This window comes from Mesoplodon densirostris, chromosome 6, assembly GCF_025265405.1.
Source record: "Mesoplodon densirostris isolate mMesDen1 chromosome 6, mMesDen1 primary haplotype, whole genome shotgun sequence".
Classification (NCBI taxonomy): domain Eukaryota; kingdom Metazoa; phylum Chordata; class Mammalia; order Artiodactyla; family Ziphiidae; genus Mesoplodon; species Mesoplodon densirostris.
The window spans coordinates 24,131,781-24,260,787 of record NC_082666.1 but is presented as its reverse complement, the minus strand read 5'-3'; the positions used below and the strand labels follow the sequence as shown (position 1 = coordinate 24,260,787).

At 45.9% G+C, this 129,007-nt stretch overlaps 3 protein-coding genes across 4 annotated transcripts; 1 reads left to right on the top strand and 2 right to left on the bottom strand.

Moving 5' to 3' along the window:
• Positions 1–10,746: 10,746 nt before the first annotated feature.
• LOC132491602 (stimulated by retinoic acid gene 6 protein-like) lies at positions 10,747–84,903 on the bottom strand. Its single transcript, XM_060100464.1, has 18 exons — positions 84,749–84,903; positions 46,271–46,346; positions 44,409–44,509; positions 41,572–41,702; positions 37,927–38,047; positions 36,295–36,340; positions 33,769–33,897; positions 29,438–29,508; positions 27,924–28,035; positions 25,184–25,337; positions 19,174–19,249; positions 16,054–16,135; positions 15,686–15,734; positions 15,108–15,225; positions 13,896–14,015; positions 12,491–12,654; positions 11,611–11,757; positions 10,747–10,877 (listed from the first exon to the last, which is right to left on the bottom strand). Exons 1-18 carry the CDS (start codon positions 84,901–84,903, stop codon positions 10,747–10,749), a joined length of 1,983 nt encoding a protein of 660 aa, XP_059956447.1.
• On the top strand, positions 84,902–97,213 carry IGFBPL1 (insulin like growth factor binding protein like 1). Its single transcript, XM_060100927.1, has 4 exons — positions 84,902–85,349; positions 94,565–94,674; positions 95,314–95,430; positions 97,064–97,213. The coding sequence occupies exons 1-4, from the start codon at positions 84,902–84,904 to the stop codon at positions 97,211–97,213; spliced, it is 825 nt and encodes a 274-aa protein (XP_059956910.1).
• ALDH1B1 (aldehyde dehydrogenase 1 family member B1) lies at positions 97,163–113,557 on the bottom strand. 2 transcript variants are annotated; one of them, XR_009532767.1, is made up of 2 exons: positions 113,475–113,557; positions 97,163–97,257 (listed from the first exon to the last, which is right to left on the bottom strand). XR_009532767.1 is itself a non-coding variant. In XM_060100925.1 (2 exons), the coding sequence occupies exon 2, from the start codon at positions 111,174–111,176 to the stop codon at positions 109,623–109,625; it is 1,554 nt and encodes a 517-aa protein (XP_059956908.1). In that variant the 5' UTR covers positions 111,177–111,186; positions 113,475–113,531; the 3' UTR covers positions 108,794–109,622. The 2 variants fall into 2 exon arrangements, 1 of the variants encoding a protein (XP_059956908.1); XM_060100925.1 differs by lacking the exon at positions 97,163–97,257 and adding an exon at positions 108,794–111,186 and having other exon boundaries at positions 113,475–113,531.
• Positions 113,558–129,007: the final 15,450 nt, after the last annotated feature.

Sequence of the window (129,007 nt, the reverse complement as noted above, 5' to 3'; positions counted from 1 at the left end):
CACTGAGAAGGTCGGCTCTCCCAGCCACGCCAGGCGCAAATCTGAGATTGACTTTGGGGACAAAGAATAATAGCTATTGCTTGTGCTTCACTCTCTCAAGCTCTTCCGGGAAAAGTCTACGTGCCCAAGGTATTAGCTGGGATTTCAACCCAGCCAACCCAACTGGCGCAGAACTCGGTTCGAGAACTTCCCCCGCACCCCTCCCCCCCCAACAAAGGACACCTGGGTAGGAGAACGTGGAGGGAGGGAGCGGCCTGATTCTGGCCACGCTCATTAGGCACCTACTGAATGCTGAGAAGCCCAGCAGGCTCCTCTCGCGCCTGCCCCACAAGCCCATCAAGGAGCAGGGGCAGTCTCAGGGCAAGCCCTCTAAGCCCCGCCAAGTGGAGGGAGGCCCTGCGCCCAGGAACCCGGCCGCGCCCGCACCTGCACCAGCAGAAAGCACCACTCAAGTCCAACCTCAACTGCAGCTAGACACACTTGGTCTCCAAGGCAACGCAGAGGGGCGGGAGCTCCGTTGGCCCCGCCCTCATGTACTTTCCCAGGAGGAGGCGGGTTGCCCTTACCGACGGGGAGCCCCCCTGGTGGAGTAGTGAAACTCCTACCAGTTTCTCTGTGCAGGGGATACCTCAGGGCTGGCAGGAGCATCCAGAGCAGCACATTGAATATTCCGAAAACTAGCAGGAGACAGGAGATGCATCTCTGAGCCATTGTGGTCAAGAAAAACCATCCTATCTTCTTTGTCTTGGTTAAAACCAATCTCTGCTGGGAAGTAGCATAGAGTAGTGCGTGGCTATAAATAAGAAGTGGAAAGCATCTCTAAAAGAGACCATCTCTTTCTCAGACTAAAAGAGGTTGAAGGGCTCAAAATCCAGGCCTCAGGCTTGAATGGAATTACAATTAAAAGGCTAATTTATGTGACTCTTTGAGTTCCATTCACCCAACTCACCACTGCTGCATAACTCTCCTAAAATACAGCTCTGATGTACCCACTCTCCTGCTCAAAAGGCCCTCACCAGCTCTGCAGCCTCTACCAAACCCAGCCCACAGTCCCTAGATGACCTCAGAGGCTCCCCGCATCTGGTTCCCGCCCTGACTCTCCCTGCTTCAGCAAACTCCTCACTCTTCCTGCATCTGCCACTGCCCCCTTGCCCTTCCTCACCCTGCTCCTCTGCTGGGATCCTTCTGTTTCCACACACCCCAAACCCACCCATACTTCCAGCCACTGCCAGTGACAAGATCCCACCCACTCACTCTGACCCTCATATCCCCTTCCTCACCCCGTCACCTCTCCTTTCCCTGAACGTGCTTGTACGTTGGTCGCTGTCAAATGCAGGAGTTCAGGGCATCCTACTGGAAGGGGTTTTCTGAGGGGCAGGTGTGCCCTCCCTAACTTTCGTCCAGCTTCGACTGCCCTCAGCAGTGCCCTGCACATAATTCAGACACACTGAGTGCTCCCTGGTAAATGCACGAATGCCCGGAGTGTCCTGGTCTGACTCTCCCAGAGTTGGCTCTTTCCCACACACGCACCCAGAGTCCTGCATGGCCAGGGCTGAAGATACTTGTGGCTGACACTGAACTTGGTGCGGGTTTCCTATAGGTGTGGGGTTCCTGACTCCTCAGAGAATCCCTCCCCTCAGCAGGGATCCCTGTCCCAATTGCTCGTAAATGCTCCCTGTGACAACTTCCTTGAATAAGTGATCATTCTGTCCAGACTAGTTTCAGAAATTAAGAAACAGTGAGTAGAAACCCTTTTATTCCCTTCTTTGGTCCCGGGTTTTATTAACAAGGTGAAATATTGTAACAAGTGATTGGACTAATTTTAGCTGGAAAAAGAGAAAGTATATTAAGTGAGGTTAAGGGTGAAAAACAATAAAAAATAGGAAATGTCCAGGAATTATTTGCAGTTAGCGAGATCTCTGTCTTGTCTAAGAGGCCCTGTTGGCTTGGCCCTTCTACATCAGAAACTGTGTTTTCCCTGCTCAGATAGATGCTTTCTGGGTTCCGAGTAAGCAACACACGTTGTTTAAAATAGAAAAAAAAATTGAATGGAGAAAATAAAAATAATATCACCACTGAGAATTTACCTCCCTTAATTCTCAAGTTTCTGGGCTTTTGTATTTGAGTTTGGATCAAACATGGAAATTTGTGTTTGGCTTTTGGATGGCATTTGTATTACCCTCCTAACTCTACAATGTTATAACTGGAAAGACTAACCAGCTAGAGATCATCTGGTGAGTCCACCTCCAGTGTTAGAGATGGGCAAGGAGGTGAGAGACAGGGAATGGAAGGAGTGAAGCTAAGCCTTTGGACTCTTTTTCCTGCACCTCAATGTCATATCTTCCCCCTCAGTCTTCACTTTGAAAATGTCTCTTGACTTGAATCTCATCCTTTTCCTTCCTCTTCCACAGTCCATCGTCCATCTTCTCCATAGTCCATAGAAAGAAAACCAACAAGGACCACCTCAAGGGCTAATATTTATTGAGAGGGTTTAATACTCTCAATAACTATGAGAGGAGTACTGTAATTAGATGAAGAAACTGAGGCTCAGAGAGTTGGTAACTTGGCCAAGATCTCCAAGATAGGAAGTGATTAAATCCAGGATGTGAACCTTGACCATGTAATTCCAGAGTTTTGAACCAAACACTATGTCATCTGACCTTGGGACTAACCAGAAAAAAAGTTCTGGATCCAACTGATAGGATTTGTGTGTTGAACTATAGCACACATACTGAAAAGTACAGAAATCATAAGTGTAAGCTTAATATATTATCCAGTGGGAATACACCTGGTAACCAGTACCCACAAGAAATAGAACATTACCAGCTCTCCAGGAGCCCCCTTTATGTACCCATCCCAAGTCACTGCCCTCTCCTCCCCAAGGGTAACAAATATTCTAACTTATGAATTCGTTTTGCTTGTTTTTGAACTTAAATGGAATAATACAGAATGTACCCTTTTATGTTGGACTTCTTTCATTATGTTTGTAAGTTTCAAACATATTTTTGAATGTGGCTGTAGTTCATTTTTATTTCTGTATATCATCCCATTACCAAAAAATATAACCCATCGTATTTGTCCTTTCTATTATTGATGCACATTTGGGTGGTTTTTCCAGTTTAGAGAATTACCAAATAATGCTGCTCTGAACATTCTTTTGCATGGTGAACATATGTAGGCATTTCTATTTCTATTTTATTTCTATTCATATTTTCATATACTTAAGGCTATTCACATTTCTTTTTCCATGAACTGTGGGTTCATGTCTTTTGCCAATTTTTCTACTGTGTGTCTGTTCTTTTTCTTATCAATTTCTAGGAACTCTTTGTATATTGGGCATGTGAGCCCCTTTGTAATATGAATTACAAATATTCACAGTTTATCATTTCTTCCTTTTTATTATGATGGTTTGGGTTGGGGGTTTTTTGGTGTTTTTATTTGTTTGTTTGTTTTGCTATGTATTGTTAAGATGTTACTTCTCCCCAAATTGATCCATAGATTTATACAATCACAATAAAGTATCTCAGGAGATGTCTGGTGGACACTGACTATTTGATTTCAAAATTTCCATAGAAGTACAAATGTCCAAGAATAGTCAAGATAATCTCAAAGAAGAATAAACTTGAACGGCTTACATGACCAGATATTAAGCCTTAGAATAAAGTTACAATCATCAGGGCAATGTGCTGTAGTAGTGCAAGGATAAACACAAAGAGAAACAGAGAGTCCAACTCAGACCCACACATACGAACATTTATGTTGTATATACTAAAGAGGCCTGGCAGAGCAATGGGGAGAAGACAATCTTAGTAAACAGCCCAGGGTCACTAGTTATCCATATGGGAAATAAATTAATCTTGACTCCTACCTTACACCATGAACAGAAAATCAATTCCAGGTGGATTTAAAATCTAAATGTGGAAGTTTAAAATAATAGCATTTGTATTAGATAATAACATAGGAGAATATTTTCTTGACCTTGGGGCATAAAGACAAAAATTAATAAACTAGACCTTATTAAAACTAAGAACTTCACTTCATCAAAAGACGCCTTCAAGAGAGTAAGAAAGAGCAGAAGAATAAATACGTGTCATATATTTATCTGGAAAAAGCCTCACAAAGGATACGTAACTAATTTCTGTGAATTAATAAGAGGAAAGAGACAATCTACCTGAAAAAGAAATGGGCAAAAGATTTGACTAGGCATTTCACAGAAAGATAACCAAATGGCCAACAAGTACATAAAAAGCTGCACAACATCATTACTCATCGGGAAAATGCAGATTAAAACCACAGTGAAACACCACTACACATATACCAGAATGGCTGAAAAATGCTGACAATACCAAGTGTTGGTGAAGCAACTGGAACTCTCATACACTGCTATGTGTGTTAACTCCTACAACCACTTTCAAAAACTCTTTGATAGTATCTCCTAAAAATGGACTTACACATACTCAATGACCCCAAAATTCCATTCCTGGGTAAATGCCTCAGGCTCAGTCATAATATGACAAAATTATGAAAGTTTAAAATTTGACAATACATCCTAACGCTGGGGGAGAAATAGAAAAGTGATGCTTCCTCTCCAGACTCTCCAGGCCCATCACGTCCAGCAGTCTGTAGACCTGCCTGATTGCACTGGGGGTGCCTGCATAGCTCCAGAGAACTTGGGGTACTCAGAGGTGGCATGTCAGTGCGGAGGATGGCAAAGAACTCACATCCTGGGCAGAGCCACTGGTCCAGTGAGCAGTATGCTCTGCAAGGCTAAGCTGGAGCAAGCCGGGCTCCAGCTCCCCACCTCATAGCTCATTCTCTTAACTTCCCCAGGAATGCCAAACCTCAGGAACTTCTCCTCACTGCACGCCATCCTCTCTGCTCTGCAGAGCACCTCCACTCACCATCTGAAGAAGACATGGGGAGAAGTTTCCAGGTGTGTAGGCCTCTCTCCATAGGAGCACCAGGTGGAAGAGGATTCTCCCATAAGGCTGGCATTGCCCCCTCTTTCAACTGTCCAGACCTCCTGGGAGGCAGCAAACCCTGGGGACAGGGACTGGGATGGTGGATGCGGTCTCTTAGCCTCCCTAGGACTGCTTCAAAAATCCGTTTCCTTAAATATCAGAGACTGAGTTGAGCCAAATTGGAGATTTTCAAGTGTTTCCTTTATAGCAACAAACTATGTCCGTTTGAAACGAAATTTAGTCAAAATAGAACTGCACAAAAGAAATGGGAGTGGAGGCTCCAGGCAGCCAACACAAGGGCTCCCCCCAGGCCCACGGAGCCCTTTGAGCTCAGAGGAACCAGGTGGAAACCCTCACCTAGACAGTTTGGATCATTTGGGTTCTCAAATAAAAGGGATTTGCACTTACACCCCTCCCATTATTCACAAATTTCTCCTTCCTTCTTTCCTTTTCCCTCCCCTGAGGAAGAGTTCCCCAAATTTTCAAAAGCTGGTAGCAAAGATGACTCACAGAGCTGGGAGCTGCTCATCAAGGCAGAGTGGAGGCTGGAAGTCTAGAAAGAGAGAGGGAAAGGGGCACGAGACGCGGTGCCGTTTCATTTCTCACTTAAGGTATCTTTGAAAAATTCCAGTTTTGCCTTGTCTAGATAAACAGGAAGAGGGGTCTGTTTGGTCCATGGGCAGGTGGGGGACAGTTTGGGGGCAGGAGGCCCTGGTAATGGGATAAAGTGGCAACAGCTGGCTGTTTCAGGAGGGGATGCTGAACTGGCAGAATCAGCAGGTCTCTGGCTTCCATGCTAGTCCATCCTGCTGGCATTTAGCTTCTTCCAGGCTGGTGGGGCGGGTGGGAGTTCCTTTCTTCACTAAACCAGCCTAGCCCGTCCTCAGGAAGCCGGGCCCCTGCTGCTCCTCTGGTCTTCCCTCCATCTCCCAGGAGAGGGCACCCTGCCTTCACCAAGGATGGGCACTGCAGGGGACTCCCACGGGCCAAGTGGACGAACAGGTTGCCTAGCCTTGGGTCCAAATGGCTGGATCAGGGACATAAGACACCCATCTCGGTTTCCTAGCTGGCGAAGCAGCAGAGCTGCAGGAGATTTTGGTCTGGAGCTGGAGTCAGCCTTCTCCTCAGATGGTACCATGGAGGAGAAAGAGATGTGGGTTCCTCCAGGTCTCTTCCTGACTGAGGCCTTGGTCTCCCTGTCTGTCATCAGATAATACTGGGTTAGAAGGTCCCTGAGTCTCAGCTCCCATGTCCCCCCAGCTTTGGAGTCCACAGCGTGGCCCAGGTCCAAGTCCTGTTTTCTGGGTGTGCACTGCCCCCTCAAGGGCCTTGGTGGTAGAGCAACATGAAAGGGGCGAGGATGGGGTACTAGTGATGGGCTAGGGGGCTCTTTCTTTTTTTTTATATATACATTTTATTTTATTTTTTATTTTTTGCTTTATAACAAATTTAATCAGTTATACATATACATATGTTCCCATATCCCCTCCCTTTTGTGTCTCCCTCCCACCCTATCCCACCCCTCCAGGCGGTCACAAAGCACCGAGCTGATCTCCCTGTGCTATGCGGCTGCTTCCCACGAGCTATCTACCTTACGTCTGGTAGTGTATATATGTCCATGCCTCTCTTTCACTTTGTCACAGCTTACCCTTCCCCCTCCCCATATCCTCAAGTCCATTCTCTAGTAGGTCTGTGTCTTTATTCCTGTCTTACCCCTATGTTCTTCATGACATTTTTTTTCTTAAATTCCATATATATGTGTCAGCATACAGTATTTGTCTTTCTCTTTCTGACTTACTTCACTCTGTATGACAGACTCTAGGTCCATCCACCTCATTACAAATAGCTCAATTTCGTTTCTTTTTATGGCTGAGTAATATTCCATTGTATGTATGTGCCACATCTTCTTTACCCATTCATCCGATGATGGACACTTAGGTTGTTTCCATCTCCAGGCTATTGTAAATAGGGCTGCTATGAACATTTTGGTACATGTCTCTTTTTGAATTATGGTTTTCTCAGGGTATATGCCCAGTAGTGGGATTGCTGGGTCATATGGTAGTTCTATTTGTAGTTTTTTAAGGAACCTCCATACCGTTCTCCATAGTGGCTGTACCAATTCACATTCCCACCAGCAGTGCAAGAGTGTTCCCTTTTTTCCACACCCTCTCCAGCATTTATTGTTTCTAGATTTTTTGATGATGTCCATTCTGACTGGTGTGAGATGATATCTCATTGTAGTTTTGATTTGCATTTCTCTAATGAGTAAAGATGTTGAGCATCCTTTCATGTGTTTGTTAGCAGTCTGTATATCTTCTGTGGAGAAATGTCTATTTAGGTCTTCTGCCCATTTTTGGATTGGGTTGTTTGTTTTTTTGTTATTGAGCTGCATGAGCTGTTTATAAATTTTGGAGATTAATCCTTTGTCAGTTGCTTCATTTGCAAATATTTTCTCCCATTCTGAGGGTTGTCTTTTGGTCTTGTTTATGGTTTCCTTTGCTGTGCAAAAGCTTTTAAGTTTCATTAGGTCCCATGTGTTTATTTTTGTCTTTATTTCCATTTCTCTAGGAGGTGGGTCCAAAAGGATCTTGCTGTGATTTATGTCATAGAGTGTTCTGCCTATGTTTTCCTCTACGAGTTTGATAGTGTCTGGCCTTACATTTAGGTCTTTAATCCATTTTGATCTTATTTTTGTGTATGGTGTTAGGGAGTGATCTAATCTCATACTTTTACATGTCCCTATCGTTTTCCCAGCACCACTTATTGAAGAGACTGTCCTTTCTCCACTGTACATTCCTGCCTCCTTTATCAAAGATAAGGTGACCATATGTCCGTGGGTTTATCTCTGGGCTTTCTATCCTGTTCCATTGATCTATCTTTCTGTTTTTGTGCCAGTACCATACTGTCTTGATTACTGTAGCTTTGTAGTATAGTCTGAAGTCAGGGAGCCTGATTCCTCCAGCTCCATTTTTCGTTCTCAAGATTGCTTTGGCTATTCGGGGTCTTTTGTGTTTCCATACAAATTGTGAAATTTTTTGTTCTAGTTCTGTGAAAAATGCCAGTGGTAGTTTGATAGGGATTGCATTGAATCTGTAGATTGCTTTGGGTAGTAGAGTCATTTTCACAATGTTGATTCTTCCAATCCAAGAACATGGTACATCTCTCCATCTATTGGTATCATCTTTAATTTCTTTCATCAGTGTCTTATAATTTTCTGCATACAGGTCTTTTGTCTCCTTAGGTAGGTTTATTCCTAGATATTTTATTCTTTTTGTTGCAATGGTAAATGGGAGTGTTTCCTTGATTTCACTTTCAGATTTTTCATCATTAGTGTATAGGAATGCCAGAGATTTCTGTGCATTAATTTTGTATCCTGCAACTTTACCAAATTCATTGATTAGCTCTAGTAGTTTTCTGGTAGCATCTTTAGGATTCTCTATGTATAGTATCATGTCATCTGCCAACAGTGACAGCTTTACTTCTTCTTTTCTGATTTGGATTCCTTTTATTTCCTTTTCTTCTCTGATTGCTGTGGTTAAAACTTCCAAAACTATGTTGAATAAGAGTGGTGAGAGTGGGCAACCTTGTCTTGTTCCTGATCTTAGTGGAAATGGTTTCAGTTTTTCACCATTGAGGACGATGCTGGCTGTGGGTTTGTCATATATGGCCTTTATTATGTTGAGGAAAGTTCCCTCTATGCCTACTTTCTGCAGGGTTTTTATCATAAATGGGTGTTGAATTTTGTCGAAAGCTTTCTCTGCATCTATTGAGATGATCATATGGTTTTTCTCCTTCAATTTGTTAATATGGTGTATCACGTTGATTGATTTGCGTATATTGAATAGGGGGCTCTTTCTGATGGACTTTAGCCGTCTGCCTCCTAGGGGAATCAGATCAACCTCCAGAAAAGGAATATTCCTCTAGAAAAGGAATAAGGTGAACAGCTGTGGTACTCGCTGTGGGAGAGTGGTAGAGGAGTGGAAATCAGAGACCCTCTGTGCAGGACACTCCCTGCTCCGTCCCGAGTCTTACATTTACTGGTAGAACTTGATAATACAGAAGTGGGAGACCCATTGAATTGGTAGATGGGGCAAGGGGGCTGGTATCAAGGACAACTTCCCAGAGCAAGGGCTATTTACACCCATCTCTGAAAACAGGTAGGACCTGGATGGAACTGGAAGCAACGGGGGGTTCCTGTGGGTGCCTCTCAAAGGTTTCAACTGAATGACTGAGACACACTCACATTTTCAAAGGTAATATCCTCTATAGTCAACTGATTGTAGATGTGTTTGATTAAATAACCGGGAACTATAACCTTGACAGACTGGCATGGAGGACCATCACAATTCTAATAATCCTTTATGTATACTGATATTAGATGCTTATCAGGTCTAATATTTTCTTCCATTCCATGGGTTGTTTTTCACTCTCCTGATAGTGTCCTTTGATGCACAAAAGTTTATCATATTTATGAAGTCTTAATAGATTGTCTTATGAACTTATCTATTATTTCTTTTCTTGCTTGTGCTTTGGATGTTATATCTAAGAATCCTTTACCAAATCCAATATCATATTTACCCCTTTAAGAACTTTATAGTTCTAGCTCTTAAATTTAGGTTTGCTCCATTTTGAGTTTTGTTTATGGTATAAGGTAAGGATCCAAATTCATTCTTCTGCATGTGGATATTCAGTTTTCCAAGCACCATTTGTTGAAAACACTGTTTTCCACATTCCATGGTCTTTACCATTTGCTGAATTTCAACCATTTGTTGAAAATCATATGACCATAGATATAGTTTATTTCTGGACTCTCAGTCTATTCCACTGGTCTATGTCTATCTTTATGCCAATGATGCACTGTTTGATTACTACTGCTTTATAGTAAGACTAAAAATCAGGCAGTGTGTTTTCTAACTTTGTTCACCTTTTCCAACATTGTTTTGGCTATTCCTTGCAATTCCAAGGGTCAGCTTTTCCATTTCTGCAAGAAAGATTTGTTGCAATTTTATAGGGATTGCACTGGATGTACAGATTACTTTAGAGAGTACTGCCATCTTATCATAAGTTTTTCAATCCATTAACATGGTGTAGATTTTCATTTATTTATGACTTCTTTAGCTTTTTTTTTTTCAGAAATGTTTAGTGGTTTTCAGAGTACAAGTCTAGTACCTCCTGGTTAAATATTTTTTAAGTATTTTATTATTTTTAATGCTCTTGCAAATAATTTTCCTCAGGTTGCTCATTTCTATAGAATTATAATAAATTTTCATTTCTACAGTTGTATTGAATGGCAATTGATAGATGAGTGCTAATCTGTATCCTGTAACATTGTTGAACTCATTTATTAGCTCTAACAGTTTCTTTTTGCTTCTATTTTTATTCCTTAAGAATTTATAAAATCATGATATCAGCTTTTACCACCTTTTTCAGTGACACAAAGTTCTGTCCTGTGGCTAAATTAAGTGTGTCTCAACATGGATCTCCCCAAGGCTGCCTCCTAACCATGGACAGTGGAAATCATTATTGGGCAAAGTTTGTTCAACAGAAATTCTCTTTAGTTCTTGATCTTTTTACCAAGGGAATGAATTAGACCTGAGACTTCATTGTTCAGCCCAAGTGCCATCCCATGAATTGCCGGCCTGTATGCCATCTGTGTGGACAGCGCCTGTGCATCCCATCACACTGCAGGGGACAGCTGCTGGGTAGCCTGGGCCTTCTCAGGGGCAGATGTCCTGGAACAGCCTTGTCGCAATGTGGGAGGTCAAACGTCAGCTCTCCGAGCACGTCAACAGAATCTGGGTAAGTCCTGGGAGCCATGACCTGGCCTTGATTTTCTGAGCGTGACCAGTCTGGGGTTGTTGATCAGGGTCTGCAGCAGGAGCCACCTTGTCCTGGACCTCACTGAGGTGCGGGGACCTAGGACAGAACCAGAACCAGTAGACTGGGAGGAGGGGGCAGCTTGTCTCTGTCCTTCTCAGAGGCTGTAGCGAAAGCTGCCCAGAAGGTGTGAGGTGTGGAAGAAGGAGCTGGACCAGGACTCCTGGGGACATGAGGGTGGCTGGAGGAATGTGAGTTTGTCCCACAGATCTGGGTATCTGCAGCATTGGGAATAGCAATGAAAACGGTCCAGGTCAGTGCTGAGTGTCCACGACAGAACATGGCTAACTGGAGGGCTTCCCAGCGGAAGGCAGAGCAAAATAATAGGGGTGGCAGGGGTGGGAGTAGACAGTATAGAGCCTTCAGGGGATAAGGGTCGGTGGCTGGGAGAGCTTGTGGTAAGGAATGGGGCAAATTAAGCAAAACTGCACACCATCTTGGAGGGCATCTGGCTTGCAGCCTGGGCTATGGGTAGCATCTCAAACAAATGGTTGAATGAAGGACTCAGCTAGCAGAACTAGAGCTCGTTTCTGGAAACGTGGGAGGTGCCCAGTTAGCAGGACAAGGACACAAGGCCTCAGGGGTCCTGTAGCCAGGCTGACTGGGGGCAAAGCCTCCTGATCCCCTGGGTAGAAGGGCTCCCAGGGCAGGGAGTGTGGAGGAAGAGGGGCAGGGAAGGAGGAACCTGGGACATCTCAGGGATCCCAGGGAAGCCTGAAGGTACGTGTTTCCTGGTGTCCGACCCCAGTGTAGGTTCAAACAGGAGACTTACCTGCTGACTGATTTAGGTACCAGTATTTGATGGCCTGCTGCAGCCTCCTCTCTCTGTGGCCTGTGATCAGGATGTGACAAAAGCTGACGAGCACAGGGTTGGTGTGATAATGATCCACATAGAGCATGCCAATCCACGCACTGAACCCTGAAATCCAGAAGGCAAGTCAGGCCATGCAGTACGTCCCAGGATGGCCCAGCTTGTGCTTTTTATGACGTAACTGCAGCATCACTTTGTTCCCAAATGGTGCCTGTGTCTTTGCTGAGAATCTAGAAAATGAGGTATAAAGAGCTGGAAAGATTCTTAGAGATCACACCCTCATCTGTTCATTTTATGGGAATTTGAAGCTCATAGCAGCTAGGAGCCTCTGTGTCTTATATGAAGAAGGCAGCAGCCATTAAATGAATGAATGAGTGAATGAACAGACATGGGCCAGAAACAGGACAAAAACTGTTTTTTCTCCACAGAAAAGGCTTTGATTTTGGCGCATTTAAACTGAACAAACCATTTTCTTAACTAAGCTTGCAACTAACAACACCAGTAATTCTGAGGTGTGTTTTCTCAAAATTTTCAGAGCCGTGCATTCACAAGTTACCTTCTAACTGTTCAGCTAGAAATCCGCTACCTCCTACTGCCCTTCATTCTGCCTCAAAGGTCTGTCAAACATGCAAGTATTTAATAGCCTGAATTCCCTTCTGACCATTGGGCTGAATAGTTTTGTTTTGTTTTGTTTTGTTTTTCTATTCAGCTTTATAGCCTCCATGGGAAGATAAGCTCTAAGCATAAGTGAAGAGTATGAACTCAGGCCTCTGGTACCCGACTTCCAGGCAGCTTCTGCAAAAGTACAAGACCAGCGCTCCCCAGATGCATGGCCACGTACCCATGTCTGCTCTCTCATAGCCACTCTGCAGAATGGTCCTGTCGATGCGGGCGATCAGCCACGTGCCCAGGATGCAGCTGATGAGAAGCCTGGAGAGGCAGGCGCCCAGGCCCAGCAGCACGTTGTAGAAGAACAGAAAGTAGTTGAAGTTGTGGAATGCTCTCCTGCAAACAAAAGCAGGCGGAGGGGCAGCACCTTTCCGTATGAGAAGGTGGCTACGCAGGTGGGCTCAGGGGCCCCCCAGACCTGTGGTCAAAGCCTACGTCTCCCGTCTCCTAGCTGTGTGACCTTGTGATGTTAGCAGGAGCTGACTGTCCCCACTTCGCAGCTGATGTGAGGACTGGCTCAGAAACAGTGTAGAGGGTGCTGAGCCCAGGGCAGGCTGAATGTGAGTGGGGACTATAAACCTCATGTGGCTACAGCTGGGTTTGTGGTTACGGCAGAGGGTGTGGCTTTCCCACTGTCCATTGCAACAGTCACCTGCCCCCAGCTAGAACTGCTCCAAGTCCTCCAGATGAAATTTCTCAAATGACCACCTGATCACATGATCGGTCTCCTGTTGCCTATGGGATGAAGCCCAAACACTGCATATGAATTCTGGGGTCCTCTCTGAGAGGGGCTTTTCTGGCATTACCACTTTGTACCTCCTTCCTGTCCCTCACCATCTAAGGCCACTGCATGGCCACAATATTGGATTCTCACTCTTCTCCCAACACATCCTGCCCTTTCATGGCTTCCTGGCTGTATCGGTGCGGCAGGGGCTGCAGCCATGCCATCTCCTCATCTCTGCCTGTAGGAATCTTACCGTCCCACCGACCTCAGCTCAAACGTCCTGCCTGTAGCTGAAAGAGAACCCCTGCCTCTCCTCCACCCCCTCGCCTCTCCTTCTTCATTACTCATGTTTCTCTTGTAATGCTTTCACACCCTCTGGACTCTACTGTCCCCGTATGTCTGTGTCTGTCGGCTCCAGTGCACCGTGAGCACATCACAGGCAGATTGCGTGGGGTATCTCTTTATCCTCAGTGCCCGTGTTGTTTCCTCCATGAGTGAACAGCTTTGAATGAATGAACTAGAAAGGATTACCCATGGGACAGGCACTATTGTTCTAAGTTCATATTTTAATACATTTCAGCCTCAGAACACCTCTCTGATGTATGCACAATTATTTGTAAAATGAGGAAGTGGAGGTTCATAGATGTTTAGTAAGGTCACACAAGGTCACAAAGCTCATAAGGGGCAGAGCCAAGATTTGGCCACAGGCAGTTAGGCCCCAGTTCTGAACCACTGCCCCTCACCCTCTCAGAGAGTGTAGAGTCCACCCAGGAACCTGCCAAGGGTGAAGAGGAAGGAACGAGACTGCTGAGGCCAAAGCCCTACAATGCCCCGCTCCCTTCTCTGCCCTCACCTGTTGTTGAGAGCCAAGGGCTTCTGCTTGTCAGCTGTTCCCATCTTTGGTTGCAGGAAGAAGCTGGCGGCGATCCATATCTGCAGGACCATGAGGCCCAGGACGATGGATATGGTGAGGCTGAAACACAGGGTGAGACCATCTTGAGGTGGCCTTGTCCACTCTTCCCAAGCCCATCTCGAATGCCCCTTGATAGAGAGAAGAGAGATGCTGCCTGCCTGCCAGACCAACAGTAGCTTGAGCTCTGCCCTTTATGCCTACAGAGCATTCTCCTGCCCACTGTGCAGATGAGAGAACTGAGGCTCACAAAGGGCAGATGACTTTCTCAAAGCTGCATCATCAGGTCTTCTGGCTCCAGACCAGAACTCCAGGATTTAATTATGTCTTTTTGTTGAGGGGTGGCAGCTGGGCTGAGTGGTTTAACAGTATAGGAATCAAAGAAAGGATGGGGCTTTTAGAAGAGCTCATGAAGGCCATGGGAGAGTGGACAGGGCAGGTTCTGCCCCAGACTCACAGGAGGCTCTAGGTGAGTTTGGAACAAAGGAGCTCAGAGCAGGGAGGTCCCCAGAGGGCACCACGCCCTGTGTTTGCCATTCTCTGAGTGGCAATGTGGAGTGGTGGTTTAAAGAGGCTTTGGTTTCACATTGTCCAGCTCCCAGTCCTGCCTGCTCCCCTGGGACAAACTGCTCAGCCTCTCTGTGCCTCTGTTTCCTCATCTGAAAAAAGGGAGCTAATGTAAGTCCCAGCCTCAAAGAGTTCTTAAGAGAAAAGATGTGTAGTGAATTCTCAATAATGTCAGCATTCACTTTTACTTTCCATATGGATAAACTGAGGCTCAGAGAGGCACTTACAAGCCACACATCTGATCTAAAACCCAAGCTCAGATTTCGTCTCTCCTTCCACTATACTGTCCTTTCTCTCACTTCACCTCCCTGAACCTCAATCTTCCCACCTATAAAATGGACACATATATATCTCCCACAGACACAATTGTGAGGACACCATTGAACAGTGAGAGTGGAAACATTTTGTAAACTGTGAGGTTCCCATCACAATGAGTTGCTATTTTAGTCCATCCTTGGGTCAGAGCTGAGAGAATGGGTCCAGGGATTGGTGAGAGCCCAGCAGGAAAGGGGTATTTCAAACAGCAGCTGTGAGGGCCCACCAGCTCCCAGGCCCTGGGCAGTGACAGGAAGCCCACCCAGCACTTACATCCCGATGCCCAGTCCTCGGAGCATCTCCAGGGCCTGATTGTGGATGACAGGTAGCACCAGGCTGTACATGATCACTAGGCCACATAGGCTCTGCATCACGTGGATGATGAGGTAGCCTGTGGGTCAAGGGAGCCGGTGGTCACTCAAGGCCCTTCAGGATCCAGTCACACAGGTCCCTCCCTGCAGTCTCCCCTCTAGCCTTCTCCCAAACGAAGGTCCTGGCACTCTTACTTGCACTGTTCCTTCTGCCTGGCAGGACCGCCGACCTTCTGCTCACCCTGCCAGGTGCAGTTCAAACATCAACTCCACTAGAAAGGCTTCTTGCCCTGTCCTGGGTGTGGACAGTCACTTCCTCCTCTGGGTCACCACCGCCCTTAGCATATACACCCCATGGGCAGAGGACAGGTGGTGATGATGACCTACACGAATGTGTGCTTCTCACTCCTTCCGGAAGGTCCCTCAAGGAAGAGCTGGGGCCACTTCTGCCCTAAGTCTCTCCTCCCTACCCACAGCCAGGACTCTGCAGGTGCCCAGGGAATGTGTATTGAATTGAATGGGTCATGTGAGGGCACTTACCCCACAGAATATAAGCTATCTGCCAGCCAGAGTACCTTGCAATGGCCACCTGAGATTTAGAAAGAAAAAAGGGTCTGAGAGGGGAGACATGCTGATTACCTCTAACACGTGTCCAGCATCCTTGTCTCATTTGAGGGTCACCCACCAACCCACCAAGGCAGGTGTCATGATTGTCCTCATTTTACAGATGAGGAAACTGAGGGCTGGATGGGGACAGGGGCTGTCCCGAGTCACCCAGCAGCAGAACATACTAGAATTGAGGACTCTGGACCCCCAGCCCAGAGCTCTTCCTCCCCCCCCTACCCCCATCTGAGGTTCAGGACAGCAGGTTTTGGCCTCGGAGCAGAGAGAGGCCTCTGTAGACTTACCACACTCTCTGACGAGGAAGGATTATGGAACTTCAAAGGGAGAAAGTGTTTATCTCCTGCCCACAACCTCTTCATTTGCTTTCTAAAGAAAAAGTGGGAGTTAGTAATGCTCATGACCAGGGCTTAAAAATCATTTTTAATACTTTTTTTGAAAATTGAGATATAATTGACATATAACATGATATTATTTCAGGCGTACAATATAATAATTCGATATTTGTATATATTGTGAAATGATCACAGTAAGTCTTGTTAATATCTGTCACTGCACAGTTACAAAAATTTTTTTCTTGTGATGAGAACTTTTAATCTACTCTCTTATAAACTTTCAAATATTCACTATTTTTTAACTATAGTCACCATGCTGTACATTACATCCCTATGACTTATTTATTTTATAACTGAAAGTTTGTGATTTTTAATGCCATTCACCCATTTCACTCCCCCCACCCCACCTCTGGTAACCACCAATCTGTTCTATGAGTTTAGTTTTAGTTTTGTTTTGTTTAGAGTCCATATATGAGTGAAATCATATGGTATTTGTCTTTCTCCATCTGACTTATTTCACTTAGCATAATGTCCTCAAGGACATAAATGCTGTCACAAATGACAAGATTTCATTCTTTTTTATGGCTGAGTAGAATTCTGGTGTGTGTGTGTGTGTGTGTGTGTGTGTATTCCACATCTTCTTTACCCATTCACCCATCCATGGACACTTAGGTTGCTTCCATATCTTGGCTATTGTAAATAATGCTGCAAAGAACACTGGGGTGCATGTATCTTTTTAAATTATTGTTTCCACTTTTTTGGATATATGCCCAGGAGTGGGATTGTTGGATCATATAGTAGCTCTATTCTTAATTTTTTGAGGAGCCTCCATACTATTTTCATAATGGTTGTACCAATTTACCTTCCCACCAACAGTGTAGGAGGGTTTCCTTTTCTCCACATCCTTGTCAACACTTATCTCTTGTCTTTTTGGTAATAGCCATTCTGAAAGATGTGAGGTGACATCTCATTGTGGTTTTGATTTGCATTTCCCTGATGATTTAAAAATCTTAAACTTAATATATTTTGTAAAAATAGCATATAGCTACCTAATCTCAATGGTGACTGAATGTGATTGTTGAGACTGTGTGTGTGGCTTTTAGTTTCCTTAGCTTGCTCTATTTTCTTATTTTCTCTACAATGAATATACATTACCTATATAATATTATTTCAAAAAAAATTTTAACGATAGCCCCCCACTTATAACAACATAAAATGAAATGAAAAAGAAGCCACAATTCCTCACAATCCCAGCACCCAAAGAAATCACTGTGTGCTTTTCCCATGTGCCCGTCTCAGCCTGGCCCTTTGCCTAAAGATTAGGTTGGCATAGTTTTGTTCACAGTCCACATTCACATCTGTATCCTCCTTTTTTCTTAACATCCCATTCCAGCAATTTCCAGGTTATTTTGCAATTTCATCACCACTGAATTGGGAAGACTTAGTATGAAATAAAGAATGTAAGTATCTCATTCATAGTTTGCATATTTATTACATAATGAAATGATATTTGAGTTATGCTAGGTTAAATAACATATATTATTAAATTATTTTCACCTCTCCTTTAACTTTTTTAAATAGTGTCTATTAGAAAATGTAAAATTGTATCTGTGGCTTTCATCGTGTTTCTGTTTGGCAGTACCAGAGTAGGGTGTGCAACCAGGAATACAAACACGCACAGATACATTTGCAGAGAAAATTTCTGGAAGGGCGCACAGAAAATGAATAACAGTGCTTAGCTCTTGGGCAACAATTTGGGGCCTGATGGGAAGAAGACTTACTTTACACTAAATATTTTGGTAACTTTTTTTTTAAAACACAAGCCTATAGATAGGTTGGCATAATTATAAGAAAAATAACGACACTGGCACAGTGCTAGTGCTGTCCAAAGGGTGCTTTCTCATCCATTATTTCCTCTGCCCCATGGTCCTGTAAAGGAGGCGGGGCAGGGATTATCACTCCTGGGTGACAGGTGTGGACCGGAAGGAGGCCTCCCCACCACAGGTGCCTTCTTGTCCCTGTGCCCTCAGCTACCCTCCACCCACATCCATGCAGCCAGCTCTGCATTGTGGTTGTTCCTTGTGGTAAAATGCCTCAGTGAATATCTCCCAGCCACTTATAGGCTAATGAAGGAAGTAGCAGACATGTCACTACAACAGGCAGGGAAAGGGTAAGCAGCAGTGTCCAGTCCACCCACAGAGCCCAGGGAGAAGAAAGCAGAGACAGGGAGCAAGGCAGGGCTGGGATGGAGAGCTGGGGCTCTTTGTGCCAGGAGAGTCTTCACTTAGATGTCATCTGCAAGAGACCCAACCTTTGGGTAGCCAGATGGGGAGGATGCAGGATGCTCTGCAGGGGCGGGAATTGGCCCTGGGCTTCCTCTGAGTGAGTGGGTGGCTGTGAACCAGAGACTGAGACAGAGAGACAGAGAGAGAGAGGTATAGAGAGAGGCAGAGACAAAGGCAGAGAAATGGAGAGAAAAGGGAGCAATAGACGCCTAAATTCAACTTCTGTCTGCATGCAAATGCCAGCTACATACTGAAGGTCATCCCCTCCTCCTGTGCTGCTGTTCTTGAGACTGATGCCCCTGGTTCCCTTGTCCCAACCTCCTGTGAGGTCCCCTTGAGCCAGATTCACCTGCTGGGAGCGCAGTGTGATTAGTCCTGGAGAGGAGGGTGGGTCTAACACCTAGTACAATGCAGAAGTGTACAAGAAATGACAAGGTCAGAAGGGGCCAGAAGACAAGATCAGCTGCTAATAGCCTGGCTAAAGTTATTTTGTTGAGTCTCACCTGCTCAGCAGTGAACATGGAGATGAAAGTACCGCTTAGGGTTTTGCTGAAAACCAAAAGAAGACTCTAATCACAATGTCAAGCTTATAGTGGGAGCTCAAATCAATAGTTTTTTGTTTGTTTGTTTTTGTCTTTTACTACCAATAGGTACGGTTGTCCCTAGACCCTATATATACTGCTGTTCCCAATTTGGGCACTGCTGGCACTGCTTGGGAATTCTGAGAAAAGTCTGTCAGCTGCTTTCCTGGCTGAAGACACACAAATGACTCCGAGAACCCTCTTACCTGTAACAAGCCAAGATGTGAAACAGGTAGCTCACACACGTGAGGGAGGCAGGCAAGATGGTCACCACCCAGACTCCTGAAACAGAAGAGGTGATACGAGAGGCCTCAGAAGATGAACCAGAAACTATTTTAAAAATGCAGAGGGGATTCCCTGGTGGTCCAGTGGTTAGGACTCTGCACTTTCACTGCTGAGGGCCTGGGTTCAATCCCTGGTCGGGGAACTAAAATGCAGAAACTCACAACAGAAAGGTTTGGGCAAAATATACTGTACTTCCTTTAACACACCTCTTGTGCAAATAACGTTTTGCTTATTTTCTGTTTCATTTTAGCCACATACCCTCGATATCCTTTATTTCCTGCTTATTTATAATCTTTTCCTTTGGTATTAATATTTTCAATCTACAGTGAGTAATAGAAAAAGAAAATTATGGAGCGTACACATTGTAGGTAGCCTCCAGCCTAGTAAAACATCATGAATTCTTGAACTTCCAATCTCCGCTTTTTGGGGGGTGGTTACCCACCCCCAATAAACAGTCACCTCGTGCAACGGTAACTGGAATCAAGGTCTTGACTATTCATTCATCCATCTTTCAGTATGTTTTTAATATTTCGTACCTAACTTGCTTTCAGAATGATTCTGTGTGCTTGTGAGAGAGGGATGGAGACAGAGGGAAGGAAGTAAAAGCTTCTGTATAAGCCGACTCTCAATAGGTACAGAAAAGGCATTCGAAAGAATCCAACACCTCTTTATAATTCAAATCACTCCATAAACTAGAAATAGAAGGGAATTTCCTCAATTGGATAAAAAGCATCTGCCAAAAACCCACAGCTAACATCATACTTAATTGGTGAAAAACAGACTGCTTTCCCCATCAGCTCAAGAATAAGAAAATCAATGTCTGCTCTTGCCAATTCTATCCAACATTGTACTGGAGGGTCTAGCCAGGGTAGTTAGGCAAGAAAATGCATCCAGACTGCAAGGGAAGAAATAAAACTATCTCTATTCACCAACAACATGTTCTTATATATAGAAAATCCTAAAATCCTAAAATGAATTAATAAATGAGTTCAGCAAGGTTGTAAGACACAAGACCAATATATAAAAGTCAATTGTATTGCTATACACTACCAACAAATAATATGAAAATGAAGTAAGAAACAACTGCATTTGCAATAGTATCATAAAGAATAAAATACTTCAGAATAAAGTTAGTAAAAGAAGTATACAACTTGTACACTTAAAACTACAAAAGCTTGTTGAAAGAAATTAAAGAAGACCTAAATTAATGGAAAAACGTATCACTTTTACGTATTGGTTGTTCTTTGTGAACACTGCAATACTCCCTAAATTGATCTACAGATTCAAATCCCTGTCAAAATTCCAATGTCATTTTTGGATAAATTGACAAGCTAATCCTAAAATTCATATAAAAATGAAGCGACCCTGAATAGGCTATACAACCTTGAAAAAGAAGAACAAAATTACAGGACTCACATTTTGGTTTTTTTTTTTTTTTTTTTTGCGGTACGCGGGCCTCTCACTGTTGTGGCCTCTCCCGTTGCGGAGCGCAGGCTCTGGACGCGCAGGCTCAGCGGCCATGGCTCACGGGCCCAGCCACTCCGCGGCATGTGTGATCTTCCCGGACCGGGGCACGAACCCGCGTCCCCTGCATCGGCAGGCGGACTCTCAACCACTGCGCCACCAGGGAAGCCCCAGGACTCACATTTCTTGAGCTACGGTAATAAGACAGTGTGATACTGCCGTAAAGATATACAAATAGACCAATGGAATAAATTGAGAATCCAGAAGTAAACCCCCATTGTCAATGTATTTTCAACAAGGATGACAAGACAATTCAATGGGGAAGGAATATGCCTATTAACAAATAGTGCAGGGGAAACTGATATTCACATGTAAAACAATGAAGTTAGAACCTTAACTCACACCGTATACAAAAATTAAATCAAAATGGATCATACACTCAATGTAACAGCTAAAATGATAAAAGTCTCAGAAGAAAATATGAGAGTAAATCTTTGTGACCTTGGGTTAGACAATGGTTTCTTAGACATGCACAAGTTATAAAAGAAAACAAGATATATTAGACCACATTAGAATTAAAAGCATTTGTGTTTCAAAGGACACCATCAAAAAAGTGAAAAAGCAACCCACAGAATGGAAGAAATTATTTGTAAATTATATCTCTTGTAAAGGATGTGTATATAGAATATACAAAGAACTCTTACAGCTCAATAATAGACAAATAAGCTAATTTTAAAGTGGGCAAAGAATCTCAGTAGTCATTACTCAAAGAAGATGTACAAATGGTCAATAAGTACATGAAAAGATGCTCAACGTCATTAGCCATCAGGGAAATGAAAATCAAAACCGCAATGCACCCCTGATGTTCATAGCAGCACTATTTACAATAGCCAAGACATGGAAGCAACCTAAGTGTCCAATAACAGATGAATGGATAAAGAAGATGTGGTATATACATACAATGGAATATTACTTAGCCATAAAAAATAATGAAATAATGCCATTTGCAGCAACATGGATGGACCTAGAGATTATCATACTAAGTGAAGTCAGAGAAAAATAAATATAACATGATATCACTTATATGTGGAATCTAAAAAAATGATACAAATGAACTTATTTACAAAACAGGAACAGAATCATAGACATAGAAAACAAACTTACGGTTACCAAAGGTGCGGGGGAGGAAGAGGGATAAATTATGAATTTGGGATTAACAGATACACACTACTATATATAAAATAGATTAAAAAAAACAAGGGCCTACAGTATAGCACAGGGAACCATAGTCAATATCTTGTAATAACTTATAATGGAAAAGAATCTGAAAAATAATATATATGTGTGTATATATATATAGATAGATAGATAGATATAGATATAGATATATATCTGAATCACTTTGCTATATACCTGAAACATTATAAATCAATTATACTTCAATTTAAAAAAATACAATGTGATACCACTTCATATATACTAGATGGCTATAATAAAAAATAGATGTTAACAAATGTTGATGAAGATATAGAAGCTGGACCTCTCATACATTGGTGATGGCAATACATAGTGATGAAGCTGCTTTTGTAAACGGTCTGGCAATTCCCCCAAAAGCTTAAACATAATTACCACATGAGCCAGAATTCCACTCCTTAGTATATACCCAATATATATAAAAATATATGAAAAACTTGTAGATGAATGTTCACAGCAGTATTATTCATAATAACCAAAAGTTGAAACAACCCAAATTTGCATCGACAGACAAATATATAAATACAATATTGTATATTCATACAACAGAATAAAATTCAGCAATAGGGCTTCCCTGGTGGCGCAGTGGTTGAGAGTCTGCCTGCCAATGCAGGGGACACGGGTTCGTGCCCTGGTCCGGGAAGATTCCACACGCAGCGGAGCGGCTAGGCCCGTGAGCCATGGCCGCTGAGCCTGCGCGTCCGGAGCCTGTGCTCCGCAATGGGAGAGGCCACAACAGTGAGAGGCCTGTGTACCGCAAAAAAAAAAAAAAAAAAAAAAAAAAAAATTCAGCAATAAAAAAGAATGAAGCTGAGACACATGCTATGATATAGATGAACCTTATAAATATCTTGCTATGTGAAAGAAGCCAATCAAAAAAGACCACGTATTGTATGATTCTATTTATATAAGATGTCCAGAATAGGCAAATCTATAGAGCCAGAAAATAGTGGCCTGGGAGAGTTGAGAAATGGGGAGTGACTGAAAGTGGTCATGATTTCTTTTAGGGTGATGAAAATGTTCTAAATTTGACTGTGGTGATGGGTGCATAAATTTCAAAATACTAAAAACCACTGAATTGTACACTTTAAATGAGTGAATTGTATGGTATATGAGTTATATCTTCATAAAGCTGTTTTTAAAAAGAAGGAAAAAGAAAGCTGATTTCCATTCCTTTCAAGTTTCAGATGTGTCTTTATCGGCATCACCAGGACTAGGCAATTGCTCTATCCCAAACCTCCACCAACACAAAGGATGCACGTAAACCACCATAAATCTCACCCCAGGGTATGCAGGGGACACATCCTTGGAAGGAGAGGATGGAAGGAGTCTGGCCACAAGAAGAGTGAGTGCAGACATTTTCCAGCCAGCAGCAAGAACATGACCGCACACCTTTAATTTAATGCCTTTATCATTCCAAAGGTGAAGCATGTTCAGCCTAAGAGTCTCTCTTGGAAAGAGGGTAGCTGTTTAAAGCTGGAAGAGATTGAGACAGAGTGAAAATGTTATATACTGATTCTTAAAGTGTCTAAACGTGAGAAATATATCAAAGAGGAGACAAAACATGAGTGAATACGGTGATATACTCACTATAATTCACCCAGACCAAGTAACTGAGGTTAGTATTAAAAAGTTGCCCAGGGCCTCCCTGGTGGCGCAGTGGTTGAGAGTCCGCCTGCCGATGCAGGGGATACGGGTTCGTGCCCCGGTCTGGGAGGATCCCATATGCCGCGGAGCGGCTGGGCCCGTGAGCCATGGCCGCTGAGCCTGCGCGTCCGGAGCCTGCGCGTCCGGAGCCTGTGCTCCGCAACGGGGGAGGCCACAACAGTGAGAGGCCCACATACCGCAAAAAGAAAAAATAAAATAAAATAAAATAAAAAGTTGCCCAAAACAGGGGTAGAAATGTGAATTTTCAGAAGTATGACTTGAAACAAGTATTATTAAATCAAACACTAGAATATGCTCGCTGAGTGTATAGGAAGGGACTCATCAGGCAGAACATTAAAGATGAATAAAGTGTTCAAGGGCAACAAAAAAGTATGGTAATATGGAAGAAGCAGTACCCACCTTAGTGTGACCTTCTATCTCATGTATGTGTAAGAGAATGTTCCTCAAATAATTCACAGTAGTTCTATTCCCCTCTGGTTTTGATATTCTACTAGCTTGTGAGTCTTAAGTGAAAATATTATTTGCATCACCTGTTTCATGGCTTAAGGAACATATGGTAATTTACAGCCATTAAATGTCAGAGCTACAAAGGCTTTTGGAAACCATTTGGTACCCTCATCCCAGTCCCATTTTAAAGATGAGGAAACTGAGGCCAAGAGAAGGGACCTGACTTGTCCAATGACAGAGTTTATCCTGACATCTTGTCCAGGTCCTTTCTCAACAAGGAACAGTGAAGAACTTTCCTTCCTTCATGGGCAATGGACATATAATTAGAGTATGTCATTTTCAAAGAAAGCTACTATTTTAAGGTAAAGTGACTGTTATGGACAGAATGTGTGTTTCTCCCACCCCCCACAAAATTCATGTGTTAAAACCCTAATCCCCAGTGTGATGGTATTTGGAAATGGAGCCTTTGGGAGGTGATTAGATCATAAGGGTGGAGCCCTCATGATGGAATTAGTGCCCTATAAGAAGATACATGAGAGAGTTTGCTTCCCCTCCCTGTTCTCCATCCAGTATGTGAGGACACAAAGAGAGGGTGGCCATCTGCAAGTCAGGAAACAGACCCTCCCCAGACACCAGGTCTGCTAGCACCTTCAACTTCCCAGTCTCCAGAACTGTGAGAAATAAATGTTTGTTTTTATGCCACACCGTCTATGGTAATTTGTTAAAGCAACCTGAACTAAGCAGAAATTAAATTTGAATGATATAAGTAAACTTTTCATATAATAATAAAGTCACGGACCACTGTTTTATCTTTTCCAAAGTGAAAAAAATATAATGATTTTAGTTGTTTCCACTGGCATCAAACAAAATAGGCTATTTGAGATTAGAAAATTCAGCCTCAAATAGGTTCTAACAAAATGGCCTGTGTCCTGACCCCTTTTTCCTTCGAGTCAACCCAGGGAGGCATAGAGCAATTGTAACACAGGTAATATCAAGACCAGCAGCAATAATCACTATAGGTGTGCACCTGCCACAAGTCACAAGTCCCTCTCTGTTTCCTACACAGGCAGCAGGAAGAAAGGTGGAGGATGGTTTTACCTTTGGTGACGTTAATCAGCTCTTTCACCTGCAGGAGGACTGGGGTCAGGGTACCCGTCTGGTTCACGGAGGCAACGTAGCTCTCCAATTCGCCTTCAAACACATCCAGCTCATCTCTCACATACACGAACATGCAGAACTCAATGACAATGAACTGGGGACACAGAGCAAATCTTTCAAGGTCTCACCTGAGTCCAGCTCAGTATATGAATAACATATGGGTCTCTCTTTGGTTTTGAGGTCAAAACTCTCTGAAGCTCAAAACTCATCTGCAATAGACTCTGGACACTTGCTACTGAGATGAATGGGATTGTGACTTCTTTGAAGACAGGAGTCACCCCAAACTCTGTTTTTCACACAACAGCATATAAGAGTAGGCACCACAAGGGCTCAAAGAACTCTTCAAACATTAATTAAATCAGAGTGAAATAATTAAAACAGAGTGAACTTTGAATAAGGGGTGACCCTGGGGACAATTCCAGACACTTCTCACCGTTCCCTTTCTTGTATCTTGGCAATGACCAAATTGGAGGAGGTGCTGTTTCCTGTATGCATGTCATGCTTGCTCCCCTCCTATCATCCTGTCATCCTGCCCTCATGCCCCCATCATCATGCCATTGCTTCTAGAGTCCCTGACGCCATTTTACTTCATCAACCGAACTGAATGTGGAGCTCAAATGCTACTATTTTCAGGCAGGTTCTCAATCCAGAGTAATTCACTAAATTTCCAAAGCACTTTTACCTTTTCTTTTTCTCTAGTTAGACGGCAGTACTTCATACCGTATTTTATCTTCTTGTCTTAGACCATGGGCTACTCCCAGGCCAAGACTCTGCTGAATCAGCTCTCTTCTCTCTTCCAGGTCTTAGTATAGTGTTTGGCATAGAGTAGACAACCAATAATGATTTAATAAACACAATAACACCGAGTGATTTACCCACTGCTGCAGAGAACTCTAGCTAGTTGTCCATTAAAATCTCTTCTCCCCTTTTTTGGGCGCAGGCTGGACTATATTTGCCAGCCTCCCTTGAGTTAGATGTGGGCACATAACAAGGTTCTTGTCAATGGAAAAAGAGTGGAAGGAATGTGTGCTGGGTCCACATGGCCTTTGAAAACCTCTCACATGCATTTTGCTGCCTGCTTTCTCCTTCTGCTGACTGGATGCAGGTGGTGAGGGTGCTCAGGGATGATGAAGGCACATGATGGAGAAACCAGTTATGGAACAAACACGTGGAAGATTGCTACCTCCCAAACCTCAACACTCACTCAACACTGTTAGGTGGGCAAAAATATATTCAGTGTTGTCACTGAAATTTGTGGGTTTATGTGGTACTTCATCATAACCTAATACATTCACTTAAAACTTAATCACAGGATTAGTTTATATAGGTATCATCCTAGTACATTTAAAATGAGCAGAAGACAATTTGGCCATTTTTATCCCACCATTTGACCCTGCTTTTGACTCAGACATTTTACCTCAGATAATAATGACCACGTGAAATGCTTTGATTCTGTACTTTATTGACTTCCTGTTTTCAATTTCATAGGTTTCTGCTCTAATTTTTATTACATCTATTCTTCTGCTTACTTTGCATTTTAATTTGCTCTTTTTTGTTTGTTCGTTTCCTAAGGTGAAAGCTTAGACGACTGATTTAAGATCTTTCTTCAGGTCTAATATGTACATTCAATGCTATAAATTTCCCTCTAAGCACTGCTTTTGCCGCCTCCTACAAATTTTGATAAGTTGTGTTTTCATTTTCATCTGTTCAAAATATTTTTAATTTCCCTTGATGTTTTTCTTTGGCTCATATGTTACTTAAAAGTGTGTTGTTTTTAATACCTACTACTTGCAGATTCTCCGTTATCTTTCTGTTATTGATTTTTAGTTTAATTCCACTTTGATCTGAGAGCAGATATTGTATGATTTCTATTCTTTTAAATTTATTAAGACGTGTTTTATGGTCCAGGATATAGTCTATCTTGTTGAATTTTCCATTTACTCTTGAGAAGAATGTGTATTGTGCTGTTGTTGATGAAGTAGTCTTTGGATTTCCAAAATATCCAATTGATTGATGGCATCAATTACAGTTCAGATTTTCCTACCTTGGCACTGGTTGCCATGGGGTTTCTGCTCCATTCTGTGATGATCGTGTCTCTTCAGTTTTAGGGGTAAAGGTTTGCTCCATGACCTCACTGCTCTTAGGGATCTAAGAAGAGTTGTTGATTCTTCAATTTGTTCAGATTTGTATTTGTTGTTAAGATGGAGTGGCATCTTGCAAGTTCTTTACATGTGGAATTGGAAACTGGAAGTCTCCGTAAATAACTCGATTATATTTATTAGTAATATTCACCACATGAGTAAAAGTGTCCTTGGAGGGGCTCCCCTGGTGGCGCAGTGGTTGAGAGTCCGCCTGCCAATGCAGGGGACACAGGTTTGTGCCCCGGGTCCGAGAAGATCCCACATGCCACAGAGCGGCTGCGCCTGTGAGCTGTGGCCGCTGAGCCTGCGCGTCCGGAGCCCGTGCTCCGCAACGGGAGAGGCCACGACAGTGAGAGGCCCGCGTACCGCAAAAAATAAATAAATAAATAAAGTGTCCTTGGAGTCAAAATGGTGGGGTCAAAGAACTGTACTTCTTTGATTTAGAGATACTCAATTTTGACCCAGCTTTTAAAGAACAACCCCTATCCTAGACCCACCCCATTTATAAAATAATAAAGGATTTGCTTAGATATACTTACAAGGTACAGGCAGATGAAAGCCAACACAGTGGTTCCAATCATCCTGCTTGGGAACTGAAAGTAGGGGTCCCACTCATATATCCTGGTTTGGAACCAAGACTTTTCTCTCTCTCTGTGAATGAATAAACATCAAGAGAAGACAGGTTGTGGCTGGTAAACAAATGCCTGATTCTTCTGAAAATAATATCATCTCCTCTTCTTCACCTTAGAGTATAGTGAAGAGAAAGAGCAGTGGTAGATTCCACAGTTTTCATTCTCCCCTTATTCTTAAGAACAAAGACTCAGTTTTATTCAGTACAGCAATCTACCAAATAAAAGGCTATAGTTCCCGACCTCTCTTACAGCTAAGAGTGACCAAGACTAAGCAAGCCAATTAGACGTGACCAGAGATGTGGTGTGGGACTTTGGGGAGGCTGGGCAGGTGGAACTGACACAGCTGGGAGGATTCCCTTTGACTTTATTCTTTTCTCCTGCCTGCCATCTGAAGGGCAGACATGGTGGCTGGCCCAGGCTGGAGCCCCAGCATCTATCTTGGGCCACAGACAGCCTTCATGATGGAAACCACGTTACTGGAACAGAAAGACAGACAATGGGTAAACTGCATGGTGGGCAGTCCAGGGTTAGTACGGACTGCCTGCCTCCAGAATTCTTTTACATGAGAAAGAAAGAAATCTCTCTTTTATTTGTGCCATGATTATTTTGCATTTTCTGCTATATGTAGCCAAATGTAACTCTAACCAAAGAACTAGTTTTGCCACTGTAGGACCTGGTTAGACATATCCCTTCTCTGGGAATATACCCTTGTGCACAGTGGCAGTGGCAGGGGTAGGGTGACTTGAATGGTCACTGAAGACCAGGTGTTCTTGCCTGGCCAAGAGCTATGTCCTCTTTTATTGGTAACAACATCACAGTTTTTCTCTGGGAATCTACTCTTCCCCACCATCAGTCCTGGTGGTTAAGTGAGACTGAACCACTTCCTAGTTCCCATGGTGAACATGTGACCCTGGTTTAACAATCAGTTTACTCCAATCACCTACTCACAGTAATTGGTTCTGGGATGCCATGTGGTCCAACTTGATCCAATGAAACATGTTCATGGGAATTTTGTTTGAATTATTTGAAAGAAAACATTCTCTTCTCTATGAGCTTAAGACAGGAGGGTATAAGCTTCGAGATTCTGGGGGCCACCACGGGGAGGAAGCCTACCTAACTAAGAGTTTAACATAGGTAAAAGCAGAGCTGAGAGATGAGGGAAAGAGACCTAGTTCTGATTATATCAATCAAACCCCTGGATCCATCTGTGTCTGAAAACTGGTGACCTCTAGGCTTTTTAATTATGTAAGGCCATAACTTTCCTGTTTCTCTTTAATTCCATTTGAGTTGAGTTTCTGTTATTAGCAAACAAGCGTCCTAAAACAGCGCTCTTCCAGTCATCTCCAGGTCTCTGACACTGTCAGGGCTCATCAGTATTGGTGCAAACACCGAGGGGCGTGAACAAATATAACTGTGCTTACTGCAGGGGGCACTTCCTCAGGAGCTGTTTGACGTGCTCTGCCTGGTGAACTTCCAGGAAAGCCTTTTCTTCCTGTGAGAAAAGAGAGAGGTTGATGTTTTGGCTCACAAAGTCTTGTTAGGGCTTTGGTCTCTTTGAGGGGCTATTTCCATAGAGGCCAGGATTTTCGGTAAAACTTGCCATTCCCAGACACCCGTCATTTATTGAAGAAACTGTAGGGTCCCGTCTCCTGTCTACCAAGCACTTCTTTCATGAAATGCCAGAGGCCTGACCTTCCTTGACTCTTCTGCTTACTGCTTTACACCAGCCTTTGTTTTGTGAAGTCGATTTTTTCCTTTGACATTTGGTGATTTCTCATCATAGTTCAAAACACTGTTCCAGAAATGAAACACCCAAAATCCCAGTGTTTTTATTTTTTATGAAAAGGAATTTCTCTTGCTCATTTCTTATTTTGAAATGAACTTTAATAGTATGTTTTGAAATGTTTTCTCCAAGTGTAATGAGCTTTCCACAATAGTCATCTGTTTTGCCAATATACTGAATATGTAAATTTTACACACTGTGAGATGAAATCTTATATATTGCAGATGTTGCGTAGAGTAAAAAAGACCTGGTTATAATTCTGACTCATAAGTGACATCAGCAAGCTGGAGGAACAGGAGGTTCCAGTTCCCATATGCCCTCAGATACACCAATTTTGACAACCTCCCATAGGTGAGAGTAACTTTGTGGGGGCCCAAGTATCTACCTTGGAGGTTACAGCACTCTAGTTAAGCAAAAACTCTAAGAATAGATGCATTAAAGAGAACAAGGAGAACAGTTTCACTTTACCAACATCACTCCTCCTCCAAAGTAGTATATAGCTCAGGGCATAGAGAGAAGGCCCTCTTAGCTTGTAATTTCTCCCATGAGGGAAAATAAAAGTGAAATGAGAGCCCAGCTTCCCCAGTCTTGGGGGACACTGCCCAACAGATCCATTCCTGTCTCACACCACCCAGAACACTGAGGGGATCAGCATGGCGGAATAGTCTGGGGAAAGCTAAGAGGAGGGAAATGGGGCAGGGGGTCGATGGGGTGGGGGAGTCCGTCTGTAGTCCTAGAAGGAACAGAGAAAGAGAAAAGGGCAGAAAGCTACATAAAGAAATAATGGGGGGACTTCCCTCATAGTCCAGTGGTAAAGAATCCACCTTCCAATGCAGGGATTGCGGGTTCGATCCCTGGTCGGGGAACTAAGACCCCACATGCCATGGCACAACTAAGCCCACATGCCACAACTATTGAGCTTGCGCGCCTCAATGAGAGAGCCTACATGCCACAAACTACAGAGCCCACATGCTCTGGAGCCCACACGCCACAACTACTGAGCCCATGTGTCCTGGAGCCTGCACACCACAACTAGAGAGAGAAAACCTGCACGTCACAACTAGAGAGAAACCCAAGCAGACCACACGCCATAATGAAAAGATCCTGCATGCCTCAACAGAGATCCCATGTGCTGCAACTAAGACCTGACGCAGCCAAAAAAAAATAAATAAGGAAAACAAATAAATAAAATAAATAAATATTTTTTAAAAAAAGAAATAATGGGGACTTCCCTGGTGGTCCAGTGGCTAAGGCTATGCACTCCCAATGCAAGGGGCCTGGGTTCCACCCCTGGTCAGGGAACTAGATCCCACATGCCACAACTAAGAGTTCACATGCCACAACTAAAGATTCTGCATGCTGCAACTAAAAGATCCCACGCGCCACAACTAAAGACCCCCCAGGCTGCAACAAAGATCTCACATGCCACAACTAAGATCCAGTGCAGCCAAAAAATAAATAAATAAATAAATTGGGGGGGTGTGGAGAAAAAAAAAGAAATAATGGCAGAAAGTTTCCCTAATCTGGGGAGGAAAATGAACATCCAGATCCATAAAGCCTCAAACAGACTGAATATATAGAGGTCTTCACCAAGACACATTATAATCAAAATGTCAAAAGTCAATGACAAAGAGAGAATTTTGAAAGTACACATACAAGGGAACCCGTTTAAAGATATCACGGGACTTCTCGGCAAAATCCTTGCAGGCCAGGAGGAAGTGGGATGATATATTCAAAATACAGAAAGAAAAAACCTGCCAATCAAGAATACGACTCTTGCCAAAACTGTCCTTTTCCAGGCAAACAAAAACTGAGGGAATTTATTACCACTAGACCTGCCTACAAAAAATGTTAAAGTGAGTTCTTCAAGTTGAAATAAAATGATGCTAATTAGCAACATTAAAAACATATGGAGGGCTTCCCTGGTGGCGCAGTGGTTGAGAGTCTGCCTGCCGATGCAGGGGACACGGGTTCGTGCCCCCGTCCGGGAAGATCCCACATGCCGCGGAGCGGCTGGGCCCGTGAGCCATGGCCGCTGAGCCTGCGGGTCCGGAGCCTGTGCTCTGCAAAGGGAGAGGCCACAACAGTGAGAGGCCTGCGTACCGCCAAAAAAAAAAAAAAAAAAAAAAAAAAAACATATGGAAGTATAAAAATCACTAGTAATGGTAAATATGTAGTCAAATTCAGAATACTCTAATACTGTAATGGTGCTGCATAAATTACTTTTAATTCTAGTATAAAAGTTAAAAGACAAAAGTATTAAAAATAACTATAGGGCTTCCCTGGTGGCGCAGTGGTTGAGAGTCCACCTGCCGATGCAGGGGACGCGGGTTTGTGCCCTGGTCCGGGAAGATCCCACATGCCGTGGAGTGGCTGGGTCCGTGAGCCATGGCCGCTGAGCCTGCGCGTCCGGAGCCTGTGCTCCACAACGGGAGAGGCCACAACAGTGAGAGGCCCGCGTACCGCAAAAAAATAAATAAATAAAATAACTATAGCTACAATAATTTGTTAATGGTTGAACAATATAAAAAGTAGTAAACTGTGACATAAATCACATAAAATGTTGGGGAGGAGAAGTAAAAGTATAGAGTTCTATGCAATTGAAGTTTAACTGTTATCAACTTAAAATAGACTATTATAACTATAAAATGTTTCATTTAAGCCTCATGGTAATCACAAAGAAAAACACCTGTATTCTACACACAAAAGATAAAGGAATCAAAGCATACCTCTACAAAGAAATCATCACATCACAAAGGAAGAAAGGAGAAAGGAAGAAGGAATTACCAAACAGAAAACAATTAACAAAATGGCAATTTTAAGTCATTATCTATCAGTAATCACTTTAAATGTAAATAGATTACATTCTCCAATCAAAAGACACTGAGTGGCTAAGTGAATTAAAAAAAAAATTCCACATATAGATTATCTGCAAGAGATTCACTTTAGCCTTAAGGACACACATGGGCTGAAAGCAAAAGGATGGAAAAAGATATTTCATAAAAATGGTAACTAAAATAGAGCAGGGGTGGGGGGTGATGAGACAAAGTGGACTTTAAGTCAAAAACTATCACAAGAGACAAAGAAGGTCATTATATAATGATAAAGAGGTCAGTTCATCAAAATGATATAAAAATTGTAAACACATATACATACCTAATATCAGAGCACCTAAATATATAAAATAAATATTAACAGAACTGAAGGAAGAAATAAACAGCAACATGATAATAGTAGAGGACTTCAACACCACACTTTCAACAATGGATAATCCAGTCAGAAAATCAATAAGGAAACAGCTGACTAGAACAACACTATAGACCAAATGGACCAAACAGACATTTATAGAACATTCCATATAATAGCAGCAGAATACATATTCTTCTCAAGAACATTTTCCAGGATAGAGCATATGTTTGGCTACAAAACAAGTCTTAAATATAGGAAGATTGAAATCATATCAGACATAATTTCTGACCACAAAAAGCGAGACGTTGATAACAGGAGGAAAATTGGAAAATTCACAAATAATACACTCCTGAACAACCAATGGGTCAAAGAAAAAATCAAAAGGGAAATCAGAAATATCTTGAAGCAAATGAAAATACAACATACAGAAATTTATGAGATACAGCAAAAGCGGTTCAGTTCTAAAAGGGCAGTGTATAGCAGTAAATGCCTATATTAAGAAAAAAAGAAAGATCTCATGCAAACAACCTAACTCTTTACTTTGAGGAACTAGAAAAAGAAGCACAATGGGTAAGAGAAAGCCTCAACAACCAAATTCTCTGGGTTCCAGTTCTGGCTCTGCTACAGACTAGCTATGTGACCTTGGGCAATGCAACTGACACCTCTGGGTCCAAGTTTCCTAATACAGAATGGGAGAAGTAATAATAGTACCTACCTCACAAGGCTGTTGGGAAAACTTAACCTGTCAGGACACACACGGTGTTGTTACTTAGTACTCACCGTCTGGAGCTCCCAGCCCAGGTGGACCCTCAGAGACTTGACAAACATGTACAGGAAGCGGCCCAGAAGGAAGGCCAGGCAGAGCAGTGAGGGCCAGTGGAACATGACAGTCTCATACTTCCCCACAAACTGCAACAGAAGCAGACCATGGGGTGTGGGCTCTAGGTGGGGAAGGGCTAGGCCACTGGTGAGGCTGTGCACAGGAACCTGCCTGCCCCAGCCTGCTTCCACCAGGGCCCACTCTCTCAGAGCTTGGAGGTCAGCAGCCAATCCCCGCTCCCCCAGCCCCACATCATCAGAACAAGCAGTGGACTTGGAGTCCAGCAGCCCTGGACTTGAGTCTTAGCACCCTTATTTAATTTTATACAAAGGGCTTTCATGGCCTTTTTCTCATTAGGTATTAAATATTACTTTTGGAAAATACTCACAAGAGAGAGGAGGGTAAAAGAGAGAGAGAAGGGGGAGAGAGAGAAGAGGAAGGGGGAGGGCGTGGGCGAGAGGGAGAAGGAGAAAAAGAAAAGGAAGGAACGAAGGAAGGAGGGAGGGAGGGGGGAAGGAGGAAGGAGGGAGGGAGAGCCCATAAGTGTCATCATTTTGGGAGCAACACAAGCTCCCAAGAGTAACAGGTCTCTCAAGATGGTGCTCATAGTTTTTCTATTTTGAGCTTCATTTTGATAAAAAACTTTTTTCACTGTTTTAAGACAAATCATATTGTTATGTATCTTTCATAATTTACTGGTTAGTTTCATTTTTTTTTATGTTTCCAGAGTATTTCTCCCTAAGGAGAAATCAGAGTTTTGATGTAGTGATGTTAGGGTGGGGGACGGACACATTCTGAGACGTGCGGGCCCGTGTCTTCATCCTCCTCTCCAGCACATGCTTATATGTGAGACATAACCACCGCCAGTATTTCAGTGTCTTTCATCTTTATCTATACCCATATAGCTATATCTATTATAAGTAGAGATAGTACCAAATATGTAGGTTTGTATATAGCATAATCACTTCTCCACATGGTTACAAATTATTTGTGAACATTATTTTTAATGCTGCATAATAGTGCATTATTTAGATGAACCAAACTTTATCTAAACTTTCCCCTAATAGTTGACATTTGAGACCCTTTCTAATGTCTTATTTTTATAAATAAAGGTTTCATAAATACATCTGAAAACATGAGGACAAATCTTCATTAATTCCTTAGTCTGGATTTCAGTCCCATGATCTTTAATTAGTAAGTCATGTTAGGCCCTGAACCTTCCTTTCCTATCAGTGAACTGGGAATGGCACTAACACACTGTCTGCAAAGTGTCCTGAGGATTCTCCGGTTAGTGATTGGAACTGAGCCTAGAACAACGCCTGGCACGTAGCAGTTCTTGGTGTTAGTGATTCTGAGCATAGAAGTGAGACCCTGTCAATTAACCATGAATATTTCAAATTTCCAAAGAACCTCTGGAAGACTGAAAGCTGTCCAAGACTCCAAAGAAAATACCTGTGATCCTGAACCTCAGGGACTGTGAGCAGTGGGAAGGAGGAGGGCTTCTTTTTTTTTTTTGCGGTACGCAGGCTCTCACTGTCGTGGCCTCTCCCGTTGCGGAGCACAGGCTCCGGACGCGCAGGCTCAGCGGCCATGGCTCACGGGCCCAGCCGCTCGGCGGCACGTGGGATCCTCCCAGACCGGGGCACGAACCCGTGTCCCCTGCATCGGCAGGAGGCAGGCAGACTCTCAACCACTGCACCACCAGGGAAGCCCAGGAGGGCTTCTTTTGGGACAGAGTTTTGCCAGAACGCCCTCAATCCCAGTGCAGAGATGCAGAGGGAAGGCCCAGACTACCAGCCTCATTTTCTAGTCCAGCTCCCCCCAGACTCTCTTTATCACACCCTTTAATCCTCCATAGTTACTGAAGCCCAGGAAAGGTTTTGGCAAGGCTCCCGTGGGCTCCTGGCCCAGGTGGCTTCTTCGTACTCCCCTCACACACCTGGTAACCCTTCTAGGTGCAGTGCGACACCCCTCCTTCATCTTGCTCCTTTTCCTGGGGTACAGGGCTAAACAGATGAACCAGCTTCCTCTAATTCTGAGAAAGATGATGCATGGCAACGTGATAAGGGATTCATCTAGTTTGAGTCTCCCATTTTATAGACAGAGAAACTGAGGCTACATGAAGGAATGTAAAGAAATGAGCTTGAGAGTCAGCCAGACCTTCTCTCAACTCCCAAATCTGCTTCTTCTCAAGAGTTACATAATATACTTGTGCCTCAGTTTCCTCACCTGTAAACAGGTTTGCTAAGAGCTTCCCTCCCTTAAGAGGCCACTATGAGCATCAACTGAGAGAACATCTCCTGTGAATGACACCTGATGAACACAAGATGCTCTACAAATGGAAGCATCATGAATGGCTCCAACTCCTCTTTTGTCCACATGAGGAAGCTGAGGCCCAGAGTGGCAAAGGCTTGTCCCAGGTCACACAGCGAGTTGGCCATGGTGATAGGACTGAATACTCTAAACACAGCTCAGCGGGGACTCACCTGCCCATGGGGACACTGTGTGATGTGAAGGATGGTGACAGCAAACCTGCAGGACAGAAACCAGGGTTGGGGTCCTGGGGTCCTTCCCAGCACAGCCCCTGTGGAAACAGCTCAGATACCACCTGCCTGGAGTTACCTCCCCTCTGAATCCTTCTTGGGAGGACTGGTTCCCAGTACACCCCACCAGATCAGGCATATAGCTTGTGCCTAGGTACATGCACACTGAATTCATTTAACACATCCTCACTGAGGACATAATCCTGGGATCCACAACGGCAGAGCAGGAAGACTCTGAGAGGTCTCCTACTTTCTCCCCTCATCACTTAGGTGGGGAGACTGAAGCCCAGAGAGGGGAAGGGATTTCTCCAGAGTCACACCCAGAGCCAGGACCAAGACCCAGGTATCCTGACTCTGGGACCGAGGCTCTTGCTGACGGGACATGCCCTGTCTGTAAACACTGCCCTGAGGAATAAGCCTCAACATTTTCTCCCGGCTGGACACACATTCCTGGTCATACTCCCAAGGTGCCCAAGGTGTCCAAGATGCTAAGTGGTTCTGACCACCCTTTCCTCTCCTGCTCAAAAAGTCTTGCAGAGGCTGTTAAGATGTTATTATTCCACGTCTAACCCTGAATACCCTCTCTTCTAATTTTTAAAAAGCAAGTCACAAACTCTGGAATTGTAGCCATTGGGGTATCATTTGCTTGTGAGCCCCCTGTACTGGTTCACACACTGGGCCTGGGACCCCTGCCCCACAGAAAATGCTGTAGTGGGGAAGCCAGCCCAGTAAGGGGGATGCAGGCAATGACATGAGTTTCAGGGCTGGAGGGTAGAAGTGTTCATGGGATTATTCAGCCAGAAAATATTCCCCAGGGCCAGCTCTGTGTCAGTCCGGTGTCAGTGCTGAGGGCACAGAGCTCAAGAGGAGGGTCAGAAAGGTCCCACATCTGAGGGCTATGATCCACAAAGGATGAGCATGTATCTATCACTGGGCCAAGTGGGGGAAGATGATCCACACAGGGAATAGCAATATGTAGACAAAGAGGCCAGAACACATGTTCCATGAGGGTCTGTCCTGTCCTCCAGTGTTTTCCCTGGCTCACAGTGGGATGTCTGCTGAATGAATAAGTGGACGGAGAAAGGAATATAGGAGTCTTGCATGACTGGAGGTGTGTGCTAGAGACTGTCAGGCATGGAGAGACGGGGAGAGGCCAGACTGCGACAGCACTGAACGCCCAGCTGAGGCACCTGCACTTTCTCCTGGGCTCCCAGGAAGCAGCGACAGCGAGGAGAAGCAGCACCCAAATGGGACTCCTGCTCCTAACCATGGCACTGATGGCACTTGACAGCAATGCATTTCTCTACAACCCTGACCTCTGGGAATGTCCTCATCACGAGCAGCCTCCTGTGGAGCAGACAGAACGCAGGCCTGACCTTCTGAAGCCTCAGGTGCAGTTTCCAAAGAGGGGCTGCAGTGGGCCTTGGACCAGTCACTCCGCCCACCCGCCCTGGGCCTCGGTTCTGGGCAAGGTGCCCTCCAAAGACAGCTCTCAGGTCCCCTCCAGCCCCTTGTCCAGAGTCCAGCCATGGCCAAAGGAACTGCAGGAGGCCAGGCAGGCAGAGTCCATCTTACCAGATCAGAGAGTAGCTGAACCCCAGGATGGAGCTGACCAGCCGGGACTCCGACGAGAGGCAAGCAAAGAAGGGGAAGTGGGACAGGCCGACTTCGATGCCTCCGATGAGAAGCACAAAGGCTGGGAGAGACAGGGCCAGAGATGACGTGAGTTCCTCTTCTCACGGGCTCAGGGGAGACCCAGGGCAGCTGTGGGGTTTTGTGTGACTTGCAGTCACAGACCTCAGGACTTAAGGAGATGAGTGGACAAGCCCCAGATTAGTACAAGGAGGAATGCAGGGATGTCTTTCATGCATTCATGCAACAGGCCCTTCCTGGTACCTCTTCCATGCCAGGCACTGGGCTAACTATTGAGATGAAGAAGACTTTGTCCCTGCCCTTGATTAGCTCACAGTATGATGGGCAGAAACATACCACATAAACGAACAAACAAAAATCACTGAGAGTAAAGCACCATAAAGTGTACCATAGCAACACAGACAACAGTGATGTACTGTGTTCTAAAACCTCTTGTAAATTATTGTGCACTTCATCCATAAGTCAATAATAATATTAATGCTGTCACTGACTAGCTCTGAGATGGTCTAACAGGATCCAGTAAAATGTAATTGGGCAAGGTGACCTTTCCTAAGTGTCTACTTTGAGCTGGGTCGTGGGTCAGGCACCAAGGACATGGGGGAATGAACAAAGTTCTTGCTCTGAGATGCTTACAGTCCAATAGGGAAGACAGGGAGGAAAGTAAACGATGTGATATGTACGGTAATAGAGGCATATTCAACCTGCTGTGAGGACAAGAAGAGGAAGTCATGGACCTCACCTGGGGTCTGGGTATCAGAGAAGGCATCCTGGAGGTGGTGACATTTAGCAAGGCCATGAAATATAAGTGGGAGTTTGTAGGATGGAGAGAAGGAGGGAAGGAAGGACATTTCTCACTCAAAGGAAGGGAGATGGTTGGTTGAGGTGGTCAGTATTTGTGTACATGTGAATAGTGGGGGACTGGCAGCTAAGGACCATATAAAAGGAATAACTGCTGTGAGGTTAGAAGCTGCAACAGCATAATTTTTTAATTTATCTGAATTCCCCCAACCATGAAAGCAGACAGAGCAGTGAAGATAGCAAAACCAAAAACAAACATCTACAACAAATCTAAGTGACAGGACTCATTTGATATCAATATCTGATTAAGAGGAAGCAGAGGAAAGACAATAGGATCTTTGAAAACCCAAGAACAGAAGAACCCAAAATTGCCAGCAGATATTCACAGGAAATTGAAGCTGAAATAATAGCTGAAACTGGGCACAGTGCTGAAGGCCTTGATTCACAGGTGAGAATCAGCAGACCTTAGTAAGGTGTTAGTAGGTCTGAGGATGCTGGAGCCATCAGGGCCCATGAGCTCATTATACTAAATATCCAAGTCCCCTCCCAGCACAAGCCCCACGTGAAAGAGAAACTGCTGGCAGCGAGAATCCAAGATGAGAAGGTAAGAACATTAGGAACTGGGTAGTAGTGGGTCGGAAGGAAGAAGCCAACTCAGAAAATATGAGGTTGTAATGAGGGTACATATATATAATCATTCTGTAAAAACAGAAGAGGGACCCTTGAGCCATGAAGCAAGAAACAATATTCTGGTCCAGCCAGATGCTCAACATCAATTAGTCTTCAAGGAAACGCAAATCAAGACAACAATCAGATACTACTTCACACCTACTAAGATGGCTATAATTTTTTTTTTAATGAAAATAACAAGTGTTGGCTAGGATGTGGAGAAATTGGAACGTTCACATATTGCAGGTCAATGGAACACAATGGACAGTCCAGAAATAGACCCATACATACACATGTGTAGCCAACTGATTTTCAACAAAGGTGCAGAGGCAATGTAGTGGGCAAAGGACAGGTTTTTGTAACAACAACAGTGCTGGAAGAAATGGATGGCCAAAGGCAAAAAAAAAAAAAAAAAAAAAGCGGAATTCAATCCACACCTCACACTATATATTCAAAAAAATTAACTCAGAATGTACCATAGACCTAAATGCGAAACACTGTGAGACTATAAAACTTCTAGAAAACACAAAGAAGAAAATCTAAGTGACCTTAGCTTAGGCAAAGATTTCTTATATGACATCATATGCATGATCCATAAAAGAAAATATGAAAAAATTAGATTTCATCAAAATTTAAAATGTCAGCACTTCAAAAGAAACTTGGTAGAATAAAAATACAAGCAGACTGGGGAAAAGTATTTGCAATTTATACATCTGATAAAGGACTTATATACAGAGTATATAAAGAACTCTCAAAACTCAATAAGAAGAGAACAAAAAATCCCCAATATTTTAAAATAGGCAAATAATTTGAACAAACACTTTACCAAAGAAGGTACAGTGATAGCAGATAAGCACATGAAAATATGCTCAACAACAACAGTCATTACAAAACTACAAACTGAAACCACAGTGAGATACCACAACATGCCTCTTAGAATGGCTAAAATTAAAAAGACTGACCATGTGCTGTCAAGGACATAGAGAAACTTAACTCTCATACACTGAAGGTGGTAATCTACAATCAAACGGAACCATTGTTTTGGACAACAGTCTGACAGTTTCTTTAAAAGTATAATCTACTACATGATCTTAATAATCCAGACATTCCATTCAAAGGTGTTTACCCAAGAAAAATGGAAACAAAGACTTATAATGCTTACAGCAGCTTTATTTGTAACAGCCAAAAACTGAAAAAAAATCAAATGTCTATCAATAGGTGAATGGATAAACAAACTGTGGTCTCTCCATACGGTGGAACACTATCCAGAAATGAAAAAGGAATGATTTCTGATACATTCTAAACATATATGAATCTTAAAACAACTATGCTGTGTGAAAGAAAACAGACCCCCTCCCCCCCAAAAAAAACCCCGATTGCATTCTGCATGATTCCATTTGCATAAGTGCCTGGGGATGGGGGTGGTGACTGGATGGGGTGGGAAGGAGAGAGTACAAAGGGGAAAAAGTTAACTTCTGGGGTTCATTATCATGATTGTGGTGATGATTTCATAGATGCAAACATTTGCCAAAGCTTAACTTGTACAATTCTAAGAGATGTATCATTTTGGTTTTAATTTGCATTAAAAACTCCTAAAAACTAAGGAGATGTTGTAGGCATTTGCTCATATAGGCTTGGAACCCAGGAGAGAGAACCAAGCTGGACAGGAGATGTTTGGGAGTCATTGGATTAGGGATGGTTGAACCTGCAGGGAGAGCACAGGGCACGGGGAACAAAGAGGCCTCAGATCAATGGCCAGAGAGGTAAACACTGTTCCCTAAGGAAGCATCTGAGGGCTTACTGATATCAAGAAGGCAGTCATGGCTATGACTCAGGAGAGATTTCTAGCGTTGGTGACAGTGAACTTATTTTCTGAGACTTTGTTCTACTATGTCTAAAAAACCTTTGAATCTAACTGGGAGAAAACCCCCACAGAAAAGCTTGAGACTTTGTGGGCTCTTGGGCAAGTAAGAAGCTAAGAAGAACATTGACAGTTCAACAAAGTTTATCTCCTGATCCCAGAGAACCCCTGCCATGCAGTCTCTAAGAGCAAGAATTTCCACGGTAAAACTCCCAGCAGGTATGAGGCAGCGCACGTACCTTGGGCCCATTGTGGGACTTGCAGGGGCTGGTAGCCTTCTGAGAATAAGAACATGACCTTATTGGCTGTAGCCCCAAAGGCTACTCCATAGGACCATCGGTTACGAAAAGCGCCCACGAAGTCCAGAGGTCTATGAATAAGAGAAACAGTTCGTGAGGCCAGAAGTGGCTCCTTCCCACAGTTCATTTCCAAAGTATCAATCCTACTCTGGGAAGGGACTATTGAGTAGTAAACTGTTTATTTCAACTGACATATCCTGAGGCCCTCGGTGCCAATTTGGGGGCTAGGCATAGATTCAGGGTACCAAAGTGAGGAAGACAAAATCCTTGCCCTGGAGAAGCTCCAAGTCTGGGGAACATAAGCAAGGACACCAGCAGTCATGACAACAAGCAAAATGGGATGAATTTCATCTATGAGAGACACAAGCAGTATGACTTGAGAAACCAAAACAAAGAGTATGTGCCAGACAGGTTGGGGGAACCTGCCCTGCAGCTACCTGGCCATATGGTCTACAAGAGTCCTCCTTTCCAATATCGCTGGGAAGGTTTGGATATCACTGGCTATGCTAGTTGCATGTGATCACACCTCCTGGCCACAGCTGATTGGACTATGGGTGGTCAGATGGTCACCTGACTTTGGATGGGCCAATCACCATGCCTGGCCTTGTATTTTGGATTTGTGATTCTGAGGACAGGAGCCAGTCAGCTGTTAAAATTCTGTTCTGGAAAGTCATGCCAAACTGAGTCTTGCCGACGTTTGGGGGAAGCAGAGATCGTTAAGTCCGATGATAAAGTCAGATGGCAGAGAGGAAAATGGTAAAATGGTGCTGAAAGGACCCCAGTGACACAAAGAGGCAAAAATAGAATCCGTCTCCCAGAGACGCCCATCTCAAGAGCTCTAGTTCCCATGAGGCCAACCTTGCCAGTTTCTGTGAGATCTCTGTAACTTTATTAAAAGTTCTTTCTTTTCCTTTTATGCAAACAAGCTTGAGTGGATATCTGTTTCCTCTAACCAAAAGAGCTTTGTCTACATGAGAGAAAGCAATTGCATTTGAGACAAAGAGAAAAGGCTTTCCCCATTGGAGTGCCATTTGAAGCGGGCTTAATGAAAACTGAAGGTGGCAGGAAGGGAAGGGTACTGCAGGTGGGGACTTGGGAGTCAGGATCTGGACCCCACCTTCCTGTTTCATTTGGCTGGCTCGTCTTCATCTTCAAGGCACAGCTCAGGGAGCACCCCTCTCAGAAACCTCCCTGACAACCCAGTCCCAATCAGGCACACCTACTTGCTGCCTTGCTTGGGTCCCCTCAGCGCTAAGTTCATGTCCATGCTTTTCTTATCACTTGTTTAGTGAACTATAAACTCCTCTGGAGTGGGACTTAGCACAGGGCCTTGAAAAGAGTAGCTGCTCACTGCATGTTCGTGGGCACGCACTTTGTTGAACTGATTTGAATTCTAATCAATCCCACCTGTAGTACTTAAGCGCTATGTGGGACTCAGTCTCCCTATCTTTAAAACAGAGATGACACCCCTGCTCTGCTCATATCACAGAGACACTGTGGATGGCAAATGAAGACCTGCTTCATAAACTGTGGAGTGTCATGCACATGCGAAGGATTACTAATGGGTGAAGACAGTGAGCTAAAACTACTCAGGAAAGCAGGGCTTTTCAGAAGAAAGTGGCCAGAGAGCAAGAAAACTGTGCCATTATTAATTGAATTCAAAGCAGTTTAACATGATCCATAGAGCAGTCTTACTTAAAAAGTCCTACACCAGGCCCTACATGCCAAATATCCAGGGCAAAGTCTGAAGATCTTCTTTATCCACCAGCCTCAGTCTCTCTCTGTGCCTCAGCCAATGTGGCTTAGACCTGGCAGTTTGGGAGGGGCTGACTGCTCTAATGGGTGGTAACCAGAATGTTTGCTACTCTGGGCTGGTATAGGGTATATGGACATTGTTGTTGGATTTCTCTCACCGCAAAGGTCAGATCACCCTTAGACTCCATCCTGACATCCTGGCTTCCTCTCCCTTCTCCAGAGCCCAAGGCTGAGACCTGAGTGTGTTCACGTCCTTGAGTCTTCTCAGGTTATGACACTGGGAGAATCAGAGCCAAAAGCGACCAGACCTGGGTTAAAGCTCTTGTCACTTGGTAGCTCTGTGGCCTCGGGCAAGTGACTCAACTTCTCTGAGCCTGAGCTAGTTCATCCATTACATGAGGATAACAACCTCCACCATGCTGGGGTCCATACTAGTAGCGTAGGCAAAGCAGATGGTTCAGTGCCTGGGCCAGAGTCAGTTTGCAACAAATGTTAATTGCATCATCATCATCATCATTAGTAGTAATTAGAGGGTGACAAGGCAGAGAGATGAACAATTAGAACTCAAGGAAAAATGTGAGAAGGGGAGCAGAGATTCAGAATGGCAGAGTCGGAAAGGCCCTGAAAGCTCCTTGGTCCAGCGGGCTCTCCTGGGGCATGTCTCATGCCTCCATCCCAACAAGGAGGCTTGCTGTCACCAGTGACAGGGAACACCCTTCCCCCTGCTTCTTGGGGTAGCCATGGTGCTGAGTGTGGAAAGGCCTTTCCCATAGTGAGCTGAGCCTCTTCGAGTTGTTTTAAGCACTTCTGGGCAGCCCTGGGTGCTGAGGGCGCAAGTAGCTTGAAAGCCAATTCTGAACTCTCTGGGCCTTGGGTGGATTGGGGCAGGGAGGGGCAGGGCTGTCCACAGCGGGGTAGAGGTGGGTGGGGAGGTAACTGGTGGTTAGCCTAGTCTTACAAATGGTGTTGATCCCAAACACAGAGTACCCCAAGCTGTAGTGATGGACCTTGGCTCAACTCACATGATCATTCTGAAGCGGTTCCCCAGGAGGTAAGAAGCGTCATCTCTCTGTTTATGGTGCTCTCGTCTTTGGAGAAGGGACAAGACCAAAATGATGAAAAGCTATAGAAAGAGAAGATGAGTTTGTCAGAGGGAACATTCATCCTCAGCCCCTCAGTGCCCTCGCTGAAGGAGAGTGTGTGGGTGAGCGAAGCACTTAGAATGTCTAGGACTCAACCTCCAGACTTGGAGAGCTGGCTGCAAGCACCGTTGAGCTTCCAGAATGTTTTGTACTGAGCTTTCCTTTGTGTTGCTCTGAACAGACATGGGTTCAAATATAGTTTCTCTCACATACTGGCTGGGAGGGAGACTTAACTTCTCTGAACCTCAGTGGCCTCATCTGTAAAAAATGGGTAATAACTTTCAGGTTGCAAATCCTTCTTTGCTTTTTATTCCTGTGGATTCAGTCATATTCTCCTATACTTGATGCCCCTTTTCTCCTTTTACTAGAAAATTCCTGAGAATTATCTACACCTGCTGTCTCCATTTCCTCACCTCTCACTTGCTCTTCGACCCCCTAACATGGCTTCTACTCCCATACTCCACAGAAGCAGTTCTGGCCAAAGTCACTAATTACCACCTTGTTGCTCAATCCAAATGTAAACATTAAGCCCAAATCTGCTTGACCTCACAGCAGCATTCAGTGTTGACCTCTTCCTCCTCTTAGAAATACTCTCTTCCCTATGCTTCTATCAGCCACACTTTTCTGGTTTTCTTCCAGTAATTCTCAGTCTCCTTTGCTGGATCATTCTTTACCCAACCACCAGATGTGAAGCTCCTCATGGTTCAGTCCAAGGACCACTCATCTTACTCCCCCATCCTCTCTTCCTCGGTGATCCCATCCATGTCCATACTTTCAGTGGCCACCAAATACACAGAAGACTCACAAACTTGAATCTCCAGCCCAGCCATGGTCCAGAATCATATGTTCAACTACATAGTTGGCATTTCTTTTTGATGTGTTGAATGCTTCTCAAGTTCAGTATGTCTTCAGTGGAACTCTTGATTTTCCTCCCTGCCCTGTTCCTTCATCCACACCAAACTTGGATCCCCTCTAATTTTTCCTTAACAAGTGAATGGCAGATACCACCATCCTTCCAGCTGTGCAAATTACAAACCCAAGAATCATCCTAACCTCTGCCTCTCCCTCATCTCTCTATCCAACCCATTACCAGGTTCTACTGCTTTTACCCCTTGAACATCTGGAGGTGACCACCATCATCTAGGATGATGTAAAATCACCTCACCTGGACCCCTGCAACCATCTCCTAACTGGTCTTCCTGCCTCCTCTCTTACCTGCCTCCAACCTGATCCCCACTTGCAAACAGAATGATCATTTCAACACATAAATCTGATCACACCATCCTTGGGCCAGAAACACTCCACTACTTCCCATTGTATTTAGGACAAAGACAAAACTCCTTCTTACACAGCCTGGCCCTTCCCACCTCCCCAGACACCTCCACCTCCAATTCCCCATTCCAGCCACACCAGCCTTCTCAGCTCCTCACACTCTCCATGCTCCCACCCGCCACGGAGCCTTTGCACGTGCTCTCCCCTCTGCCTGAAATGTTCTTCATTACGTCTTCCAACAGACCTCAGCTCCAGCACTGCTTCCTCAGAAAAGCTTTTTTTGACTCCCTTAAAAGTCAGTGCCCCTGACTCTTGGGACCTTCAAAGCCTTCTTCTGCCTGTGTTTTTAGTGCATAATGTAAGAGAGCAAGTCTCTGCCGACCTATTCAGATCCCTTTGGGAGACTGTGTATGGGAGCAGCCCAGCTCCCCCTTCTCTTCCCTCATCCACCCTCCCCTGCCTTCACTCACTGATGGGATGAGGGAGTAATGGAGGAAGAGCTCCATGTCCACCGAGCTGGCACAAGTGCCATTTAGCTGCCTGGTCCTGAAAAACAACCAAAACACACATTCACATCATCAGTCACTGCTGCAGTCACTGACCCTTCAGCCTTGAGCATCACTGTCAGGAATTTGGCTTGTAGCCCACTGAGATCATCTGATCTTTTTAAACTTCCGTTTCTGAGTCAGTGTCACTCACCTGTGATATGGCTTCCCTAAGTGGATTATCTTCTTTCATATCTCCTTTTCCAGCTTAATTATCTATACAGCTGCCCTATTAACTGGATCTAACTCCTTCTTTTCTTGATGACATAGTCATGGACAGATTCAGGTTCCTTGGCACCCAAAGCTTATATTATTTGGATGTCCTTTTCAAATAAAACTACAAAAATATCTTATCTTTTCATATTTTAAGGAAAACATATCACCATGTAAACACTTAACCAAGGTGCCTCCCACCCTCCTAGGGCCTTGGTAGGGTCCTGTGCAAGTGAGGGCCCCTGAGACTTAAGCTTCAGTAACTTCACAGGAAACCAGCCTTTGGACATGGTTTTTCGTAGCCAGAGGTCAAGAAGCATCTGCTCACTCTGATTCACTGCTGGGCTATTGGGGCAGGACAGCGGTCATCTGGACAACAGACTGTGGACTCTGTCCTCTCCAGACCTCAGAGTCTGCAGGACAAGGCTGCTGGGGTCTTGTGTGTGAAACACATGACAGCAGTTTCCTGGCCTCTCTTTGAAAGGGACCTGCTCCCTTCTGGGCTCCCGCCACACTTCGTTATCGCTGCTCTGACTTGCACTGCACCACCTCAGCAAACGCTCACCCTCCAGATCCTTGCGCACTCTGTGCCTCACCCCTGCAGCATCCATCTGGCCATCCCTCGGGCTTCCTTCCCGGTCAGCTCCCACTTTTCCCAGAAGTCTCAGGGAAGAGCATTCCTCTGGGAATCCAGGAGCATGGCATACTTCCCTGAAAGTTTTTAAAATTCCAGTACTCCACGGTGATGTCTAAACATAGGAATGAGACAACCTAGAAGTGGTGGGGGGAGACGAGGGTGACTCATGCTGTCGGAAATGTGATAGAACTATAAAATTTAGAATTCTGTTTTTAGGAAAGTAAACTGAGCACATACATCAGTCTCCTCGTTCTACAAAAACCCTCAAAATAGAAGAAAAGATTTTTTTAAAGAAAGAAAAAAATAGCCATATTTGAAAACAAGAAGGGAATCTATCAGGGACACAGAAACTACTAGAAGATGCTGAATGATGGAGAGCAGTTAGGACTAGATCAAAGAGAAGAAGCATCAGCTGGCACGGCTACAGGCTGTGACCACAGAACAGTGCTCTACACTCATATGCAAGAGGCTGGTGCAGGCGGGGATTGCCAACAGACCACAGAATGATGAGCTGGGGTCTCACACAGACCCAAGAGTCCTCCCACCCTGCTGACCAACCAGAGGCAATGGGGTTAACCTCCCTGGGAGTAGTATACATGGGTCACAGAGAGAAAGGCAGTGCTCCAGATCACAGGTGGCACCTGGGAAGGACTGGGTGCTTTGGATGTAGATCAGCTGCTGAGGTACCCCATCGGGCAGTATATCCTACCTCCATCCTGCTGCACTGAAAACACGCCTTAGTACTAGGTGTGGCAGCAGCTGCCACCCACCCCCAAACAAATATCCCAGTGGAAGCTCCAGCACAAAGACAAGCACCCAACCCAGAAACATCAAGCATGAGGAAAGATTACACCACCAAAGGGAGCCAAAAATTCAAGATAGAGGAGCTTACTCCTAAGGAAATGAAGTTAATACAGAACCTCTCTGAGATAAGGAGTAGAGGAAATTCTCTACAAGAAGAATGAACCTAGGAGGAAGTAGAAGGGTGCAAAAAGCCACAGAAAGTAATTAGCAAAGCTTCCCATTATTCCTGAGCACAGGACTTTAAATATATGCACATATATACATACATTTTTAGAAACACAGACTCAGAAAGACCTTCACTGAAAGAAATATTGGAGGAAATTCTCAAGTAAATCTAGGAGGAAGGGGAAGAATTTAAGAGGAATAACAAACAGAGAAATTAGGGAAATGTATTGTTAAATATCTAGGTAATTATTGTGAAATAAAATGTTTGAAATGCCAATTTGGAGTTGAAATACCAGATGATACCCCACATGGAAGAAGGGAGAGGTGGGTAGGAACAGGTGTAGATACAAAGGGAAGTGAAATGATGACCAAGTTCTTGTGATGTTTAGAAAGATGATGTAGAAACCTGCTTTCTCTTTCTGGGCTTTATAAGTAAAATATAATTCTAAGTAAGTATGTTAAAAATCCACAGTTAGCTACTAGAAGGATATAAATAGAAAGTAAATCAATGTATTAAGAAGTGTATATATTGGGCTTCCCTGGTGGCGCAGTGGTTGAGAGTCCGCCTGCCAATGCAGGGGACACGGGTTCGTGCCCCGGTCCGGGAAGATCCCACATGCCACGGAGCGGCTGAGCCCGTAAGCCATGGCCGCTGAGCCTGCGCGTCCGGAGCCTGTGCCCCGCAACGGGAGAGGTCACAACAGTGAGAGGTCCGCGTACCGCAAAAAAAAAAAAAGAAGTGTATATGAAGGAATGAAAATTCAATCACTCCAGCAAATACAGGAAGAGAAAAAAATGAACTAAAGACTACAATTGAAACACCACAAGAACAAAACTGTCCAAAGAATATTAAGCCACCAACAAAGAAGAAATACAAATATTCAATAAATTTTTAGAATTTCAGCTAGTAATAAAAGAAGAAATGAACATGAAATGCTGTCTTATCTATTAAAGTGGGAATTATTAACAATACCACCCAGCAGGGGTCCCAAAGCCCCGGGCATGGACCGGTGCTGGTCCACCGTCTGTTACAAACCCGGGCCGCACAGCAGGTGAGCAGCGGGTGAGCCGGCAAAGCTTCATCTGCCGCTCCCTATCGCTCTCCATCGCTCGCATTACCGCCTGAACCATCCCCCGCCTCCCCTCTCCCCCCGCCTCCTCTCTCCCCCTGCCCCCCCCACCCCCACCGCGCCCTCCCGCCCCGCCCCCGCCACCACCCCGCTTCCATGGAAAAACTGTCTTCCATGAAACCGGTCCCTAGTGCCAAAAAAGGTTGGGGACCGCTGCTACCCAGCATTAGTGAAGGTTAAGACAAGTTGGTATTCATTTGCTGGTAATCAGAAGTGTAAGGAGGTATAACCATTCTGAGGATTAACTTTGCAGTATACATCAAGAACCTCTAAATACAGCAATTCCATTTCTAGGAATTCTACTTCTAAAAAATATACATTACGGAAATAATCAGAGAGATGCTTGAATTCAGGTATTAGAATGCTAAGATTCTCACTCTTCCTGCCTCCCTCGCTCCCTCATATGTGTGTATAACATTTTAAATGTAATATATGTTCATCATAAAACATTCAAAATACTTACAAATGTACAAAGTAGTAACTAAAAGCCCTTTCTCCTTCCATAATTATGTGTTTATAACCTGTAGTTTCAAGCAAAAAATGGGATCGGACTAAACTTGATTTCTTCATTTAATCAATAAAGGAAATGGAATTCATTTAATAAAGAAAGGCAATTTCTAATGTTAGGATATACAGACCCACAGAACTCTTTCATCAGGGTGACTCCGCCTACACAGATTCACTGCCGATCCGGTCTTTTGTTTGGAGGGCAGAGCTGAGAGTTAGTCTGGCAGCAGCTAGAAACAGGTGAGCTCGGGGACAGTAGAGAGTGTAGCTCTCTAAATAAGGGGTCCATAGCTATGCTTTCATTCCAGCAGTGAATAGGTGAAGCAGGCACTGGAGTCAATCCAAGTTAGAAGGCCACTGAGAGCCCCTTCTTGGTCTCTGAGACTCATACTGCTTCCTAGTGGGTCCAGGGCTTGAGGGGCAGATCTGTCGAGGGATAAACAGCTTTTGCAGGGCAGCAGCAAAACAGCACCCCCAAATGCAGAAAATCTGATTTCCACTGATGATAGCTTGGAACTGTGTTTATGATACACTGTTAAGTGAAAAATATATATATAAAACAATATGATCCCAACTTGTGAAGAGTGGTCATCTCTGGGTTGTAAGATTTGCATTCATTCTACTTTTTTTTAATGATTTTCTTGAATTTCCCAAGGGTAGTACACAGATGTATTGCTTGATAGCTGCTTAGAACAGTGCTTGACACAAAACAGACAGTAATAAACACATGTCAAATGAATGAATGGCTTGTTTTTGTAATCAGGGAAAAGACTGGACTTTATGCCAAAGCAATAAAACACCATTCTGAAGGGAAGTTGTCCAGGAATCAGCATAAAGTGAAAACACGCAAGATTTGTTCTGTGATAGGGTATAAATTACAAATCTTTCATTATTTAAAAAATATTGGGGCTTCCCTGGTGGCGCAGTGGTTGAGAGTCCGCCTGCCGATGCAGGGGACACGGGTTCGTGCCCCGGTCCGGGAGGATCCCACATGCCGCGGAGCGGCTGGGCCCGTGAGCCATGGCCACTGAGCCTGCGCGTCCGGAGCCTGTGCTCCGCAACGGGAGAGGCCACAACAGTGAAGAGGCCCGCATACTGAAAAAATATATATATATATATTGAAAATAAAAAGCTATGAGGGTGAAACAAGCAAGGACACACAGCTGGTGCATCTAGAGCAAGGGTCATCTGTGTTCCCAACTCCTTTCTCCAACATCCCATGCTGATTGCCTGATGGCCTTGGTGGGGTGTCTCTGTGCTCCCGCAGTCCTGATTCCTTTGGTCCTAACATTATCACTCTATAGTCACAAGTTAGGGCTTCCCTGGTGGCACAGTGGTTAAGAATCCACCTGCCAATGCAGAGGACATGGGTTTGAGCCCTGGTCAGGGAAGATCCCACATGCCGCGGAGCAACTAAGCCCGTGCGCCACAACTACTGAGCCTGCGCTCCAGAGCCCGGGTGCCACAACTCCTGAAAACTGGGCACCTAGAGCCCGTGCTCCGCAACAAGAGAAGCCACCGCAATGAAGAGTAGCCCCCGCTCACGGCAACCAGAGAAAGCCTGTGCACAGCAACGAAGACCCAACTCAGCCAAAAATAAATAAATAAAATAAATAAATTATAGTCATAAGTTAAACATATGATAATAGCTTTTATTGATTAATGTCACTTTATTGTGTGTCACTATGTCCTAGGAATCCTGCTATTTTATATTACCTTATTTAATCTTTACAAGAATCTTGTGAGGTAGATTGTATTACCTCCTTTTCATAATGAGGAACCGAAGCCAGGAGAGGTTACCTAACTTGCCCAGGAGGAGGTGAGGCTGGGAGCCAGGCACCCCTGCATGTCACCATCCTCCCAGCCCCTGCTGCTGGCTCACGTGGCCCCTTGGAGCTCCTAGCATTCGCTGACCTTCCAGGCTATATGGCTGACTCATCTCTGATCTCAAGTCCAGCCCAGCACCTGGCACAGATAGGATAAGGGCATGTCTTAAATTCCTTGGGAACTTCCCTCAGGAAGCTGAGGCCCAGAGAGGGCCAGTGAGCAGAAAACATCACGAAGCCCAGGACTACTTCAGGTCCAGCTCAAGGGGCTCAGTGAGTGGGACCCTGACCTGGTTCCCACTTCTGAGTGCAGAGAAGGGTTGGGAAGGAGGGAGAAGTGTGTGCAGTGTGTGTGTGTGTGTGTGTGCGCGCACACGTGCCCGTCCATGTGATGCTTCCAGCAATGCAGTAGCCTGTGTGCTGAGGTGTCTGACTCTGGGCCAGCCCTGGCCTGCCTTTGTGAATCCCATCAATCCTCTAACACACAGCCTCCCCACAGTCCTGCCTTGGGGTCGGAGGTAGATGTAATAGTGTGCTCAGACTGGCTTGTACCAGCTTGGGACTGTCACATTATCAGGAATTTTACAAGCCGGTTGTTAAACACCACCATTGGTAAAAATTAAATTATATAAATGTATAATTAAATAAGTTATTTAAGAGGAAGGTAGTAAAGCCTCAAAACCCATCACTTCCCAATTATTTTGCTATGTTTTGCTATGATTTATTCTCTAGAGGTTATTTACATCTGTTATATCTGTACCATGAAAACTCTATGTTATGGTCTGTGCCACTACCGTGCCTCTCTTCACATCTCCATGTCAGCAACATCATGTTGTGAGCTTGAAATTAGCCATGCTGGGAGAATTTATACCAGGGAAATGGGTGAACACTACAAATCAGGCTTTGATTTACTGTTCTGCAGACTGTCTAGAAAGTGACAGAGAAAATGTTAACAAGGCAGATTAAATTTAAACATATGTTTGTAGCCATTACATTGTGAATAGCAAAAGAAAAAAAAAAGAGGAAATATTCTTCTAGAATTTAAAACTCTTATCCCATTCATCCAAAAAATAGTTTCTGGCAACTAACACTGACAAATGAGTGACGTTCTGACTTATACCTTGACTCCATTGTTTCACATTTGTGTTACTCATTAATGTCAATAAAAATATCAACCAACATACATGTTGAAAATATCCTCGTGGGTCAATGGCAGGTTGGCTACAGACACAAGAATTTGGCAAAAATCAATGAAAGCATTCTTTGAGATTTAACTGGCTCTGTGCAATCTGCAAGAAAGATCATTGTATATTTTATTATTTGTAAATTTTGTGTGATAAGCTATTCTAACAGTACAATTTATATTAAACTTATGTACCTATATGCATACTTTTTTCAGGGAGCCAGTTACTACACATTTCCTGGCACACCACTGGGCAGATGGGACACTGGTTCTGGGAGTGGTCAGGAATAATGAGGATGGCTGAGTTTGGAGACCTATGTCAATATAAACTATGCTTTAGGAGAAAGACAAGTTTAGTAGAGAGAACACAGGAGGGGGCCAGTGCCCCACCCTACCCTCTTCTCCCAAAGCTCTGCAAAATGAAGGGGTTGGACCAGATCAGTGTTTTTAAGTTTTTTGCCTACAAGTCAAATATACATTATAGCCATGACCCAGTTCGGATACATGTGTGCAAAACAAATTTTCATAAAATAATACCATTAATATGATCTCTGGTAACTTTAATTCAATTCTATTAATTTTATTATTTTCCATCGCATTTTGTAAAATGCTGGCCGTAAACACAAAATTAATTTTACAACCCGCTAATGGGTGTCAACCAGCTGTTTGGAAAAAAAGGACTTGACTATGAGGTGACTGCTAGGGTAGGGGCTGTGCACTCCTGAGGGCCTCTGACTCCTGACACCTTCAGCAAGTACTGGTCTTTGCACTGCAGGGTTCCCAAATACCAGGCCTTGTTCTGATGGATAGACAGCAGGTAAGGTCATCTGGAAACTTTAGCTCAGGCCCTATCACTTGTGTGGAACTGTTGCACCAGCCTCTTTGCTCATCCCCCTGAGGCCGGAGTCACCTGGAAAGGACACTCCACCCTCCCCCAGACTTAGCCTGCGGTGCTCTCTGGTGCTTATCACTTCTGCTTCCTGCTACAGGTGCATTTTTCATGCTTAATCTCTCACTTTCAGACTGGGCTTTTCATAAGCAAGAAACATGCTTCATTCCACTTTGAACTCCTACCATCCCCCATCCCACCCCACCCCCAGCTTCTGACTAGGGACAAGGTACATAACAAATCCAAGCAAGTGCTGAATGAATGAATGAAGAGGGGAGAAGGAAGGGGAGGAAGGTGGGTGGGAGAGAGGGAAACATCTGTGTACTCTGCGTGCTGGGCAAGCACACGGCTGAGCTGCACCCTGTCCACACCTGTGATGTGAGACACTCCGGTCCACCCTTGGCCACGGACTCACAGACTCCTGCCTGGTCACTCAAAGGCTCTGGAACCCAAGGCCATGGGTGGTTTGAATGCCCCCAGGACCTGCCTCCAGCCCCCCACACATGGGCAGCCACGAAGCCTCATCTGTGCACCTCCCGTGGTGGGAATCCTCCAAGTCGCCCCTTCCATCTCACCGAGTAAGGGGGGCAAGAGGGAAAAGTGCTGGACCTGGGAGTGAGCCCCACTCCACCAATCATTAGCTGTGTGCCCATAGAGGGGCCCTGCCCCTCTCTGGGCCTTACTCTTCTCATCCTGAAAATGGATCTAATACTCCCTTACAGGCTGCCATGAGGATTAGATATGATGAGAGTCCAGTGCTCAGTCAGTATTGATCTTTCCCATCCACTCCCTGCTTTTGGACCAAAGAAAAAGATTTTCTTTCATTGGGTTGAAAGGGGACTCTCACGGGCTGTTTCTACCTCCTCAGGTGCCAGACCCCATCCGCTCCTCTGTACCTGGAGCATCTGGGGTCAGCCGTCTCCAGACTGAGCGCCTCCCCAGCCCCAATCCAGTGCACGTCATGGGCAGCTGGCCTGGCATCCCTGGCCTCCTGCTAGGTGAGGGCGTGTCTGGGACTCCCCTGCCCTGGGCCCCTGACCACACAGCGGACTGAAGTCCTTCACCTGGTTAACCAGTAGCCAGAGCGCTGCACATACCTGGCCCTGTGACCAGTGTCCTGCTCCACACTGCAGGCAGGGGGGCCCAGAGCACCCTTGCCCAGATTGGCCCCGCTGTCCTCCAGAGCCACCAGCTTCCTCTGAGGCTCTCACATAAAGGTGGCTGGCCAGGAAAAACCATTTCGAGGCTACCCAGCTCTGCTGCTAAGTGCTGTGGCTCCTTAGGCTCAGGGGGGCCTGTGGTCTCAGTTTGGTCACTTGTAAATTGAGAAGGTTGGACTGCTTGGGACTCAGCCCACAGTCACAGCAGCCAGCCCACTGTGTGGAAAAGTCTTTTCATGCGCCTGTTTCCCCCACTGGATGGGGAGATACTAGGGGGCAGGGACCTTCCTCATTCTTCTCATGTGCACAGCTCCTGGCCCAACATGTGGCAACAACAGGTGCCCACTAACGTTTCCTAAATGGATGGATGGAAAGCTAATCTTTCTCAAGGGCCTACTGTGCACCAAGCTATACCTTAAGGGTTATGCTTTTATTAACTAATTTCAGCTTCACAACAGGCCTGTGAGAGGTACTATCATCACCCCATTTCACAGATGAGAAAACTGAGGCACAAGAAGATGAGGAAACTCATCCAAGCTCACCCAGCCAGTGAGCAGTGGAGCCAGGACTTGAACCCTGGCAACGTGGATGACCACAGAAGTAATTGCCAGCTGTCACCCTCCATGACTCTTCAATGAATTTTTCTGTTCCTACGGCCAGGGCAGTGTGAGTTCTTTCAGCACAAAGACATGAGAATTGCGGGGGCTTGTGACGATTTGAGAGTGGATGTGTGTGCAGGTCATTGGTGTACGCACAGCTTTAAGAATGGTGTGGGGGAAAGCAAACTCCCTCTCAAGATGAAATCCATGAGGAAATGACTGGCTGTCTGAGGAGGGGGAGTGGGCAGGGGTGTCCAGGGGACTGCCCACGTGTTGACAATTGTTGGAGCTGGGTGATGGGAATAGGGGGTTCCTGATATTATTCTCTCTTCTCTTGTATAAATATGTACACATCCATAATAAAAAATTTAAATTTTTAAATTAAAGTCCACGACTATCACAAAACCCACATAGGCTGCCATCTTGCTGATGGTCCCTTCTGTTTTCTTCCCAGCTCCTCCATCCCCCTCAGGCTTGCCTCTGACAGCCTTCCCAGAAAGTTCCATGTGTCTTTCTGTGCTTCTCTCTCTTATTGCCTATTGGTTTGTCCCTGTTTGTCACTTTCAGTGACTCTCTGAGAATCAGGGGAAGTTCCATAATGAAACATACATTGATACCCTTTTTGATTCCATTTTTTCCCCAGGGCCTCTATCTTCTCTGTGTGTCCAAATCTGTTTTCTGCTTCTTTGCCTCGACTACTCCCATCCATTTGGACCTTGCTTTACAGGTAGGAATTCTTGGCTCTGGTTGGTAACCTCCACCAGACAGTGTGTATAGGTGGGTTTTCATGCCCATGTGGGTCCTCAGATCTGCCCAGAGGAAAAGCCTGGGATTTGGAGTCAGAGACCTTGAGACCTGGGGTGAATCATTTCTCCTCCTGAAGCCTTGGTTGCTTCATCTGTAGAATGGGTGTGATCTGCCTCCTTAGATCATTAGAGAATGGGTATGAATGGTGCTTTGTTAACTGGGAAGCACCATGCTTGCTGGTTCTCAGGCCTGCTTCCACCTTCCCTACAGCTCCCTCCCACAGACGCTATTCCACGAGCTGGGAGTGGAGGATTCCAAGCAGCAGCCCGGCTCCCAGCAGACCCTGGGGTCCCTCCTGGGGGAGGGGGGGCAGACACTGGCGTTATGGAGAGACACAGGAGCCACAGTACCAAAGAGCTGGACACCCTGGCTGGGTGCCTTGGCTCCACTACCACCTGGTTAACTGACTCAGAGAGACAGAATCAGCTCAGTCAAGTTGGGAACAGAGCTCTCCCCCAGGCAGAGGGGCTGCGAGATCTTCCCCTGTTCTGAGCAGGGCACTGCGGGAAATAACAGTGCTTTACAGTTTATAAAGCACTCTCATCCTCACTGGATCCTCAGAGAGCACAGGTCAGAGGGAGCCTGTCACTTGTCCACAGTGGGACTCAAATACAGGTGCTAATTTTTTTTTTTTTTTTTTTTTGCACCGCTCGGCATGTGGGATCTCAGTTCCCGGACCAGGGGTCCAACCTGCACCCCCTGCATTGGAAGGGTGGAGTCTTAACCACTGGACCGCCAGGGAAGTCCTCATGGGTGCTAATTTTAAGATGAGATATTGATTGACCTTTTGTGTCTGGCCTGTCTTTATTCCATCTTCTCCCAGGGCCTCTCTGTTTTCTCTTCTGTGTGTCCAGATCTCTGTTTATTTTCCTTTGCCTTGACCTTGCCCATTCATTTTGAGCTTACTGTACTGAGAGGAATGGTCTGCACCTAGTAGGTACCCTCCTTTCGGAGGGAGTGTATGGGAGTGTTTTCACGCCTATCTGACAACTTCAGACAGAGTTACCATGCAAAAAATTGGTGATTGAAGAAGACAAAAGCCCATTTTCTGCTACCTACCACTCTTAACTGTCCAATAAAGCAACATTCATTTTCATTTCTTTTCACTTAATAAAATAACAATAATAATAGCTATTGTTCATCACATGCTGGACATTGGGCTATGTATGGTCTTTACAGTTATTATCTCAGTCTTTTTACAACCTATGCAGCATGGACTATTATTCCAACTTCAAGGATAAAGCTTTAGAGAGGTGAAGTAAACGCAGATCTTCTCAATTACAAAGCCCTTTTACCTCTACTTTCAGAAGATCCTACCAAACTAAGAGAGGAGTTGGAAAGATCAGTGACCATTCACAACCCCACTCACAGAGACCTAGATTGGCTGTTAAGGGGTATTCTTGCCACGCATGATTATACCGTAGTTAGCAGACAAGCCAGGCGGGCCCCTGGGGAAAAAAAACCCTCACAGAGGAATCAGACAGCCAGAATCTCTCCCAGGCCCTCCTACAAATGACTCGGAAATGGTTCAATAGAGGCTGATATTCAGAGGCTGATAGAGCAATTGTAGAGGCTTTCCCCCGCTAAGGTGAACTGGTCCAAGGTTGAATATGTACTCAGAAATAAGGCCTTTGTTTAAAACACCTAAGACAGACTTTTTCAGTCTATTAAACCCTGAAGCTCTCTAATGTAGAAATCTTTTGATCTCCATCTTAGTAGGAAATCACCCTTATACAAAGCAGCAAGTTTAGTTGGATGGGTGGGTCAGTCTCTTGATATTCAGGTTACAACCCAATTCTCTGAAATAGAAAACAATTGTCTTTGTCTTGCAAATCTCTACAAAACCAGAAATGTGGCTCTAGAAACAATTCAAAGTCCACCTAGCCTTATCAATCCCCAAATCTCCCCTTTTCATTTAAAATGCTTGTAGATATTGGGATTTCAGAAACAGAGTCGTACTGCACTTAAGAAAAAGAAGGACAATTTTAAGTAGTAATTACTCTAGACCTCTAATAATAGGCAAATATACCCCAAAACTCCTTGGAGAAAACTTGAGTACTTTCTCTGTGCCTTCTTGATGTAGATTTTCTACATTCATCTTCTCTGGGACCTAAGTACCATTCTTTGAAAAGCAAACTTTAGGGAGAAGTTTCTCATCAGAAGCAGAAGAGAAGGAACTATGTGGAAATCAAACTAATGAAAAATCTTAAATGTCCTCCCACAAATGTTAGTAAAAAGCTTTAGCCATCTGAGCAGGTGACAACTGCCAAAACAAAGTTTGAATCCAACTGTTCTTTTATAAGCTAGTGAGTTTTGTATTATTGTATGTGTCTCATGGCTAAAATTTTAGAACAATAGTTATAAGGTCTTGTTTGCATCTGTCTGTATGTTTATGTATGTTTATACATGTATGTTGTAGAGATGTGATATCTCTCTACCTCCAGATGGTACTGTCGAAATTAATGTATAAAGAGCTCTATTTATGTGGGTTGAAGGACACGTGTTTGCAAGGACTGGGTATTCTAAAACTCTCATAAATACATAGATAACGTTATCTCTGTTGCAAAACTGGTCAGCAAGGAAAATAGCTTGGGATGATGGCTGACTATGTCTAATGTCTCATTAGGTTTTTGTGAATAGTCTAAACATAATTGTTGGGAAGAAGTGATGTAGATAGATGTGTGGGATAAGAGTTTTCAGGTGAACTTTTCAGCAATAAATATGTGTATGGTATTCTAATTAAAAATAGCTACCAAAATCTTTTTGGTAACTTGAAACCTTAAAGTTTTGCTAAGCTAAATAATGGAATCTCATTGAATATCTAGATCATTTCCAAATAAGATGAAACAGTGAAACATTAATTACTGAACACAGGTTTACTGAATCTTATCTTCTTATTACAGAGAAACTAAAGATATTTGGGTTTATTAGTAAATGTATTTTGTGCCACATTGAAAGATTGTACTATGAAAAAGTGTATGCTTCAAAATTATGAAATGTATTCATAAATTTGCCAGTCTACGGAATTCTGGTGTAACAGTTCACAATTGCTCACTTCTTAGTTTTCACTAGAAGTTAAGGTTGCTAAGGGTTAAGAATTCTAATTAATATATGTAATTAAAGCTACCAGAAATAATATGGGAAACAACTCTGTATGCAAGAAAAGTAAGATATATTTTTACCTAAGAAAAGATATGATGTATGGAGATGCATTTCTGTTGAAGGAAATGAAAGTGATTTTGTCCTAAAGTAAAGCTGGTTATTTCAGAATGGGAAGGTGGAAAATAAAGGATAAACTAAATGTATATAGAAAGTTGAAGGGGGAGAGAAAGAGAATTTTACGTTGTGTAATCAAGCTGGCTAAAATTGAATTGTTATTATAAGGGTATTTAAAATAAGCCTTAATATCAATAGTGTACTTATATAAAACTGGAACTTGATTTTCTTTCATCTGTTAAAAGGACAAAGTTCTATTGGACTATTGGTCTTCTCCTCATAAGAAGTTGTGAAAGGTTTTTCTTTACCTCTTAAGTAATCTGCCTAGAAAGCAAAGATTTGGTGTTTTATCAAAATAATTTCCTGTGCTTCATGTTGTCTTAATCAGGTCTTTGATTGTTTAAGAGAACTGAATCATCTCAATATTAAAAGAGAGAAGTTTTGCTCACAACTGTGTAACAATCTCTGTTTGCCTTTAAAATCCTTTATTGTCACTTTGGTTAAATAGACAACTATGTATTGTTTCATAGTGTGATTCTTATTTAGTCAGTGTCCAAACTTCTTGATATTTTTGACAAACTTCGCCAAATCAAACCCTAACTAAAGTCTTTTTGACATGGAAGTAATTTGGGGATTTTCCAGAGGGCCCCTGGAACATCTCAAAAGATTTTTTCTCCTTAAAAACAGAGAGATAGAGGCTTATTGGCATGTTAAATTACATGGGAAGCATTGTCAAATAATACGTAATACTAAGCCTTCTTTACGTTGTATTTGTATAGGTATATAAGCATTCCAGAAATTGTATGAAATTCCTAAAATTCTGATATGTCTTGTATAATGTTAATCAGTCATAATTCTAGTAATTACCTTAATAATAACTAGAATGTTGTCTGTTACAGAGATAACCAAATTTCTTTGTCAATCGCATTGTAATGAACTCTAATCAGACCTTTAACCATGGCCATTTTTAAGTCTTTGTCATTTACAGAAGTTACTGTTTTACTCTGATGCTTTTGCAGAAGTGTTTGCAAGTGTGCTTCATCTTCAAGGAGATTCATGCAAAGGACTCTGGCAAGCACAGATTTCTGATAACTTTAAGATCATAAAACTGAACTGAGTAAGAATCTCCAGAACTGATGAAAAAACTGGATTCAAGCAGAACAAGAATTAATAACAGACTGAACGAACTGATGATGATGATTATAATTTTTATGACTTTTTGTCTGAACATTGTTGGTTCTTTTTTTTCAGTACGCGGGCCTCTCACTGTCGTGGCCTCTCCCGTTGCGGAGCTGTGCTCCGGATGCGCAGGCTCAGTGGTAATGGCTCACGGGCCCAGCCACTCCGCGGCATGTGGGATCTTCCCGGACCGGGACACGAACCCGTGTCCCCTGCATCGGCAGGCGGACTCTCAACCACTGCGCCACCAGGGAAGCCCTGTTGGTTCTTTAATGTTTTGTTTTTCCAGATTAAGTTAATATTAAGGAGACTTTTTCTCTTAAGCTACCTATGACTTAGAGCAATTTGATAATGTGTACCTTTGTGAATAAAAATGAAACAATTACTTTTTCTCCCTACCTGATCCCTCCAGAATTTGGAAGCTTAGTGAATGTTCTTTGTGACAAAATATTTATTTGCATAAGTTAATAAGAACCTATTCTTCTTGTAACAGGACACAACTGGAAACATTTGTTATATTATCAAAGCTTTGGTTGGAATGTCAGATTTGAGAAGATTCATAGAATCAGGTATGTCAAGACAGTTTTAAATAATTAAGGCTGAGTTTATAGAGTCAATAAATCCCCTTGGAAAAACAGCCTGGTACCTTGCTCTCAGGGTTCCTGACAGTCTTACCAGGTTAGTAAGGAAAGTCCCTTCCTGGCAGGCACAGGATACTTGGGGACCTCAAGAAGAGAGGAATCAACCCAAATCTATAAGCATTAAGGCAAAGTCTGATGGAAAGTCTTTGGCTTGGCTTCCTGACCTCTAGATGCTTTTAGAAGTTCAATCTGGGGCTTCCCTGGTGGCGCAGTGGTTGAGAGTCCGCCTGCTGATGCAGGGGACACGGGTTCGTGCCCCAGTCCGGGAAGATTCCACATGCCGCGGAGCGGCTAGGTCCGTGAGCCATGGCCACTGGGCCTGCGCATCCGGAGCCTGTTTTCCACAACAGGAGAGGCCACAACAGTGAGAGGCCTGCGTACCACAAAAAAAAAAAAAAAAGTTCAATCTGAAATTCCTATGAAAAGCCAGCAAAGAATATTTAAAAGACCCTACATGGTCAATTGCTATTCTTGCTGTGCTTGCACAAATAATCGGGACAAGTTTATTGAAACTAGACCTATTTTGTGAACAAATTGGTCTTCATCGGGCTATCTTTGATAGAAATAAGGGTGATTTTAGAAAAATTATGTTTCAGTAGAAACTATAATACACACTTGTAGATAAGATTCTAGTTCTGTTAATTGGCTCTGAGGTTTTGTTTTCTACCCGTAAACTGGACTGGATCCTGAATTCTAGTTTCCTCAAATATCTGGCTACAAATCTGCAAACTAATGTTTCCAATTTTCTCCCACCTTTTTGACTTGGAATCACTAAAAACAAAAGCTGCCCTTTTCCCTGAAACCCTGCAAACTGAATGTGAATGGCTTGATATAAACTTCAGAGAAATCACCATAACAGCTCATATTTAGACATCGTTTGTGCCTGTTGCTTTGTGGGCCACTCAGAAAGTGTAACTGAACACCTGATGACATCATCAGAGACACTCAAACTGCAAAAGATGTTTCAACCCTAACATATAGAAAATCTTCTTGACTGGCTGCCTCCTGGGCTCAGAAAGTGGTTTAGAGTCTTCTCCAACCATTAAGCTTTGGTTTTCTTCTGTTTCCATAGAAATGCCTCTTAATAAATACCTGACCACTGGCACTATCTAGGCCTAACTCTGGGAGCACACCTGCAAGACCACCTCCTGAAATGAGACGCAACTGTTTAACTAAGCTGACCTATTCTCACTACTTAGATAGGTTCAATGAGATATGGAGCAATTTGTCAACTCAGCTTCTGGACTGTGAAACTTGTTTGAAGTTTCAAAGGTGGGATAAAGGGGGGCAGAATTTGTCACCCCAAGATATGCCTCTTCAGCATAAGGATTATTTTAAGATGGTTATTTTTAAGAAACTGCAGACATAGGGGAAGCTCTAAAAATGGAGCTTTTGTAGGAGACATTTACATGTATGGGGAAAATCTCTTGTTTGTAAGGGTGTCTTCCTCACTGTACCAGGAATGGTAGATAAGGTAGACAAGGTAAGATGACCTTATCACTAGAAACTCTTATCAATGTAGAAAACAATTATTTAAATCTGCATAATGACGTTACCCTTGTTTACTGTGCTTTTCCTGATAACCTCCTATAACTAACTCCTCAACCCCAACATTTTCTTTTGTCTTTAGCTGAAGATGGTATTTAGGGTGACAGCTTCAGCCATTTGGGGGAGTTACTCTATTTTCCTGGGTATCTCCCATGTATACAGGAGGCATACATGTTATTAAATTTGTTTGTTTTTCTCCTGTTAATCTTTTTATTACCGGGGTGTCTCAGTCAAGAACCTAGAAGGGTAGAGGGAAAATTATTTTTCCATCCCCACAATAACATCCCTTGACAATCTAAACAGAGAACACTATGACACCAGAAAGTGATGGCTCTAATTTTTGTTCTATTTTTGAGCAGCCTTTTTAGTTCTGGGATCATTTAAAATGAAGTGTTTAAGTTTATATGTTTGAGTGAGAACGCTTCTAGATGGGACTGTACAGCTCTCAAAGTCCTTTCACACTCTTTTCTCAGATGATCTTCACAAAGCTGTGGGTTAGGTAGGACAGGGGTTATTACACCTGATTAATAGCTGAGGAAACCAAGGCTTTAAGATCTGCTAGAAACTACAGAGCCAGGACTCAAGCCCAGGTCCGCTAACACTGTATCTGCGCTCTTCCTTCTCCACTCTGTGGCTCTAAACTGAAGACGAACAGAAATCTATTCACTGACCCATCATCCCTTCCTCTGTGCCAGCTGCCTACAGATTAGGTAAACCCGGTTCCATGAATCATCATAGCAAAGAAGACAGTTGCCAGGTTTCGCAAAAAACTTAAAATAGAACTACCATGTGACCCAGCAATTCCACTCCTGGGTATATATCAGAAAATAACAAAAACACTAATTTGAAAAGATACATGCACCCTAATGTTCATAGCAGCACTATTCATAATAGCTAAGATACGGAAGCAACCTAAGTGCCCGTCAACAGATGAATGGATAAAGAAGATGTGGAACATATGTACAACAGAATACTATTCAGCCATAAAAAGAACGAAATTTTGCCATTTGCAACAGCATGGATGGATTTGGAGGGTATTCACTTAAAAATTGTGAATCATTGTACACCTGTAACTAATACTGTACCTCAACTATACATCAATTAAAATTTTTTTAATTAAAAAAAAGGGGGAACTCCCTGATGGTACAGTGGTTAGGACTCGGTACTCTCACTGGCAGGGGTCCAGTTTCAATCCCTGGTCAGGGCATGGCCAAAAAAAAAAGAAGAAGAATACAGTTGCCAGGAACATACAGTTGTCCAGCATGACTTGTCTCAAGCCTGACCCTGATAACTCACCTTGCATTTGAGGAAAGCATCTTGGTAGAAAAGCACTGCCTGCAGCTCTGGTGAGCAATCTGCTTCTCTGGATTGTTCTTCGGGCTTCTCTTACCTCTTGGCGATGACTGCTTCTGATATTCTGACGTTCTGCCCAGTTCCCTTCACAGAACCCAAAAATAAAACCTCAGTGAAAGGCAAACATCCAGTCAAATATTTACCAGAGAAATGACAGCAAGTGGGTGGCCTCCTTCCTTGCTTGGGAACACTACTGGCTGTTCTTCTGCTCTACCGCCCTCCCCATGCTTTCTCATGCAGAAGCAGGAACTGTCCTCCCAGTTCCTCTCTCCAAGACTCTTGTTGTCTCTTTTAGCCCTCACTAGCTCTGGGCACTGGCTCCTTGAGCTACTGGAGCTTTGCCCAGGAGTTGAGGCCTCTTCGGCTAGCTGTAAGAATTACTACAGGCAATAAAGTAGGACTCTGCTTCAAGGCAATAAACTAGGAAACTAGCACCACTGGCTTCAAGATTCTCCTTGGAAACAAGACAATTTGCTGGGAGAAGTGGCTGGAGACAAGTTCAAAACTGAACCCCTCCCATGTGGCAGAACCAGGGCTAGCTGTCCACAAGGAATTCCTGCTCCCCTGCCATAAAGGGAAGCTGTTGCTGGCAAGGACCTGCCCAGCCAGGGGGCATACTCCCCAGCCCACCCAGGAATCTAGGAATAAACATGGGATCAAGGCTACCAATGGGATGTGAGCAGAAGTGATGTGTGTTACTTCTGGGCTAAGACAGTTAAGAAGCAAATGTGTTTTTTCTACCCTCTCCTTCCCGCACCTGCTGGTTTAGGACTCAAAGGCCCTAAAGGAATGGGATGGGAAGGAGCCCGAGTCCCTGAATCACCATGTAGAGGAAGCTGTCCTCTACACCAACTGTCCATAAGCAAGAAATAAAGGTCTATTGTAATAAGCCAGTGAAGTGCCAGCTTATTTGTTACAGCAGCTAGTGTTGCCCTAGCTAACATAGCACAGAACGTGGCGGACTTGTAAGCATCATATGGTCCAAGTTCTTGATTTTAAGGATAAGAAGACAGAGGCTTAAGGAAGGGAAGTACACTTAGAGGACTAGCCTTAGAAAGCCTGCCATGCCCACAGAGCTGTGCCAAGGGTGTGAGCATCCATACTGGTGCCATGCAATTCTGTGCCCCGGAGCACTGCTCATTGGACCAAAGCTGAGTGCCTGACCTAAGGGCAGCCAGTCATAAACCATATCAATCTGCCATCTGTGACGGACATTCTGTCCAACAGGTCATCTCCTTCAGGAGTCTGACCTTGAGACACAGAACCAGAACTAAACACTCATCAGTGGGACCGAGAACCAAATAACACCCAGAGAGATGCAGGAAGCTAAGGAATGGTCAAGTCCTGATCAGGGCAGAGCATGACTCTTGCTGCTGAGAAGTGTGTTAAGATTTCCCAGTTACTAGAATGGCCCATGGATTCTAAATGGGCACCCTGTTCCCAAATGATCATCCAGAGCCAAATGGGAACTCGACCCCAGGTGTTCTTGTCTGTTGATTCACCGCATCCATCAGCTGCCAGGCCAGTTAATGGCAACATCACACTCTTATCACCCATGAGTTGTCTGTGGCTCCTCCCCTTCTCTCACCTCATTCGTTCTGCCTCCTAGTGGCTCTTATCCATCCCTTGGATGTCAGAGGGCTCATTCCTCTTTTCCCTTCTGCCAGCCTGGAGTTGGTGTTCAGAATGGTGGAGCCACAACATGGAAAGAGCCTGGGTCCCTGAATCAACACTTGAGGAGACTAGGAATAGCCATTTGAGAGTTTACACAAATAAGGAATAAATTTCTATTATGTAAGAGCCATTATATGTTTTGGAGTTTGTTTGTTAGAGCAGCTAGTCCTTATCCTAATCAATACAACTTCCTTTCCATTCACACTGCTACTGCCGCAGTTGCAGCCCTCACCACCTCCTGCCTGGACCAACACAAGTGCCCTCTAACAGCCCTGAAGCCTCCAGTCTCCATGCCTAGTGCAGACACGCATCTCCCTAAAGCACAGCTCAGACTTGCCAAACATCCTCCATGGTCTGCTCTCCCAACCCTGGCTTTCCAAACCCTCCAAGAAGTTGCTTCAACCCTCTTTTCCAGCCTCATCTCCACTGGTTTCCATCTATATTTTTTTCAAAGTTGCTTATCCATCCCTAAACATGGCCTTTCATGTTACTCTGGCTCTTTAGGGAACAAGGAACAGAGATCCACTCGAGTTGCCTGGAGTTAAAGGGGTTTCCAATTCCTCCCCTGCAAGGGCTGGGGCCCAACCAGGGAAGGCGTTGGAGACTGAAGCCACTCTTGGGAAAGGTTCCTCCCCTCTGTGGCCAAGTGGTCTTTCTCTTGTCTCTCTCCTTTTTTGGCCTTTTTCTTCAATCTTTCCTCTATCTGACTCAGCCCCTTTGCTTCCTTAGGGTTTCTGCTCTCTTGGGGTTTTAACTCACCACCATCCTAACTTTAGTTCATAGTATCCTTTCAACCTGTACCCCCAAAGTCCACTGGCTCCTTCCCAGGGTTCCCCAGTTTTAACTGCTAAGAGAAAAGATCTGCCCCAGTTCATCTTTTTCCCAGGTGGTCACAGCCAGTCTATGCCTTCCTGTCTTTGGCTCAGTCCTACACCCCTCGTATAAGTTTGCTAGGACCCCCATAACAAAATACCACGTACTGGGTGGTTTAAACCAGAACTTTATTTTCTCACAGTTCCAGAAGCTGGAAGTCCAAGATCAAGGTGTCTGCAAGTGTGGTTTCTCCTGAGGCCTCTCCTTGGCTTACAGATGGCTGCCCTCTCGCTGTGTCCTCATGTGGCCTTTCCTCTGTACACCTGCACCCTAGCATGTCTATGTCCTAATCTCTTCTTATAAGGACACCAGTCAGATTGCATCAGGCTGCCCCAATGGCCTTGCTGTAACTTAATTACCTCTTAAAGGCCCCATCTCCCAGTAAAGTCACATTCTAAGGTACTGGAGGTTAGGGCTTCAACATAAGAATTTGGGAGGGGACACAATTCAGTCCATAACACCCTTGGTCTAATCAGCTCTGATGGTGCGGGAGGGGGTCCTGGAGGCAGTGAATAGGCACCATAACCGACAATTCAGGCCATCTGTGTTCGCTCACCTTGGTCCCTTTACTCCTGCCTAGAACGGCACCTCCCACCTGCTTATCACCATGGTTTTTTGTTCATTAAGTCCCACCTCAAGCATAATATCTGGCATAATATCCTGATCACCATGGTTTAATCTTATTTCTCTTGGCTTGGCCTACATCTCTTTTATGGCACATATTTAGGCCTTCTTTATTTGTCCATTTAGCACACATTTGTGGAGAAGCAGCCTGGGGCAGTGGTACAGCGTGTGGACTTTGGGGCCAACTCCACCATTTAGCAGCTGTAATTTTGGCCACGTTATGTTGTTAACCCCCCTGATCCTCGGTTCTATCTGAGACAAGCTATACCTACTTCATGACAGACGAGGTTGAAATGAGCTAATATAAAATGCTCAGGAGGGTGCCTGACACACAGCAAGCCCTCAACGAACATGAGCAATTAGAGGGCGCCTGCTCTCTGCCGAGTGCCAACTGGAAAGTGGAGCAGACGGTCACTTCCCAGTTAATTGTGCCCAAGTCCCAGTCCCCCTATTAGATCACGGTAGCTTGGAAGCCAGGACTAGACCTGATTCGCCATGATGCCTGGGAGACAGGGGAGGCCCCACAAATGCTTGTTTTCAAAATTGAAAATGATGAAAGAAAAACGAAAAAGACAGAGAAATATGAGGATCAGTACAACATAACTCTCCTACTGGACACCTGCAAACAAAGAAACACTGTCAGTGTGTTTCCTCTGAAACCAGGCCCTCTCCTTCCCAGAAGAAGCAGTTCTCGGTACATCCATGCCACATCATTCAGAGAAAAGAATTGTAAAGCTCTCCTCCTTCAGGCACATGGAGATGCTATCTCTTCTGTGAGTGCCCATCTGCCAGGTGCTTCCTGGATCCATTGCCCAGGCTTTAAATGGATATTTTAAATTCTTGGATTCTCCTGGTTACTTCCATCACAATTCTACAATTCCTCTCTTCACACCATTAAGGAAGAGTCACTATTGAATTGCCACTGACTGCCCAGGGGAGTTAGGAAGACAGCCATGTTAAAGTGGGAGAAAAGCCAAGACTCTTGTTCTAAAATGCTTAAGTTCAGCACAGTTTCAGTCACAGTAATAAGGAACCATTTTGAAGTGGCTACCATGCTCCAGACATGGCCTCTTTGAACATGGAGACAACCCTGTGTAATCCATTTCAATTTCCCCCTCATGTTTTCTCATTTTAGCGTCGAGTCTAAATGCAGAACTTGACATGCGTCTGTAGGACAGTTCAACATTTGATTTCTCTCTGCCATTCTAACCTCTGCAAGCCTTTTTGAATACTGCTTCTTCTATCCAATGTACATTAATTCCTTTTTGAAGTACTGGGGCATTTGAACACTTTCGCTGAGTTCATCCAGGTTATTGATAAAAACACTTAATAGAACAGAGCCCTAAGCACTCCGCTAGAGACCTCTTTCCGGGAGCCATGTAATGGTGCTGCAGTTGGCAGAACATGAGGAAAGAGATGACTACATGAGAACCCAGGTTAGGAAGACTTACTCTATTTAAGCCCTGTGTTTATCAGGGTCCAGGGTTCTGGAGACATGACACAAGGAAATTCAGCAGTGCATCACAAAGGCCATGTTTGTTTCCCAAGTGTTGGGAGCTTATCACAGGACAGCCTCTATTTATTCTATAGACATACGGCTTAATTATTTAATTTAGAAAAAAAGAACCAAAATATCTGGAAGACCTAGGCCAGGGCAATTTCTTCCTTAAGTAATATCAATGGGTATGACCCTTGACTAGGGACAATATTTCTCACTTTGAAAAAGAATGAAACTATCCTATATTCCCATCCTGTCCCTCCTCTGTCACAAACAGGCCTGGCTCCCTCTGCTGGCAGAAGAAAGACAAACGAAAGACAAACTCCTCTGGGAGAATGTTCAGTGACCTTTGTGACCTGGCCCCAATTTATCTTCCCAGACTAAACTCAGCTCTGGAGAAGTCCACAAGACATCTGACTGACCTCTCAGGTGCCACCCACCTCCCCTTCCCTGACCTCACCCATTCATTCAGGTCCCAAAATTTACAAAGTACCTGTGTACTGAGAAGTATGGTAGTCCCTGAGGGTAGATGCCCTGGAGACACACCTTGTGCCCTCTTCCCAGGTCAGCCAAGACCCTGGCTTAAGTACAGTGTCCTCCCTGGGGAGGGTTTCCGTGCTTTGCGGTTCATCACAGGAGGAGTGCAGAGAACGAGGGAAGCGATTACTGCAGCAATAGGCAGGCTGGACAAACTGCTGGGATGAGGCTGCCCGGGGACAGGGAGGTGCAGCAGATCAGATTCTGCAAAGGCCATTTCTGGCACTGGGAGGGGGACCCATTTTAACTGGAGGCCAACCACGCACAGGAAAAGGGGCCCTGGCCTGGGACACCCACCTGAAGGACTCTGATTTTGAGCGAGTCCCTTCCTACCCTGGGCTGCAGTCTCCCCCTCTGTAAGTGAGGATGTCAGAAGTGGTCTCTAAAGACCCTTGCTCCCTACCTGACCCAGCTCAGATGTCACCTCTGTGAAGCCGTCCCACATCTTCTCACCGACCCCACTGCTTCAGGTAGACTCACACCTCTGAGCATTCGGTGATTGTCTGTATGCATTTTTGTCCTCCACTCAAACAAAGGGCACCTTATCCCAGCACTTTGGCTCATCTGAATTATTAGGAAATACTATAGTATATTGAACTAAGGAATGAGGAAGCCATTTCTAGATCTGTAATCCCTGTATTGTCCACAAGGTGGCAGTCTGCACAGGTGGCTGCTATACCTACCTTGCATTTTGGTGGAAGCCCTGGGAAAAGATGCTGAAGGGAAGAACAGAGAAGTAGGAAGGACTCTCCTCAAAGACTTATCCTCTGGCTCCTAGAAGGGTATATGCTGTCCCTCTCTCCTCCACCTTTAAAGTGTCAGTCTCAGACAACAATGCAGGCCCTGAGCTACAGGGACCAAGCCTGGATATTCCACATTTCCAAGCTTCTCAAGTTGGCTGGGCAAGGCTGGTGATCTGGCCCTCACTGCCCTCTCCCGCCTCCTGTGCCTCTGCACCTCCCACCCCCATCCCCACGAGCTCTCTCCTCCCTCCTGACTATGCCTTGTTCTCTCTGGTCTTCATGCCTTTGGACATTCTGTGCTCTCTCTCCACTGTCCTTCCAGGCAGCACCTACTGGCTCTTCAAGACCCAGCTGAGTGTTGGAAGGATGTGGAGAACAGGGAACCCTCATACACTGTTAGTGGGAATGTAAATTGGTGCAGCCACTTTGGAAAACAGTATGGAGTTTTCTCAAAAAACTAAACATAGAAGTACCATATGACCCAGCAATTCCACTCCTCTGTATATATATCTAAAAAAAACAAAAACACTAATTCAAAAAGATACATGCCACCCAGTGTTCATAGCAGCATTATTTACAATTGCCAAGATATGGAAGCAACCTAAGTGTCCATCAACAGATGAATGGATAAAGAAGATGTGGTATATATACATACAATGGAATACTACTCAGCCATAAAAAAAAGAATGAAATCTTTGCAGCAACGTGGATGGACTTGGAGGGCACTATGCTAAGGGAAATAAGTCATGCAGAGAAAGACAAATACTGTATGATATCACTTATATGCACTTTAAAAAATACAATAAACTAGTGAATATAACAAAAAAGAGGTAGACACACAGAGATGTAGAGAACAAACTAGTGGTTACCAGTGGGGAGAGAGGAGGGGGCAGGGACAATACAGAAGTGGGGGAGTATGAGGTACAAACTATTAGGTTTAAAATATGCTACAAGAATATATTGTACAGGGACTTCCCTGGTGGTCCAGTGGTAAAGAATCCGCCTTCCAATGCAGGGGATGTTGGTTCAATCCCTGGTCGGGGAACTAAGATCCCACATGCTGTGGGGCAACTAAGCCCGCATGCCACAACTACTGAGCTCACACGCCTCAAAGAGAGAGCCCGTGCACCACAAACACAGAACCCATGCGCCCTGGAGCCGGTGCACCACAACTAGAGAGAGAAAACCTGCATGCCACAACTAGAGAGAAGCCCACGCCACAATGAAAGATCCCACACACCTCAGTAAAGACCCCTAGTGCCACAACTAAAACCCGATGCAGCCAAAAAAATAAAGTAAATAAATAATAAAATTTAAAAAGAAGTCTATCTAAAAAAGAAAAGAAAAAATAATATATTGTATAGCACAGGGAATATCTCAAGCATTTTGTAAAAATTGTAAATGGAGTGTAACCTTTAAAAATTGTATTGGGGGCTTTCCCTGGTGGCACAGTGGTTGAGAGTCCACCTGCCAATGCAGGGGACACGGGTTCGTGCCCCAGTCCAGGAGGATCCCACATGCCGTGGAGTGGCTGGGCCCATGAGCCATGGCTGCTGAGCCTGCGCGTCCGGAGCCTGTGCTCCGCAACGGGAGAGGCCACAACAGTGAGAGGCCCGCGTACCACAAAAAAAAATAAAATTAAAAAATTAAAAAGTAAAAATTGTATTGGGTTGGCCAAAAATTCGTTTGGGTTTTTCCATAAGATATTATTTATATTAAATATTAACATTTAAAAAAAGACCCAGTTGAAGAAGCATCTTTTCCAGAAAACCTCGACTCCCTTTTCCCCCGAGCACTGTTCTGTAGTAGTGTTTATTGCACTGAAATTGCTTCCTATCTGCCTTGCCTTCTTTTAAGAGCATTGCTTGCTCTTCTATCCCTGACCCCTCTGTGCCCTGCACAGGCCTGGCAGGCAGGGGTTAGGCCCTCTGAGAGCTTGCTGAATGAAGAATGAAGCAATGCATCTACGAATTAGGGATGAGCTGTAGTAAGATCAATGGAGAAACTCCCCCTCCCCAACAGGGGAGTCATTTGAGAATAAGAAAAAAAACCTTATTTTTCTGTTGACCCTGGTTCAGGAAGGGACCAAATGCTCCGTAGCACAATAAAGGCACATTATTACTTTGAAAGGAGCCGGGCCAAATGTTCATTAAAAGAGGCCAACGCTTTCCTCACATGAGACTAGGCTGTGCTGCTTTCTAAGAATGAATGCTCCCTTTGGCAAGGTGACTCCTCTTTGAATTATTTATACAGAAACTGCTGGCAGCTGTTTTATTCTCCTGGCAGAAAAGGTAAGTTCCAGGGGCTTCCTGCCTCTAACAGGAGATCTTACTCCATGTGTCACAGAACTGATGTTGGGATTCTGCCAGTTGCCAGGTGTGTGTAGTCGATTCAAGACCTGGAGAAATAAGCACAAGTGGGTTCACTGTGATTGGAACATGGGCCCTGACTGCTGTAAGCCCCCACGTTGACTGTGGGCTACAGTGGACCACTCTAGTAAATGATCACAGGTCCCCCTGGAGGGGCTTAGACGAAGATTTCTAGAATTTCTACAGAGTTCTTCAAGGGGGCGTGGCCTCCTCTTCCAACAAGGGGCTCCGTGTCTAGATGAAGTCTGAACCTGGTTAAGAGACCATGGCTTGAGACTGGTTCAAGACGGCAGAGTAGAAGGACATGCTCTCACTCTCTCTTTCGAGAACACTGGAATCACAACTAACTGCTGAACAATCATCGACGGGAAGACACTAGAACTCACCAAAAAAGATACCCCAAATGCAAAGACAAAGGAGAAGCTGCAATGAGACAGTATGAGGGGCGCAATCACAATAAAATCAAATCCCATAACTGCTGGGTGGGTGACTCACAAACTGGAGAACACTTAGACCACAGAAGTTCACCCACTGGAGTGAAGGTTCTGAGCCCCACGTCAGGCTTCCAAACCTGGGGGTCCAGCAATGGGAGGAGGAATTCCTAGAGAATCAGACTTTGAAGGCTAGCGGGATTTGATTGCAGGACTTAGACAGGACTGGGAGAAAAAGAGACTTCACTCTTGGAGGGCACACACAAAGTAGTGTTTGCATCAGGACCCAGGGGAAGGAGCAGTGACCCCATAGGAGACTGAATCAGACCTACCTGCTAGTGTAGGAGGCCTCTCCTGCAGAGACAGGGGGTGGCTGTGCCTCACCATGAGAACAAGGACACTGGCAGCAGAAGTTCTAGGAAGTACTCCTTGGCATGAACCCTCCCAGAGTCTGCCATTAGCCACACCAAAGAGCCCAGGTAGGCTCCACTGTTGGGTTACCTCAGGCCAAACAAGCAACAGGGAGGGAACCCAACCCCACCCATCAGCAGACAAGTGGATTAAAGTTTTACTGAGCTCTGCCCACCAGAGCAACAGTCAGCTCTACCCACCACCAGTCCCTCCCATCAGGAAACTTGCACAAGCCTCTTAGATAGCCTCATCCACCAGAGGGCAGACAGCAGAAGAAAGAAGAACTATAATCTTGCAGCCTGTGGAACAAAAATCACATTCACAGAAAGATAGACAAGATGAAAAGGCAGAGGGTTATGTACCAGATGAAGGAACAAGATAAAACCCCAGAAAAACAACTAAATGAAACAGAGATAGGCAATCTTCCAGAAAAAGAATTCAGTATAATGATAGTGAAGATGATCCAGGACCTCGGAAAAAGAATGGAGGCAAAGATCGAGAAGATGCAAGAATTATTTAACAAAGATCTAGAAGAATTAAAGAACAAACAGAGATGAACAATACAATAACTGAAATGAAAACTACACTAGAAGGAATCAATAGCAGAATAACTGAGGCAGAAGAACGGATAAGTGAACTGGAAGACAGAATGGTGGAATTCACTGCTGCGGAACAGAATAAAGAAATAAGAATGAAAAGAAATGAAGACAGCTTAAGAGACCTCTGGGACAACATTAAACGCAACAACACTCGCGTTATAGGGGTCCCAGAAGGAGAAAAGAGAGAGAAAGGACCCAAGAAAATATCTGAAGAGATTATAGTCGAAAACTTCCCTAACATGGGAAAGGAAATAGCCACCCAAGTCCAGGAAGCATAGAGAGTCCCATACAGGATAAACCCAGGAGAAACAGGTCGAGACACATAGTAATCAAATTGGCAAAAATTAAAGACAAAGAAAAATTATTGAAAGCAGCAAGGAAAAAATGACAAATGACACACAAGGGAACTCCCATAAGGTTAACAGCTGATTTCTCAGCAGAAACTCTACAAGCCAGAAAGGAGTGGCATGATATACTTAAAGTGATGAAAGGGAAGAACCTACAACCAAGATTACTCTACCCGGCAAGGATCTCATTCAGATTCAATGGAGAAATCAAAACCTTTACACCAAGCAAAAGCTAAGAGAATTCAGCACCACCAAACCAGCTCTACAACAAATGCTAAAGACACTTCTCTAAGTGGGAAACACAAGAGAAGAAAAGGACCTACAAAAACAAACCCAGGGGTTCCCTGGTGGCACAAGTGGTTGAGAGTCTGCCTGCCGATGCAGGGGACACAGGTTCGTGCCCCGGTCTGGGAAGATCCCACATGCCGTGAAGCAGCTGGGCCCGTGAGCCATGGCCGCTGAGCCTGCGCGTACGGAGCCTGTGCTCTGCAACGGGAGAGGCCACAACAGTAGAGGCCCGCGTACCGCAAAAAAAAATATATATATATATATAGAGAGAGAGAGAGAGAGAAAATGGTCATAGGAACATACATACCGATAATTACCTTAAACGTGAATGTATTAAATGCTCCAATCAAAAGACACAGGTTTGCTGAATGGATACAAAAACAAGACCCATATATATGCTGTCTACAGGAGACCCACTTCAGACCTAGGGACACATACAGACTGAAAGTGAGGGGATGGAAAAAGATATTCCATGCAAATGGAAATCAAAAGAAAGCTGGAGTAGCAATAATCATATCAGATAAATTAGACTTTAAAATAAAGAATGTTATAAGAGACAAGGAAGGACACTACATAATGATCAAGGGATCAATCCAAGAAGAAGATATAACAATTATAAATATATATGCACCCAACATAGGAGCACCTCAATACACAAGGCAACTGCTAACAGCTATAAAAGAGGAAATCGACAGTAACACAATAATAGTGGGGGACTTTAACACCTCCTTACACCAGTGGACAGATCATCCAAAATGAAAATTAATAAGGAAACACAAGCTTTAAATGACACAATACACCAGATAGATTTAATTGATATTTATAGGACATTCCATCCAAAAACAGCGGATTACACTTTCATCTCAAGTGCGCCCGGAACATTCTCCAGGATATATCACATCTTGGGGCACGAATCAAGCCTCAGTAAATTTAAGAAAATTGATATCATATCAAGCCATCTTTTCTGACCATAAAGCTATGAGATTAGAAATCAATTACAGGGAAAAAAATGTAAAAAACACAAACACATGGAGGCTAAACAATACGTTACTGAAAAACCAAGAGATCACTGAAGAAATCAAAGAGGAAATCAAAAAATACCTAGAGACAAATGACAATGAAAACACGATGACCCAAAACCTATAGGATGCAGCAAAAGCAGTTCTAAGAGGGAAGTTTATAGCTATACAAGCCTACCTAAAGAAACAAGAAAACTCTTAAATAAACAATCTAATCTTACACCTAAAGAAACTAGAGAAAGAAGAACAAACAAAACCCAAAGAAGGAAAGAAATCATAAAGACCAGAGCAGAAATAAATAAAATAGAAACAAAGAAAACAACAGCAGAGATCAATAAAACTAAAAGCTGGTTCTTTGAGAAGATAAACAAAATTGATAAACCATTAGCCAGACTCATCAAGAAAAGGAGAGAGAGGACTCAAATCAATCAAGTTAGAAATGAAAAAGGAGAAGTTACAACAGACACCACAGAAATACAAAGCATCCTAAGAGATTACTACAAGCAACTCTACTGCAATAAAATGGACAACCTGGAAGAAATGGACAAATTCTTAGAAAGGTATAACCTTCCAAGACTGAACCAGCAAGAAACAGAAAATATGAACAGACCAATCACAAGTAATGAAATTGAAACTGGGATTAAAAATCTTCCAACAAACAAAAGTCCAGGACCAGACGGCTTCACAGGTGAACTCTATCGAACATTTACAGAAGAGCTAACACCCATCCTTCTCAAACTCTTCCAAAACACTGCAGAGTAAGGAACACTCCCAAACTCATTCTATGAGACCACCATCACCCTGATACCAAAACCAGACAAAGATACTACAAAAAAAGAATATTACAGACTAATATCACTGACGAATATAGATGCAAAAATCCTCAACAAAACACTAGCAAACAGAATCCAACAACACATTAAAAGGATCATATACCATGATCAAGTGGGATTTATCCCAGAGATGCAAGGATTCTTCAATATATGCAAATCAATCAATGTGATACACCATATTAACAAATTGAAGAAGAAAAACCATATGATCATCTCAATAGATGCAAAAAAGCTTTCAACAAAATTCAACACCCATTTGTGATAAAAACTCTCCAGAAAGTGGGCATAGAGGGAACCTACTTCAACATAATAAAGGCCATATATGACAAACCCACAGCAAACATCATTCTCAATGGTGAAACACTGAAAGCATTTCCTCTAAGATCAGGAACAAGACAAGGATGTCCACTCTCACCACTATTATTCAACATAGTTTTGGAAGTCCTAGCCACGGCAATCAGAGAAGAAAAAGAAATAAAAGGAATACAAATTGGAAAAGAAGAAGTAAAACTGTCACTCTTTGCAGATGACATGATACTATACACAGAGAATCCTAAAGATACCACCAGAAACCTACTAGAGCTAATCAATGAATCTGGTAAAGTTGCAGGATACAAAATTAATGCACAGAAATCTCTTGCATTCCTATACACTAATGATGAAAAATCTGAAAAAGAAATTAAGGAAACACTCCCATTTACCATTGCAACAAAAAGAATAATATACCTAGGAAAAACCTACCTAGGGAGACAAAAGACCTGTATGCAGAAAACTATAAGACACTGATGAAAGAAATTAAAGATGATACCAACAGATGGAGAGATATACCATGTTCTTGGATTGGAAGAATCAATATTGTGAAAATGACTCCATTACCCAAAGCAATCTACAGATTCAATGCAATCCCTATCAAATTACCAATGGCATTTTTTACAGAACTAGAACAAAAAATCTTAAAATTTGTATGGAGACACAAAAGACCCTGAATAGCCAAAGAAGTCTTGAGGGAAAAAAACGGAGCTGGAGGAATCAGACTCCTTGACTTCAGACTATACTACAAAGCTACAGTAATCAAGACAATATGGTACTGGCACAAAAAAAGAAACATAGATCAATGGAACAAGGTAGAAAGCCCAGAGATAAACCCACGCACCTATGGTCAACTAATCTATGACAAAGGAGGCAAGGATATACAATGGAGAAAAGACAGTCTCTTCAATAAGTGGTGCTGGGAAAACTGGACAGCTACATGTAAAAGAACGAAATTAGAACACTCCCTAACACCATACACAAAAATAAACTCAAAATGGATTAGAGACCTAAATGTAAGACCGGGCACTATAAAACTCTTAGAGGAAAACATAGGAAGAACACTCTTTGACATAAATCACAGCAAGATCTTTTTTGATCCACCTCCTAGAGTAATGGAAATAAAAACAAAAACAAACAAATGGGACCCAATGAAACTTAAAAGCTTTTGCACAGCAAAGGAAATCATAAACAAAACAAAAAGACAACGCTCCAAATGGGAGAAAATATTTGCAAACAAATCATCGGACCAAGGATTAATCTCCAAAATATATAAACAGCTCATGCAGCTCAATATTAAAAAAACAAACAATCCAATCCAAAAATGGGCAGAAGATCTAAATAGACATTCCTCCAAAGAAGACATATACAGATGGCCAAGAAGCACATGAAAAGCTGCTCAACATCACTAATTATTAGAGAAACGCAAATCAAAACTACCTCACACCAGTTAGAATGGGCATCATCAGAAAATCTACAAACAACAAATGCTGGAGAAAAGGGAACCCTCTTGCACTGTTGGTGGGAATGTAAATTGATACAGCCACTATGGAGAACAGTATGGAGGTTCCTTAAAAAACTAAAAATAGAATTACCCTATGATCCAGCAATCCCACTACTGGGCATATACCCAGAGAAAACCATAATTCAAAATGCACCCCAATATTCATTGCAGCACTATTTACAATAGCCAGGTCATGGACGCAACCTAAATGCCCATCGACAGATGAATGGATAAAGAAGATGTGGTATATATACAATGGAATATTACTCAGCCATAAAAAGGAACAAAACTGGGTCATTTGTAGAGACGTGGATGCATCTAGAGACTGTCATACAGAGTGAAGTAAGTCAGAAAGAGAAAAACAAATATCACATATTAACGCATATATGTGGAACCTAGAAAATGGTACAGATGAACCGGTTTGCAGAGCAGAAATTGAGACACAGAAGTAGAGAAAAAACATATGGACACCAAGGGGGGAAAGCGGCCGGGGGGGTGGGGTGTGATGAATTGGGAGATTGGGATTGACATGTATACACTGATGTGTATAAAATGGATGACCAATAAGAACCTGTTGTATAGAAAAATAAATTAAATTAAATTAAAAAAAAAAGCGAGACCATGGCTTTCTTCTACAGTGATTCAAATTGGCTTTTGGACATGAGACCCAGAGTTTTTCCTATTGTAACAGAGCAAGTAACCTTTTAGTAGGAGGCCATCTACTTCATTCCTAGGGACACTGTGACAATTAGCCAAGGCCAAAGATCCCTGTGGGTCAAATACTGTGATATCCAATTCACCCTGCCATCCATTATGATACCTGCACCCAGCTAAGTCTTTGGCAGTTAAGTACTTGCACTTGGCCTCTGTTCTTCTGGGATCCCATCATCCCCAGTGGATTCAAGGAGCCAGTCTCAATGGTGGAATCTCCCATCCTCATATGTGACCAACAGAGGAGAGCCACAACAGGGCTTTTCAAGGATACTACTGCTCCCCTCACTAATGAATTCCCCAATGTTGTAGGGAAAGGAAAGTCCTCTGGGCCCCCCCTTGGGGAATGTAGTGGGTGGGTGGGCATGCAGGTTGTCAATAATAACTCTCTTCCAACATCTCCCATAAGCCTTTTGATTCCTTCCTTTATAACACAATAGGGAAGATGCTCATCACTGAGTCTCAATTTCACTCAAACAGCTAAGTAAACTATAGTCATAACCAGCTGTACAAACCAATACATTAAGCCCATAATCTCAGGTAAGGTACTTGTATCAATAACTTCAACTTTTATTGAATGTATTCAACTGTCCTTCTTGGTCTAACGCCCTTAGAATCCATTCCTGCACATACTCCCCAGGATGCTGCAATGTAGTTTAGCAAAATCTTGCCATTCTTTCAGTGTAGAAGCTGTATCTTCCCAGATCACACTCTGTACTTGCCCTGTTTGAACATGTGGAGCTCTGATGCCAGTTGTGAGTCTACTGGCCATAAGAGGGGGCAGGGTTAAGTCTTGAGGAGAAAAGGTATCCCTTGCAAGATAACTGCCCTGGGTGACCTTATCAAAGTGTCCTTAAGCAAGGGAAAGTGAGTATTCCCACACATAACTTGCAAGCTGCTTCCACTGGTAGGGGAGGCTCAGAATAACTCAGAGGCTCCAAACTTTCAGCTTCATCTGAGCCCGCCAGATATCCCCATTTTAACTCTCTCTTTTTTTGGAGGCACAAATATGACAAATTTTTTATTTCAAAGTCTCAAATTTTGACCAGCAGAGCACCACTGACATGGGCACCCTGATAGAACTTTATGATTTGGTTACCGGAAATGATTATGCCACATATAATTAAGGCTAACCAATCAAAATCCAAGTTCCCACTCCTTCCTAATCAATGGCCTAACTTTCACACAAGAGATTGGCAAGGCTGTAAATTCAACTCACTTTGTAATTATGCAAACCACACAACTAAATTTTATGTCATTGGGGCTTCCCTGGTGGCGCAGTGGTTGGGAGTCTGCCTGCTAATGCAGGGGACACGGGTTCGAGCCCTGGTCTGGGAGGATCCCACATGCTGCGGAGCAACTAGGCCCATGAGGCACAACTACAGAGCCTGTGCTCTGCAACAAGCAAGGCCGCGATAGTGAGAGGCTCGTGAACAGCAGTGAAGAGTGGCCCCTGCTTGCCACAACTGGAGAAAGCCCTCGCACAGAAATGAAGACCCAACACAGCAAAAATAAATAAATTAATAAATTTTATGTCATTTTCAGCAATATTTACCCTAATTTACCTTATTTATTTATAAGAAATAAATTTACTATTTTAGTAAATAATTTATATTATTATTGGTGCTTATTTCTAGTTAAGCTCTCTGGTTCTCTGATTGTGACCCATCTTTAAGGGTTGTTTCTAGAGACCACTCCACTTAGGGTCTAATCAGGTGGAAAAAAAGGAAGTTAATGTAAAGAATTGTTAACTAGGTAATTTGGAGGTAGCAACTGCAGGAAGCAGCTACCACTATCAGGACTAGAAAAACAAAGGGAGGGACTTCACTAGTGGTCCAATGGCTAAGACTGCACTCCCAATGCAGGGGGCCCAGGATCGACCCCTGATCAGGGAACTAGATCCCACGTGCCATAACTAAAAGATCCCACGTGCCGCAACGAAGATCCCATGTACCACAACTAAGACCTGGAGCTGCCAAATAAATAAATAAATATATATATTTTTTAAAGGGAAAGGTTGGAATTATTTAAACTTAGTAGCATATGGCATGAGCTCTTAGAGCTGAAACTCGCACCTCTGCAGTGGGTAGCTGCTTGCCTGGTGTCTCTGAGCTTGGAGAAGGGTTCCTGGTGGGCTGGGGCACTCCATTCTGGATGGGCCTGTGTGATCCCCAGCACCTCCGCCCAGCCCTCAGCCTCCCAGCGGCTGCTCTCTGCGGAGCCTCCGGGTCTCACCCTGCACCTGTGTGGTTCAGGATCAGCCAAAGGTTGAAGGGGAATTTCTACACCGACTTCCAGGGTTCCCTCTCTGTGGTTCCTCCCTCTTTTGTGGCTGCCTCCCCACAAAACCCAGCTACCTGAGCCCTGAACTCTGATCTCTGCCTCATCTGTCCAGGAGATCTTCTGCCATCTGCTTGGGCTACACCTCCCCATATTGTGGCCTGGGAAACCTATCTAGGAGGAAGGTCTGGGTAGATGTGGGGCTCACGTTATATGTGTCCCCTCTCAAGGATCACAGCCCCACGATGGAAAATACTATCCAGTGCCTGCACACAGCTGTTTTCTTTATCTGTCCAGGTTTTATAGTTTTTTATGGCAGGAGGGCAAAGCCCTCTACCATTTTACTTTGGCTGCTCAGCATCCGAGGCCCCATCTTTGCAGAGCTCTACATCTTGTATGTTCCCTCTTACACAGTACTGGATTGAAATCTGTGTCCCTAGAACTCCCACCCCTCATTCATGGGCTTCTCTCTGGAAACCCACCTCTCCTTCCACTCTGGAATGGTCCAGCAGAGGCCTGAAGACAGGGCTTTCATATTCCCTCAGCCTGGGTGGGGACCTTCTATGCCTGGCCTGATTGTCATGCTTGAGATTCAAGGGTATGGCCTGTGGATGGAGGGCCCTCTGCTCACGTGAGCCCCTCTCCACTCCCGGAGGGCAGGTTAGATATGAACGGAGCCATTCATATCTACAGTCACAGGAGGAGTGAATCGGTTGGGACGTTCACACCCATGTTAGCAGCTGCTGGGTGTGTGTGCATCCACCCTGAGTGGGGCATTAGCCAGCTTTCCCTGTGTGCCCGCTGGGAGCAGAGGAGGTAGACACTCACGCCGTGGGAGCTCATACCTGCCACGTGGCAGAGGTGCCTCAACCCCCTTTCCTGCCGGGAGAATTCATCTCCATTTTTCCCATAATCCTATGGGCCCACAGGTGTTGCCCACAGTGTTAACTGGTGCTCTGGGAACCAGAGTTCGCTGGGCTATGGGCTCGCAGGCAACTTTTAAAAGGAAATTAAAAGAAAAAAAAAAAAAGAAAGAAATGGATGCCTATCAACTTCAAAGCTTTGGAATGTTTTCTCCGACCAGATACCACAGGCTCAGTGTTGGAAAATGAGCCTTCTGCTTTAATTCTGAGTCATGCTTACAGAATGCTCTTCCTACTACTTAAAAGGCATGTAGATCATTGTAAATGTGCCTCTGTGACTGTGTATCCCAACCTGCACTAAGCACACATTAACTTCATCATCATGACACCATTCAATTACTGCACTCTCAATGTTTGCATTAAAAGCTGGCAAATCATTCCTGTGTACATTTATTTGCCAATCACGACCAGCTTTTGTCCAGTCCAGGTCTCAGGGCACTGTACCATGGGAATCGTGGCTCAGTTCGAAGGACTTAGACATCCTCTCACCCAATCCCTGATGTTTTGATCCCCTCCATACTCCCTGCCATCCTTGAACTCCTCCACTGACAGGGAGCTCACTACCTCTGGAGCAGTCCATTCTCACTTTGGACAGCCATACCCATTTGAAAGTTTGAAATCACTAGGAAGGATGTTTCTGAAAACCAGCATGGAGCTTATCTCTTTTGTTTTCAAGCCCTGCTTTGTTCCATTTAACATTATAATTGTTTCCTTTACATCATTAAACTATCTTGAATTTCTGCATGTATACAAAACCACATATTTACAAATATGCCTTCATACTAGGCATGCAATTTATCATTGCTATTTCACTAAACAATATATTACAAACATCTTTTCATTGTAATTAAGCTACCTCTCCTTCCTCATTTTCAATGCTCAGATAATCCTTTATTGTTGGATATACCATAATTTATTTAATCATTGCCTATCAGTGGGCATTTAGGTTTTTTCCAATATTTTGTTGTAGTGACCAACTCCAAAATGAAATCTTCACACATAGTGATATTTCCTTAGGAGAGGCTTATAGAAGGGTGTAGAAGGTCAAGGGGTGTGAGCACTTTTAAAGACCATTCCAGGTAAAGACAGCAGCCTCCTGGTTGAAATCAATTGCTAATAAGTAGTGAGAGCCATGTCGAGTGCTATACCAACATTATTATATTTAGTCCTTATCACCATCTACCACCACTCCCATGGTGCTTGCCTGTACCTGTTCTATGTATCTGCTTGCAAGGGAAGAGCTGGAGCAGGCCAGGCAGCTGGCCCTGCTCTGACCACTACATAAAGTGGCCTCTTCAGGGGCTCCTTTTGGGAATAAGGACATCTCCTGAAAGCTGCAAACTGGAAAGGAACTTGAAAAGCAAAATGGATATCACACAAGAGTACTGTAGCTGGTCTTCCCAGACTCTAAGAGGCTTCCTCCATCTCTAGAAATTCAGAAAATAAAGAAAACAGCACAGGGCAAATGAAGGCTAGGGGTTGAAGGCATGAAAAGCCACTCGTAAAGTCTGGTCAACAAGTCCTTCCTTCCATCCAGTGTCTTCATCTGTCCACACATTAAACTCCAGCAATCAAGACTCCCTTGGGTTTCTTGTCTGAGACCCCTGCCAGGACTGGGCCATGGACGGGGTGCAGAGTCTGACTCTGCGCAAGCACAGGGGCCACAGGAATAAAAATCTGACTGAAAGAACCTGTTCCACTGCGTCTTCCCAACACGCACACCCCACTATGTCACAGATACGCCGCCGCTTGTGCTCCAGGACATCTGAGCATTATTTGCAGTAGCAAAAGTACTGAAAACAACTGGTTAAATAACTACGTTTTTGTGCAGTTAAACACTTTGCAAAGTTAAAATGTCCAAGGACAATCCAAAATGTATCACCATCTCATCACAGCCAAAGTCACTGCTGACTTTGAGATGCACCATGACTTTATGTAGCATTATGGCGGAAAAAAGCCAGTTAAACTCCACTCCATTGATTGTATTTACAAGACGGTCAGTTTCACAGATGGTAAGAGGTGGGGAAACTATGGGAAATACCGTGGGTAGAAAAACCAAGTGCAGAGTAATGTGTAGAGCATGCTTTTGTGTGTGTGTGTGTGTGTGTGTGTGTGTGTGTGTGTGTGTGTGTTTAAAGGGAAGGGCCATGCAATCATACGTGGTTTTATAAACATACAAAATTCCTGGAAAGATACCCAAGAACCTGGTAAAAGGTGTAGCCTCTTGAAGCTGGGGGATGGAATACTGAGTCATAGGGTGGAAGGGAAGCCCTCATTTCAGTTACATCCATTTGTAAACTTTGAAATTTTAAACTATATATTCCCTTTTTAAAATAAAACTTAGAAAACTACTAAATGCAAAATAAAATAAAAGAGCGCATCCTTCTGGATTAAGTGGAATAGTACTTGGAGCTAGCCTCGGATCCGGAGACCGTACATCCAATCATTGCTCTACCAGAGCGACCTCGGGCAAGTTCCCGCCCCGACTGGGTCTCCAAGAGCCCATTGGTTGTCGGAGAGCGTGTCTCAGAACACCCCTCCAGCTCGGAACCCGGGCCGGGCCAGGAGCCTACCGGGACGCGCTAGGCCGGGGCCGAGCAGCCGAGTGCGGGAGCCCCGCGGTGCAGGCCCGGCCAATCAGCGACCGCGAGGCGGGCGGGGTGGAGGCGCCGCGCTCGCTGAGCGGAGCTCCAGGCAGAGGCGCCACTGCCGTCCCAGAGCGGACCATGCCACGCTCACCTGTGCTCTTCCTGCTGCTCCTTCTGCTGCAGCCGCAGCCGGCACCCGGCCTCGGGCTCCGCGGCGCGGGCGTCCAGAGCCCCGAGTGCGATCCGTGCCGGCCGGAGCGCTGTCCCGAGCCCGCGCGCTGCCCCGCGCCCAGCATCGCGGCGCGCGACGAGTGCGGCTGCTGCGCGCGCTGCCTGGGCGCCGAGGGCGCGAGCTGCGGGGGGTGGGCCGGCGTGCGTTGCGGCCCCGGGCTGGTGTGCGCGAGCCGCGCCGCGGGGGCCGGGCCCGAGGGCACTGGGCTCTGCGTGTGCGCGCAGCGCGGCGCCGTCTGCGGCTCCGACGGCCGCTCGTACCCCAGCGTTTGCGCGCTGCGCCTGCGCGCCCGGCAGGTGCCCCGCGCGCACCCCGGCCACCTGCACAAGGCGCGGGACGGCCCCTGCGAATTTGGTGAGTCCGGCTTCTGCCCTGCACTGCTGGGGTGGGTAAAGAAAGAGGGACCCCGACCCTCTGGGCTGTGGGGTGAAGGATGACCCCGTGCACCGCGATGGACAGCACTGCACGGGCCTCAGTTTTCCCTCGGGTCAGTTTTTCCCTACCTGGCCAGTTACTTAAGGAGGCCGGGGCAGGAATCCACATCATGTACCCTTCCTTACCAAACCCATGGAGACACCAGCCACCGAGTTGGTCGTAATTTTGATGAGCCTGCTGTCCCTTTTGGTACTTAAGTAATTGCTGGTAGTTATTTCCAGGCCTGGCATGTTTGCCTCCAGGAGACTGGGAGTTTGGGGAGCAGGGTGTTCCTACTGGGTCCAAATCCCTGGGGTCTGGCCTTCCCTGGCGGGAGGTAGGTTGTTTGAATGAAGAGGGAGGGCAAATGGAGATGCTGGAGGAGGGAGATGCTGGAGGAGGGGGAGCTAGAGCTCCAGACTGGGACTCAGGAGTCAGGGGATCAGAGCACCAGGACTCAGTGAGTGTAGGGTGGGGCCCTGCTGGGAGTCTTGAGGAAGCCCCCACCCAGGACAGGTAAGACCTTGGGAGACCTAAGCTCTGAAAAGATTATGGTGCCATCAGGGGCAGACCCAGGTTTTGTGAGGCTAAGGCTTATATAATTTGGAGGGTCCCACTTTAAGTAAAGTAATAGAAGATGATTAATTGCTTGGGACCTAGAAACGTAAGCTTCATTCACATCACAATAAAACCATCTATGGGTGCCATCTTTGCTCACCCTCTATATGTAATTTTTAAAAAATCAAACAGAAATAAACCAAAATATCAGTATAGGGATGCCCAGCAAAGCACCCTGCTGGCCCATTAGGTTTTGGAGAAAAGCCCCTTGTCTAGGCTGCCTGGAGGGGCCAGTGGCAAGTTTAGGTGAGCTTGTGGCAGGAGAGTCCCAAGGAGCCCCAGCTTGGGGTTCTGGCCTGGGACTGGAGACCAAGTCCAGACCTAAATGTTTCAGTCAGTGTAATGACTTCAGCTCTAACAAGGAAGCCTTAAGGGGGGGTGGGGGGTGGGGGTGGGGGCGGCCTTTTCCAGCCTTGGGAAATTTCTAGTATTATTTCCCCACAAGCATCCCAGTTAGATGCCCTCAAGTCCAGGAGACCCAATGGGTTGTTGGAGATAAGGCAAGAAGGCCCCTGTCCCTGGAAACTTGGAAATAATGTGCTGCCCACTGTGGGGTCTGAGGCAGCCCCCAAAGCACAGGAAGGTCACCGCTGGCTGTTCCTGGTTGGGGCTCGCAGTGGAGGAGAGAGCTGGCTGGTGTTTCCCTGGCTGCAGCCTTGGGCTGGTTCCTTCCAGGGGCTGTGTCAGCCCCTGTGGAGCCACTGTAGAGGTTCCTCCACTTCAAACCTTTGTTTCTGCCCTGTGGCATTTAAACAGTCCTGTCTCCTTTCTTCTCGTTCCTGTCACCCGCTTTTACAATCTGCTTTCCTCAGCAGTTAATTCACAGGCAGGTCTCTTTGTTTCCAGACAGGTAACACTTTCACTTCACATGCAGGAGACATGAGAAATGCTGACCAGGTCCCCAGACTCTAACCGGTGCTGATGGTCTCAGATGATTCCTCCCTGGGCTGGTATTCTGTTCCTAAGAGACAGCTGCCTTGAAGGCATTTAGACCAAATCTGCTGTTATGCAGAGGAAACTGAGACCCATGGGGCAGGGGACTCATCCAGGGTGATCTGTAAAGCCTGGCTAGCTTCCGGCTCCCCGGCACCCTATTCAGTACTGTTTCAGGACAGGACTTGATAGTGTTAAGTCAGGCAGGTGGCCGTTGTCATGGTTACCAGAGTGCAGCCAGATGGCAGATGGAAGTCCCATACCCCTAATTCATTGAAAATTACCAAATGACAAGTAAATGTGACAGCCCCTCCACTCTGATCTGTGGGCTCTGAGCCCACCCCAGGCACAGGCCCTGGGAGTAAAGATGTTCACGGGGCCAAACAGAGGCAATTCAGAAGCTGCTCTTAACGATCCCATTAGTGACAGGCGTCGGGCCTCCCCAGAATTTTGCTCTCCTTCCCTACCAGCGATTGTGTCATCAGCCACTATCCAGACCCCGACACTGTTTTCCCATCTTGTTTTGTCCTGAAATGTTTGTGTGGCCCCTATGCCCTTGTGTCCTGGTGAAGCATGAAGGTGTGGACGGGGGATCTTTTCCAGCCAGGGAAGGCAGCACCTCATTCTGTGCTTCCCTCAAGCCATCCTTTATCCAAATGACTTGGCAGGAGCACTTTTTAACAATGCCCCTGGGGACCTCGCTTGAAGGGAAACAGACTGAGTCAGAGCAGCAGCTGTTCTGCTTCAATATTGGTAATAAAATCACCCCTCCTCAGTCCTCACCTGTGCCTTCAATAAGCAAGCACCTGACTTTAACGGAATGAGGCCTCCGTAAATATCAGGTTCCCGCAGTGTGGGAAGTGTTCTTACCCATGCCTCTGAGGGGCATTTGGAAACAGTTTTCAGGCTTAAATTCTGACCTTTCCTCCTACTCTCTGAAACGCCCCAAAATGCTAATAATGAGACTAATCCTTTGATCAACACACATATATTGAAGACCCACTGTGTTCCCACATAAGAATAATTCTTTGCTGTTGGAAATCGCTTTTGCATTCCATCTTCTTCCTTGATTTTTACAACTACCCTGGCCAGGTCTCACTCCCATTTAATAGAAGGGCAAACTGAGGCAGGCAGAAGAGAATTCCCTGGAGCCACATGACTAGTTCCCAGCTGAGGTGGGGCTCCAGCCTGAGTTTTCCTGGCTGTTTTCAGATGGGGCCATGCACCTCTAGCCCTCTGGCAATCTGATTAGGAAGGTGCTGCAAATTGGCTACCCTTGAATCTTCAGGGTTTCTCAGTCTGAATCCACCTTCCTTTTTCCCCCCAAGGCTTGTTGCTGGTTCCTCTGTTTAGCACCAGGTGATGGCTCCTGAGAGGAACAGGTATAGCTTCACAGAAGGGGAGGCATCTGAGAGGAGCCTTGAAGGATGCGTAGAAAATTCCTGGGTTTGAGAAGGGGGGATGGGGAGGCACAGCATGAACGAATACAAGGAGGTAGGAGATCCTGGGGCGAGTGTGAACAGTGGACCCGTGGGCAGTACCCAGTGGGATGGTTGGCAGAGGAGATGATACCCAGAGTACTCTGGGGCAGGCTTATTGCAGGCCTTGAGTGCCATGCTGCAGGGTGACGCTTCATTCTGTACTGAGTTATTAGTTCCATTTCTCAACAGTAAGGTGGCATGGCGTTGTTGTTACTGTCATTATCAGTAACAATACTGTAACTGTTATTGTTATCATTACTTTAAAAGGCTGCTTTGGGGGAATTTCCTGGTGGTCCAGTGGTTAGGACTCCACGTTTCCACTGCGGGGGGCATGGGTTCAATCCCTGTTCCGGGAACTAAGATCCTGCATACCACGCAGCCAAAAATAAATAAAATAAAATAAAAGGCTGCTTTGTTCCATGTATGCACCCTGACTGTTTGCTAGCATTGGGAGGAGGTTGGGATCCTGCAGAAAGCAGGTTGAGGTCGTGTTTTTGAATCCTGCATTAAATAGGAACGGGGTCCCGTGCCAGTGCCCGTGGGGGCACTGAGCCCCTGAAGCTTCAGTGAGCTCTCGAGATCCAAAATCTTAGAAAATTCGCCTCGGTTGAAATTCCAGCTGCACTTAGAAACCTCAGTCTGTGCAAGGCGTGTGTTACCAGGTAACCAGGAGAGGCAGCGAATACCACTTTGTGAGAGGGACAAAGAAGGGGGGGCGCCTCGTGCTCAAAAGCCTTTCATGCCGAGGGAGGGGGCTTGAGGCATAGGCTGCAGGGAGCCGGATTAAGCTGTTTCTGGTTCCACATCCTCACGTTGACTATTAGCATAAATTATCAGGGCTGTTCAGTGTGTTGATTATTAAAGTCTTTGGTTGTGTGCTTTTTTCATACGAGCAGATGGGTTCCTGGTGGATGACTTTTGATATTCTTTCCTTCCCGAGCGCCATTAACTTTAAAGAAATCTCAGAGGCATTAAGGAAGATCTTTCATTCCAGCCATCAAAGACACTCAGTTGATGGGGTGGGGGGACAGATCCCCACACACTTAGCAATATCGATCCCTTTCATTTGTATAGATCCACAGGGTTAATAGCACAGTCACATTCATTCTCTCTCTTCACCCCGGAGGATGTAGGGCCACAGTCATTATCCTCATTTGCAGATAAGGAGGAAATTGTTAGCAACTTGCCCAATGGTTAGCGACCAGGCCCCCTGGCATTTGAGTTTCCCTTGGTGCTATTTGGCCCACCCCCAGTGCCCACCTGGGTGACTACTCTGTTACCTGATGGGTGGGTTTGTGCCATCCTAGCATTTCCAGGGCTGTTGCTGATATAAGCAGAAGGAAACAAGTGTTTAGCAAGGAAGAACTAAGGAGACAAAGCTAGCACATTCACAGACCGGGCTGACCAGACACCATCCTCCCTCCTGAAAGCCACATGACTCTTGCCAAAGGCAGGTAGAAAGGAGAGCCCTGGCTCTTCCAGGAGTGTGGCAGCTCGGGCAGCAGTAAGGTGAGAGGCTGTGCCCCGGGCTCGCCAGAGTGAGGGCTATGGGCCACGGCCTCTGGAGCCTTCAGGCAGGGCCCGACCGATAGGCCCACTCACCAGAGGTCAATAGAGGGTCTTGAGCAGGCAAGGCATCTTCGAGGAGACTACCCTTTGGGGTAGCACAACCTGTGGAGTCCTCAGGTCCCTCCGTGGAAGCCTTTTACAGTTGGCAAGAGGTCTTGTTACTGTCCTCACAACAGCCTATGTAGAGGGCAGTGGAGAGAATGGACTCTTGTGCCCATTTTAAAGAAGAAACTGGAGTGTGGCAGAGACAGGATTGAACCTGCCTGTGGTAGTCATATGTGGAGGACCCCAGCGCCACACTCAAATGAGCCCTTGGGGACAGTAAGACTGGGAATGTCCTGCCAGGGTTAAGGACACATTGCCCATTTAATGGTATCTTCACAAGAGCTGTTCCCTGGGGTGATTATGGAGAGTTTCATTTCTGTGCAGAGAAGAGTAAACATAGCAGGCCTGAGACTGTTATCCTTAGAAAGCCCTGCTGGCGAGGCTGACCCTTGGCTGGTGTCTGAGAATTTGGATGTGGGGAGGCTTCCCACCGTTTCCAGAACTGATAAGAGTAGCTCACTGTACAAACAGCATAGTTTATGCTGCACACCTGCTTTACTTCTGGGAGTCTGGAAGTTTGGTACGTAGGAGGCAGAGGCTGGGGGACTGGACCCCAATAAAAACCCTGGGCACTGAATATCTAGTGAGCTTCCCTAGTAGAGGGCATGCCACACGTGTTGTCACAAGTCGTTGCTGGGGAATTAGGCACGTCCTGTGTGACTCCACTGGGAGAGGCTCCTCAAAGTGTGCTCCTGGCTTCCCAGGTCTTTGCCCCATGAGCCTCTTTTTCCTCTGCTGAGTTGCTTTGTTTCTGTTTGTTGTAATAAATCCCAGCTGTGAATAAACTGTGCCGAGTCCTGTGAGTCCTTGTAGCAAATCATTGATCCTGGGACTTATCTTGGGGGCCCCCAACACAATCCCTAAGGAACTCTTATTCTGGAATGGAGTCCATATGGCTAACAAATGTTTCACTTTAAAAATCCATGTGGAATTAATGGAATCAGTGTGCCTGGGTTTGCATCTTCACTCCTCTAGGTGCTTCACCTTTCTGAGCCTTGGGTTTCTCATCTGTAAAGTGGGGCTAAAAGCACCTACTTCACAGGGCTGGTGTGAGGATGAAAGGAGTAGCAGACATGGAAGTGTCATTTTAGAAGAAGGCAGGATGGTGTGGGACAGAGCTCAGAGCTAGACCGCTGGGCTTATAGCCTCACCCTGCTATTTAAGGCTGGGTAACCCTGGCTAGCTCCTCCATCTGGCAGCTGGGGAGATTGCTGGAAGGATCGAATGGCTTAAGCCTGTAAGCAGAAGGGTGATATTATTACCATTAATACTATCATGGGGCTTCCCTGGTGGCGCAGTAGTTGAGAGTCCGCCTGCCGATGCAGGGGACACGGGTTCGTGCCCCAGTCCGGGAAGATCCCACATGCCGCCGAGCGGCTGGGCCCGTGAGCCATGGCCGTTGAGCCTGCGCGTCTGGAGCCTGTGCTCCACAACGGGAGAGGCCACAACAGTGAGAGGCCTGCGTACCGCAAAAAAAAAAAAAAAAAAAAAAATACTATCATGATAATGATGACTGATTGTAAAGAGCTATTATGGATAAAAGTATTTTATTTATTTATTTTTTTTTGTGGTACACAGACCTCTCACTGTTGTGGCCTTTCCCGTTGTGGAACACAGGCTCCGGACGCGCAGGCCCAGCGGCCATGGCCCACGGGCCCAGCCGCTCCACGGCATGTGGGATCTTCCCGAACCGGGGCACAAACCCGCGTCCCCTGCATCGGCAGGCGGACTCTCAACCACTGCGCCACCAGGGAAGCCCCGATAAAAGTATCTTAAATTTAAAGTCAGATGTTAAAATTAAAAACAGATTAAGCAACATGAGGACATTTTTCAAGATAACTGAACAATGCCATATCTTGGGTATGGTGGTGGATCCACGGCCTATGCATTTGTCAAAACTTAGAACTGTATACTAGAAGGAATGAATGTACTGTATGTACATTTAAAAAGAAATCAAAATTTGAACGTCACTTTATCACCAAAAGCAGGGGGCTCTTTTGGAAAAGAAGTGCTATTTTCTGCCTTGAAATTAGTAGCAAAGGCAGTATTTCCAAGATGGTCTTTCTTAATTGTAGTCATGGAAAAAGGGAAATGCAAAGAGAGAGAAAGATGAAATGTGATTTACTGGCTTATTCATTTAGGCCTGAAAGGGATTGATGAAATCTCATTTAAAATTTATGACTCTACATGAAAGAAAGTAAAACATGTTGATTGAGTGTCCCTTTGGAATCTACTGAGGGCTTTGGAATAAGATGCAGTTCTGATTGTTCCCACAGCGAGCCATTTGACGACTGGTTTGGGCTCCAAAGGACGTAATGCTGGCAGGAGGATGTGAATAAATTAGACATTCTTTGTCGTCTATTGCAGATGGGGCTCCGCCAGAGAGCAGCGGTGCTGTGGTTCTTTGTAGCGGTCAGCAGGTGGCTGGGTCACGTTGGGCAATGTTAGAAGCCTAGAACCTTATTTCATTCAGGGAACTGGCTACACTCGGGGCTGTGGGTAGCAGTGTGGTGCTTGGAGGGCGTTCAATTGGTCACAGCTGAAGGAGTGAGCTGATCAGGCTGAGGGGGAAGAAAGCAGCCTGGTGGTGAGGAGGGCAGGGTCTATATTCAACTCACTGGAAGCCATTTGAGGCACCCAGGGTGCTGTGGGGCTCCTGAGGACACCCCTGAGATCAACAGGTGGGAGTTACAGGAGGTGGGTTTTAGCTCCAGGTGAGAACAAGCTTTCTTACCAGCAGAGCCAAGGACAGAAGGACCTGGCTTCATAGGTAGTGAGCTCTCCATCACTGGGGGCAGGCAAGTGAAGACTAGATGAGCCCGTCACAGACAGTCAGGCACATGCTCTTGGGGAGTTGGGCCCCTCCAGTTTGAGACTCCATAGCTCTAAGACTCTTTCCCAGAGATTTTTTGGCACCAGTTTGACAGGGTCTGCTTCCCAGTCAGTCTGGAGGGGCCAGGCCAGTCTCATTTCTGCGCCCCTTCACTCCTTCCCTCCATGCTCTTGCTCCAGCCTTTTGTCTCTCTCCCTTTGTTCTCCTTTTTCATTGCAGCCCCACCTAATTGGGCTAGGGCCCTTTCCCTCTCCAAGGCTGGCCTGTGGAGGGCTGCAGGGATGTCCATGAGTCCCCAGGTGAAACCCCAAGAGTCGTGAACTCTGCATTTTGATGGCCCAAGGGTGAATGTGTTTGCTCTTTTGTCATGGGTTTCTTCGCAGAGTCATCTGTTTAACAGGCCTACCCTGCCCCCCACTTGCATATTGTGTTAACTCAAACCCTCAGTTTCACACACATCACGTGGTAAGATCAGCTCAACAGCCCTGTGAAGCAGGGGGTATTATCCCCATCTTACAGACAGCAAACCTGAGCAGAGAGCATACTCCTCACCAAGCCTCCACACTGCGCCTTGCCCAAGACCCCACGGGGCCAGCTGCGAGGGTGGGTCTGTGAGACGAGATGAAGCACCTGCACTGCAAGGCAGGCTGGGTTTCAGCAAGTCAAAGGGGGCAGATGCCCTGGTCCTGGACTAGGACACACCCCCAGGCCCTCAGGATGGGGAGCTGGGGGTGCACTCCACGTAGAGGGAAGGCAGGGCAGGGCAGGGCAGGCAGGTACACTGAGGGCCGGACGGAGGGCCTGAAAGCTGAAGCAGTTGGACTTGATTCTTTTAGTTCCAGTCTGAGCAGAGCAGATGCCAGACACAGGGAGAAGGGCAGAGAGTGGAGTATCAGCTAAGAATGTCTAACTCAAATGCCACATGCTCTCCTGTCCCACCCAGCGAGCCCACACCCGCCCTGTCCTTTCTGTAGCATGCTGGCAGACTAGCACCACATTGCTGGATTCCCTGATTACCTTTCTCCATGCAGCGAGGCTCGGTGTCCATGCCTGCAGTTTTGCCCTCGGGGATGGGGATGAGGAGGTGTGTGGAGCCTGTGATATGCAAATGAGCATCTTGAACCGCAGGGGGTCTCAGCAGGGAGTGAGGGCAGCTGTTCTGCGTGGCGTTATTCTTTGAAATGCTCTCCATGCGGAAGGAGAAAAGCCCATCTGGTAGAAGACTCTGCCGTGGGTGAAGTGACACCAGCCCCTCCCGGAGCCTGGCACACGGTCAGTGTAGTTGAGCTGTAAGCAGATGGCAGCTGGGATTCTGGAAGGGATCCTGGGAGGCAGTGTGATGAGACCACAGACAGACATGCTGGGTGACTTTGAGAAGTCGCCTTTCCTCTCTGGATCCCTGTTTTCCTGTTGGTAGAACAAGGGCAATGTAGGAGGAAACAAGTAGGCATCCTTCCAGGTCTAAGAAAACTCTCTTCTATAATTCCTTGCCTATGAGTGTGTCCTTTCTGTGGGGAGCTCTCATCTGCCCCAACATGCTCTCTGCAGGCACGGTATCTTAGATGTGGGGGGCTTGATCAGGGTCAAGGCTGTCTTCCCTTGTCTTCTTCTCCCAGCTCCTGTGGTCATCACTCCACCCCGGAGTGTTCACAATGTCACCGGGGCACAGGCGTCCCTGTCCTGTGAGGTGAGAGCTGTGCCTGCCCCAGTTGTCACATGGAGGAAGGTATTTATATCCAAGAACTACTCTCTGTGTGTGTGTGTGTGTTTGGGGGGGGTATAAATGTTTTTTAAGGGTGTGTGTGTTTATATGTGAATTGGAGGATTAAAAAAAAACCTATGTTCCACTCCTCTGCCTCCAGACTTATGCCTCAAAACCTTTACCCCAAACCTCTCCCCAGAGAAGGGGTGTTGCTATTTGCTCCCTCTGCCACTTAGCTGTCCAGGAAGTTCTGCTGTTTATCTAGCCTAGGTCAGCTGGGATGAAGTTAGAGCTTCCTTCACTGGATCTGGGTTTTAGAAAGACTTGGCTGGTGGCAAATGACCCAATTCTATTCCCAAACTAGATCTTTCTGCAGTTCAGTTTTTGAGAGACTGGCATATGTTGTCCCCTTATCTCAACAGCCCTGAGAAAGGCAATGAGATTCTGATAGTGGTGGTGTCTACATCTTCGCAGTCCAGCAGGGGGCACTATCTGTACATACATTTAGGCTTAGGAAGAAACTGGCATTTAATAGGAGTAAGAGATACTAGGGTCTCAGCCTTCAAGTCAGCAGGAGGGTGAAGACAACGAGGGTGTCTGTGGGGTGGTCCTTATCCAGAAATGCTTTTTCTAAATCACTCCTGGTTTTTCTGTCCTCTGTAGGTCACACGGTCTCCTGAGGGCACCCAGGTGCTGAAGGACCTGCCTGGGGACCACGTGAATATAGCTGTCCAGGTGCAAGGGGGCCCTTCTGACCATGCAGCCACGGCCTGGGTTTTGGTGAGTATCTCATTTGTTTAGGATTATTGGCTATTATTGACTGGCCCTTATAAAGCGCCTTTTATATTTCTATAACGTGTTACACCTTTCAAATACTCTGATCCATTTCTCCTTGGACCCTACAGTAACTGAGAGGAAAGCAGGGCAGGTAGTATAACCCCTGAGAGCAGAAGTGATCTTCAGAGGTAGGCAGAATCATGGCCCTGGAAAGACGTCTATGTGCTAATCCTTGGAACTGGTGGATATGGTATGTTGTGTGGCAAGAGGGGAATAAGGATGGAATTAAAGTTGTTAACCAGCTGACTTTAATAAGTTTATCCTGGGTTATCTGGGTGGACCCGATATAATCACAGGAGTCCTTTAAACGTGGAAGAGGGAGGCAGGAGAGAGAGCCAGAGAGATGGCAGTGTCAGAAGACATGAACTACTGTTGCTGGCTTTGAAGATGCAAGAGGGGGCCACAGGCCAAGGACTGCAGGCAGCCTCTAGAATGCTTCTCTTAGGGCTTCTAGAAAGAAGGCAACCCTGCTGATACCTTGGGTTTAGCCCACTGAGACCCATTCAGACTTCTGACCTCAAGAACTGTAGATAATAAATTTGTGTTGTCTTAAGCCATTAAACGTGTGGTCATTTGCAACAGCAACCATAGGAAGCTAATACACTTGCCTGAGACCACATGGCTGATAAAGAGGGAAGATGGCAGATTCGCATCCTCCTCCAGGGCTCTTCTATGCCACGTGTGGCAGTTTGGCTGAGAAGAGGGAACACCCTGTGTTTGAAAGGGCGATGGAGTGACGAGATGGGGGCCCTCGTGGGGCTAGTTACCCTACCTCTCAGAGCTTCAGCGTCCACAACCATAAAAAGAGGGCCTTGGACTGGACTATGTCCAGTGACCCTAACAGTCTGTGACTTACCTGTGAGTCTCCTGTAATGTGAGGATAACGATGCTCCGCCTTCAGCCACCATGGGATCAAAATGAGATGGGGTGCACAAACCCTCTCCAGTCTGTAGTGCCTCACAGTTGAGAGAAGCTGTTATGACGAGAGAAAGTAAGAGGAGGGAGCTGCCGTGGATCTCCTCTGCAGGGGCGTGAGACGGGCTCTTGAGGGTGTCCTCCTCATTCCACCCCCATCTCGGCCAGCGTGGGCAACTTCTCCACCCAGCTCAGAGACTCAGAATGCAGTTGGGTCCATGGCTTTTTCACATCAAGCGTATTCCACCTCCCCCCCACACCTTTTATTACAAGGAGAGGTGGGGGAAGGTTGTCTCTGGTGTTATTTTGTAAAGGCTGCCTCCATTGGGAGCATTTGTGGGCTATTCTGTGGTCAGTAGAGTTTTGTTCTTTTAGTTTGCAGTATTTTCCTTGGAATCTATACCTATCACCTTCAATAAAAGGACCAGGTAGCTCACAGTAAAAGGCAGAAATGCAGAGGAAACATTAAAATGAGAGCCAGGATAGAGAGGGTACTGAGAAGGAAGTTTAACTCTTTCTCGGCAGCCAAGGCAAGAAGAGAAAGAGAGGGTGAGCTCTGTCTTATTTTGAAAAGGAGTAAGTGTTCAGAACCATTAAGAACTAAATAAGTGATTTTGCTGTGCCATATATGACTGTACAAACTTGCCTGTTTAACTTCTAGATCAACCCTCTGAGGAAGGAAGACGAGGGTGTGTACCAGTGCCATTCAGCCAACGCGGTCGGGGAGGCCCAGTCGCACGGCACAGTCACCGTGGTGGATCGGAGCCAGTACAGAGCCGCCCGCTTCCCGGGTCCAGATGACCACATGTGAGGGGGTAATGTGCATGTTCCAAGTCATCTGCAGTATTTGTACACCTGTGTCATGGGAGATTGAGATGAATCATAAGATGCATAATAAATAAGAAAAATACATGAATCAAGGAAATCAGAGAAATGCAAACCAAGAGTAGGAACATATTACAAAATTGGCAGGTAGACCCTGTGGTATGTTCTACACACGTATCACACTGGGCTTCCCACTAGCATGCAAAGTCAAGAGCTGTGAGTGTTATGGGTGTCCGTCAGGTGAAAAAGACCACCTATTTTTTTCTATTTCTCCCAGTCCGCCCAGTGAGGGTGCTAAGAGAGCAGACGTGGTCACTATGACAGCACCCAGGTGGAAACACGCCCGCAAAGAAGACAGTCTGAGCTTCATGGGTCTGTTCCCAGGTTCTTCCTTGTCTGTAGCTCTGCAAGTAGTTAGAGCTTCTAGAAACAGGGAGGAAAATGTAAGGTGTAAAGTCGTCAAATAGGAATTCAGTGAGGAGATGGCTCTTAAAGTTGCCCTCCTGATACTTAACTTTTAGTTTTTTATATATGTGTATAGTTATATATGTGTATCAAAAAGTCAAGTATCGAGACTTTTTGTCCTGTACACTTGTATGTATACTTCTGTATGTACATATGTGTGTATGTATGTTTCATGTTTTAAATATATGTATAATTTATAAGTACATATATTTATATTTTAAAAACAGAAATGATACCAGGGTATGAATATAGTCTATTATAAATGAGTTTTCAAAGGGGTCACAAAGAACCATGGAATTTTTGTTTGTTTGTTTGTTTTTTGCGGTACGCGGGCCTCTCACTGTTGTGGCCTCTCCCGTTGCGGAGCACAGGCTCCGGACCCACAGGCTCAGCGGCCATGGCTCACGGGCCCAGCCACTCAGCGGCATGTGGGAACTTCCTGGACCGGGGCACGAACCCATGTTCCCTGCATCGGCAGGCGGACTCTCAACCACTACGCCACCAGGGAAGCCCAGAGCCATGGAATTTTAATACCATTGCCACAGCCCAGTCTGTGAGTTCCCTCTACAACATGCAGAATTCGCCGGCTATTGCTTGCATACCTCCAGGGACACAGAGCTCACTACCACCAAACCACCATCTGTGGATTTTTCCAATAGTTGAAAGTTCTTCTGCATATTAAGCTGGAATCTGCCTCCCTGAAATGCCCATCCATTGGCCTTACATGTATTTCCTAGACCCCCCACAGGCATCTCTGCTCCCCACCAGCACCACTCCTGGTTGGGGAGAGGTTTAAATTTAGGGGCATTTCCTCCACCTTCCATCTAACATCTAATAGTTGACTATGACAGAGCAGGCTTTTTTTCTCTAATTCTTTTCCCTCTTTTCTTCTAGGGTCTTAGAAACATTGATTACAGGATGATGGAAAAGTCAAGTCATGGATCTTTTTTGCTTTGTGAAGAATTGGAAGAACTGTGTTTGTAGATAACCACTTTTGTATGTTTTTAAAAATTAGATGCAAACTAGATTCGTATGCAGATGTAGTTTTTAGCAGGGCAAACATTGGGAAAACAGACTGCATGTAGCCTTTTTATACTTCTGAAATGAATAGCTCTGTGAGAATTCTTTTTTTAACTTCTCCCTCCGAGGGAAGGTCACGTTAGGTATATTTGTAATTCTAAAGGGCTGGACCGAGGCGTGTGTCAGCTGTGACTCTTTACCTCATTTGTCTAGGGCTGATTAGTGACTTAGTATGTGTTCTAGGAAGAGGGGGGAGGGTCCTGTTGTCCTCTGCCTGACCTCTCTAACTTTGTGTGACCTGGGTAGGTCCCTCCCTCTCTGGGCCTTGGTCTCTTCAGCTGTGAATGTGGTATTTGGACTGGATGTTACCCATGTCCCTTCAAACACTGCCATCCTGGAGTAAGATGGTCCTACAGAAAAAAATATGGGAAGTGTAGTCTTAGCATTCTTTTAAAAATAATATTCCCTCAAAAACAAATGCCATTGCTTCATATGAAGGTGTGGACAGCTGTTATTCCTGCTGCTTTCCCATTTTAAAGAGACTTAGTCCTAGATGGAACACTTAACCAGACTCAAGGGCCCCTTGGCTGGGCATCTGGGGACCACGATGTCCACTTATTAACAAGCCCAGCATTCTCTAACCAAGCTGGCAGTGGAGACCTGGCTTTTGGACATCAAATTGTAAAAATGGGGTTAACTGCTCTCTCTGGGCTGTGGAATTAGAGTGTAGTAGAATACATTTTACTTAGAGCTGTTTTGACCTTACCCAGAAATATAGCTTTCTTTCTTTTCTTTTAATCAAGAAAGAAAAAAGGAGAATATTTAATATCTGGCCTAAAAAAATAGACCCCCTAGGCAACTAAAATTTTTTAAAATCAGAATTGGGATCTCACATGTGGATAGTTGTTAAATCTCAAGAAACACTGTCCTGTCTGTGGTCATTTTCCATTTCTGGGACGGCAGGCAGGATAAGCATTAATGTCCCTCCCCCTTTACAGATGAAGAAAACCAGGCTCCGAGAGTAAAGCGCTTGCCTGAGGCCTGAAAGCCTCTGAGAAGGACTGGAGCTGAGGGCGCCTGGTCCTCTTTGGCACCCTTTCCACTCCATGGTGCTGCTTCTCAGAAAAATCTCGTAACTATGGAAAGGAAGATGCTGCCATTTCCACAGGTTTCAGGGATTCTCCTTAAGGTCCATCTCAACTTTTAAAGCAACACTCTCAAGCCGCTCACACTGGGCATTGCATTTTGGAGTCCTTTCTGGAATTGCATTTTCTGCCTTTAAGCCTGGCTGTTCCACATCTGAAATGCTGGGGTGGCATCACCCTGACATACATAGCAGGAGGGTGGCCCAGGAATCCAGAACCATGATGTCCATTTGGGAATTCACCCCTATCTTTCTGGGTGACCCTGAGCAAGTCCCCTTCACTTTCTGGACCTCGATTCCTCATTTGAATAAGGGAACGAAACTATATGGGTGGTTTTCAAACTTTAAAAACATTGGAACCCCTTCTTTGAATAAAGTCAAAATTGAACCTGATCAAAAGGGAAGCTGTCCTTGTCTGTTGGAGGTTGGGCCTGCCAGGGGATCTGCTCACGTGCCCTCCCTACTCGGCTCCCCCAAACCCCACGGCAGTGATTTCAGTATCCAAGTCTGCAGTTAATTCCTCTGTGATTTGAGTGGTTGGGAGATGGCTTGGGAAGAGACTTAGTGAAACCGTGTCAGAGGAATAGGGAACTGTAGAGAAGGTAGTAGAACAACATCATGCATCTGCTAATAAGCACATTCAGCAAAGTCAGTTGAATCACCTCAAATTTGCCCAGTCAAAATTGGAGAGCTGGATGTGGACCCAAAGAGCAGGGTAGATGGAGCCCCAGGGTGACAGGGCTGAGCATCAAGACTGCAGGAGGCTGGCTGTAGCATCATAATGATGTACAAAAAATAATAATAATAAATGTTACACTGTCTGAAGTTTTCACCAAAACCAAAAAGGTAGGTTAGCATGATTGTTCCAACCTAATGACTTTTCAACTGTAAGAGCCCCAAGACCTCTCAGAGGCTAAGCGAATGTGTGCTGTGGCTTTTATCATTTGGAAACATGATGCCCTCAGAGCCTGTGTTTTCTACCCTATTTTCATAGATGTGATGATGTCACAGGACCCCTGCACTCTGAAAATAAATGTTTTTAGGGACAGTCTTTGTGGTCTCTGTCCTTGGAATGCTGCTGTAGGTGGGTCCAGGTCCCACTGATACTTCTCCATCATCCCTTATGCATCTTGCCCTTCTTTTGCTTGCACATCAACTACTGTCATCCGAATTGTCCTTATCTCTCACACCTGAGCTGTGGTTACAGTCGTACCTGGTCACCTTGCTTGCAATTTTTTTTTTTTTTTTTTTTTTTTTTTGCGATACGCGGGCCTCTCACCGCTGTGGCCTCTCCCATCATGGAGCACAGTCTCCGGACACGCAGGCCCAGCGGCCACGGCTCACGGGCCCAGCCGCTTCGCAACACGTGGGATCCTCCCAGACTGGGACACGAACCCATGTCCCCTGCATCGGCAGGCGGACTCTCAACCACTGTGCCACCAGGGAAGCCCCTTGCTTGCAATTTTTAACCAGCCCTAACTAATCATCTACTGCCAGCCTGATCCTTCTAACTCACTCTGAACTGGTGTCTCCCACTGTATAAACATTCTACTATTTAATTCATTCACTTAGATCTGCCCTCTGTTACCCCACATGCACACGGAATAGCATTATCCAGAGGCCAGAGGGTGCAGACACTGGCAATATGAAGGTATGTGGGACCTGGGCCCTGCACTCAGGTGAGACTTTAGTGGGGATGAGTGGGACAAGGTTGCCATCCTGCCACACAGCACAAGGTATCTGCTTTGTGATCAGAGTAGGGGGAGGTCAAGGAAGACTTCCTGGAAGAGGAGAGCCATCTGAGCTGGGGATTGAAGTGATGTGGGAGATTCCAGGCTAGGGGAGTAGCATGTAAAAGGAGCTGGGGTGGAGAAGTGCAGTGTAGTTTGTGCATGGGGAGTAGTGACCAGTTGTGGCTGAGAGCTCTAGTGGCAGGAAGCGGGGTAGTTTTTGGCCACACCCCTAACTACCATCAGAAGAGGTTGGACCTGATGCTATAAGAGGTGGGCCTGAATCTCAGTCTTCTGTTGTCAACTGGGTTATAACTAGGCTTGAGGAAGATAATCCAAAAGCTAGTGTTCAATCCCAAAGGTATCCACTTTCCACCTTAAACAAGAAAGGGTAGTTTTTAGTCAAAGTGGATTTTTTCTTCAAGTTTTAGGGTGAAATTAATCCCATGTCTTTAAAAAACATTGCCCTCTCCTCTCCCCCAGAGATGGATGACGCAGGAAAAATTAATAAGAATGAGCAAACCAGTTGACAGTGAACAGTCTCCTATAATAAATTTCCTCATCCCAGCCTTCGCCAGAGCCTCTTGAACATTAAATCAGAGAATGATTATTATGTGATCTTTTAATTAATTAAGGGAAACTAAAGTGCCCTGGTGTCTGCAGCTGAATAATGAATTCAGAGCGTAGGGAGCCCATCATCCAGGGCAGAAGTGGATACACTTGCCCAGGCTCAGCTCAAGCCGACACCTCTCTCCTGGAGCGTGAACTTTTTTACAGTCATGACTGCTGCTGAGTTCAGCATTGACTGCACCTGTGTCTCCTTTCACTATGGCTGTCTCTCCGTTATCCTAAATCTCCCCCATGATATATTAGGGCATGGTTGGATGTCAGGGGAAGAGTAAAAATCATTAATTCTAGGGGATGGGAGGCAGGGAGCAGGAGCTTTTCTCATCTCCATTGGTAAATCCACCCACCACACACATCTACAGAGCACCTACTGGGCGCCAGGCACTGCTCGGTGCTGAGGGATCTACTGTTGCTCACAGCCCCCAGAGTAGCAGCCCTGGTGCAGAGAGCTGGGCCTGTCTCTGCTACTGAAGGTGCTGCAGTCATCCCTGGGGTAGAGTGGGCATCAGATTTGGAGTTGAAAGACCCGGAACCAAGGTCAAACCCTGCCATGGTCTGTGGGTCTGGGGCACTTGCCTCTACTCTAGGAGCCTTCATTTCCTCACCAGTCCAGGGAGGTCAGCATCACTGCCCTGTCCTGCTGCCCTGAGGATCCCATGCATGAATGGACATGCACCGTCCACTCTCTAGGGGATACTGAGGGCTGTGAGCTGAGTGGCAAGGACACAGGAAGTCAGATCAGACATGCTGGGGGTCTGCGGGAAACACAGCCTAGTGGGACAGAATATCAGACCCGTGATGACGAACAAGAGCTGCCACAAGGCAAGACTAAAGGAAGGGTGGGTGCTATGAGCTCAAAGCGGCCAGAGATGACTTGATTGAGATGGTCAGAGAAAGCATCCTGGAGGAGGTAGGTCCCCAACAAGGCTCCAAGACAATGGGCTGAATTTGGAGAGGAAAGAAGGAAGGAGAAAGAAACAGCGTGAGTAAGGCTGGAAGGTAGGAGTGAACAGCCCACAAGAGGATTAAGCTTTAAAAGCATCTTTGTAAGACACACTCTAACCATTGTGCACAACTGCAAGGAGGTGCTTCTGTGTGCCAGAGCGAGCTGTCCTCCAAAACTTGAGGACAACATGGAAGTGTCCCCATAACTACGTTTCCAGCTTCCTTCTGCACCTCAGTTGGGTCAGATGGTTTTTGCCAATGGCTGGGCATGGAAGCAGTGCATTCCACACCAATGCCAGGGCCTTAAGAAGTAGCTGTGCCTTTTCTGTACTTTCTTCCCCATCTAACAGGGGACATGAGGTCTCTAAGGCCCCATGTAGCAGGTTTTCACCTGGGCCTGTGGACTCATAGGAATTCTACAGATGGCTTCATGGGGTCTATGAGCCCCTTGAAAGTGTGCCAGATTTTGTGTGGATGTGCATGTATGTATTTCTTTCTGGTGAAAAAAATTAGCTTTCACTAGCATCTCAAAGGAATACATAACATAAAAATGGTCAAGAAGTACTGTAGACAGTGGAGCCACAAGATGGAAGGAACCTGTGTTTCTGGATCTCCACATGGAGGACAAGTGCTGATTAACCACACCTGCATTAGATTATTATCTAATAAGCAAGAAATAAGGCACTGTTGTGTTGAACCCTGAAAACTTGGGGGTTTATTTGTTGTGGCAGCTAATGTTACCCTGATACATGTGGGAAGAGCATTTGGTTGGGGGCAAGAGACCTGTAATCCAGGCCACGCTCTGACCCCACTGAGTTCCTTGGCCTTGGACGGTCACTCAGTCCACTCTAGTTAAGTGAATGGGGAGGCTAAGGGCTCTCAAAGGCCCTCACAATGTGCCTGCCTGCTTTCCTTCCAAGGTCTTCCAATTCTAGGATTAATGCACAGATCACTGGGGCTTGGGGGGATTAAGTGGTGCTCTCAACACACAGCAGTCTGGCTTCTGCCGCCACCCATTCACACAACCTGCCCTTACCAAGGTCTCCAGGGAGCCCCATGGCTTCAGCCTCCTCTTACTTGATCTCTTGGAAACACTTGATTCCACCCATGGCTCCCTCCCGTTCCCGCCTTCCTTGGCTTCTTGACTCCTCTCTCCCAGGTCCTCCTGCTTTTCCTTAGTGCCTTTCACAGAATTCTCATCCTCCACCCGCCCCTTGATGTCAGCATCATCAAGATCAAGCTGTCCTTGCCCTCCCTGCAATCTGTTAACACAGCAGACCCAGTGATCCTTTTAAAACATGTCAGATCACGTTACAGCCCTGTTCCCCTTCTGGTTCCTTCATGGTTCAGAGTAAAGGCCCCAGTCGGCACAGTGGCCTTCAAAGCTCTCACCATCTGCCCCTCCCCCAGCCCTGCCTTTTCTCTGTCCTTGTCTCTCCCCACTGCTTGCTCCATCCAGCTCCCTGGCCTCCTTGTGCTCCCTGGACACCTCAGGTGTGCTTCAGCCTCCAGACCTTTGCACCTGCCATTTCCACACCTCTTTCAGTCCTTTGTCATCTCTTCAGTGAGACCTTTGTTAAGTGACGGACCTCTTCAGATGATCTATCACTTATTGAAGATAACAATTCCTACCCCACCCCACCCATATTCCCTATTCCCCTTCCCAGCAGGACCTTTCTCCCTAATAACCTTAACCATCTGACAGACTAAATATTTCATTTATTTTGCTTATGGTCATTCATTCTCCCCCTGATGGGGAGGATGTGCAGGACTTTAGTTCCCTGCTGTATCGTCAGCACCAACAATACTGCCCAGCACATAGCCAGCACTCAATAAAGTGTGCTGAATAAACAAACAAATAAATACATAAACTCAGGGGCTTCCCTGGTGGCGCAGTGGTTGAGAGTCCGCCTGCCGATGCAGGGGACACGGGTTCGTGCCCCGGTCCGGGAAGATCCCACATGCCGCGGAGCGGCAGGGCCCGTGAGCCATGGCCGCTGAGCCTGCGCGTCCGGAGCCTGTGCTCCACAACGGGAGAGGCCACAGCAGTGAGAGGCCCGCGTACCGCAAAAAAATAAAATAAAAATAAATAAACTCACTACCTTGTCCCCAAACCTGCTCCTCCAGCGAGGCTCCCTTTCCCAGTGGGGGCACCACCACCCACTTTGTTATCCCAGCAAGGAATTCAGGGTCACCCTAACTTTCACTCTCCTCTTGCATGCAGTCTGTCACCACACCCCAAAGCCCACCTCTTGGCTCCCAGGATCTCCCACCCATCCTCACACCTGGTTCAGGTCAGCATCCCTGGCATAGGCAGCAGTGTCCCAAGTGGGCTCCCACACCAAGCCGACCCCTCAACCTATCCTGCACATTGAAGCAGAGCCAGCTTTAGGAACCAAAATATGACCCAATCACTTTCCTTTGAAACCCTCGTGGCTGGACAACATGCGGTCTTCCTCACAGGGGTAAGGGCCCTTCCCCATCCAGTCCCTGCCTCCTCCCAGGTCTCTCCCTTCCTCACACCATTCCTTGCACCCTCCGTGCTTTCTCACAGACTCCATGCCCTTTCCTCTCCCAGGAATACCCTTCCTGCATCCCTGTGCCAGATTACCTCGTTTTCATGCTGCAGAATCCCACGATCCTGCCATTGGGCCTTTCTCTTGGGCTGAGCTGGGTGCAGAAGACAGAGTCAGAAGACCTGAATTTGAGTCCTTCACTTACTAGCTGAACATGGCTGGGCTTCCATGTTTATTTATCAAGCATGGAATGATAATAATAAGTGCCTTGAGGGTAATCAGAAGCATTAAATGATATAACAAACATTATTGTAGGTGCCTTACAAACATTGTGGGTGCTTAATATTATTTCTTTCTGTGAGCTTACAGTCTCTGTACTTCTACTTATCACAGCACTTTTCACCCTGGTCTGTAATTATCCCCCTGCCAGACCATGAGCCCCTGCAGGACAGGGACTGCCTCATTCAATTCTGTTTCCCTACAACTTGCCTAGAGCCAGCACCTTAGCCTTCAAATTAATTAACAAAGTGGCCACCAGAGGGCAGCCTCACACCCAGAATACAGCCAACCCAAACTGAAGTTCTTAAGTGGCCTGGCATCTGGGTGATGGAGCAGCAGCCTGACGGCTCCAGCTAAGAGGCTGGGTGTTTGGGATTGTTTGGCATTGCTGTGGGTTCTCCAGGCTTCGGGGTTTGATTATATGTGCTCTTAGTTTGCCTCCCCCTCCCCTGTCTCCTGGACCCAATTCCAAAGTGTGTGCTGCTCAGAAGGGGGGTCCCTCATACCAACAAGCAATTCTCAGACACAAGCAGGTAGCAGAATTCAACTCAGTTCTGACACTATCTACCCAGAGATAGTGTCAAATCCCATTTAGGGGTCAGTCCTACTAGACTGTCGTACCCCACCCCCGCCCTCTGCTTCAGATACCAGTCATAAGTCCAGGTTGTTACCTGTGCCTCTGACTGACAAGGCCCAAAAGTCACTTCATTAACATAACAAAAAACACCTTTATCACTCTCATCACTTAGGAAATTCCAAGGGTTTTAGGAGCTGTGCCAGAAGTGCACGAAGACCGAATATATATGTCTCATTATAAATCACAGTATCACACCTTCCTCCTGGCCCATAGTGTAGGCACATGGGAAAATTACTCCAAATAAGCTACATACAAAACCTCTCAGCTTCTCTTTCCTCCTCTGAAAAAAGGGTAACCCTACTGCCTACTTGATAGGATTACTGTGAGACTTCAAAGGCATGTAAGGCATAGAGACTGACAAACTAAGTGCTTGGTATAAGTTTGTCGAATGGGTGGATGCCCCGGAATTGCAACATCTATGACCAAGTGAAGTCATCACGCAGGCAGTGTCCACACTCAGTAATGATGCCCAGTTCAGCCTCCCTGCTCCCACTTCCCCACATTCAGAGCAATGGTGATGAGAACAGAGGGATTTTGGGGGCTGAGCTGATTGGGAATCTGACCTATCTGACTCCTCAGTCTCAGAATCTTAGGGACTGAAATGAGGGACCTAGAAGATTATCCTTTTCCAGTCCCACCCCATACTGGGACACCCTCTACAAAACTCCTCTTTGGTTTAGATTTTTTTTTTTTATTTACTTATTTTTTACTTATTTACTTTTGTCTGTGTTGGGTCTTGGTTGCTGTGCGCGGGCTTTCTCTAGTTGTGGCGAGCAGGGGCTACTCTTCATTGCGGTGCGCAGGCTCCTCATTGATAGGCACGTGGACTTCAGTAGTTGCGGCACATGGGCTCAGTAGTTGTGGCTCGTGGGCTCAGTAGTTGTAGCACGCGGGCCCTAGAGCACAGGCTCAGTAGTTGCGGCACGCGGGCTCCGTAGTTGTGGCTCGTGGGCTCTAGAGCACAGGCTCAGTAGTTGTGGCGCACGGGCTTTGTTGCTCCATGGCATGTGGGATCTTCCCAGACCAGGGCTTGAACCCATGTCCCTTGCATTGGCAGGCGGATTCTTAACCACCGCACCACCAGGGAAGTCCGGTTTAGAAGTATTGAGAAGCAAATGAGGAATGAATTTGTTAAAACATTGAGATGTTGCATGTTAATCATTAGAGGCCCCACTGACCCATCCACCCACTCACTCATTTCCCTACTTCACGAGAAACTTTCACCATGGTGGAAAGTGCCAATAGCCTCCAAGAAAAATAGGTAAAATGTGCACTTTGGGGGGCAGTCAGGGTCACCCCAGCCTTAGACAAATGGTGTAGAAAGGAGATCCTAGGAAGGAGAGATGAAGGGACCAAACAGCCCCTGAGTCCTCGGGAAGCAGTTTCAGGCCAACTCCAAGGTAAGATACTGAACAAAATCGTTTCAATGCCTAGGTGAGATAATGGGGTGTTAAAGAGATGACGGGGTGGGGGGGTGCCTTCACAAGGCTGAGTGGACCTAAAAGTATGGTGAGTCATGAGCAGCATGGTCTAGAAAGATGGAAGACAGGAGAGAGAGGATCAGCATTGTTTCTGAATCGGGGTCTGGCTGACTTGGTCTCACTCCCATCAGCTGGGGAATGGAGTTGTGAGACTAACAACAAACAAACTCAACTCTCAGGTTTGAAATTCCCCAAACCCTAGTGTGTCAGGATGGCTCTGATGCTGAGCTTGGCTTGAGGGCTGGTATGTACTGGTGAGGGTTGGAGGGACAATGCCAGCAGAAGCCTTGAAATGAGAGCTGAAATAAACTGGCTCTAGGCAGGACCCAGCACTTTTCTCTGGGGGTCTTAAAGTTGCACTTTGTCACTCAGGTGAGAGAAAACAAAATCAAAACTAGAAATATTATGGAGGGGACTTCTGACTATCGGGGTCCCTTCCATCCCCAAGACTCTGTAAAATGTTCAGCAGCAAAAGAATATTGATACAAAACTGATTTGCAAACAGAATGTGTGAGTTTATTTTAATTTTTAACTGAAATTAATTCACATATCATAAAATTCACCCTTTTAAAGTATGTAATTCAGTGCGTTTTGGTATATTCACAAAGTTGTGCAACCATCAACACTAATTCCAGAACATTTCAAAACATCCCCAAAAGAAATCCTATAGCCATTAGCAGCTATTCCCCATTCCCTCCTCCCCCAGCCCCTGGCAACCACTAGTATACATTCTGTCTCTATGGACTTGCTTATTCTGGACATTTCATATAAATGGAATCATACAATATGTGGCCTTGTACGTCTGGTTTCTTTCACTTAGCATAATGGTTTCAAGGTTCACCCACGTTGTAGCATGTGTCAGTACTTCTCTCCTTTTTAAGGCCGAACAGTATAAGAAATATTCCATAGAAACATTTTGCTTATCCACTCATTAGTTGATGGACATTAGGGCTGTTTGAGCTTATTTTAAGTGAATGGTTATATAAGTGCATTTTCCGTTTACCCCTTCCCTCAAGTTAAGGACAATCAGTAGCAAAATGAAGCAATGCAAGCAAGCAAACCAGTCAGCAACTGGTACTTAGAAAAAGAAAAGCAGCCTTGATTTTTCGGGTACATCACTGAAGAATGGGGCCAAGATTATGGGGTCTAGCTTAAAACTCCTAATGCCTTCCAATCCCATGTCTGAGATGAGCCTACCCACTAAGACATCAGTTAATCCACCGGGAAGTCCTTGGATGAGTAAGAAGAACTGAGAGCCATGGTCTGGATCAGTGTTTCTTAATCTGTCTTTCAGAAACTCCTAAGGTTTCATGGAAGTAACACAGGGCCAGCAAGGGGGCTGGAGTGCAGGTGGACAGGGCTCTGAGCCCAGCCCCCATCCCTGCTTTAACTAGAGCAGCTCTCATTTTAATTGCTTTATTTGTTGAGGTTCCCTCTAAGTGTTCATCTGGAACAAATAAAGGGGGTCCATGGCTAAAAAACTGTTTGGCAACCACTGGTAGGTGGTTGTGGCATCCTTGGACTAGAGTTGGCGCTCCCTGGCAGCCGTTCTTACGAGTTCTTCTGAGGAACCTTGATGGTGACTGTCTTCACCTCTGTGTAGGCCTTAAGCCCATCCTCCCCCAGCTCCCTCCCATTGCCAGATTCCTTAAAGCCTCCAAATGGAGTGTGGCAGGTGACAATGTTGTAGGTGTTTACCCACACCGTCCCAGCTTGGAGTGCCTGTGTGAAGTACATGGCTTTGTCCAGGTCCTGGGTGAACACAGCAGCAGCCAAGCCATACCTGGTGTTGTTGGCCCTCTCAATCACCTCCTCCATCTTCCTGAACTTGAAGAGAGGCTGCACAGGCCCGAAGATCTCCTCCTTGGCAATCCTCATGTCATCCTGCACACCACCAAAGACCGTGGGCTTGATGAAGAAGCCTCGCTCTCCAAAACGCTCCCCACCGCAAAGAAGTTTTGCCCCCTCCTTCTGGCCAAGCTGGATGTAGCCCAGGATTCGTTCAAACTGTTCCTTGTCCACCTGGGGCCCCTGCTGGGTGTCCAGCTCAAAGGGGTTCCCAACTTTCCTCTGCTTAGCTTTTTCCACAGTTCTCTCGAGAAACTCATCATAGATGGATTCTTCAACGAAGGTCCGGGAACCGGCACAGCAGCACTGACCCATGTTGAAGAACAGGGCTTCATGGCACTGTTCCACGGCATGGTCCATGTCGGCATCGGCCAACACAATGCTCGGGCTCTTCCCACCCAGCTCCAGGGTGACTCTCTTGAGGTTGGAATCGCCGGCCGCCTTCTGGATCAGGTGGCCCACCTCAGTGGAGCCAGTGAAGGCAACTTTGTCGATATCCATGTGATGGGCAATGGCCGCTCCTGCTGTTGGGCCATAGCCTGTGATGATGTTTACCACCCCAGGGGGAAAGCCCGCCTCTTTGACGAGGGAGGCGAAGTACAGGGCAGAAAGGGGGGTCTGCTCTGCCACCTTCATGACCACAGTGTTGCCTGTGGCAAGTGCCGGGGCCAGCTTCCAGCCCTGCATGACCAAGGGGAAGTTCCACGGGATTATCTGGCCACAGACGCCAACAGGCTCGTGCCGGGTGAAGCAGAAATGCTCGCCATCCATGGGGATGGTCTTGCCATGCCACTTGTCAGCCCAGCCAGCAAAGTACCGGTATACCTTGATGACCTCATCCAGGTCCAAGACATAAGACTCCTGGAAAGGCTTCCCATTGTCTAGGGTCTCCAGTGAGGCCAAGTAGACACGATCCCGCTCCACTAGGTCAGCCAGGCGGTTCAGCAGCCGGCCCCGCTCTGAGGCATCCATCCGGCGCCATGGAGACCCCAACTGGAAGGCCTCCCGGGCTGCTTTCACAGCCCGATCCACGTCAGCCCGGTCCCCTTCAGCCACGTGGCTGATGACCTTCCCCGTGGCAGGGTTGACTGTCGGGAAGGTCTTCTTGCTGACCGCATCTTGCCACTCATTGTTGATGAACAGCTGGTTGTAGCGGATGTCTGGGTTCAGGATGGGGCTGGGGAGGGCTGCTGCTGAGGAGTACGGGGTGGCCAGATGGCGCAGGCAAAAGAGCCGGGGCACCAGGAAGCGCAGCATGCTGAGTACTCTGGAGAGGGACAGGAGCCAGGGTGAACACGGAGAGGGAAGCAGGGGTCCCCCAAAGGCCCATCAGCTCGGATGTTCCAAGATTCTAGCATAAAGGGGTGTCACCTCTGAAAACATGGATCATGAGGGCTACAGAGCCCTGAAGAACTCTCTGGTTCAATTCTGTCATGTCCGATCTAGCCTCTTGCTCACTCCTTCACCTCTTCTGGGTCTTCGCTCAAATGTCACCTTCTTAGTAAGGCCTTCCCTGAGCACCCTTTATAAAACTGCAACTTTCCTCAGCCCCAGGACTCTCTCTCCCCCATACTGTGCTCTATGTTCCCCCATCTGACATACCAAATAGTATATGTACATGCTTATATGTTTATTGTCTGCCTCTCCCCAACAAAATGGGCTCCACGAGGGCAGGGACATTTTTTCCCTGTTTCATTCATTGCTATGTCCCTGATACCTAGAATTACGCTGGCTACAGAGTAGCTGCTCAGTGGGTAGTTATTAAATGACAGACAGAGGAAACATCAAAATATCCACAAAGGCTGTTTACTAAGGCTGTTTAACTGACCTACAGGTAGAGTAAAAACCCAAGGGACTCAGAGCCAGAGTTGTTGAATGCTGAATGGGGTCGTGCGTATGAAAAGCCTGGCACGCCCACCCAGGTCATTGGAGCTGGTGGCACCCTCAGAAACCAGCCCAGCCCAGTCCAGTCCCCCGGGGACCGGGACCGGCTTCAGCTTTCCCAGGAGTGCAGTGAGTCCGGCAGCTGGAAAGAAGGCTCTGTTTACTCTTGCTTACAACTCTGAAAACAGTGTAGACTTTATTAAAACAACTATAACATTTAAACAGTCTATATAATTTATTCAATGTAATTTAAATGGTATATAAATTTCCTAGATTCATTAAAGCAGTTACTCTCCAGCTAGGACATCAATCCCTCCATACCTGCTGTCTCTCTCTTTTTTTTTTTTTTTGTTTTTTTGTTTGTTTGTTTTTTTACGGTACGCGGGCCTCTCACTGTTGTGGCCTCTCCCGTTGCGGAGCACAGGCCCCAGACGCGCAGGCTCAGCGGCCATGGCTCACGGGCCCCGCCGCTCCGCGGCATGTGGGATCTTCCCGGACCGGGGCACGAACCCGTGTCCCCTGCATCGGCAGGCAGACTCTCAACCACTGCGCCACCAGGGAAGCCCCTTGCTGTCTCTCTTGAGCCTTACCCCACCAGCCCCCAAAAGGAATTGCACCTGCCCTACCCCAGCACACACACCCTCTGCCACTGGGGAGGGAGAGGAGCAGAGAACTCATCCAGGAAAACAAGACCCCGGCCAGGTCCCTGGCCCTACGCAAATCAGTCCTGCCCAGGAAGCCATCCCTTGGGAAGAAGCTGAGCCAGCAGAACTGTCAGGGGTGCACACAGGTCCACTCTGCTCAGGACTCTGCCCCATGCTGGGACAGAAGCAGGCCTGGGTCTGAGGAAGGAGGGGTCCCAGGGGAGGTCAGGATAAGAGGGATGCGGGGTCACTAATCCATGGGGTGGTGGTACAAGGGTTCAACAGGCAGGAGGGGTGGTCACAGACCAAGGCTGGCAAGCCTGCTTTCATGCCCAGCCAAGGCTGTTTCTACTCTAGGGGCCTACGAGGGGTGTGCATTGGGCCTCCACCTGCATATGGGAAGAGGACTGCTCAAAGCACTCCATGCTTTGCAGTTCCTAGGCCACCTTCTCAGTAGTTAACTCACCGAGGCTTCCAGCAGCCCTGATGACCCTCATTGTGGAAGAAAGCTGGGGATCAGAGAGGTTCTGGGACTCACTGAGGACACACAGCAATTAAGAATAGGAGCCTCAGGCTGGATTCCCACAGCCCTAGCTTTGTGCTTCTTCCGTACTACGGACAATTTCTTACAGTTCCCACTATTAGCGCCCAATGTGCCAAGGACCGGACCTTCTGGGTCATCGAGGACCGGGTGGCTCCCACCTCACCCTTTCTGCGGGGAGGAAGTGCGTGTCCTGGCCTCTCGGCTACCAGTCAGGAGCCCAGTAGGCCCGGTGGGCGGGAGCGATGAGGACGAGCTAACCGGGAAGCTTTCGAGGGTGTGAGTCCACGGGGCGATAAGGCGCCACGCCGGGACCCGGGTGCGGAAGGAGGGGTGGGAAGCGTGAAGAGGTTCCTACAGTGCACGCCTCCGGGGCAGAAAGGCAGGCCCCCATGTGGGGAAGCCGAGACCCAGAGAGGAAGCCTCCACTGCAGGAAGGGGAGCTGCGGCCTGCCCGGGGGGCCGAGTGGGAAGGGCGCCAGTTACCTGCACCAGGCTGGCGCTCGCACTCGGTTGCAGCTTCGGATTCTCACAGGTCTAGCCTGGCCTCTGGCTGGGCGCTCGCCGCAGGCCCCGCCTCCGCGCAGTGGCGGGGCTCAGTCACCAATGAGGCTCCGCCTGCGCCTGGGGCGCCGCCGACTTCCCGCCCCGCGGCTAAGGCAGCGCCTCCCTCCGGGCGCAGGCGTGTTGGGGCTGCTGGGACTGGGGTAATGGGACTGGGGGCGGGGAGCGCCCCACCTTTCCCACGTCCCAGCGCCCCCTACCCCGGGGGGTATCCCGCAACACGCCAGCGCTCTCCTCTCTCATCGCCGCTCAGAGCTGGAGTCCTAAGGCCCGAATGGGTAGGAGTTCTCAGGTCACACAGCAATCAGAGACTGGACCCCAATTGTATTTTTCCTTTCTCTCTCGCAACACGATGCGCCTTGTTAGGTTACCATCATTTGAACTTTGCCTTAACCCCTTCTGGGTCTCCCCTCTCTCTCAGTTTTTTCCTTGTTTCGCTAATTTGACTGTCTTCCACTCTCTCTGCTCTTTTTCCCAGTTGATTTTATATTTGTGTTTTTAAAAGCTGCTTTTTTTAAAAGGACATAAAGAGTATATGTGCAATATAGAAAGCTTGGGAAACACAGAAAAGGATACAAGAAGAAAACATTACTTTCAATCTTTTCACCCCAAAGTTGCCATTCATATTGCTGGTATTTTTTCCTCTGCATTTTTCAAAAATTCTTTTAATAAAAATGAAATCATATGGTGACCTCTATTTTGCTACCTTTTTTTTTTTTTTAACAGCAATTTATTATGAACCTTTTCTCATGTCACTAATTAAAAGACAACGTCATCCTCTCCGGGGTGGTGTAGAATTCCATGGTAGGGTGGATTGTTGATGGACATTTAGATTGTCTCCATCTTGTTGTGGCCATAAAGGAAGCTAAATCCAGAACCTGCATCTCTCAGTCACTTCACTTACACTGCACCCTCCTTCTGGTTGGAGACGTTGGGAAGCTACAAGCTGTTTCCCAGCCTTGTTTGCAGCTAGAGTTCTGGATGTGAACTCAGTGGTGCCGATTAGCAGTATCTCTGTCACATGTGGAAGGTGGAGGGTATTGTCCTGCCCCCTTGGGTCATCACTAGCATGATGGCAGAAACATGAGGATTTTCTGCATCCTTCTCCAGCTTCCTGGGTGTGGGGTGGCCACTGCGACTGCAGCCCCTTGACTCCAGCTACCTGTTCCCTTGCTCTTTGAATCATGGCTGCAGGGGTGTGTCTTGAGCTAAATAGCTCCAGAGGTGGCCTCAGATAGTAACAACGCTGGTGGGCCATCTCATTCTGGGCATCAGTCCTGAAGGTCGAGTCCTCCCTGATTCTCCCTCCCTCTGGCCCTTCCAGCAATTCTGTCAGCACCCAGTGTCTGTATTAACTCTCTACCTCTCCACATATTTAGAGTATTCACATTTTCCTGTTTGAACCTGACTAATTCACATGATTCTTTCCTTAAGCTACATCTCTATGCAATCTTTTGTTACCATGTCATCCTTAGGATGTTCACAGTCCTTGAGGCAAAATTTAGTTCTTCACTAAAAGCACTACATCTTGTGTCTTGCCACATCTATGTTCATGTTTTCCCAGCAACCATGTGGCCCCTTGCAAAACCCCTTCTGCCTCCCACACAGCACATGGCCAGCCTACCAACCCTTGGGCACTTGGCATGGCACTCCTTGGTAGATTAACTTAAGGATTATTTGGTCAACTATTAACAGGCCTCATTGATAGAGGCAGTGAGTCTATGACAAAGCAAATATCAGTCAGTCTTCATGTGGTCAGACCACTTGGAAAGCTGTGGCAGGTGTGAGAGGCCAGCAGCAAACAAGAAGTGACCCCTTGGGAGAGGCTGCGTCCTGTGAGGAGCAGCTGAAGGAACTTGGCATATCCACCCCTTAGAGCTCAAGGGACAGGATTTCACCCTCCAAATCTCCAAAGGGCAAAAACAGACATAGTCTGTGGGGCCCTAGAAGACAGAGCCAGACCCATGAGGGGAAGTTAACAGGGTCAGAGGAAGAACTTCATGACAAAGCAGAGCTGGCTAAGGATGGGTGGGAGGGACTGCCTTGAAAGGCAGTGAGCCCCCCTTTACTGGAGGAGTACAAGGAGGGATATAAAACCACTTGGCAAAATCCTATAGAGGAGAATACCAGATAAGGACTGAACTAGGCCAGTGGTTCCCAAATGTAGCTGTGCATCAGGATTGCCTGGGGAGCATTAAAAAAAAAAAAAAAAAAGCAAAACTTTATAATCTCCCTGGGCTTACCTTCAGAGATTCTAAATTATTAGATGTTGGTTGTGATCCAGGAATTTTTTAAGTTCCCCATATGCTTCTGATGCACAACTATATTTGGGAAGCAGCAGCCTAAGTGGTCTTTGGGATTCTATGACTCCATCATGGGTGGTTTTCAGAAAGGGACTTAGCAAGTGAATGCTTTGTCTGTATCTAGAGTCCATCCAGAAGGCCCACCCTTGACACTTCATAAGCTGTGGCTGGCACCAGAAGGTAGTCCTGTTGCAAGGCATTTGTAAAAGCATCCAAAAATTTTAAAACTTAAAACCTTCCACAGTGCTTGACATTTATGGTTTAGAGAGAGGGATGAATGTGCAATGGCTCAGGGTAAAATGCACAGATTATTTCTGCAGAAGGAATGTTTTAGATTCAGCTTTTTAACTGGCAAAAAACGATCCAGGCCTCTAGAATGCAAGTTGGGCCTGGAGCCACTGTGAGTGTTTGGACTGAAAGGATTGAAGGGGAATGGTGAGATAACACAAGCCATAGTCAGGTCATTGTCAGCAAAGAATGTCACCCAGGGATGTGTTTACACTGGCCTGGTGGGGAGAGAGAAGCTATATCTATCTTTCGGGGTTTTGAAGCCTTGGATGTCTAGGAAGTTGCTGGAGAAGATTCCAGGCTCTGAGATAATGAATGGATCAGACAGATTCCAAACAAAAAGACATGCCAGCTTCCTGGGCATTGATTCTACAATGAACATAGCAGGTGCCTCCATTCTCTGCATTTGAACAGAAGATGGAAGACGGGGTCAAGACACCAAGGGAGGTGCAAGAAATGGAAGTTTAAAAATAAAGATGCATGTAAAAGCAAACCAAAATATACCCCTCCCTCTTTTTCTCCCACGTGGACCTCTACACTCTGCTAAATTTACAGTCTGTGAATATGAACTAAGTCTGAATATTGTCAAACCAAAGCAGCCCTAAGTCTTTACCACAAACTGTTTCCCTCCCACCTGCCTGGCTTCCTTGTTCGTCCCCTCCCTCTGCACCTCAGTTCATGGTCGAGGAAACTGAAATCCAGAAAGGGAGAGGGACTTGCCCAATGTCACACAGGAGAATGAGTGTCTGAGTTCCGACTAGAATCGAGACTCTCACACAAACACACAAATAACACTGGGATGGAAACAGACGTTTGGCAGCACATGGGCGTCTGCAGTTAAGGATCCTGAAGTAGGGAGATGATCCTCGATCATATGGGCGGGTCCAATGTAATCACAAGGGTCCTCATCAAAGGGAGACGGGAATGTCAACATCAGAGAAGATACGATGACGGAAGCAGAGGGTGGAGCGATGCAGCCACAAGCCGAAGAATGCAAGTGGCTGGGAAAGGCAAGGGAACAATTCTCCCCTAGTGTCTCCAGAAGGAACATGGGTCTGCCAACACCTTAATTTTGCCCAGTAACACTCATTTCAGACTTCCGAGCCCCCAGAACTGCAAGATAAAGTTTGTGTTGTTTTAAGCTACTAAATTTGTGATAATTTGTTACAGCTAACATATGGAAACTAATACATTGATTCACTCAATCTATAGGCCTTGTAGGCGTTTAGGATTATGGCCTCTGGCCTAGCTGGAGCAGGCCAGGTGGTCGACAGTATTCTGTCGTTGTGTAGACACTCCATAATTATGGTGGACATCATTTCTTTTGTCTGCCCAACATTCCTTTCTTCTAAAAACAGCACCCCCTTCTCCTGCCTTCACCCCAGTCATATTTTTGAGTCAGAACTACCCATCATAGCATTCTACATATTTGGGAGACCTTGTTAAACCTTGTTAACTATAAATGCCTTCTGTTCTGCGTGTCTAAGTTGCCCAGTGATGCCAGTGCTGCTAGTGCTAAGCCCACGCTCTGAGTAGCAAGGGTAGAGGATGAGATCTGAAAGACACGTAGGGCCCAACTGAATGAAGAGGCAGGTTAAATTGCAGGTAATAGGGACAGGCGTGTGCCCAGGCCTGGAGGTGGGAGGGGTCAAGATGCATTCAAAGAACTGGGAAAAGACAAGTGGGCAGCAGTGGGAAGCACAAAGGGGTGAATGCTTCTGGAAGAGGCTGGAGGCGTGGGCCATGCAGAATTGTGGAGGCCCAGTTAAGAACTCTGACCCCTGGCCCAGGCACACATGGTACCACCTGGAGACAGCAGAGAGACTGACGCAAACAAAATGAATGCGCTAAACTGCCATATAGGGCTTCCCTGGTGGCGCAGTGGTTAAGAATCTGCCTGCCAGTGCAGGGGACACAGGTTCGAGCCCTGGTCTGGAAAGATCCCACATGCTGCGGAGCAACTTAGCCCGTGCACCACAACTACTGAGCCTGCGCTCTACAGCCTGTGCTCTGCAACGAGAAGCCACTGCAATGAGAAGCCCGCGCACCACAATGAAGAGTAGCCCCTGCACACCGCAACTAAAGAAAGCCTGTGCGCAGCAACAAAGACCCAACACAGCCAAAAAATAAATAAATAAACAAATTTATAAAAATAAAATAAAAATAAACTGCCATATACCTCTAATAGAGATTAGCACCCAGCTCTGTAGAAGCACAAAGAGGGAGTCCATATTTCCTCCTCCTGGGACTTCTTGGGAGAAGATGACCTTTCAGCTGAGCCATATATCAGAATCAGTTCAGACACATATGATTAAACAGAGGTTCTCAACTGTGGCTGTGTGTTAGCATCACCTGGAAAGCTTTTTAAAACACTGATGCCTGAGAAACACTCCAGACCAACTGAATTGGAATTCCCTCAGTGTTGTACTGCGTTGTCTGGTTTTTATTGTTATTTCATTTTGTTTTGAAGTTCCTCTGTTGATTCTAATATGTAGCTACACTTGTGAACTACTGACATAAGAGGAAACCCAAAATAAAAGTGGCTTAAAGAAAAGGGAAGTGGGGCTTCCCTGGTGGCGCAGTGGTTGGGAGTCCGCCTGCCGATGCAGGGGACATGGGTTCGTGCCCCGGTCCGGGATGATCCCACATGCCGAGGAGCGGCTGGGCCTGTGAGCCATGGCCGCTGAGCCTGCGCGTCCGGAGCCTGTGCTCCGCAACGGGAGAGGCCACAACAGTGAGAGGCCCGCGCACGGCAAAAAAAAAAGAAAAGGGAAGTGTATCTTTCCCTCACTTAAAAGAAGTCCAGAGATAGGCTGTCTAGGGCAGGGTGGGAGCCCTGCTCTGTCTTCTTTTCGACAAGCAGAGGATCCTATTAGACTTTTGAGGAAGAAGGAGGTCAGTTAACACAATCCCGATCCCGTTTGCAATTTGAAAAGATCATACTGGTTGAAGCACGTATTTCCTCTAGTTTCCTGGGGAAAACTTATGTTACCAAGTTATATTACCAAGAACAGCAGGCATTGATAATTATTAAGCTGGCTGCTGATGGGCACAGAGGATTCATTATACTCTCTCTCTCTCTCTCTCTCTCTCTCTCTCTCTCTCTATTTTTGTGTATATTTAAACTTATTCATAATAAAAGTTTTAAAAAAGTAAGAAAAGATTATGTTACCACATCAATAGGATGTATCTTCCTGGTTCAAAGACTCTGTATAATGGATCTGTCCCTTCATGACCCTCATGAATGGCCCCAAGGAGTCCATGCCTTTCTAAATCCACAGTTAATTATTGGACAGCAATCACAAAATGGGCAAGGGTTGTGCAAAGCGCATGACGGTTGGAGGGAGAGCCTGGCTCCTGGTCCCTTCACCAACCTCTCCCTGTGACCTCGGGCAACTTCCTCTCTCTTGGCCTTGGTCTTCTCCACTATAAAAGGAGGGGATATTAGATGAACGAAAGGGCCATTAGGTGATCAGGGCCCCAGAAAGTTCTAGTAAAGCTGCTAAATAATGTTCATTGTTAGCAGAGTCCTTGGACCACAGACTTTGGACTCCAAATGCATGTTACTTATGAAACCCATTCAACTGACTTTCCCTTCCTGTTATCTTTGCTGGTTCTGGGCCATAATGAGGCAACGGTTGAAATGCAAAGAGTTGGCAGGGGCCAAGTATATCTTCACACACTTTCTGATTGAGTGATCCTGAAATGCTGCCCCACCGTTAATGACACATAGTGCAGATCTGCCAACGAATGCACCAGGGTGTCTTGGATCCAGCAGTATCCAGCTCCTAGGTGACCAGAGTAGGGCAGCAGGGATGAGCAGCTGCTCAGGATGCCCTTGACTTTCACCTCTGTATCGAGTCAGTTCTCTCTGCTTCAAAGACTATTTCCTCAGCACAGCCCTCACCAGGCCCAGCAGTTTCCACACTGGCAAGCATCTGCCACCCATTATCCCTCCCTCACTCAGCTCCTGTTACTGACAACCCTGTCACAGAGGCCCTGGCAGTGCAGAGATGAACCGGACACCATCCTCATCCTCAGGCCACTCACAGACTGGGGAGACAGACAGACACAGAAACTGGTGTGCGTCTCTCACACGGTGGAGGAAAGAGAAACAAGAAACGGAGCAAAACAAAGCCTGGGAAGGTCTGGGGAGGCTTCCTGGAGGAGGTGATACTTGGGCTGAACCTTGAAACCTGAAAAGGGCCAGGGGAGAGATGGCATTTTTGGAAGACAGAGTTGCTTGTGCTAAAGGCCAGAGGTGAGTGGTGGCTTGGTGTCAGGGAGCTGTGAGTAGCTCCTGCTGGCCGGTGCCTGTGGTATGATGCGCAGGGTGGGGAGCAGTGAGAGAGCCAAGGCTGGAGGGGTGAGAGGGGACAAATCACGAAGGGCCTTAAATGTCATGCTAAGGAGTTTCAATGTTATCCTGAGGAGGCACAGAAGGACTTTAAGGCAGGAGGGTGCCTTGGTTAGAGAGAACCTTCTAATTTCATCAGATCCCATGGCAGTGAGTAAGGATTAGGTTTAGCTCTGAGTGACAGAAACTCTAATAACAGTGGCAAAATGGGAGTTGATTTCTCTAAATAAGTAAAATAAGCCCAGAGGTAAGTAGTCTAGGAAGGTGATAAATGATCCTCAAGGATATTTGCCCCTTCCAATTCATCATTTGATCAATCTTAGCAGTAAGCATTGTCTTCATCATTCAAAATGGCAGCTACTACATCCAGATTTCAGGCGGCAGGATGGAGGGAGGGACGAAGACAAAAAGGCAAAGAATGCATGCCAGCTGCTTAAAGGAAGGGCCCCCAAAGCTGCCCCCAAACACTTATACTTTCATCCCACTGGCGAGAACTTAGTCACATGGTACAACTAGCTGCAAAGGAGGCTGGGAAAGTAGTTTTTATTTTGGGTGGTCATTTTGAGGGCTTCCATTTCTGTGACTGGAAAGACAAGACATGGGATAACTAGGAGTCTACAGACCCTTCTGCTGTGAAGACAAGTGTTATCAATTTCATTGACAGCTAAGGACACTGAGGCTGAGAGGAGAAAATGATTCACTAGTAAGTAGTACATCTGGAATTGCAAAGTTTGACTTTGAATGCCACTCTCTTAAGCACCCCACAAGCTACCGGAGGTGACTGACCCAGGTTGAGTCTCTCCTCTCCAAATCTGATTCTAAAGATCCTGCCATGTATCTGCCTCAGTGTGTCATCCAGGAGGAGCAGCCCCTAACAGAGAGGATTCCCATGACGGCTAATCCTGCCCCTGGCCTTATGGAATCAGGGACAGATCAGGGAACAAGGGGGCTGTTAGAGCTTCAACCTCACCATTGTACAGATGGGGAGACTGAGGCCCAGAGAGGCAAAAGGGCTTCTCCAGGTCCTTCAGGGAATCCATGGGGAGGAGGGGATTGGACTAGCAACCTAATAAGAACCCACAGGTGCCACAGTCTTACTTATTGTTCACCTGGTGTCAGGTGTGGTATTTAAACAACCTTTTCAGATAGGCTGATTAAGGCATTAGTTGCAGGTTGGTGAAATTGTCCCTCAGGGTTGGAATAAGGAAGGTGTTTCCCATTGTACATCTGTTCATATGGATTATGTATGGATCATGGAATATTCCTTCCCCAGAACAGAGTGATGTGTCTGCACAATGAGGACAATGGAACCACAGAGGAGAGAGGACATGAGATGGAGTGGGCAGAGCCCCAGGCTGGGGGCCCAGAGGCCTGCCTCACTATGTGCCCTCTGGGCCTAACGGTCCACACACTGAGGGGAAATTTTATACAAAAGGCCAATGTCAAGCCAGGTAAAGAGGAGTAGCTTGCTAGATCCCCACACCCTGGTGACCCCTGATGCAGTTCCAGGGGTCTCTGTAGCTCCGTGGTCCTTCCCAGCTATGCCCCTGGGTGGAGGGGTCTGGGAATATTCATGAGGAAGGGGCAGTGTAAAGTGACTCAGGGTCAGGAACCAGGGAGCGTGGCCTCTACCTGGTCTGGTGAGAGTCCTCCAGCGGGTTGGAAACCCAGCTGGAGGACAGCTGGCCTGCTCTCTCCTCTCAAGGCCAACTTTTTGGACCAGATGACCTGCCAGAAAGGAGAGTGGGTAGACAGATCAGGGGTCCCTGGCTGGGAGGTGGCTTCATTCCCAGCTGCACTCAGTTTCTTCCACAAGCTGGGCCCTACTCCGGGATGCAAAGGGTGGGAGAGGCTCTTCGGAGAGACAATATCAAGACTGGGAAGTGCTTGAATCTGTGGAGGGGTCCAGGCACGCTATTCAAAATGTTAACTAACAGAACATCCAGCACTGACAATGTACGTGAGCCTGGCTGTAATTCTTCTACGGCCCGTCCTTGGGTCCCCCTCGCTCGGCCAGGCATTATTCCTCTAGATGCTGAATCATGGGGAGGTTTGGGGTGGGGCGGGGTCCCAGGGCAGGGGCTGGGAGGTCAGAGTGGAGGTGGGCTCTTGGGGGCTTAGACATCGGCTGCTTACAAAGTAGTAGGTGATCGTTTTATATTAAAGTACCCATATGGCAATACTAGTGCTTTCCAGCTGAAAATGAGTCCTGCCTTGTCATTTAGGGCTTGCGCCAAAGGGGTTCATCACTGTGATGGGATGACTATGAATTCATAGTATTGTCACCCTGATTATATGGGACAGGAGACTGGATCCCAGAGAGGGACAGGGACTTACCCCGAGCCAGGCAAGGAGACCGCAGCAGGCTAGGGCAGGGTAGAGTAGCACCAAGAGGCAGCCTGCACATCCGAAAGCCACTACATCTGTGGCCTTGGAGCTGCAATTAACTGCATGCTGGGGACAGATCAGTGCCTTTAATAGGCATGTTTATTTAACAGGCTTCTTGATTTGTAACACCCAGAGGGGAAAAAAGGATAATTCAATCTTGTTTTCATGCAAAAACAAAACAAAGAGGAGGGGTAACTAGGGGGCAGAAAAATCTTCCAGCTGGAATCTCAGGTTGCCTTCCACCTCAGCCCATCTCAGACCTCAAGCAGGGACAAAGGAACGGCTATACTGGGGCAAGTGGTTTATTCACCAAGCAACGTTTGCAAACCTGTTTAATCATTATCTCTTTATAATCACCATCATCGGGTTCTCTGCTTCCCAGAGCCCCGGGTGTGGCAGAGAGCGCCTCACCCCACCCCTAATGTATACGCCTCAGGCCCCACAAAACCTGGTTCTGCCCTTGCTTGTTCCCTGACTCCTGCTCCCAGGGCTCGTAGCCACTGGGTTCCATTCCCAAAGCTCTCTCCAGTTAGGAAACTGTTTCTCCCTCTGCCTGAAGAGCTCTGAGGAGCACAGAAGAGGAAAAGCAATTATTTTTGAGAACTTGAAACCACCCCATCGAGGCAGCCCTTGAGTCCATTGTAAATCAAGCTCTTGGTCTTAAAACCTGAAGGATTTTTTAAAAATTCTGGTCTGCTTACCAGACAGGCCCTTTCCATCAAGAATATTTAGAAATGGGTCATTTCTTGCTACCTTAAGGAAATGCTGGGAGCGAGACACTCACCTAGGTGACACTGCCCTGTGCTTTGAGTGTGGCACTGGATTCCCACAAAGCCAGAGAGACCTCTGATTAGACCACGTCGGTGTCTCCCTGGAGTTTGAAATGCTTGGTTTAAGTGTACGTGAAAATGTCACCATGTTAGTGATCTACTGAGCCTTTCTATTTATCCTGAAAATTTTGAAAAGGGATAGAGTAGGGGACGCTGAAAGATGATGATGATGAAAGATGATGATGATGAAAGATGATCCACCTGTCTAGATTGAAGTATAATAATAATTAATATTTACTGAGGGCTTACTGTATGCTGAACACTTAACATGGATTACCTCATTTCGGGCTCCTCACACCCATGTGATATGTACCTAACTATGATTTCTATCTTGGAGGAGGAACAGATTTAGAGGGGTTGCTCAGTCTGGCTGTATGTTATAATCACCAGGGGGCTTATAGAAACACTGATACTGGGACTTCCCTGGCAGTCCAGTGGTTAGGACTCTGCTTTCACTGCCGAGGGCATGGGTTCAGTCTCTGGTTGGGGAACTAAGATCTCACGAGCCGTGTGGCACGGCCAAAAACAATCCATTAAAAGTGAAACAAAACACTGATGCCCACCCCAGACCACCTAAATCAGAGTCTCTAAGGACAGGGACTGGCCACGGGTATGGTTTGAAATGCTCAGGGGGATTCTAATGTGTAGTCAGAATCAGAAGAAAAGATTGGGTTGCATAATTTGCTCAAGGTCACCCAGCTAATGAGTGGTGGATTCTAATCCAGGATGTCCAACTCACCCAGCCTCACTTGAACATTCCGGAAATCAGTGTCAGGCATTGCTCTCTCAGAGGAACTGGGGCTTTGAGGAAGTTCCTTCTCCCCTTAACAACAAAGGCACGTGTGAGCCTGAAACCTCCAGCACTTACAGCTCTGGAACCAGAGGTGATATTTATTTCCTGCTCTAAACATTCCTGGTTGTACCAAATGGATATGACACTGTGTATTGGTTTGCTATTGCTGCTGTAACAAATTACCACAAACTTGCGGTTTGAAACAATGCACATTTACTCTCTTATGATTCTGGAAGTCAGAAGTCTGAAATCAGTTTCATTGACGAAAATCAAGGTGTCAAAAAAAAAAAAGAAAGAAAGAAAATCAAGGTGTCAGGGCCATACTCCTTCCTGAGCACAGGGCAGGCTCTAAGAGAGAATCCATTTCCTTGCCTTTTTCAGTTTTTAGAATGACTTTTCTTACATTCCTTGGCTCATGGCCCCTTCCTCCATCTTCAAAGTCAGCAGCATATTATCTGCTTCTCTTTTGTAAGGATACTTGTGATTGATTGCATTTAGGGCCTACCTGGATAATGCAAGATAATCTCCTTATTTTAAGATCTTTAACTTAATCACATCTACAAAGTCCCTTTTCCCATCTAAAATAATACAGATTCCAGGGATTAGGACCTGAATCTGTTTGGGCTCATCCTCCGACATGCCCACTTGAAATCCTGGGGGTGGGGGCTGATCTGGTAGTCTGTGTCCTCCACAAACACCCAAGCACCCCTGGGGAGCCTCATGAGTACCCTAACCCCTGCTCCAGGCCCACTCCCCTCTGCTGTTAAAGGGGTGTCTCACTCTGCTTGGGTTGCCATAACAAAATACCACAAACTGAATGGCTAAATTAACAGAAATTTATTTTCTCACGTTTCTGGGGGCTAGAGGCCAAGAGTTAGTTTCTGGTGAGGACACTCTTCCTGGCTTCTAGACAGCCACTTCCTGGCTGTGTCCTCACATGGTGGGCAGAGAAAGAAAGCTCTCTTCTTATAAGGATACTAATCCTATTGGATCAGGGTCCCACCCATATGATCTTATTTAACCTTAATTACCTCCTTATAGGCCCTATCTCCAAATACAGTCTTACTGGGAGTTAGGGCTTCAACATATGCATTTTAGGTGGACACAATTCAGTCCATAGCAAGGACTGCAGGACACAACTACTAAGGTTTAGAGGACAGAGCTGCTAATCTCCAGGGAGCTCTCCTTCTAAACCGAGCTGGGCTTTGGGGAGATGAGAATGATTTAACTTCTAATGTTTTTTGGGTTTTTTTTTTTCTGATTATAGAAACAATTCATGTTCATTGTAAAAAAAATGGATTGAACTGAAAATATTGGAGTGAAAAGGATAAAAATCATCCAGTGATAACCACTATTCCCATTTTTGGATGTTTCTATCCGGTTTTGTTTTCTATGAATATACATGAGACACCGTGGTTTGGAATATTTTTCACATGAAAGGCACTGTGGTGAAGTATAGTCGAAAGAACATTGACCTTGAAGCCTGAAGACCTGGGGTCCCAGTCTCATTTCTCCACTTCATTTTTTTGTGTCCCTAAAATTAAAAAATGTACTTTTTCTGAGCCTCAGTTTTCTTGTAAGTTAGAAATAACTATACTCATTCTGCAGGGCCATTGTAAGGACTAAGAGAAGCACGACTGTGAAGTGTGACCAGCATACCAAAGGGCACAACCAAGTCCAGCATTGTGTTGGTCAGTGATCCATTTGAGCAGCAGAGGAGAGAGCAGGGAATAGCCCAAAGACCATTGGGACCAAAGGCCTGGAGGTGGGAAGAGCATGGAGGGGAGGGAGGGTTTGGGAACGGGTGGCTCAGAGTGAGTGAGGGAGCATGAAGCTTGGGTAAGTAAGCTTGTGATGGAATCTGCCCTCTATTCACATGCCTGCTCATCTCCCATCCAGCCTGTGCCCCCAGATCCACTGCCCCTTGCCCAGTGCACTTGGCCTCCCTCCTGGCACTCTCTGCCTTGGAAAGAGGCACAAACTGCCCTGGATTCACCTTTGTGTCATTCCTCTTCTCTTCACCGAAGTTTACCCCTCCTTTGTCCCTTTCCCATTTCCCTCTGCTCTCTGCCTGGGTCAGCCTGGATGAAAACAACCCCAGTGACCAATGAGGGTTTGGAGTGGTCAGAGAGCTGTATCTGCTAAGGCGTTCTCACCATGTGTCCTTGGACTTTTCTTCTCCTCTCTGGGCATCTGCTGTTCACCTGCAAAGCCCAGGGGCTAGACTAGACCAGCGGTTCCCAGTTAAAGGCTTTTCAGAGTTAAAAAATTCCAGAGGACACTATTGCTTGGAAATACATCCTCTCAGGTGAGTACTTAATAAACTCCGCTTGAGAGGTAGACACAATAGATCCCAGCAAAGAGCCTGAGGGAATGGGTAATGACAGAGGCCTCTGGGGACAAAAAAGGCTGAGGACTTCTGTCTGGCAAATCTCTGAAGTCTCATCCAGGCGTCGCAGTCTGAGACTCTCAGACTTCAGGTCAGCTTGAGAAAGAACTTTCCAACCAGAACTGCCCCATAATGGAAAGCACTGCCTTGATAGGGAATGAGTTCCCTGTCATCAGGGTATGCAAACAGAGGCCAGACATTGGCAGGGTTGATTGTAGAGCAAGGGCTGCAAACTGAAATGCATCCAGGGGCCAGGCAAATGACCTGCCAAGAGTGAAGTAGGTTTGTATATTAAACATGTAGAGGGCCAAACAAGAATTGTCTCTCCCAATTTTTTTTTGAGATCATGTGGCCCTCTTAGCCTGCTTGCATGCTTGCTTTCCTTCTTTCTCGCTTTCTTTCTTTCCGTCTTTCCTTCTGTCTTTCTTTCTGTTCTATTTTTGGTAGATGCAAATACTTTTCTACTCTAAGAAAAATAATGCTGCAACTGGGTTGATATACAGTAACTAGTCCTCTGTCTCACGACAGGGAACAAAGTGATGAAGACTGTGGTCAGCAGACATCCCACACACTCTCGCTGGGACAGCCAGGCTAGGTCACAAGCCAGAGTGGTCAGAGTTTCCTACTTTCCAAAGAAGCAGAAAATTTGGGTAGTAATAAACAACCTCCCTCTTTTTTTTTTTTTAAGCTGTACTGCTTTAAAAAAAAAACAACAACTTTTTATTGAAGGATAATGCACAAACAGAAAAGTGGATACATACATCACAAGTGTACAGCTTGAGGAATTTCCACAAAATGAATGTACCTGTGAGAGCAGCATCAACATCAAGAAACAAAATATTATGAGTGCCCAGACACCCTCACCCTAGCCAGTGCCCCTTCCAGTGACCCTCCCTAAAGGTAACCATTGTCCTGACTTCTGACAACATAAACCAGTTTATCCTGTTTTTAAACTTTACAAAAATGGAACTCTATTAATGGGAATCATAGGACATTGCATCTAGTGTTTGTCCCTCAACATCATGACAGATTCAGTCATGTAGCTGTTATTTCATCCTCACGGCTATATAGTATTCCTTTGTGTGAATATACCACAATTTATTCATTCACTCTACTCTTGATGGGCTTTTGGGTTGTTTCCAATTTGGGTCAATTACATATTGTGCTACTTTGAACAGCGTGTGTCTTTTGGTGCCCAGATGCAACTGGAAGAGGAATTGCTGGGCCTCTGGGCATGCATGCATGCAGGTATTCAGCTTTTAGCAGATAAATGTCAAACAGCTTTCCAAAGAGGTTGTTCTCATTTACACCCCAGTAGCAGTGGATGAGAGTTCCAGTTGCCCCACATCTCCCTGTTTTAAAATATTAACTACAAATTTTTAACACCCTTTGCAAGCCAAACAAAATACGGATTTGACTGGTGACCACCTGTTTTCAACCTCTCTGGTGGAGAGAACTCAAGTGACAGAGCAGCTGAGGGTTAGACAGGAGGATTTCCTACATCTCCTTTGCTGGGGAGCCCAGGACTGGCTCCAACAAATGGCTCAAATCTCTCTAAATTCTCTGCTCCCACTCAATACCCACCTCTAAAGTTTGTGAAACAGGCCTCACCTCCCCATTCCCCTCCCCAGATCACCATGAGGACATACTGATAAACACCTGCAGATCACACAGTGATGAGATAGAGGGCTGTAAATGTATGATAATCATGGGATAGATCAGCAATATACCCAAGGCCATGACTCCTTACATCAGCCTTTGCCCCAACACAAATCCTCTGCCATCCAAGAGTTCAGTCCAGGGCTCCTTTCTGTGCCCATGAGGCCCCTCAGACGCTCCAAGGAGCGCCCTCTGCCCCTGGCCACAGACTTGGCTCTGGCCCGATCCCCCCACTGCCTTCAGTCTTCACCGACTCCTCTCCTTGCAGCTGCCTTGATGAGTCAGACATTCCCCCACCTCCTCCCAGCCTCTTGGTCCTTTGCCTTCTCCTCAAATCTGTCACAGACTTGCAAGCCTGTCTGGAGCCCACCATGCTCACCATCTGCCTCACCACTCCTGAGGTTCTCCAGGATGACTGAAATTAGAGAGACCTGACTGAATCCTGACC

Coding starts and splice junctions, on each gene's coding strand:
- ALDH1B1 (XM_060100925.1), bottom strand. CDS start 111,176: ATGCTGCGCTTCCTGGTGCCCCGGCTCTTTTGCCTGCGCCATCTGGCC.
- IGFBPL1 (XM_060100927.1), top strand. CDS start 84,902: ATGCCACGCTCACCTGTGCTCTTCCTGCTGCTCCTTCTGCTGCAGCCG. Junction 85,350..94,564: donor GGACGGCCCCTGCGAATTTG/GTGAGTCCGGCT, acceptor TTCTTCTCCCAG/CTCCTGTGGTCATCACTCCA. Junction 95,431..97,063: donor CAGCCACGGCCTGGGTTTTG/GTGAGTATCTCA, acceptor TTTAACTTCTAG/ATCAACCCTCTGAGGAAGGA.
- LOC132491602 (XM_060100464.1), bottom strand. CDS start 84,903: ATGGTCCGCTCTGGGACGGCAGTGGCGCCTCTGCCTGGAGCTCCGCTC. Junction 19,250..25,183: donor GCTGATTAACGTCACCAAAG/GTAAAACCATCC, acceptor CTTCTGTTTCAG/GAGTCTGGGTGGTGACCATC. Junction 14,016..15,107: donor CGAGGACTGGGCATCGGGAT/GTAAGTGCTGGG, acceptor CCTGTGTTTCAG/CCTCACCATATCCATCGTCC.